We start from the raw sequence: 104,632 nt of genomic DNA, 5'->3' as shown, positions 1-104,632 counted from the left end.
CTCTAGGACGCTGGAGGTCTCGCCTTTTCAGTGGTTCCCCCAGCTCCAATTCCCTGCACCAAGAGAACAGAAAGGCCGCCAAAGCTTTCAGACTCACTCCTCGCCCTCACCAGAGCTAACTGGCTGTTGCTTCTCCCACCAATATAGCATTTACAGACCCCTTTCTGTGGGGTAGGAAGACTTCTGTGCTTTGCACACATTATTTCTTTTGATCCTGGAAATAAGTCATGAGATACATGGTTTCCTGATAGTCAAAGAACTTGAAACTGGACCTTAGTCTTTTTCCACAAATTGTCACAGTTTTACTCACAGTATTTCTTTCTTTAGCCCCATGATAGGAGAATTCTGCAGTTTGACGCTGTTGAAAAGTCATCGCTTGATCGTGTGTAACTCGTATTCTACAACCTCTCTACACTAACTTGGGCTCTAAAACCTGTAACGAATGTTAATTGTTTTCCCTAACTTTCAGGGCACTCCATAACCAGGTCCCAGTCTAGTTTTGCTTTTCTATGGATGGAGCGATGGATGAGACTCTCCCAGAAAAGGCTTGTAGAGTTTTGAAACTTGTAGGTGAGGAAAAAATAATTTTCCCTCTGCTCTTCTAAGTTCTTGACTGGGGCCCCTGTAACAGAAGACAGATTAACAAAAGAAAAACAAAGTTTATTAACGTGTATTTCATATGTGCATGGGAGATACCCAGGGAAAAATGAGTAACTCTCAGAGGTGGTTTAAAATTCAGGCTTGGGGCGGGCTGGTGGTGCAAGCAGTTAAGTTCGGATCCCCAGCGGGCACCGACGCACTGCTTAGCAAAGCCATGCTGTGGTGGCGTCCCATATAAAGAGGAGGGAGATCAGCACGGATGTTAGCCCAGGGCCAGTCTTCCTCAGCAAAAAAAAAAAAAAAAGCAAAGAGGAGGATTGGCAGATGTTAGCACAGGGCTCATCTCTTCACAAAAAAAAAAAAAAAAATTCAGGCTTATCTACCATCTTCAGCTAAAGACAAAAGAAAGGAGGTGTGGAGGAGGATAGTTATGGGGAGTGACCAGGAAAAGTATGATACACAAGAGTAGTTTGTATACAGATTTAAGTCAGTGCCTTCTTGTTTCTTGTGATTGAGAGTCATCCTTCTCTTCCTGGTAAAGAGACACCCTTACAAAAAGCTAACTTCTACTCTGTGTTCAGAGTTTCTCCTGGTCTGCTGTTTCTCAAAATAATCCTTATGCCAAAGAGACATATCTTGGGGTGGCATATTTTGCTACCCTTCAAACTCATGCCTTATTCTGATTCCCTTTCCTTATTGTAATCTCTTGATTTGTGACCAGATTTTGTTTTTTTTGTTTTGTTTTTTAAAGATTTTATTTATTTATTTTCCCCCAAAGCCCCACTAGATTGTTGTATGTCATAGTTGCACATCCTTCTAGTTGCTGTATGTGGGACCCGGCCTCAGCATGGCGGGAGAAGCGGTGCGTCGGTGCACACCCAGGATCCGAACCCAGGCCGCCAGCAGCGGAGCGCGCACACTTAACCGCTAAGCCACAGGGCCGGCCCTGTGACCAGATTCTGAAAGAAAGGAATAACAGTCCTATATAACCTTTCCCTTCATAGCATGTAAGGACATCTTCCAACTTCCTCCAGCTGTCCAGATCAAACTCTCCTCTCCAAGGAGTTTCTCCAGGTCAAGAACTTAAATTGTAAACTTTACTTCTAATTACACTTCTTGGATTCTTTCAACTGATACACGCTGTAGATATAGAAGACTACACCTAGCCTCAGCATAGAGACTGAGCTCCTCAGTATTACAAGTTCAAGGTTACAAGGCCAAGCCCCTGCTAATCTCCCTAGCTTTCTTCCCCATCGTATCCTTGTAGCCAACTCTTTACAAATATCATTTTGAACTACTTTAGGTCCCTCTAGGCCTTTGCACATGCTGTTCCCTCTGCTTAAATCAGACTCTCCACCACCCCTGCTCCTTTCCTGGCTTTCTCCTCCCTATCCTGAGGCCTTAACTTAGTGCTTCAAGGAAGCTTTCTCTTCTATCTCTTTTAGCGCTTGTCACATTGTGTTACAATTGACTCCATGGTGGACTGCTTGCCTCTGGAAGTTCATCTTATTGTTTTCTCAGGAGCTAAGAAACATTGGGAGGTTGGGGTCTCCTTGGAACTTTCTGAAGAAAAGAGATTTTCTGTATCCTACCTCACAGATAAATGCCATTTTACTTTGAAAAAGGAGGGAGATGAGAAGTGGGAAATTTCTTTAGCTTTGTGAAAGCTTTTCAGAAGATAGTTAACACGTGCTCCATGAAAGAATAGGAAATGTGAAGACTGCAGGGAGAAGTAGGGTAAATCTAGACATAAGGATGGATTCTGGGTAAGAAAGCATATCTTCGTTAGTGAATTTTGAAAGTAATTTAAAATCTCCTTTCCTTTCTTTAAATAATCTGCAGTTTATTTTTCTTGTTGGAGAAGTAATTTTGTGGAGGTGAAATGTGCAAGAGAGCATCAGGATTCCAGAGTTAACAGGGGACAGACAGGAAAAGGAAGAGGAGGAGAGAGAATGAGAAAAGGGGGAAAAGAAGTGAGAAACAAAGAGGAAGCTTTCACAGAAGAGATCACTGGGCCAAGGGTCATTTAATTCGGAGGCTAAAACTTCAAACCATAAATGATTAAATTAGATAGAACTTTTAGTCATTTTCCCTCTTCTGTTTCTCCTTTTCTTTCTTGTCATCACTATCTTGATATTAATGAAAATAAAAATACCTGAAAAACTTATACTGAACCTCTTAATCTCAAATTCATGTGCCCGGTGCACAGTAAACCAATCACTGAGACATCTGGTGCTTGCAGACGGAGCAAGATTTGAATTGGCCAGAATGAGGAGGCAGGAGGATAGCTTCTCTCAAATCCCTCTTAACAAGAGTAGAAAGCAGGGGGTTCTATAGAGCTAAGGGGTTTAGCGGGAGGAGTTTCAGAAAACAAAGGGGTAATCCATGTTTTCTTTTTTTCACTCTAGATAGCCCTTGGGCAATCTGACTTCTGGGTGCCAACAGGCAGCAAGGGGCTGGTTATCTGGCGCATGTAACTTCCTTGAAGATATTTTGTTTCTTCTGTAAAACAAGCTTGTCACAATCCTTGTGACCCTTGAGTCACCCCTCAGGTTAAACAAGAAAACAGCAAATTGACAAGATTAACTTCTTTTCATAACAAGGTTGAAAGGTAATCTTATTGAATATTTACAGTAACCCTCAAGTACCTGGCTTCGCTTAACATATAAAGCACTTGCATGTAACAATGTAAATTTCATAGAATTGCTCAATAAATGTCTGCTATTACAGTATTACATAGAAAAAGGAGGACACTAGTTGGTTGGAGAATTATTTCAAATTGGAGAGTGCTTGCTGAAATGTGGTGAGATAGATGCCTGTATTCTTCACTTTTTAGTAAATTCAACTCTAAAACCCAATTCTATCTATACAGAAATCGAGATATAATGATGTACACCTGAAATTTATATAATGTTATAAACCAATGTTACCGCAATAAAAGAAAGAGAAAAAAAAAAAAGAAAAAGTTAAAAAACAAATAAAAATAAAACCCAATTCTATGTGATTGTATTAGCTAAATAAGGAAGGATGTGTTCAGTTTTGGAGGTTATAATCACATCCATCTCCCATGTGAGTTTTGTCAGGACAAAATGGAGTTTGAAATGGACCAAAAAAAAAAGATTCCTGAGTACCTTGTCTAGGATAACTGTTTTAGTCAGATCAGGCTGCTGTAACAAAATACCATAAACTGGGTGACATAAATAACAAATTTATGATGTCTCACAGTTCTAGAGGTTGGAAAGTCTGAGATCAGGGTGGTCTGAGAGGTTGGGTTCTAGCAAGGAACCTCTTCTTGGTTACAGAAGGCTGTCTTGCTGTGTCCTCACATAGCAGAAAGAGCAGAGAGAGAGAAAGCAAGCTCTCTTAGGATTCTTATGAGAGCACTAATCCCATTCGTGAGGATTCTACCTTCATGACCTCATCTAATCCAAATTACCTTCCAAACACCTCATCTCCTAATACCATCACTTTAGGGGGTAAGGTTTCAACATATGAATTTGGGGGAGACACAAACATTTAGTCCATAAGAGCAACTTTCATTGACTTTGAGCTATCTTACAACTCTTAAAGGTGTAGAAAACTGATAGTTAGTGCAAAGGATTTTCATCCACAGAAATGCAAATGAATTGTGGTTAGTGGAATGCAATTGATCATTGCTGTGGAAGTTAACAGGTTGTAAAAAAATCTATTTCTAAATTTATTTCAGCATTCCAGATTGTCGATAAATATGTGGTACTTTGAATTTTCTTTTGAACCAGTTGTGACATCTTACTGGTTGTTAAATTATTTCATGAATTAAATAGTTTTTGACACGTATTCATTTTTATTTGAATGAAAGTCATAATTTTACCCTTTCTTTTTAAGTATCCTTTAACAGTTTGGAACCAGTTGAGGCATGTACACCAGTGGCAGAAACAAAATATCAATGTTGTGGCTGGTAAATGTAGACTGAAGAACATGGTTTGGATCTGAAACTAGAATGAGCTTTCTCCACTCCTTCTCATGTCTAAACCTGGAACCCAGTAGACACACTCACCCAGTAGCTTTGTGAAGGCACAAGTACCCCTAAAAACCGCAATGCAAAGGGCTAAGAAGCACAGCTGAACATTAATGTCACCCAAAAGAGAAATGTGGATCAAAGAAGGTAAAAACTCTTACTCAGATTTCTCTTCTCATGGGGAGGGCAGAGAAGAAGGTGAATGAAGTGCTGAAGTATCTTCCTAATAATTCAAAGAGGCACTTGTGAGTGAAAGAGGAAGGAAAGACTTCCTCTTAAAAAGTAGTTTTGTAAAAATTCTGTAACCATGTTTTTTTTTATTAACTAAAATTAACCTTTTAAGTCCTTCCTTTTATTCTAGAAATTTCTAGGGGAAACAGCTGCTATCTCTTCTCCCTCATACTATCTTCCTATCTTTTTCTAACTCAACCGTTCTCCAGCAGAAACTACAAATTCTTCCAGAATCTTCAGAGATACACTTGTCTGCTCCTCCGGAAATGATTTTATGAGTGTAGTGGATATATGTACATGCATATGATATATTATGCCCTGTACTTTTATGTATTTAATAATAATAATAAAAATCTTGTGAGAATTAGTTTCATTTCCCCTTCTTAAGCTTTTATATTTCATGTCGCATCTCACCTAACCACAGTTAAGTACTGCAGAGAGCTGAGCCTGTTTGGTACTACTTGAAACCATTTGGTTTCAGCTATCTGAATTCAAAATGTCGCCCTTCAAATGGAACAATTGGATCTTGTCTATGATGAACGTCTCTTGAGAATTCTATTGTCAAATAAACCAGCTTTCTTTTCACCTGCCCAGTCTCTCACATTTTGACTATTAGGATAAAATCAATAATCAAATGAGCACACTGGCCAGCCCGGTGGCTTAGCTGTTAAGTGCGTGCGCTCGGCTGCTGGCGGCCCGGGGTTCGGATCCCCGGCGCGCACCGACATACCGCTTCTCCAACCATGCTGAGGCCGTGTCCCACGTACAGCACCTAGAAGGATGTGCAACTATGACATACAACTATCTACTGGGGCTTTGGGGGAAAAATAAATAAATAAATAAAATTATAAAAAAAAATGAGCACAGTCATAAGTGGTTATAATGACAGAGAAATATATGGTCATGCAGATATGAACCTTCAATAGCTGGCATTAAACACTTTGTCTCAAGATCCAGGATTTATATTCCTCTCCTGAGAGGTAAGGAAATCTTGCAATGTGGTGTTCCTAAAGCAGAACCAAAGTCATTTAACTGGGATATAAACAGCACAAGGGCAGAAATTTATTTTATTTTTTTAATTAAATTTAATTTTTATCCTATCCTGTTGTTTTATATTTTTATTGCCAGAGCGCCAGGACTGCATCCCCTGACAGATAATAAGCACTCATTAAATATTTGTTGGATGAATGATCATTAGAAATATCCTAAATGTTCAGCAACAACAACAAAAAAGCGGATAAATGAAGTAGGATATATCTATCCTGTGGAATGATTTGCAATATTTCCTTTGTAGGGAAAAAGATTGTGTTCACATGGAAATAGATATATTAAATGAAAATTGTGTCAGAAAACGGTGTTTGGTATGACCACATTTTTGTAAAAAACAAACAAAATACTTATAACATACATAATGCAAATTCAGAGAAAATAAAATTTAAGAAATACAATGAAATATTGATAGTGGTTACATTTGGAGGAGGAAGGTATAGCTTTTATATTTTATTCAGGAGTTAAAATGGTACTCAATTTTGACTGAGGAAACAAAACAACAATCATCAGATGCCAACATGAGTGTGAATGTGCGTACTTTACAAAGGAAATGTTTGAGAACTAGTTCCATGACTTTTGAAAATGGAGAAGAGAACAGAGTATCTGAGTAGGATTTCTTTGGAGACAGCACTGCCATGAGCCAGCGGGGAGTGGGACGGGTGGGAAAGCGCTACAGCAAGTATTCAAGGGAGGGCCTGGGCCTGGGACAAAGCAAGTGAGCCGAGTGCAGACGCGGAGAGGGCACCCGGCCACCACCCCTTTTCTCCTCGAGCACCACCGGAGAGGGAACTACCCAGGTCCAAAATTTCGCGGCTTCGAGCTTATCTCCCGACGCCTTGGAGAAACCAACCCCTAGTAATCTCGGCTCTTCATTGTGTTTGCTCCAAATCGTGCGGCTTCCAAAAGGTATCGCGATGCTTCCGCTTTTAATCTTTTCGACGTTAACAGTCCCTGTGAGAAAATTTTAAAAGTCACTTTTTAGCAATATGAGTTGGTAAATTGTTTATGCCTACTGTTCAGATCGACACAGTATTTGTTTCGGAAATTAGGAGGGGGGGGGGAAAAAACGATGTGTCAGAAGTGGGATTCGAACCCACGCCTCCATTCGGAGACCAGAATCCCCAGCGCGGGGAAGCGGAGCTTGAGTCTGGCGCCTTAGACCACTCGGCCATCCTGACACCCTGCGGAAGACGGGTGATTTTTTCAGTAAAATAGATACCGAGAAGCAGCGCCTCTGTGACGTACTCTCAAGGTAGTGCTGATGTCAGCGTCGCCGGGCAACGGCCGGAGAGGAAAAAAGCCGCCGGTAAATCGAAGAGGAAGATTTTTGCGGGAGGAGAAAAAATGTTTATGCGTAAAACTGGACACGGTTCTCTCAGGGGTCTTACAACTGTCACCCGCATATCGTGGAGCGAGTGCAGACGTTTCCCGTGCCCAGACAGCCCATACTTCGGGAAGGAAAGAAAGGAAGAACATTTTGTCCAGGTCGCTTGGTCGGCTCTCCAGCCTCTAATCGTCACCGAAATCTTGAGCGTGGTTAGCCTCGCTCTAGAGTTTCTTTCTTTTGAAGATAGTGGGCGACAACAACAAATCTAACAAAAGATGCCCGCTTCAACGGCATGGCCCCCTTTTGTCTCTATTTAGGTTCGTTTTCGCCACCAGAACCGCCTTGCCGCTCCTTGAGAAGAGCTTTTTGGGGGCTCCGAGAGCGACAGCTGGGGACAGCCTGGGAAAGTCCGTGTAGGCCGGACAAGGCCAGTCTGCTCCGACAGACTGACCTGTCCCAGGTCCAGAGAGCTACCCGGAGCGACACGCTGGCCTCCCGACCTGCCTGGTCACTCTCAGATGTTCCGAATTAAGTCTCCGTGGCGTCCATTGCCAGGTCGGGGATAACAGCGGCGGTTTTTAAGAGGGATGGAGGGTGAGAATAAGGGGGACGTGCCACATCTAACTCAGACTTGGCCGGCTGTCTCAGCTTCGCGCAGTGATCTGAGCTCTGGTCTGGAAGTCCCGAGGTCACGTATTTTAACGACGACGTGAGACTAAACAATAAGAAATTATTCCTCCAACTAGACAGAGAGCTTAGGGGTCAGGTAAACTGCTGAAATAACCTTTGTAGGCCCAATGCCTGCCCAGGAGGGTGCCTGACATACACGGTAGTGGCTCAATAAATATATTTGACTCACTTGTTTCAACTGTTGTCTTGTAGGCTAAGTTGAGAGAGTAGAAACAGATTTGTAAATTTTAAACGGATTTTGTCCAGATAGATAGGTTATTGTCTGTATTTATGAGCACACAAAGGTTTTCCTTTTTCTTTCTCTAAGGCAAAGGTTAGCTATCCTTTGGCATGAAGAGAGAAACAATTTGAGTTTTGGTAGGCCCTGTCTTAGATTTCCAGACTTCCTTGGTTTCATATCTTATTTTTGATAAAGAGAAAATGGGGAGTTAGAAGTACAGGGAACAATGGTTTCCTAATTTCCTTCCCTCCAAGATATGAGATTTGCTGTATTTTCTTTCATAAACTATAGTTCTGTTTGAAGGAAGTTCCGGAAGTGATTCCTGACTTGGCAATTGTAAACTCCTCAAAATTTATAATTATTATTGATTTTTCTTCTAATTGCAAAATACTGCGGATATCCCATATCGAACCGGTATTGTTGAACATTGGATTATTTCTAATTTTTCATTTTCATAAGTAATGCTCTAAAGAACATCCCTGTGGAAGTATTTTCAAATGTCCACAACTATTTCCTTAAATTTCTAGAAGTGGGATCACTAGATCAAAGTTTATTCACTTTCAAAAGCTCTTGATATATATTGTCCAACTGCCTACCAAAAAATTTGAAACAATTTAGATACCCCAAACCTAACCAATAGAATACTATTACTAAACAACAAAACATTTTATTTATTTTTTTTAAAGATTTTTATTTATTTTTCCCCCCAAAGCCCCAGTAGATAGTTGTATGCCATAGCTGCACATCCTCCCAGTTGCTGCATGTGGAACGAGGCCTCAGCATGGCCAGAGAAGCTGTGCATCCGTGCAAGCCTGCACGCCAGCAGCGGAGCGCGTGCACTTAACCGCTAAGCCACGGGGCCGGCCCAACAAAACATTTTAATGGGTGAAAAATGGTAAGGCACTGTTACACAGCTTTATTAGTGAGAATCAACATTCATGTTTAAAGCATTTTTATATTTCTTCCTTAGTAAATTGCTTACCAAATTTTTACTGAGGTGTTCTTCTTTCCTTATTGATTTGCAAAAACTCATTATATAAAGGATAAAACCCTTGTGATAGTTTCTATTTACCAAGAACCCTGGCCTATCTTTTACTAACAAGAATCCCATTAAGTCTCTTAAATATTTAGTCAATTTCCATCTCAGAGAAACTATGAGCTATAAAGTTAACAAAGTTCCCATGTCAATCTTTGAAAACCAAACTGTGGCCCACATTTAGTGTCCTTGTAATGTTTTGTCCCATGTTTCTTTCTTCCTTTATGGCATGTTAAACTTCTGCTACCTTGATTTTGTTTTATGTTTTAAATGAATTGAAATCCTTTCTGGAATAAGATGAGGTATAATTAAATATGTAAATATTTTTACTATTTACTAACAATATTTATTGCACAACAGGACTCCCCAGAGGCCATTCTACATTTTTATGAAAACATCTTCTACAAAAGGGATTTTGAAAGGTCTGAAAACTTAAAAGGGTGGAGGAGACTAAAAAGAAAACAAGCTGATGTTGGTGGTCTATACCAATTTAAAAAACAGGATTTTATTATCAACCTTGAATCTCTTGACTGTTTTATGTGAAGTTCATAAATATATCTGATTTTCTGATTTCATGTCCAAGATTTACTTTAGAATAACAGGGGTAGGGGTGGAAAATTGAGATCAGGCTATACTTGAAATGGGATTGACCACTGATAGTTGTTGAAGCTGGGAGATGGTATGGGGGGGTACACTGTATATTTTCATCATTTTTTTGTGTGCTTCGAGGTTTCCATAGTGCAGAGTTCAATACAGGGTGGGGTGTATGTGGGGGGAATCACCTATAATCTCATCAAAACCATGTATTAATGTTTTGGTGTATTTCTTTCCAGTTCTTAAAAAAATGTGTAGGTTGAAAAATGTGAAATCTCTCTACACTAGAAGAAATTAATATCTTCTCTTTTTCTATTACATTCTTCTTGTGTATCACAAACCCCAAACTGGATTTGGCAATTATATCTCATACTATTATCTAGACAAATTCTGTATCCACTCTGAATGAGAAATCTGGGAAAGAGATACGAGTGTACCTCAAAAAGGTTACCTTCAAATGCCCTGGTTTCATTTCAAACTTCAAATGCAAAATTAAGCAAACAAATAATCCAGATCTAAGAAATTTACACTTTCTCTCCAATAGGGAAAAACGAATGTAACTGGGGCAATACTGTCATATTCAAGTTTTGTTTACACCCTTTGAAATCTAAGCAACTTCATTAACATCCTAGCAAAGCCAGTTCCCCACAATAATCTACACTGGTTTGGTTGGGCTTTCTCATTATTCTTCGCAGAGACCTGACACAGGAGGAATTCCTGAGTTAAAAGAGGTGCAGGGATTTAGTGATTTAATTGCATAATCAGGTCAAAATTTATTGCAGGACTGAGTCAGTGGGTACCAGCCTTTCAGCTTCAAGAAAAAGGGCACTAAGAAATGCAGACCCAGGATTGCAGCTACCTCTCAGACCACTGTGGTCCATACTGAGGTCTCCCACAGCACAGTGCTTCACTTATGCACAAATCATCTTTGTTGCTCTCTACTTCTTTTTCACGTTATTTTTTTTCTCCTCTTAATTGACTCTATTAACTTTTCCAAGGACAGAAGCCATGTTCTCTTGATTCTCAACAAGTCAAGTCAAGTGTTGGGGGGCACCCAACACTGCTTAATTGTATATTGGAATCAAAGAATCATTGTCTTTCATTTGTGAAGAAAAGGCAACCCACCCACCATTGGTACACTAAGAACTTTTTTTTTTTTTTGTGAGGAAGATCAGCCCTGAGTTAACATCCATGCCAATCCTCCTCTTTTTGCGGAGGAAGACTGGCCATGAGCTAACATCCATGCCCATCTTCCTCCACTGTATGTGGGACGCCGCCACAGCATGGCGTGACAAGCGGTGCCTCGATGCGCGCCAAACCTGGGCCGCCAGCAGCGGTGCACGTGCACTTAACCACTATGCCACCGGGCCAGCCCACTAAGAACTTTTTGAGTTTTGTTTTTTATTTTGCTGGGAGATGTGTGATTTCCACCTATACCCTTTGGGTGGGATCACAGATAACTGAAGGCATTAACAAATGGCTCATTTACTGTATGACAGCTATTTGCTCTTAATTTCATAGTCCTTTAAGTGTTAGGCAGTTATTTATCACAAGTATTCTCTTATCTCCTGAACTGTACATCCAGGAGGGCAGGGGCCATGTTTAGTTTCCTTTTCTTCTCTGAACATGTCTCTTCTAGGCCTTGTCTACCTACTCTTGGGGAAGATGCTCTTCTTTCCTGCCAGGCTAGTATCAGAAAACACAGGAGCAGCTGAATACACACAATTTTCCTGGAGCAGCAAAAGAACCAAAGAATGAGGAGTTGTTGAAGCCGTACTATGTAATTCACAACTTCAGATGTTCTGAGGAAAGAACCAGAGAGGAGCAAAAGAATGCTACTGGGCCCCATGTCTGCCTTAAGGGGTCCAAATCCTGATTCAATAAATTCAAATGTTGCTTACCTTTGTGCAGATGAGTAAATTTAGTATCATTTAAAACTTCATTTAACCTTATCCAAAATGGCAGGTTTTTAAAAAAATTTAGATAAATACCTATGAACTCACCACCTACAAGAACCAGAAGATAACCACTAACATACATCAACCTATGCCCTCCTCCTCTATCCCATCCTTCCACACACCCCACTGGCAACCACAATCCTTGTGTTCATATTATAAAAAGGGTATCGTAAGGTATACAGTCTTCTGAGACTTTTTTCACTCAGCATTGTTAGTAAGATTCACTCTTTTAGGACATCCCCATTCAAACTGGAAGTTGCTTTGTTGACTCCAACGGGGCTTCTTATCACTGCTCCAGCTGCTGCTGCTAATAAAATGCATCAAGATGCTGCTCCTAAAGCACTGGGTTTCCTGGGGACAAAGCAGACCCAGTGTGAGACCCTGTACGCCTGGAGACAGCTCCATCACTCCAGCAGCTAGGACCAATAGTCCATCCTGGAGCACCTTTTCTTGGACTGGTACAAGCAAGGTACCATCTTTGTCGGCCCTTATTCTTCCTCGCTGCCCCAATGGGCTAAATTAAGTGAAACTGGAATGTGACTTTTATTGGAACTCCTCACCCAATTTTCCAGTTGCAGATCCTTAAGTCTAGAGTAGACAACTAAAGGCAGGTATCCCAGGTCAATGGACTGGCACTCCAAGACTTCCAGTCTCTGTTCTGCCTTCCCATATGGAAAAGCATAATCCATATATATTGTGGGGCATGATATGATGTATGTGGTCATGTGTTCCATCTCAGTTTGAATCATGGCTCTGCTGCTTCCTAGCTGTGCACCTTGGATAAATCATTTACCCTCTGTGCTTCAGTTTCCTCATCTGTAAAGGGCACTAGTACCCACTTTGTAGGGTTGTTATGAGCATTAAATAAGCTATTATGCATAAAGCACTTCATACTATGTGCCAAACACTGCTCTATATCTGTGTTAGTAGTATTTTATATAATATATGTATATTATCGTATGTATTTATATCTAAGAGTACTCAGCAAAAGCTAACCTAGCCTCATGGAAGCCCCTCTCTATAGGCCCTGGTCATATCATCTCCCTTAAAACCTGATGAATAAATGAATGAATTAGGACATGATATCACCAATTGATGATCTTCAGCCATGGAACCTCAATGCCAGGTACAGGACTAAGTCTAGACCATAAAATCTTGTCTTCTAAAGCCATGTCCAGAAGCAGAAAAGATCCAAATCCCTGGGAATGGAGCTGTTCTTGCAGCCTGATCTTTACTTCTCAGAATGTGGCAACCTCTGCGCAAAAAAGGGCTTAGACTGGTGATTCTGGGTTGGAAAGCAAGTTCTGGGCCCTCTGATCTATGCCAAGCATTGCTGCATTACCCCACTGGCAGTTATAGAGGAAGATGGGCATGGATGTTAGCTCAGGGCCAATCTTCCTCAGCAAAAAAGAGGAGAATTGGCAACAGACATTAGCTCAGGGCTAATCTTGCTCACCAAAAAAAAAGGACTTGGGAGAACACTTTCCTAATGAAGTTACAGGATTAACCAATACAGAGCTGTGGGCTATGGATGTCCAAGACTACTTTCTTGACATGATTAGAAAGTAGCGACATGGTACTGAGAAAGTAGTTTTATCGTCCAGTTCAAAGTAAAATATTGGCCAGAATGGGATTCTGGACCCATAAGGGAAATAAACACCACTAACCGTTTCCCCTCTCCTCCAACATCTATGAACCCAAACCTACCAAGACCCAGAAAACAACAACAATGTAAACAACATCCATACTCATTTTATTTTCAAACAGAGGGGCATGTACCCAAAGAGAAGCAGGACTAAGAACCATCATAGGGGCTTGCTCAAAGTGATCTGCCTTAGCCTTCTGACTTCAGAATGCCTCGTGATCCAATGGCCATGGGGATGGAACTGCCCCTTGATGGTACACGTATTAGAAAAGTCAATTCCCCCATCCCCCAAAGGAGATGGATTAAAGGAGGCATAAAGTCAATGAATCCCTGGAAAACTGCCCCAGAATCCTTCCAGGGACGGTGTATGACTGACCGTCAGTCCACAAATGTGAATGGGAGGGGATCTAGGAAAAATGGATGGTGCTGGGCAGAAAATTATCTGGATGGCGTGCATCCAGCACCAAGATATACCTTTCATTAGAATGAAGGGAGCTGACAAAGCCCTCAGAAAGGACAGAGGCAAAGAGCACATTGATTAGAACATTATCTCATAACAGAGGTGGGGCCATTTCCCACCATTATTGTAAAATAACTGTAACTAATCAAAACACATATAGGCCTCTTTAATGGAGTTAATAAAACTACGGCAGATTGGGAATCAGGGGTAGAGGTACTATTCCCAGAAGGAAAAACTGGGATAAGGGAGCCACGCTGACAGGGCCTTGTAGTTCCACTCTAGGTTCTTAGAAAGGAGCCCCAATCCAGAAATGAAAGCAAATACCCATGATCACTATGTGGGGCTGAACCAGAGGAAGCCAGGCTGAGCCAAGGTGTAAGTATCTTGAATGGCTCTCCAAATCCAAATATTATCCATATTTTTTATCCCCTCCAGTAATGTGTAAAACCAAAAAGTGTGCAACACTGGAGGTGGACATCTGGTTTTTATTTCTGGGCAATCTTGATACTTTTCATTACATCTCACAATTTTCATGGGAAGGGAGAGGATGGTAGAGAACACGGACATCCTATCTTCCACTGCAGGGGCATGGAAAGTGGTAAGGATATCCAGCTGTGATGGACAGGAAGTGGCAAGGCAACAAGATGCCTTATGCCTGGGGTAGGATAACGGCCAACAGCCCTTTTGGCCTGAGTTCACCTCCTCAAGGGGAGGTCTCCATGGAATGACCATGATTCCCAACATGGCCAGAAAACCCATCAATCCCACTCATGGGGCAGATGATCAGAGGAGCTGCGCTCTTCCCTCCCGAGTAACTCAGACTGAAGTAGGGCCGCACAGGCCCACAAAAGGTAGCATGAGAGAAAGTAAAAGTGTGACACCTCTCTGTCACGTTGTAGAAAGAAACCTCGCCAGCATCATAGTCCAAGAAAATCCCCACCCGCTGGAGAGGGGTCCGCAGGGGGAGGGCAGTCATCGGGGAGGTAAGAGCCCAGTATTCTTTCCCATACCACAAGGACACTGCCCAGAATCCATTCTGGGGGGCCGAGGTTACTCCGCCTTTTCTGCACACTGAGTCTTCACAGACACCTATGGTCCACTTGGCTTTATCTCCCACCTCCACCTCCCAATAATGTCTCCCAGCGATGAAGCATGGAGAGCCCAAGACACATGGAAACAGATTGAATCGCTCAGGGTTGTCAGGCAGGTCTTGCTGGAGGTAACTGTACCGCACTTGCCGCAGATTATCAGAGAGGATCAGGCTGGGGTAGGCCGTGTCGGGGTCCAGAGTCACGTCCACTGCAGAGACAAAGAGGGAAAGAGGAGGGTCAGACAAGGGCCAGGAGAGCGCACTCTAGAACACCCAGCTTTTCTCCTACTTCCCTAAGAAGAGAATAAGAGCTCCCCAATATCGGCTGCATTCATCTTATGATGAAAAACATCCTTCAGTTGACATTTCAAAAATTACTGTTTGGATTAGCTGGTTACCTTTTTTAGCAGGATATATTGAGAGTACTGAAATTTTACCTTCATTTGCTTTCTTTCACTTCCTAAGCCACAATATCCATTATAGACTGAATTTGAGGTTTTCTTATATGTGTGTCCAATCCCTTGATCTGAAAGCCTCAGGGGCCAGAAGTTTCACAGAATTCAGAATATTACAGAATTTAGACAGGCAGGGTGTAGTGCAGCACTCTATAATCAAGTATTAACAGATTTGCCATGAAATATATGAATGTTCGCATAGGATATGTTACATGGGATAAAAACTCTAAATAGTCTCACATAATTTCAGAGTTTTGGGATTTGGGAATTATAGATAAGGGATTGGGAACATATACCAATTTGCCCACCATTCAAATAACTCTTTTATATCCTTCATTCCAGGGGATCTTTACTCAGCACAACCAAACCCTATTCATCTTCTTCTAACGTCCAGTGCAAGACCCACATCTTCCTCAAAAAGTTGTTGTTAACCAGCCCAAGTCATTCCACTCTCCCTTTCTTAAATCCAAAACTGTATCACCCACGTCATGTACGCTGGTATTTAGTATTACAGCAACTTGCAATCACGTGGTGCTGCCCTGCTTTAAAAGCACCGATATATATTCTCTCACTTGCTCTTCACATCTTGTTCAGGAGAGAGATTCCCAAACACTATCCCTCTGAACCAAAGCTCAGGCAGGCTGAATGACTCCCATCAAAGGTTCACGACAGGCAACCGGTGGAGGTGATGCTCAGTTCTTGGTTCAACAATCTGTCCACGACAGTCGCCTATCTTTTTCTCATATCACGGGTATATCTCATGTCTCCAACCAGACACTAAACTCCAACAGTAGGACAGTGTCTTATGCTCTTTTGTTCCCCTTACAGTACCCTGTACAATGTTAGACAGTGTAGGACATAAGCAAGGTATTTAATTAATACCTGTTGAAAGAATTAAATATGGATTACAGCCCATGGACACCAATGAAAGAAGACTTGCTGTATATAGAATCTCTCTCTTCATGAAGAGGATTCCATGCAACAGAAGGTGGTCATGTGAGTATGGAAAGTACAGATCTCAGATTTGAGTACCTCTGGGATCACAGACTTACTCAGTCTCTCTGAACCTTAGGTGAAGGTGAAGGTCAAGGGAAGGGGGAGTTTCAACTCTTTCCCTGAGGCACAGAGATGAAATGACACAAGATTCCTAGACTCTCCTTAGCACTCAGTAAGAGTTGAGCTCAGTCAATCTTTTTGGAAGGATGACTGCTTTTTGCAAACCACACACTGCCCCCAAGGCAGAGCAGTGTACTAGCAGTGTTCTACTTTTTGGGAACTGCAGTTTCCACTCTATAATCCTTCATAGCACCTGAGTTTGATTTCCTCCTATTTCAAAGGTCCACAGCTTCAGCTCTTAGGCATTTCAGGAGGCAAAGATATTATAAACACATAGAAACAATCCATGTTTTTTTGTGGTGGTTGTTTATCATTTTTACACATGTAACCTAAAGGATCCAAATTTAGGCAATTTCCAAAATCATTTACAATAGTAGTTAGGTTCATAAGGATTTTTAGACATTTCCTCATATGGTTTTGTCTCCTATTACCTACCTGAGTATAACTGAGCCTCTCTCAATTCTGAAAGAACAAAAGAGAAAAGAAGTTATGGAAGTCATATGAGTATTTCTAGGAAATATCTAACTGAGGGAGCTTTGGTTAGAGTCATCATGAAGCAGTGGTCTCCATCACACACCCAGAACCCCTGCTGTCAGTCATGCACTGATTTCTTCACACAATGTATGATGCCATCATCTAGGCAAGAGCTTTAAGGGAAGAGGAACTGGGAACTTTGGGTAGAAGGATAACCACATTCCTGAGACTGCTAGCATATGGTGTCAAACCGAGCCAAGATCAAGGATTCCACCCTCCAGCGGCCAGCTGGCTCTGCAGGGGGAAACACCGTTCCAAGTCCACATCATAAACAACTCTTGGCTTCCATAAGCCACCTCTGTTCTAGTGGCTGGGTTGCTCAAGTGACACTCACTACCATGCTGGGGCAAACAAGTCCATTCACTAAAAAGGCACTTTACAGTTGACAAAGCATTTTCACAGATACATTCTCAGCGAGCCTTTTCAGCGGCAGGAGAAGAGTAGGAAAATAAATGAGAGCTGGATCAAGGAAAGTCATGTCTGAACTAACAATTCTGGTATTATCCACTGCATTAAGTGGAGTTTCTTCTCCCTACTTGTTTTGCCTGTGAAGGACACACAAATGTCCCCTAAATATGCTGCTAAATGCCAATAAGAGTATGTATCTGAAAAAATACAATGCAAATAAGGTTTTAGCATACATAATATAGAAAATTATCAGAGATTATGGGGATTTGTAACTTGTAATAAATAAGACAAGGGTTTACCTACACATAAGGGTTTCAGATTCCACCAGACTGCTTTGGAATTTTAGCATTTAGTATATAGCTAACTCCTAACTGAATGTGGCTCACGAGCATAAAATTTTATATTTGGAAGAGCGTCCCTTAAACACCTAGAACAATTTATTTAATAAACATAAATATAAGGTTTATTACATGTCAGGCTCCATTCCAGAAGCTTTAGAAATGGTAACTAATTTAACTTAATTCTTACAACCTTGTGAGGTAAGAACTATTATTTTCCTCATATTATAGATGAGGAACTACAGTTTAGAATCCTTATTAAGTGGCAGAGCTAAACCCGGGACCCCAGCAGCCTCATTCCTGAATCCCTATTCCTCACCACTTCCCTCGAGGTGCTGCCTCAATCAGTGCTCTTGATCCCCTCATCCTGGTCGGCACTGATGCCCACAAGCAGTAGGAACTCAGTAAATTATGACTATAAATAATGGCTCAAATGAAATGTAACTAGAACAGTTTTTGTTCATTCTCTTTCCCAATTAAAAATTTTTTAAATAACAAAACTAATTCTGGATTAACTAATTTTCAGATAGCCTATTTTTCTGCTCCATCAATGTGGATTGAGAACTCAGTGCATATAATTAAAAGACTTCAAATTGAAACAAGAGGCTATTAATTTAAAAAATTAACAAAGCAAAAAGGAAGATGTAAAATATCAGGGAAGGCTGGCCAATGGTACCACCCTTTTCCCATTTTCCCACACTTTAACGCAAATGTTTGTCTTCCCAGGAAACTTCAACACCATAAACCCATTAAGGAGATAGGTTTACCTTGGATTTTCTCCATATCTGACTGCATTTTTTCTAAGGGGAGAAAAGAAGATATTCAGTTTGCATCCCACTATCCGGCTGGAAAATATTTCCTCTCAGGCAATACACAGATATTCAGAGCATAAATCCATTTCTCCTCATGTACCCCTCTTTTCACATTACCTGTGAACTGCTTCAGACTCTCGGTCAAGAACAGACATTTTTGGGCAAAAATGTGGATTTTCTCTTGCAGATCTGGAGGTGTGATCCAGGGTTCGGGGATCCTGATTCTTTCAGCCCTAAGTTTAAAAAAAAACATGAGTGAATCCCTCCCCCAACTCCACTACCTTCCAGGGACCAGGACAAAGCCTAGGCTAAAGTGGCCAACACAGGCGGACAGTCTTTCAAAGCAGCCACCACAGTCTTTTCCCTATTCTCCTCCTAGACTATGATCCTCTAGACCAAAACAGGGGAGACGTCTTACTCATTTTCATATCCCCCACAGCACCTCACTCAAGTCTTTCCAAACGGCATGTCCTCAAAAAAGTTTACTGAATTAAACTGAATATAAGGCTGACGTTGCCAAAAAGCACTAGATTCCATGACAAAGTCCTTGATATTCATGGTGGGCAATGACCCAGAATCCTTAGGTTCCCCAAAATGGTGAGAATGACATCTTCAGACAGGTAGATACGCTCTGGACAATACCCAATTACCTACCTCCCTCAAGGAGTCAATGGCAAAGACGGATTGCTAGTTGCCTACCCAATACCCCTTCTCCCAACTTACAAATTTACTGGGTTCATGGCTGCCCAGTCAAGATGTGACCTTGTGACTGAGTTCTGGCCAACAAGAGGTAAAAAGTATCTTGTGGTAATTTGAGAAGTCTGCTTAAAAAGGACTGTGATGTGACTTATCTCCCACCTGCTGGTTGGCATTCTAGCAACTATACAGTCTTAGACTGTAAGAAGGAGGACCATACCTTAGGGATGGCAGAATGGTGAACAGAAAGAAACCTGAGGGAGTGATGATCACCGGAGCCACCACCCAGCCCTGGGCTACCTATTTGCACATTTCTTATACAGTGACAAAATTTTTTTGTTATGTTTAAGCCTTAAGCCAGAGAAATTTTGGGTTTCCTATGTTATATAGCCAAACCCAAATCTTAATGTCACAAAGTGCTAGGATCTGAAGGATCTATCTCCCTATGTTAGGTCAGAACTAGACTGGCATCAGAAAACAGGGGCTGGCCTGGTGGCATAGCTGTTAAGTTGGTGCACTCTGCTTCCGCAGCCTGGGGTTCGCCGGTTTGGATCCTGGGTGGGGACCTATGCACCGCTCATCAGGCCAAGCTGAGGCGGTGTCCCACATAGAGCAACTAGAAGGATGTACAACTATCTGTTGGGGCTTTGGGGAGGGGAAAAAAAAAAAGGAAAAAAGGAGGAAGATCAGCAACAGATGTTAGCTCAAGGCCAATCTTCCTAAAAAAAAAAAAAAATTGTGTATTTGGGAAAAAAAAAAGAAAATATAAGTAACAAGTAAAGGCAGTACACGCTGCAGTCATCTGGCTGGGACTGGTACAAGCTGCAATTCATCTCCATCCCAGGAGCCCTCAAAAACCTCAATTCTATCAACATAATTCTATCCACACAGTCCTCCCAGCCAACCTATCCCATCTATGAGGCCCTCCCCCATCTTCTCAAATACTCCCACATAGGCAAGCTGCAGTTCCTCTGGAGGCTGTTCACCATTCAGGATTTTCATCAGCTTCAAAATTCAGCTCCCTCAAAGTCACTCTCCACCCCTGTGGGCACTCCTCCACCAAACATTATGTTCCCAAGGCCTATCCCATTTGCTCTTGCCATCTGCCCTGCAAACACAACTTAGCCTTGGCTTCTTGCCCACTCTGAGCTCTCCCTGCCCGGTTCTGGCCCAACTCCCAGGGAGCTCTTCCTCACTTTCCATCTGATGATACAGTAGAGAAATAGTGAGAACAGCCAGAACCCAGGAAACTCATCACTAACTATATAACTCTATATAACTCTGAGCTGGTCACATTTTTCTTAGGCCATATTTTCCCCATTACAGGAAAAAAAAAAAAAGAGGGAGATAATGAAAGAGAAAGGATTCTGAAATGCTTAGGAAGCAATAACCATAAGGTACTCTCACACTTTGCCCAAGTCCCTGTAACTCTCCACCCTCACCATGGAAGTATCCTCATAAACCACCAGCCTCCTCCCAACTGAGCCCCCTACTTCACCCCCTCACCCTCACAATTTGTCAGTAATTCCTGAGTTTTACTGAGAAGAGCTGTGGTCCATCTAGTTCTTTGCACACTAGTGACTCAGTTCAGGGACAGGCAGGATGTGTGTCAATCTGTTAAGATGTCCATCTCAGGCTCTGGGCTCCTTTCAGGATTTGTAAGTATGAGGGAAATAGTCTTCCCGTGCTTGATTTAACACTGGGGAGAGAGAAAACTGTACCTGCTCAATGTGTCCCCGATGTCCTGCAAGAGAAAGGAAAAAGATACCCATGAGAAGTCGTTCAGAACTTCAGTTTTATTTCACAGATGTTGGCTGAAAACCCAACTACAGACTGGCCCTCCTGGGAGAAACCAGGGAGACAAGGAACACAGCCCACAGTCAAGGAGCTAACAATCAGGCAGAGCAAACCGGGATGCAAACTATTTGCTATAACAGCATTTCCTATGTCCTCCTCCTGCACTACTGGTCCAAGATCTCATGATTTTCAAATTTACTAACTTAAGCATCCCCCCCTTGGACCACAACTGTCTACCTGTCCAGCTTGCTTTCTTTGACTTTTTATTGTGAAATAATTGCAAATACACAGACAAGCTGCTAGTACGAAGAGCTCCTGTATACTCTTTTCCCAGACTTACCAGATTATTATAAACATAGTTATATTCAGAACCATTTGCGAGATCATTGTTTACATTATATCCCTTTACCCCTTTATGACATGTGTCTTTAATCTGGAACAGTTCCTTAGCATTGATTTGTCTTTCGTGACATAGAAAGTCCCTCCATTTGGGTTTGTCAGATTTTCCCCATATGATTAAATTCAGGCTGAACCATCTTTGACTAGTGTATGTTGTGTCCTAAAGTTACATGATATTCGCTTGCCCCTTACTGGCGATATTTTGATCACTGTATAGCTACTCTTTTTCTTTTTGTAATTAATAAGTAATCTAAAAGTGATACTTTGAAATTGTTAATATTCTAATCCTTACCAAAGTTTCCCCCCTTAGATTTGGCATCCATCGATAATTCTTGTCTGAATTAATTTTTACTATGATGGTTGACATATGGTCATTTTCTAACTTCAAAATTCCTATCTTACTTAGTCAACATTCCACTGGAAGAATTCTCCCTTCTTATTTATTATTAGTATGGACTCATGGATTCTTACTCTATTCAATGAGTTATAATCCATCACTACCCTTATTTATTTTGGTGCTCAAAAAGTCTGAGACTTGGGCCAGAGAGAGTCTGTCACTCTTTCTCTTATTCCTTCCCATCCCATTTACCTGTCCTCATTATTTTCTGGTTTATCCTTCCAGTGTTTCCTTTGCAAAAATAAACAGATACATGTATTTTCCAATTAAATCTCTTCTTTCTTACATAAAAAGTAGCATACTCTTTATTTTGCACTTTGGTTTTTTTCACTTAATGATATATCCTGCAAACCACTCTATATCAGTTTATAGGTATCTTCCTTACTCTCTTTTACAGTTGCATAGTATTCCATTGTATGTGCGTGCACATGCATAATTGGTTCAACTAACCTTCTAGGTTTGGAAGTTTGGTTGTTTCCAATATTTTGCAATTACAAACAAATGTTACATTTGTAACATCAAGTAACCTTGTGCATATGTATTTTTGTACATATTTTCATATTTAGGAATATCTTCAAGGTAAATTCCTAGAAGGATTCTTGGTTAAAGTCTAACTGTATATATAGTTTTGTTAAATATTGCCAAAATGATTTGCATTCCCACCAGCCTATGAAATTGTCTCTTCTACATCTTTGCTAACAGTGTACTGAATTAAGAAGATTTTGCTCTTCTAATGGGTAAGAAAGGATATTTTAGGGTGGCTTTAATTTGCATCTCATTATTAAAAGAAGTTAAGTACAATAGAACATTTTTTCACAAGTTCATGTTCCAATTTAATATTTCTTTTGCAACTTGTCTATGTCTTTTGCTCAATTTTCTACAAAACTTGTCTTTTCTCTCCTCTCAATTTTTAAAAGTTCTTGACATATTGTTTCTATTAGTGATATTTGTTGCATGTATTTTCTTTCAATTTGATACTTGTCTTCTGACTGGTTACAATGTGTGTGTTTTCCTTGTGTTATTACCAACTGCTTTAATTATACAGGCTTTGTATCATGTTTTAATATCTAACAGGGCCAGTTCCCACCTCATAGCTCTTCTTTCTCAGTGTTTCCTGACCATTTTTATGTGCTTATTTTTCTATCTGAACTTTACTATTAATTTGTCTAGCTCCAGAAAAAAAGTGTGTTGTATTTTTATTGGGAATGAATTTAAGTTTATAAATTAACTTATAAAGAACCGACAACCTGATGATGTTGCGATGTCTTATCCAAGAACACAGGATATCTTTTTATTAGCTCAAGCCTATTTTGTATCTTTCAGAGGTGTTTTGTAATTTTCTCCACACAGGTTTTTGTACATTTCTTATAAGTTTATTCCCAGATACTTTATCTTTTTGTGCAATTGGGAAATGGGGTATTCTTATCTAATGTTTCTAGTGGCTGTTATCTGTGTATACAAAAGCTGCTGATTTCTGTACGTTAATCTTATATCCTGCTGCCTTGCTGAATTCTTGAATTAGTTTCATTACTGATTCTTTAATTTACAATCATATGTATCTTCTCCCAATAAGATAGTTTAACTTCTTTTCCAATTCTTATGCTTGTAATTGTTTTCTCTTATCTAACTAAGTAGGTTAAAACCTCCAATACAATGTTAAATAGAGGTAGACAATAGTGGGCATCTTACACTGTTCCTGACCTCAGTGAGAATGCCTCTAATATTTCCCCATTAAGTAAGATTCAGCTTGCGTTTTCAATGACTTCCACCATAACCACTCTTTGATAATGATCAAGACCCTCCTCCCCCTGGAATCCATGACTTCTCTTTCTCTCCTTTCCTCATCATCCAGGTTTGATTTCACGGTCCATCTGTTCAAAACTATTCTTGTAAATACCTCTACCTTAAAAAAAATGTTTTAAAACCTCTAATGCTCACTTTGGCAACACATACTCTCAAATTGGAACTATTCATCGATGTTTAGCATGGCCCCTGCACACAGATAATGCACAAAATCGTGAAGCGTTTCATATTGTTAATGTTCATAGTGGCACTATTTACAATAGTCAAAAGGTGGAAACAAACCAAATGTCCATCAACTCAGGAATGTATATACAAAATGTAGTATATATCCATACAAGAGAGTATTATTCAGCCATAAAAAGAATGAAGTACTGATACGTGCTACAATAAGGGTAAAACCTTGAAAAAAGCATGCCAAGTGAAAGCAGCCAGACACATAAAGGCCACATATTGTATGATTCCACTTACATCAAATATCCACAACAGGCAGTGACACATAGCAGATTAGTGGTTGCCAATGGGTAGAAAAGAATGAAGAATGACTGTTTAATGGGTACTAAGTTTCCTTTTGAGGTGATGCAGGTGTTCGGGAACTACACAGTTAACGATGGTTGCACAACACTGTGAGTTTACTAAATGCTATTGAGTTGTACACTTCAAAATGGATGAAATGGTGAATTTATGTTATGCATATTTTATCACAATAAAAAAACAAAAGACAAAACAAAAACCTCAAGTCCATCTTGCAAAGCCCTAATCCTGGATGAGCCCAACCACTTGCTTTCCCTGTGCCTGCACCAGAGCAGTCACCGTCTGAGAAAGCAAAGGAGTTGAGAAAGTCACAAAACAGGGCAGACCAGTCCCAGTATAAACTGACGTTCACTGACCAAGTAATCCTACTACATTTCACAAACCAACTGGCTTTCCCATACTCTTTGAAACAATAATTTCAGAACTTTCCCACGTTCTTCAAAGCTCATATTTTCCCTAACCCCTGCTGAGTGTCAGCAGTTGATCCTGCTTTCCAACTTTAAAAGAGAATAAAAGCCACAGGTTTTGCTACCAAACCTCACAACCTGCCTGAATCTACCTCCCTCCACCCTCCTTTCTTCCCAAACAACAGAAGATCTTCCAAAACTAACTCTCGCACACATGCTTGAGTTCCCCTTTCCTTCTGCCTTCTCAGGAACAGCACATTAGTGATTAGTTCATCATTCTTTATAGCTTCAAGGACTTTCCTCACCTGGATCCTTACAACATAGCCTCTCCTCCTATATATTCTTTTAAAATATGTTTAGCTAGTTTCTTTAAGTATCCCCTCTCCATGAAGCCCCACAATCCTACCTCATCTCCAAGGATTTTCTTACATCTCCTTCATATTCTTACTTCTTGAAATAGTCATCTACTCTTGAAGTCTCCATTCACCCTCCCAGTTACCACAACAGTCACTAATGTGGCTTCTGCCCAAATTGTTCCAATGTGGCCATTCTACATAAGGTCATCAATGATGCCCATGTTTTAAACCAAATGGATATCAGCCCTCATATTATTGCATTACAACTGCATAAGACTCTCTTGTCCACTCCTTTCTTCCTGAAACATTCTTTCTTCCTGGTCACGTTCTGTCTCTCTGGTCAGTTGTTCCCTTTGCAAGCTCTTCTTTCTCTCTCTGGCAATTAAATATTGGCGTTCATTAAGGCTCAAGGATAGGCCTTCTTCTCTTACTATTCTAAAGCAGGAGTTGGTAAACTTTTTCTCAGAAGGCCAGACAATAAATATTTAGACCTTGTGAGCCATATAGTCGCTGTTGTAACTACTTAGGTGCGCTGTTGCAGTGGAAAAGTGAGGATAGATAAGATGTAAATGAACAAGCATGGCTATGTTCCAACAAAAATGTATGGACATGAAATTTGAATTTTATATAATTTCACATATCATGGAATAACATTATTCTGAATGTTAACATTTTGTCCAACCACTTAAAACTGTAAAAACCATACTTAGCTTGCACGACAAACGAATACAGGTGGTGGGCCATAGTTTGCTGACCCTTGCCCTATCCCATCATCCCTTTTTTAATAACACTTATCAACACCTATGCTACTTGTTTGTTCACTTCTTTACCGTCTGATCTTGACATGAGAATATAAATTTCAGGAGAGCTTATTCACCACTTAATCCCAGTGCCTAGAATAGTGCCAGACCCAGAACAGACAATTCATATGTATTGAATGAACCAATGACAGACAGGCCCCAGCTCATTTCCTGTGGTCTTGCTGGGTGAGGTCTACCGCAGTTTTATTGCCTGCACTGCCGGCGTGAAATCACAGGACTGCTCGGGCTGACCGTTCCTGCTCAGTGCTTGCTGTTTTGCAGCTGTGCTAAGGCACATGTATATGTTAAAAATACAGGATACAAGAGTGATGAGGGTCTTTTAATGGCATGTGGGCCAAACCCCTCACTACATAATGAGCAAATGAGTCACTGAGGCCCAGAGAGGTTAAGAGCCTTGCCTGTGATCAGGCCACTTGTCAGTGCAGGACAGGCCTGGGCATTAGGTTTTCCTTTTGCCCTGTCCATGAGTCAATGCAACTGACTGATCCAAGTTGTGTCAACCAGAGCTTCTAGTGTACACGTTTTTCCCTCCTATAGGCCAAATAGAGAGCTGGGCAAGCCCTTGATTCTCCCACAGAGTTAACAAGGGAGTAGGGGCCCTGTACTGCTTGGCAAAAAGAGAAGGGAGAGTTTTTAGCAGGAGTGTCTTGCCAGGGCACTCTAAGCCTTACCTGCAGGAGCTCCCTGGTGGGCTGCTGCTGCTTCTCTTCTAGCTGGGCGATCAGGCTGCTGAGGTGGGAGATGTTGCAGGAGAACTGCGTGATGGCACCATTGATGCTATTGTAGATGGCCAAGTCTAGCTCCTCGAGGCGGGCCAGGAGGCGATACTCATGCTCCTTCAGGGAGTGATACAGCTGCTCAAATTCCCAAACGATCTTCTCCCTCTCCATCTGGGTCAGGCTCTGTGCAGATGACAGGGCAGGGTGGTGAAAAGAGGAAAAGGCTCACTTCTAGAGCCCTTCACATTTCACATTCCTCCCCTGACTACCCACCCCAAGACTTCATCATTTCATCCCAGTATACTAAAACAAGCACCTTTTTCACTCATTCATTTTTTCCAGTGTTTACTGACTGTATATATAATCGCCAGGAACCAAATTACCCCGGTGATAATTAAGACACAGTCCCTGCCTTCTAGAAACTCAGTCATGTGAGAGGTTCATATGATACAAGTAATCACGGATGGATAATGAAAGATAGGGTGACAGCCTGCAGCAGAAGTTGGCACATCCTGCACAGAAGCAACGTTCAGAATCTTGTAGGATGAACAGGAGTTCACCATGTGGTCAAAGAGCAGGAGGGCTTTCCAGGCAGAAGAAATGTCACAGGCAAAGGAGTGGGGAGAGAAGGCAAACGCTTCTGTCAGGCTGGAGCACATGAGTGCTGAGGGAAGAGGCCAGAAAAGGTAAGAAGAGACCAGAACATATTGGCAGGCTAAGGGGCAAAGACTTTATTGCAACTGGGAGCCATGAAAGACTGTGTCACACAGGGAAGTGACATGGTCAGATATGTGCCCTATGGAGGATGGTTTGGAAGACTCAAGCACAATTTCTACAACAATCTTCACATAATAACCTTGACCAGTTCCCTTAGGCCCTTCACCTGTAATCCATACCCTCTATCTGGCCTACAAGGGTGTTCATGAACTGCCTTATCTCGCTGGCTTTGGGCATGGTTCCGTCTTGGGGCAGATTTGTTTGCCAAAGCTTGTCTGCCCTTCCTTCTCTACCCCACCTCCCACTGACAGGACTCTATTAACACTTTGTACTCAACAAAGAGTCAGCAAACTCCCTTGGAGTAAAGTTTTATTGGGACACAGCCACGCCCATCATTTACATATTGTCCTTGGCTGCTTTTAAGCTACAAAAGCAGAGTTGAGTAGTTGTGACAGAGACGATATGGCCCACAAAGCCAAAAATATTTACTATCTAGTCCTTTATAGAAAGTTTGCTGACATCTGCTCTAAATTCATCTCCTATTGAGAACGTTCCCCCACTAACCATCCCTCTAACCACCCTTCTTAAGTACTTACTGTGCAACATAGCGATGCACACACACCTTTATTAATAAATCCTTTTCATAAACTCATACCTCTCCTTATCTGGATACAATATAATCTTAGAAATGGAAAATTAAAGCTGAAAGAGACCTTAAAGATATAAACATAATAATATAATGATACAATATAATCTAAGCTGAAAGAGATCTTAAAGATCAACTAATTCAGTGCTTCTCAAAGGGGGTGCTACTGGCACTCTGGTGGGGACAATTCCGCCTGGCATGGGACTGTTTCTTGCATTGCAGGACATTTTGCATCCTTGCTCCACCCTCCCAGATCACTTGATTCCTCAGGTGACAACCAAAGAAACACCCACGCATCACTGAAGGGGAGGAGGAGAGGGCAGTACTAGCCTTGCTAAAGAATCACAAGTTTAGTCCAACCTATCCATTTCACACATGAGGAAACTGAAGCCCAGAGAGGCTGTATTACTCTCTCCATCTATCCAATTGGCTAGTGTCAGAGCCAAGAAGTATGTCCAGGTGCCCTGATTCTCAGAAAAGGGCTGTGTCCCCTCTTTGCCAATCCTCCCACAGAAGACACAGCTGTGCATAATGATTCGAGTCAGGCTCACTGGGAAGATTCTCCATCCATCAGACCTATTTTCAAGCAAGGGGATCTGAGGCCACAGCGGATCGTGTGGGCAGAACAAGTGGTGGGATGTGAGGGCATCATGAGAATAAGTTCCCTGTCCCAAAGTTCTTTACTCTGGCCACGAATGACAAAATTTCTCACAAGATGATTCCAGACACTACTAGTCTAAGAGTTTGCTTTTCAGATGCAAATACCTCTAACAGGTAGGAATTTGTAATATTTTTTGTCCAAAAAATAATGCTTAAACACCTAGGTGGTGGATATATGAGTATTATATTATAAAAGCCTCTGTCCTTTTTGGGTTTTGTTGGTTTTTCAAAACAAAATCCCCAAATATCCTGATCACAAATTAGTGTATCAGCTACTTGCTAAGGCCTTAGGAAACTAGAGGAAGGGAACAAAGTGAAAAGTTCAGAATTGAAGTGTTGTCAAGAAAGCGAACACTCCAGCAAGAAGCAAGAGTGGCTTATGCAAAGCCACTGTCAGCAACTGTCTGCAGAATGGTACCAAAGGAGGCTAACTGTACCCAAGAATTTCACCTGTATCAGCTTTGTCAAGGATCAACCCTGATCTGTACAAAGCTAGCAGGTTAAACTTTTGATAGGTCAGATCTCCAGGGGTTCCAACCTTGGATCTTCCATCCTTTCCCCAAAAATGTAGGAATCCTTTGGTTCTCCAGGTGAGTTCGCAACTGCCATATGGAGTTGTTCCACCTGCACCCAGAAGTTCTAGGTGACCTGGCTGGACAAGGTTAAAGAAAGTAACAGCCTCAAAAACAGGGAGTGACCAGCAAAACCGATATTATCTGTGAATTCCAACGACCCTTACCAAGAGTTCAGCTCGTGCCTGCTCCCCCTGTGCCCGACGCCTCTTCTTTAAGTCTTTTACTCTTTTTAGGTGGTCCAGCTGGTTATGGATTTGCTCCTGAGAAAAGCAAAAACAGTTGGGCAGTTCAAGATTAGGCAGCCCTTTGCATCAGCATGGCTATTCTGCTTATCACATATGCAACTCACATGCCAAGTACCTGGTTAGATCTTGTCCTTGGACCACACTGCTATCACCAGAGCACATGGGTCACCACACCTCTCCTTTGGTAATTTGTGTGTATCTTAAATGCTGGGTCACCTACTTATCCTTGAAAGGATACTGAATGGCTTAGTGGAAAGATGACTGAACTAGTTAATGTTAAGTTAATGTTAAAGAACTAGTTAATGACTAATGTTAAGTTGTAGCTCTGCCACAGAGGCATATTGAGAAAATGATTTAACTTCTCTTATTTTCCTCATATGTGACATGCACAAACATCACCTTCCCAACTACTCAAGGGTTATCACCAGTGTGAGTAAAACAATATATTTGAAAGCACTGTTAATCTTACGTGATTAATTATGCAAGAATGTACTCACATTTAAACATATACATAATTGTGTACATATTCCTTCAGCCCTCAAATACACAGACAATAACACAGCATTATGCACTCCTTGAATGTTGCCTTACAACTGTTTCATATTTAATACTTTGTTTCCACATTATTGTTCAGCTGTGCCAGTCTGTCGGTTCAACAGTTCACAAAGGGCTCCACACATCGTTTTATTTCACTTAATCTTCATAATAACTGTTTTATTTCCTATGAGTTTCAGAGTGGTTAAATGACTTAAGCAGGAAAGAGCTCTGTTCTGTTCCGTGAGCTTCTAGAACAGGACGGAGCACAGGGAAGCGCTAAGGAAATGCTTATAGACTAGATGATGAGCATCTGCTTGAAGTGTATACAGCCAGTTAACGTCCGAGTGTGTTTTGTCTGACATCATCTAGAAGCAAACAGGAGTACGAGCGTCTCTGAAGCTTGTCGATGCGTACGTGGTTTTACTCACATCTTTTATACAGTCAAGGGGGGTCTCCAGGGGCCGTCTTTATGCATATATGCCCGGTAAACACAGGGGCACATAAGGAGACTGGGGGTGGGGAGACTTCTGGCTTCCTCACCAGCTACAGGTTTTCCTCCCAAATCTGAGTGCCGAGGCTCTGGAGCGGACAGAGAGGAAATGACGGCTGTGAACCACACGTCCGGCTCAGCCATTTTCTAGGCGGAAAAAAGGAAGCCCCTTTGGCTCGCTCTTCCCTTTGTCCGACTCGCGCTCCTGCCCCTCCCGGCTCCGCGCGCCCGGCCCTCACCTTGAAGCCCTCCACCGCCTCCTCCAGCGGCAGCACGCTGTGGCCGCGGTGCTCGCGGGAGCGGTCGCACACCACGCAGATGGGCATCTGGTCCTCCTCGCAGTACAGTTTCAGGGGCTCGCGGTGTTTCTCGCACACGCCCATCTCGCCTCCGGGCCCCGACGGCCGCTCGGTGCGCAACTGCTTCACCAGCTGGGTCACGTTGGCCAGGTGCCGGTTGGGCCGCATGTGCCGCTGCGGGAAAGTCTCCCGGCACTGCGGGCACGACACGTTGGTCTCCGCCGCGCCCCAGCAGCGGGCGAGGCAAGCGCAACAGATGTTGTGGCCGCAGTCGAGCATCATGGGCTCGGCAAAGTACTGCAGGCACACGGGGCAGGTGGTCTCCTGCTGTAAGCACTCGGCCACGCTCCCGGAGGCCATGGCGCGGGCCCGCGGGGGCGCACGGGCTTGGGCCCCGGCGCCCAGCTCCGCGCGGAGCCCAACTCGACTGCGCTCCCTCCCGTCCGCTGTTTCCGGGCGGCGCGGGGAGGCGAGCCGGGGTGACGGAGGGCGGCGCCTCCCGGGCCCGGATCCCAGACGCGCCCGCGCGCTAGACCCGCGGAGGGGCCGGGCCGCTCCCTGCGTCGCGGCGCCCGGCTGAATGACTTGGGGATGCTGCGGCCCCGCCGAGCCCAGCGGCTACGCGAAGGAGGCGCCGCCGGTCTGACTCGCGGAGCCAGGCGCTCGCAGCGCGCAAGACAACGTGGCCGCGTCCGAGCGGATCCCGGCGGCCGCTCAGACCCCACCCCGGCGCGAGCGGAAGGGGCGGCTCGGGGGGCGGGGTTTGGTCCGGGCCTCCCGCGCGCCTTACGGTTTCTTGGCCCCTGGGCCTGGATTGTTTCCTCCGGGAGCGCCGCCGAGAACGCTCGGGAGCACGATCCCCGGGACAGCTGTCACAGGCAGGCGGTGCACACGGGGCGCAGCGGTGACAGGGTAGCCCCTGCCTGCACGCTCCGGGCCCACCGCCGTTTCCGCGGCCCTGGGCCCATAGTCTTTTGTTGGCTTTCCTATCTGGTGCCTAGGCCTCAGCTAGGCGAGAGAAATGTGGCTTTGTGTTGGTATGGGAAGAGACATCTGTCCTCCCCAGTCGGGGGTAGCCGACTGAGCCCCATCCGGTCTGTGAGGCGCTTCATTAACTCCGTTTACAGGCGCTCGCAATTTTGTTTCAAAGGAGAAAGGCTTCATTATCAGACGGCAACATTTCTGTAGGACAGAAAGTGAGTGAGACAAGCCCAGTTCTGCTACTTCCTACTGTGCCTAAGCAAATTGGTTTTCCATTCTGAGCCTCAGTTTCTTCTCTGGTGAAATGGGAATAATTATACCCCAGCAAAGAGGGAAACTTGATTACATCTTTTACTTTTTAGCCATAAGGAAATTATCCTTTAAGTAATAAAATACCCACTGCATAGAGTTATTGTATCAAATAGGACCTAAACGTACTTTTTCCTTCCCAAAGTGTAGGGAGATTGGTAATCCCACGGTGACTCAGGCTCTTTTCATTATCCAGTAGATTTACAAATCTTTTGCGTTGCACCCTCATCCGTAGCTTGCTATTTCCTAGTTTCCTTTGCTATTTTTTCAGTATTGTCCGTCCTCTAGATTTAATTGGACAGCTTTGCTTTGCTTTATCTCTCAACTTGCCTCTGTTCATTTTAATTTTCATTACTACACTTTGATTTAAATTCTTTCGACAATGTCATTTTGAGAATGTTTTTTAAATGAGTTAGTAACTGGATGAATACAACCAGTTCTGCTAGTTTCCCTATTTCTAGTCTTTTCCTCTAACCTACTTATATTACACCTCAAAGGAGAGAATCATCCTTAAAACTTTTCTCAAAATGCTTCTTTCATTCTGTCACTTCTTACTGTAGGGGAGAAAGAGATTTCCTCTACCCTCTGGGTCCTTCTGGCTGGGGTACGAATTAAATTGACATGAGACAGAATAATAGGAGAAAATCAAACAAAACTTTATAACATGTATACATGGAGAGACCCAGGAAAAACTGGCTAACTCGCCAAAATGGCAGAGGCTCTCATCTTAAATACCATCTTCAGCTAAAGACAAAGGAGGATGTTGGGGGTGGGGGGAGTCAGCTGAGGGAGGTTACCAGAAAAGCACAGTAAACAAGAGTAAGGTTATTATGCAGATTTAAGTCTTTGCGTTCTGCATTGCTAAGAGTTCCTAGAGATAAAGTCATTCCCCCTTTTTCCTGGTACAGAGAGGGAGATACCGTTACAGATGGAAATTTCACTTACAAATATAGATGTTTCTTAAAAAGGGTAAATTCTACTTTTCAGAGCTTCTCCCATGTCTGCAGTTTTTAAAAGTAACCAGCCCAAAATAATCCTCATGCCAAAGAAACACATTTTGGGGTGGCCAATTCTGATCCCCCCCATTACTCAGAAATCTTCAAAGCTTCCTTTTTGCCTCCAGAACATTGTCCAAACTCTTGAGGATGGAGTCCAGTCTGAGCACTTCTGGCTGACATCTTCACTGTCCTCTTAACAGTGCTGCTAGCCCAGCCTCTGGCTCAGACTGTGCTCACCACAGTCCTCTTCAAGGCTTCCTCATGAATCCTACCCCTTCTTTAGAGCTTAACCTAATCAAGCTGGCCACATGGATCTCTCTCCTTTCCAATCAGCCTCCCGAGCTCACGCAGATCCTCGAATTCTGGTAGTTGGTTATTTTCTTAAGACTTTCTTTGGCTTTGCCTTGTGTGGAACCCTTGACCTGTCTGTCAAGGTTTCAAATCAGGGCATGCTTTTAGAATAGAAAGTGATTTGTGCACTCACATAGTCCAACATACCTTAGAAATAGGGAAACTGAGGTCAGAGGTAACTCCATGAGGACAGAGGCTCCTCTCCAGACCTTCTATGCTCTCCATTACACCTTGCACATAGCTCTAATCATATTGAAAGTGCTTAAATGCTTGTTGAATTATTAGACTAATAATTTGATGATTCCACTGTCACATTTTATGCATACGTTTTATCTTTATAACAGTTGTTATTTATTCCTTTGTAAAATGACAGGGGTGCAAACACCAATGCCTGTTAGAGACAAGAAGGTAACTTATGAGCAGGCCAGACCAGGGACACAATATGGAAAGATGACAACAGTGACTAATTGGAGGACAGACGTCCTTCCTGAGAGGCAGCTACTTTTCATCTCTAGCTGAAGAGGACCCCTGAGAATGTGGGCCCAGGATATTGCCAAAGTTTTAGATTTTCAAGGGACAGCATATACAGTGACAGATGGCAACTAGACTTTTGATAGTGAACACAATGTAGTCTATACAGAAGTTGAAATATAATGATATACATCTGATATTAATGTAATGTTGTAAACCAACATTATTGCAATAAAAAAATAAATAAAAAATGAAGCCATCATGAGCACACACAAGAAAAGAGAGAAGGCACAAATCTGGAGTTTTATGTGAAATTTATTGATTTTTAAGTGTTGGAAACTAACTAAAAATTGTAAAATCATCTTTGCAAGATGAAATTGGCTTCCTGACCTCCAGTTCAAGATTTCTGGTACAGCTATTTATTTTAATAAGAACGTTTCAATCTTAATGCAACATGGAAGGGACTGTTGTTGACTATTTTATACCCAATCTCCACTCCTTCCTTAGAATTTTATTCTAGATAGCAATATGACCAGCTAAAAGATACTTCCCAGGCCGCTTTGCTGCTAATACTGTGGTAAATTCATGAAGGCAAAGCTACAATATGAAACCTTGTCCAGCTGGTTATGGATGTAACCAGGAACACCCTCAACTCACCCAGCATTTCTATTTATTTGTGTGTGTGTACAAGAATGTTTATAGCAACTTTACTCACAAAAGATAAAATTGGAAACAACTCAAATATCCATCAATAGTAAACTGTATAAATAGTGCCATGTTAATACAACAGAATGATACACAGCAATAAAAACAAATGTACTGTTGCTACATGTAACAAGAGGGATGAATCTCATAGATGTTGTGTTGAGCTAAAGAAGCTAGACATAAAGGAGTTCATTCTGTATGATTTCAGTTATACAAAATTCAAGAACAGACAAAAAATAATCCATAGTGATAGAAGTTACCCTCAGAATGGGGATGGGGTGAATTAAAAAAAGGAAGGAGCACATGGGAACCTTCTGGGGACCATGGATAATTTATATCTTGATCTGAGCTATGGTTACATGTGTGTCTACGTATACAAAAATTCATTGACATAATGGGAGTTCCAGGGGAGATGAGAGCAAAAAAGGAGAGCAGAAAGAATATGTGAAGAAATAATAGCTGAAAACTTATCAAATTTGATGATAAAAAATCTTCACATCCAAGAAGCTCAGTGAAGTCCAAGTAGAATACACTCAGAGATCCACACTTAGACAGATTGTAGTCACATTTTCTCAATATATTCCCTTTGTTCCTTTTCAACCTGAAATTCTCACTGTTGACTGTTTTGGGGGGTGAGGGAGCAGGTCATTTCCAGTTATATGTCCTGTATTCAAAGACAGAGAATAATAATATGTGGATCTGAGATTCAGTATTTAAAATGAAACATTTACTCTGAAAGCAGCAGTTGGGCCCCACAGTGTGGATTGTACCATCACACTGAAAGTTCTATGATGCACTGTCACAACAGTCTTGTGCTGATGTATATCTTGTCCCTGGTCCTAACTGCCACTCTGTGCAGAGCCCAGCACTTCTTTCCTACTTCAACATGGTCCTGAGATTGTGGGTGGCCAATGATATCTATGTGGAAGTTTTGGGGTGGGAATTGTGAGAAAGCCTCTTAAAGGAAGCCTACTCAGTTGGGAAGTGCACCTTTTAACCTTCCCACTTCATACTTTTTCCAGCCTGGAATGTGCACATGTTGGTAGGAGTTCGAGCAGCTGTCCTGGACCATGAGGCAAACTTAAAGATGGAAGCCAGCACTAAGATGGTGTAGTGAAAGGTAAAGAAGACTGGGTTCTTACTCACGGCAGAGTGACTGTGTCCAAACTTCATATATGTGAGAGAAACTAAAGCCACTGTCTTGTTTAAGCTACTTATTGGATTGTCTGCATATGAAATAGAAATTAAACCTAACTGATAAAATACAGTTTTTATTAACAAAATATTTTATTTAAAAATAAATTCCTACCTACCCCTTCCACTCAACCTGTCTGTCCTAAGGGTACCAATGATTTCTAATAGTATTGGCTAAATCCAGAGGACACTTTTCAGTCTTCATCTTAATGTTTCTTAGGCATTTGACACTGTTGACCCCTCCCTCCTTGGACTGTTTTTTCTTCCGGGCACCAAACTGAGTAGGACCTGATGAGGCCTATGGTATTTCTGATTCCTCTATTTCTTTTATCTGCCTTTACCAAGTGATACTAAAGTTAGTCTGGGAAAATAAAAATAAAGAATAGTTAGGAAAAACACAAGGCTACAATAATTAAAGTAAGAATAAGCTGATAGATCAATGGGACAGAATAGGAACTGAGAATTAGACCCAAATGTGAATAAGAATTCAGTATAAGATGAAGGAGAAACTGCAGTTGGTTTTGCACATTCAATAAATGATCCTGGAAGACTGGCTAGCTGTTTGGAGAAAAAAAAAGTTCCTGTCTTACTTCTTATACCAAAATATATTCCAGAATAATGCAAGATTTAACTTAAACATATGAATCCATAAAAGCTCTTAAAAAACTGATTGATTAAAAAAAAAATCTTATTGTCTGGAAGGTCTGTCTAAACATGACCCCAAACCCAGAAGCCACAAATGGATGAATTTGATAACATAAAATTAAAAATCAAATGATTTCTCTACAGTCAAAGGATAAAGAAAATTGGGAATAGGTATTTTTAGCAAATAAGACAAAGGATGAATTTCCTTGAGACAAAATACTTTCACAAATATAAGTAAAAAGCAGAGAGAGAGAGAAAATGAGCAAAGGATATGAAGATAGTACGGGGAAAAAGAACAAATTGTTAATAAACATGCAAAAAGAGGAGATTAAACTCACTCTTTGTTAATAAAATAATGTGATGTTTTTAATTTATGAGATTAGTAAAGATTAAAAAGCTCAACAATACTCAGTTTTGGTGAGAATTTGAGAAAATAGGCATTCTGGTACACTGTGGGAATGTAAATTGAGAGAACATGGTTGAGAGCAGTTTGGCAATAGATAAAAATTTTTTAAATGCATATACTCTTTGAACCATCTACTCCACTTCTCTCCCATACACACAAAATAATTGATTACATAAGGATTGTCATTACAGCATTGTTTAGATTTGTAAAATACTGGAACCAACATAAATATGCTTCGATACTGGACAAGTTAATCAAAATACTGTGCAGGCATGCAATGGAATACTATGCAGGTACCAAAAAGAATGAGTTAGATCTATATATACTAATATGGAAAGATGTCTGAGATTTATTCATTCGTTTATTCATTCATCCAACAAGTGTTTATTGAGTGTCCATTATGTGCCAGGCTCTCTTCTAGGCTCCAGGATACTGCAGGGAACAAAACAAAGTTCCTGGGCTCATGGAGTTGCTTTCTAGTGGGATAGATGGACAATAAGCAAACTAAGAAATAAATACATAGTATGAAAGATACCATGAAGAAAAATGAATCAGGATATGGAGGATGGAGAGTGATTGGGTGGTCAGAAGAAGTCTCTCTGATGAAGTTGCCAAATGGCTGCTGTAGTTTTGAGTCTCAAATCTGTATGTCATTGGGCATTTATCCCAGAAAAACGAAAACTTGTGTTCACACAAAAATCTGCATAAAGCATTATTCATAATAGCCAAACCTGGAAACAGCCCAAATGTACTTCAATGGTGAATGGTTAAACAAACTGGCACATCCATATTATGGAATGCTTCTCAGCAATAGAAAGGAATGAACTATGGAAACACACAGCAACTTGAATGCATCTCAGGGGAATTAGGCTGAGTGAAAAAAGTCAATCTCAAAAGGTTACATTCTTTATAATTCCATTCATAACATTCTTGAAATGACAAAATTGTAGAGATAGAGAACCAGTGGTTGTCATGGTTTAGGGAGAAGTGAGGGAAGGAGGTGACTACAAAAGGGTAGCATGAGGGATCCTTGTGATGGAACAGTTCTGTATCTTGACTGTGGTGTTGGTCACATGTGATATCCACACATATGATAAAATTGCATAGAACTAAATACACACACACGAGTGCGTATAAAAATGAGTGAAATCTGAATAGTGTTGGTGGGTTATATTAATGTTAATTTCCTGGTTGTGATACTATACTATATTTATGCAAGATGTTACCATTGGAGGAGAATGAGTGAAGGGTATACTGGATTTCTATTATTTCTTACAACTATATGTGAATCTATAATCATCTCAATATAAAAAGTTAAAAAAGGAACCGGCCCTGTGGCTTAGCAGTTAAGTGCGCGTGCTCTGCTGCTGGTGGCCCGGGTTCGGATCCCGGGCATGCACCGACGCATCGCTTGTCTGGCCATGCTGAGGCCGTGTCCCATATACAGCAACTAGAAGGATGTGCAGCTATGACATACAACTATCTACTGGGGCTTTGGGAGAAAAAAATAAAATAAATAAAATTAAAAAAAAAAAACAAAAAAGTTAAAAAAATTTCCACACGTCACAACTTCCACATCTTGTTTTCTCCCAGCAAGCGAAGCCTTGTGTTTGGCACTTATTGGACTAATCACCATGGACAGAGGAATGCTGTGTGCTGCTATGCTTACATTTGGTTTTACTATCCATCCCTGAACCAGTTAAGGTGGCAAGGGAACTGAGATAATGCTCACAGGTCAATGCTGTCAAGACCCATCCTTGAAGTCAAAACTCTACAAACCACATGGGTACTGTAGAGTGGACTGTACTGGACGCTGGTGAAACATCCACAAGGTCTGCTGTATCACTTTCCCCTACTCTGACTCTGTTTAGTCATTTGGGCCCTATATCTTTTACAATTAGGTTCTCCTGGGTATGATGGGAAACCCAAATAATGGGCTTAAATATGACAGAGTTTTTATCTCTCTCACATAAAAGAAAACCAGAAGAAGATGATTCAGGGTTAGTATGGCAAATTCATCATCCTTAGTGGCTCAGTCTCTTTCTATTTTTCTGCCCCAACATTCTTGGGCAGGCGTCTACCCTCAAGGTCATCTCGTAGTCAAAGGTGGCTGCTGGAGTTTCATAATCCTGACAGGAAGGAGAAAGGGCAAAAGGTCACCTTTCCCAGGTGAGTGAACCCCCAGTTTAAAAAAGGTGGCCATTTAATTCATTGTCCAAACTTGAACACCTTTGAGTTGGAAAGGGGGTGCTTTTAATAATTATACAAGGACACAGGTGTCTCAGATAAATTGGGACTGGGGAGGGCAAGAACTGGCTACCCCAAAATGTGTCTCTTTGGCTTGATTATTTTTAAGAACAAAAGACTCTGAAAGAAACTTTGACCTTCCCCCTGATAAATAAATGACAGGCAATAGGATATTGGAGCATATGAGGAAGCCATTTGGTGTAAAACTAATTTGGCCTGAACTTGTTCTTCCAAAAGGCCCTGATGTGGCCATTGAGCATGCATTGTATATCTGCTTTAAGTATTTACTATGTCCCAGAGACAAGAAAAATGCCCTTAAAGATAACGATGTAACTTCTCCCAAATCCTCATTTCCTTAAGGATAAGCATCTCTCCCTAGGCTAGGGATTGATTGCTGACCTGCTGTGCTACCTTGTTATAAAAGGGACATTCCAATCATATGTGATACATGCTCTTTGATGGTATATAACCACTCTGTACACCCCCACTTCTTTGCAGTGCCCTATTCCTTTGCGAAAGACTCTCCTAGGCTATATGGTCTTCAGATCTGGCTCATAATAAACTCACCCCAATTTTGATTTATAAATTGGTTATGGATTATTTGCATTGACACCCCTGACTGCCTAAAAGAATTTAAAATAGAAGGGCTTGTTCCAGGAAGGAGCTAATATCATAATGAGATAGGCAAGAAGCTAGATATGAGCTGGGAGCAAGGTCATGCCACCAGGTACAGCATCCTAATTACCAGGCAGTGGCTTATCAGACATGCAACACTCTCCCGGACCCTGACCGAGAGTGGCCCCATGCCTAATTGTACCCTCATTTGCATTGAGGTTTTGACCCCCCCTTGCAGGGGATCACCGCCATGACAGTTCCAGAGATGCCTCTGTAAGGAAAAATCTCCCCCTGCCAATGTGTGGGTGGAGACAATGCCCCAGTTGGTCCACCTTCCAAGATCCTCACCTGCCCCTGGGACCCGACCTTCCAAAGACACCGACCACCACAACTTTGGTGCAGTAGCTCCCCTTGAGCCTGCCCGCCCCTCCCCTTGGGGGTGTACTTCCACTTTGCTAATAAATCCTCCTCTGTTAAAACTTCTGCTGTGTGTCCACTCTCAAATTCTTTTGTGTCTGTGGACCAAGAACCTGGGACCCCACTGCTCCACTCAGGTCACATTGTCTATAGTTGGACCATTTGTATTTCCATTTCCATGTAAATGGCCTTCCTCCCCCTTGAAGTCCCAAACCACTACCCTCAACATCCTCTTTTGTCTTTAGCTGAAAATGGTATTTAAGGTGGTGGCTTTGACCATTCAATGAGTTACTCAGCTTTCCTGGGTTTCTCCCATGTATACACGTTATAAAGCTTTGTTTGATTTTCTCCTGTTATTCTGTCTCATGTCAATTTAATTCTTAGACCAGCCAGAAAGACCTAGAGGGTAGAGGGATTGTCTTCCTCCTCTACAGGACAAATCATCACCCTGTCTTTGAAGATCCTACTCAGAAGGCTCTTCTACTCCACAACTCCTGCCTAAGTATCATTGGCCACTGCAAAAGGAGGTTGGGGGTGCAGTCTTTCTGGGCACATTGCTAACCAGGATAAAAATCTGGGTTTGTAAGCACGGAAGGAAGAAGATGAGAATGGCTATTTGGTAGGTTATTAGCGGTTTCTGTCACAAGCCATGAATTAGCACTATTTGTGACCTGAATTTCACAGAGTTTTTATGAAACACGTCCTTTTAGCTCTTGGCTTTCACCCTTCTCTCCAAAGGCACTCAAAGTAGTTTATGAAACATGACTATGGCCAAACCCTCCTTTGTCTTCTTTTTTTCCCTCTCTCCTTCACTTTCCAACATTTCCCCTCAGCCAAAAGTCAAAAGTCTCTGTGAAAGAGACCTGAGAAGTGCATGCACTCGAGTGTGCCCTGCGCTGAGTCCTCTCGTTAGCATAAACTGTCAGGTGTGCTTCAAGGGGCCCAACAAGAACAACAGACACTCCTATCACCAGGAAAATTCCAGGTGTTTAGAAGTTACCTCCCAGGAGAAGATGAAGACCAGACCTCTCTTTTGGTGAGGCCAAATTCCTTACTACACAAATAACTTGAAGACAAGATATGAAAACCTTCATAGAAATATTAGAAAAGTCTCAAACTTAGTATAAACAAAAACCCTGCTTTCTTATCATTCATTTTACCCCAGCTTGGAAGAGCATTTCAGGGTAGCTTGTAAAAGGTGACAAAGTAGGAAACACTACAGTCCCTTTTCAGCTTCTTGCTTTTGCTCTCTCATTGATATGGAGGCGATGAATGGCTGGGACGGGGGTGCAGAAAGCAAAGTAGAGGGGATACTAGGCCTACAATTAAAGAACCTTGGAGAGAAGTGATCAAAGGACTCCCAGTAATCTGGAGGCAATTCTTCTTTGGGGTGAAAAGTTGGTGGACCTTTTGTATTTTTTTAATTTTGTACCATGTGCATGCCTTATTTATCCAAAACAAATTAAAAAAAAGGACACAAATGAGTTCTCAAGTATTTAAAGTACTTCTGCACAGGGAAATAGATATTCTGTTTTAAATCTCAAACTTTAAAGATGGTTTTGCTTGAGTAAAGAGTTTTGTTTCAGAAATTTACTTTTTGATTTTGAGAAATATTGGCCCATTTACAAATAAGCTCTGAAATTTCTTCTAATAGTAAAAGAAGCAGGAGGTATCTCATTTTAAGATAGTGGTCTGTCCATTCCACAGCCTCTGAAAATTTCTGTTATAAGACAGCATTTATCGTGCTATTTTTAGATTTATTTACTATTCAAATCTAGCTTTTTGGTCTAATTGAGACTATGTAAAAAAAAAACAGAGTGAGAAGCAAAGTAGTTAAAAAGAAAACAGCAAAGAAAAAAATGGTCAAAAATGTGTTAATTTAAAAATTATGGGGCCGGCCCCATGGCTTAGCGGTTAAGTGCACGCGCTCCGCTCCTGGCGGCCTGGGTTTGAATCCCGGGCGTGCACTGATGCACCGCTTCTCCAGCCATGCTGAGGCCGTGTCCCACATACAGCAACCAGAAGGCTGTGCAACTATGACATACAACAATTTACTGGGGCCTTGGGGGAAAAAAATAAAAAATAAATAAATAAATAAATAAAAATTATGGTACGTGCTACAATGATATGTCATTACATGTCATTAAAAAGAATGTGTGCACTGATGTGAAAAGATATCCAACTTATGTTGTTATGTTAAAAAGTTGCAGTACATTATGTAGGATGAATTAATTTTCTTGTAAAATTAAATACTAATGTAAATACTGAAAAAATATCTGGAAGAATATAAACCAAATTATTAAGGATGTGATGTTTTGGAAGGACTGGGAGGAGGGAATAGATTATGAGTGACTTTCTGGATTATATATTTCTGTGATATATGTTTTAGTTTTGCTACAAGCATATATTATTTTGTTAGCAGAAAATACAGTACAGATAATTTAAAAGTCACAAAAAGGGAGGGATAGTTAGAGAGCTAGCCAAGACACTGCAAAGTGTTATGGGCTAAGAACTCAAGGGTTACATACTCTCGTCTCAGACTCTTTTTTTATTTCAAAATTTAAAACTCTTATTGTATGGTTAGTACTCTTTTCAACCACTTCAAATCCTTTGTGGCTGTCTGTAAGAGCAATAATAAGTAAACTTTTTGGAGGATATTGGTAAACTGTGAGAGAATCTGACTTGCAATAAATTTACATGTAGAAGAAAATTTGGACAGGCAGGGCTGATAAATTTGGCTGGATAAATTCATGCAAAAAATGAGCAATGGTGAGAAAATTGGTTGTGGTGAACAGACTCTGAGTCCTGAGCCCTTATAGGAGGGAGAGCCGCTGAAGCTTTGTGAACATAGCAGTGACTTATTGACAGTCCAGGCCATAGTAAAGGCATTACCTTACTACCAGGAGGACGGATTTAGAGGCTTTTTGCACTAGTGGTACAAGAGGACATTAGCAAGGAAAGAACTAATAGAAACAGAGGAATGGGCAGATAGGCTGGATAAAAATCAGGATACTCAGTGCCATTCTCTTCAGCTATTTCTGAAGAGAATGAAACTGAAACAGACAAGGAGGAGAGAGATTCCTTAAAGTAGAGAAATAGAGAGGCATGCAGTAATGAAAAGAGCTAGAAGCAGAGAGAGAGAGAAGGAGAGCAGGTTTACTTGTACTTTGGGAAGAGATAGAAGTTCTCTTTTGAACAGATGTGGCTTTGTAGTCACCCGGCAACCCCGCAGAGACAGAACCCGAATGGCAAACTCTCAGAATGGACTACTATGGATCTAGAGGGGGACTGAGAATAAGTAGGAGGAAAAGAATTGGGAAACTTAATGATTCGCACTTATCTTTTCTCTTCTCCTTCTTTCAGGTTGATGGGGAAGGAGAGATGAGTTGTTTATTTAATAGGTACCTACTTAGAAGCTGTTATGTACTGAGCTTTGTTCATTAAGGCACAAAGTATTTCTAGATCCTGCAAGGTAGGTGCTATTACTATGATCCCCATTTTATGGCCATATAAATTGTTAAGTAAATTGTCTAAGGTCACAGAGTCAGTGAATGACAGAGCCAGGACTAGAATCCAGGTAGACTGGCTCCAGAGTCTGGGCTTTAACCACTACACTAAATGGCCTCACTTAATCTGACCCAGGTCTCTTCCAGGCACTTTTTTTTTTTTTTTTAACCAGATACATGTATTGCTGTGTTTATTTAGTTCTCCTGACAATAATCCTAGTGTAGGTTATTACTTTTGGTGATGAGCCTGAAGAGTCTTAGATTATACGAGCAATCTGGGACAAGATACAAGATTCAAGAACTCAAGGCATACTCAGGTAATACTTTCATGGAAAAATGAGATTATTTTCTTTTTGAATTGATAATTTGCTTCCCAACATTTAACTGTATTCTATTTCCTGAGGATCAAATCTTTGGAGACAGTGGGGAAAAAGCTAATCTGATCCATCCTTTCAAACAGTGAGTTTGGGGGATTTTGTTGAACACAGGCACTTTGATGTGAGCAGAGAATGCCTGGTAAGTACTCTAGACAAGATTCCTGCCCTTATGGAGCTCACAGGCCACTGGGGGCTAGGTGGGGCAAGGATGGTAGCAATCTCCAAGATAGTCATCATCAGTTTCTTTCCTCCCCATATGGGCAGGTCATTGCATCAATGAGAACTATGGTCTACTCTACTCCCTTGAATCTGGGCTGGCCTACAAACGCTCTGACCAATACGGTGTGGCGGAGTGATTCTACACCAGTGCTGGGCCTGGCCTATAAGAACACTAACATCCTCTGCCTTGGTCTCTTAGACTTTTCGGCCACCACAGAAGTTGTCTGTGTTAGTCTGCTTGGGTTACCATAACAAAATACCACAGACTGCATGACTTAAACAACAGAAATTTATTTTCTCAGTTTATTTTCTGGAAACTGGAAGTCCAAGATCAAGGCGTCAGCAGAGCTGGTTTCTCCTGAGGCCTCTCTCCTTGGCTTGCAGACAGCCACCTTCTCTCTGAGTCTTCTCGTGCCCTTTACTCACTGTACATTCACCCTGATATCTCTTCCTGTTCTTATAAGGACACCAGTCCTATTGGATTAAGGCCCTACCCTTATGACCTCATTTAAGCTTAATTACATTTATAAAGGCCCTATCTCCAAATATTGTTACAATGGGGGTTAAAGCTTTAACATATGAATTTTGAGGGAACACAATTCAGTCCATAACAATGTCTGACTACTCCACCATGGGACTCTATAGAGTGGGAGAGGGACTCAACTGAGCCCATCCTTCCAGCCATTCCCTGACAAAGGCATCAGGTGTGTGAATGAAGAGCAGCCCAACTGCCAGAGGCATGCATTCTGAGTCACCAGTCAATGCCACACGGAACAGAAGAATCACTCTTAACGAGCCCTCAGTTTGGGGGTAGTTTGTTACCCAATATGGAATAATTAGAATAAGGAGTGGTATTAGGTTATTAAACAAATCAGTATATGGTTACTAATTGTGACAAGAGCTATGAAGGAAGAGACAGGATGCTATGAAAAAGAACAGTGCAGGTAGAAATGGCATCCTGAACTGCAAGAGAGAAATTATCGAGGGACCCAGAGTATTTCAGGCCTGAAGACGATTACAACACCTTTGTGAGCTCTAGAACAGTTTCTTTTTCCATTCCGGGCTAAACTTGAACAAGCAGATGCTTCTGCTTTCCTTGCAGGTGGTCCCCTCCCTCCAGAATCAGCCTCTCATACAACTTTCTCTATCCTCCCAAGTCACAACAATTTCTCCCTTCTTTTAACATCTTCAGAATTTATACTTGAGTAGCATCTAATTGACATTGAATAAGAAATTGTCTCCTATTGTAATTTTAAACTTATTGAGGTAAAACATGCATAAAGTGCACAAGTTTTCAGTGTATAGCTTAATGAATTGTTATGAGCATAGCCACCAGCCAGATAAAAATGAAGAACATTCTCAGCATCCCAGGAGGCGCTCTCATGCTTCTTCCCCATCAATATCCACCCTAAGAGGTTACCAGAAGAAATCACTATTCCAAATTTCTGATTTATTTCTCCTGTTCTTGAACTTCATATAAATAGCATCATATAGTAAGCACTTTTTTGTTTCTGGCTTTTTTTACTCATTATGTCTGTAAGATTCATTCTTATCTATAGCAGTAATTCAATTTTCTTTTCTGCCGTATGGCGATTCACTGTATGAGTGTATCACAATTTATTTAATCATTTGTCATTGACGGGTATTGGGTTGTCTTAAGTTCTTGTCTATTGTGAATAAAGCTCCCTAAACATTCTTATATATGCCTGTGGATGGACAAATGCACTCATTTCTAGGAGTGGAATTGATGAATCACAGGAGAGGTATATGTTTATTTTTTTAGATATTGCCAAGCAATTTTCCAAAGCGATTGTACCAATTTACATGTCTGTCAGTATATATATAAATAATTTATATATATAATTATATATAAATTATATATATATAATTTTAGCCATTCAGGGGGATTTATAAGGGTATCTCATTGTGATTTTAATTTACATTTTCCTGATAATTAATGATATTGAGCATCTTTTCATACGTTTACTGAGCATTTGACTGGCCTCTTTAGTCAAGTGCCTGATCCAGTCTTTTGCCCTTTAAGAAAAATAAAGTATTTGTCTTTCTCTTGTTAATTTGTAGAAGTTCTTTATATATCTGAGATGAGTTCCTCGTCAGATATATATATTGCAAATATTTTCTCCCAGTTTATGGCTTCCCTTTTAACTTATTTAATGGTATTTTTTGATGAACAGAAGTTTTTAGTTTTGATGAATTCCACTTAATCAACTTTTTTCTTTTTGGTTACTACTTCCTGTTTTTGAAATCTTTGCCTACCCTGAGTTTATTAAGATATTTTCCTTCTTCTAGAAGCTTTACTTTCCCTTTCATATTTAGGTGCATGATCCATTTTGAACTCATTTTTGCGTTTAGTGTGAGAAAGGGGTCTCGATCTGTTTTTTTCCCAATTGGTTCAGTACCATTTATTGAAAAGTTATATCATAAATTTGTAAATGCGTATATGTCTATTCGTTTCATCTTAACACTCTGTCCTAAAGGCAGAAAATAGATGCAATAAGGGAAAACCAATGGCCTGCCCCGTGGCTTAGCAGTTAAGTGCTCATGCTCCTCTGTTGGCGACCCGGGTTCAGATCCTGGGCGCGCACCGATGCACCGCTTCTCTGACCATGCTGAGGCCACGTCCCACATACAGCAACTAGAAGGCTGTGCAACTATGACATACAACCATCTACTGGGGCTTTGGGGGGAAAAAATAAATAAACTTAAAAAAATGGAAAACTAGTTCACCAGATTTACTTGTTTCTTTTAACTAACTATAAAATTTACATAAATTCATATATATTGGGGTGGTTTTAGCAGCTTTTAAAGATTTCCATGAGGTTATAATTGACCTGTTTTCACTTTGTCTTAATAATGGCATTTTAGGGTGGATTTAATTTGTCCTTTGCCCAGCAGGGAAAAGACAGATTGAGGGACATAAAAGAAATATATTCGTAAAATATATTAATCAAGAATGTGTTTTATTATAAGAATATATCCATAAGGGGGCCAGCCCTGTGGCTTAGCAGTTAAGTGCACGTGCTCCGCTACTGGTAGCCCGGGTTCGGATCCCGTGCACGCACCACCGCACTGCTTGTCCCACCATGCTGAGGCGGCCTCCCACATACAGCAACTAGAAGGATGTGCAACTATGACACACAACTATCTACTGGGGCTTTGGGGAGAAAAAAGGGAAAAAAGGAGGAGGATTGGCAATAGACGTTAGCTCAGGGCCAGTCTTCCTCAGCAAAAAGAGGGGGATTGGCATGGATGTTAGCTCAGGGCTGATCTTCCTCACATACACAAAAAAAGAATATATCCATAAGAATTCTTTACATTTAAGCTTCATGACTCTCTTTTTGTGGATATATTTATTTACTTATTCATTCATTAATTCAACAAATATTTATTAAATTCTTTAATATAATAATTTATATTCATATATATTTCATTTTTAGTTAAATAAATATTCAGAGTTTTCATCATGACTTCATAATATTTTTCACAGCTGAGCTACATGATATTCCATAATTACTTTTCTTTTCTTTGACAACCTTTGTTATTCCTGGAATTAATAATTGCCTCTCATGTCTTTGCTTACTATCTAAATATTTGTCCCTAACTCCACACCAGCTTTCTGATACTATTTTATGGTCAAACACATGAGGCAATATGTCAGTTCTATTCTCCCCCTTGGAAACATTCCTCTTGGAGTCCTACTTTTTCCTGCTCCTCCCCAGACTGATTGTGGTCTAGGCAGCAGGCAGCCTCAAACTTGTCTTCACCTCTCTCCTGTGTTAGGTCCCCTATTATAGAATTTCACCTCTTCTTTTTCTTAGTTTAATTCCCTGTTTGATGGAACAATTCCTCAGAAGCTTCCTGAGAAAGGGGATTGGGAGGTAAAAATTTTTTTGAGAACTTGCAAGACTGAAAAATGTCCACTCACACTTGATTGATAGTTTGGCTGGGTTCAGAAAGATAGTGTGGAAATTATTTTCCTTCACAGAAGTGATTTGGAAGGCCTTCCTCACTGCCTAAGCCCATCAAAAATCAAAGTGCTGGAATTGAAAGCAGCGTGGTTCAGTCTGCTACTTCACTGCCTTCTGGCTTTCAGTGTTGCTGTTGAGAAGAAATGCCATCCTGATTCCTAATCTTTTATACATAACCTTTTTGTTTTCTCTCTGGAAACTTTTAGGCTCTCCACTTTATCCAAAGGTCCTGATATTTCATGATGATGTGCTTTAATGTGGGGCTTTTGTCACACATTATGCAGGCCATTTGGTGGGCTTTTTTTTTTTTTATTCTGGAGATTTTAGGTCTTCAGTTCTGGAAAATAATCTTGTGTTATGTCATTATCTTCTTTCCTTCATTTTCTCCCTTTCTCTTCCTGGAAGCCCCAGTAGTTTGATGGCATAGTGTCTACTACACATCCTTTTATTTCCATATCGATTCTTTCCTATTTTCCACTTCCACTCCACACTTTCTAGATTTCTACAATTTTATTTTGAAATTCTTTTTAAAGAAGTCTACCATCATAATATTAATTTTAAGAACTCCCTCCTCTCCTTGTTTCACGAATGCAATATCTTCTCTTACCTCACTGAGGCTTTAATTATAATTTTAAAAAATCTAGTTTCTTGCTTTATATTTGTTTCGTCTTCGTTCCTTTTCCTACCTCCTGTCTGTATCAGTCCTTATCTTTATTGTAGAAATATTGTTACAAACATCTGGCGATTCTCGGTTGTCGTTCATATTCAAAATAAGGAACTGGAAACCTGATTGTGGGACCTCCGTGGGGGTGGACCAGGCTTGTAGACTGGAGAGTCTTTGGGGATCGCGCGGAGACCAGGCCATTTTGTTGGGGGATCTTAGCATGTTAGTGTCTGTAGTTCTTTTTCTCTGGGATCAATTTCCACTGACATACCTTAAACCTCCTGCCAAAAGGGGACGGAGTGGACATGAACCTGTTTGTCGAGTTCTGCGAGCCTGGCGAGGGAAGAGATCGGAGGATTTGGGCTCAGTGCCCACATTCCCTTCGCGCCACGCTGGTTTTTCACTCCCGCGCTTTTCCCTCTTTCAACTCCTGACCAGGCCAGCCTCTGCAACTCACATCAACAGCCAGTCTTTGTGCTCAAGGCCCCGAAACTCGACTCACCTTGCCCCTCTCTGGTCTATATTAACTCGCCTGTTTTCTCCCCAGGGCTAGACTGGCTTGCTCACTTCTTCCCCGCTGAGTTCCCATAATTCGGTTGGTTTGCCGGGCAGCTTCTCCGGAACGGAGCCTGCACCATGTGTTCTTGTTACAGATAAACGGAGTTCTCTCTTGTTCAGTCGGGAGTCGGTTCCGGGTTGTTAGGATCCTCGCGCTCCAGTGCCCTGGGACGTGCAGGGAAGGGCAGAGGGAAGAGAGAGGAGAGAAATTGTAGCCCAGCTTGAAAGGAAAGCCTCGCGAGTTCAATCAAAGTTCCTGACTTCGCTGAGAAATGAAGGTTCAGTACATTCATAAGGTTTACATTTCCATATCTTAGATAAACTCTAAACTGAATATACTACTAATAACAATAATGACTTATAGTGAGTGGGTTTCATCACACTGATTTTTCATCACAACTGAAGATTTTATTCATCTGGAAAAGAGTTTGCCCCAGGTGTCAGGATGGCCGAGTGGTCTAAGGCGCCAGACTCAAGCTCTGCTTCCTCAGACGGAGGATTCTGGTCTCCGAATGGAGGCGTGGGTTCGAATCCCACTTCTGACATGACATTTTCCCCCTCTTTAATCTCAACCACGTTCTCAGCCGTTTTTTGTTTTCATTCTCTCTACTTTTTCCTTTTCAACCCTAACTGCGGACCCTCAATGAGGTCTGTCCCCTTCCTCTTCCGTTTTGGTTGCTACTTAACACGGATCACGTTTTGCTCTGTACTCTAGTTTGTTCATTAAAGGCACGTTTACTGAACGCTCATTAGCCCCAGGGCGTCCTGGGAGAAAAATTAGTTTTGTGGGAACAGGAAGACATGTATGTACACAGACTAGGTGATGACAGGCTGGTCCTGAGCTCACGGAACATCCGGATCGTAGTCTCGTGTCCTTCCTCACTAGCCCATCCCACCAAAAATCAAAGTGCTGGAATCGAAAGCAGCATGGTTTACTCTGTTACGTGATTGGAAGTAAGGTAGAACGAGAAAGAAAACGACAGGTTCCACCGAGATTTGAACTCGGATCGCTGGATTCAGAGTCCAGAGTGCTAACCATTACACCATGGAACCCCTGTTGACAATGCTTGGACACACTGTCCACCTGATACCTCTTTTCTTGTGCCGCCCCCCCCCCCCTTTTTTTTAAGTGAGAGAGATGTATAGAATACAAATGAAAATGAAAAGCCACTTTAAACGAAAGCTCTGTCTCTTCTTCCTAATTGATTTTTAAAAATTTACGGGGGCAATTTTCTTTGGATGGAAAATCTCTGCACTTTTCAACCGCAGGGCGATGGAAAAGCCAAACACAAGAATGGGAGGTGGGTGGCGAGGGGGCTTTCACTGATTGTTTCCACCGCACCTTCTTCCCAAGTTTCTTTCCCTCGACGTCAGAGGCAGGGGAGGGTCCTGATCCAAGAATATTGTTATTTCTGGCGGTTTTGGTTTTGCTTTCATTTCCGAACCAAGCAAGGGCAAATTGGATTTTAATCTCACTGTTCGAAAGGACGAAAAGAAAAATATAACATCTCCTTACTACGGCTTTACTTATTCATTCTAGAATACCTGCAGACACCTCTAGAGCAACCTGGGAGTTTCCTGGTGCTTCCCGCTCAGTTGCAACCACAGGCTTGAAATTTTAAAATCTGGCCTCACTCCAAAATGCCCTAAGTGCGGGACCGGGTCTCATTCCTCTTTGACACCCCAAGGTCTGGTACACAGTAGAAGCGTAATCAATGCTTGTTGCATGAACGCATAGATGAAAGTATGAGTGAATGAATGAATGAAAGAACGAGTGAATGAATATTCAGTAGGATATCCCAGCTTGAGGCTTTTTTGAGGGTTTCTTTTTTCTTCTCTCCATAGGCTAAATCTGACAAGTCTAAAGGGGATGGCTATTGCATTTTTTTGTTTGTTTGTTTGCCTTTCCAGGTCCCAGCTCCCGGGTGAACATTCCAGTGTTCATATGGCTCCATAGATAGGTGTCCTTGGGTGTGGGTGACCAAGAGAGGATGTCAGAGTACTGGGCAGGGTCATTCATTTTTCTAAATCTCAACTTTATTAAGATAACATGATTATTTCCAAATAACCATAAGAACAACATATAACAAAAAGATCATATATGTAGCACGACTGGAAGACATACTTGGGTATAAATTACTACTTTAGTCAATGTAAATATTAATTATTGGCCATTTATTCTTAATGTGCCTCTGGTAGTCTCCCAAGGTTGAATTGCTAAGGAATCCCTGAACGATTTTTTGGCATTCATTCTTTTGTTGTATCTCCAACCAAGCAAGGTGCCTGTCACAAAATAGCTGCTCAATAAATATGGGTTGAAGTGAATATATGGTTTGGGAGGTGGAGATGGAAGCTGTAAAATTCAAAGACTTTTGGCTAGGTGACTATTAAGTTCTCCTAAGTGTCTATCCACTCCCTCCACACACATAAACTCTCCATTCTAGCTTCATGAGTCTCCTAGCCTTAAAAGATGGTCTAAGCTGTGTCAGATCCAGGTGAATAACAGAGAAAGTCTTTCTTCCCCAGCAGAGGTGGGATGCTTTTTATTCCACGAGCTACAACCTTATTTCTTAAAGAAAAAGAAAAAGATCCACTGGTTTTAAAATGATATCAGAACCTCAAAAGCCCACTATTCAACGATAAGATTTAAATTGCTCTCTGAGGATAGGCAAGGAAGAAGGGGCTTAGATGACCACTTTTTCAACCTTAGCACATTTATCCCCCAGGAAAGGATAGTGGGTAAAGACCTGGAAAATAGGCCAGATCACCATGGGTTGGTTTATTTGTTCTTGAGTCTGGAGTTCAGAAGGCTGTACTTTTCCCTTGCAATTGCCCATGGTTGGTTCACAAATATCTCAAGGTGAATGCAAACAAATGAAGACCACTGAGGGGAATGACTAGGGGAAGAGATGACTGGGTCCCACAATCCAGAAGCAATTCACTTCCCTGGTAACCTAAGCAAGGATGGTTTGCAGTCACCTGTAACAGAGCTGAATCCAGAAAGAGCAAGGCAGTGTGGCATAATCAGCAGTCCAAAACCAAGTTCAGCTGGAGTGTCCTGTAGAAATGGGGCTACAGAACACTGACTCTATCTAAAACTGAAGATCTCAGGCTCTTCCTGGCTCCTCAGCTCTGTATACCATGTTCACGTCACAGGTTAGAAAGATATTCTTTTATGTATTGATTTATCCATTGAAACTTACCACAAATATTTATTTAGTTTTCATGAGGTGGGGAAGCAAGTGAAATATGGTTCTATATCTCACAAAGCTTATGATGCATGGGGAAAAACAGACAATTACACAGAAATTTACAAAAGTTATGGTAATCACTAAAATAAGTCACGTATTGAGTGATAACAGAGCATACCCAATGGAAACCAACAGGAATACCCAATTAAGGGCGGGTAGCAATGAGGAAAGCATGCGAGAGGAAGGGAGGGCTGAGCTGAGGCCTGCTGCATACTCCCCAGCACACTGCATTTCCCCTTTGCTGTATTTATCAGATTGGGATTTTAAAAAATTCATTTATGAATCCGTGAATTCACTCATTCAACTTATGAAGTAAATATCCACTCATTCTAACAACTCAGACAGAAGTGTCTAAAGTAAAATTTATAATCTTCCCACTTCCCTGTCCTCTGACACTGTTATCACTGGGAACAATTTGAAGTGTGTCCTTCTACACATTGTACTGTCGGGGGAAGAGGGAGAATCTCCCTCTGCCCTTTTCCTTAAGGTTCTTATGGCTGGCCAAATAATTAACAAGACAGGTTAGCAGGAGAAAATAATACTAAGTTTAATAACATGTATACATGGGAGAAACTCAGAAATGAGCAACTCATCCCTCTGTCTAAGCTGCTTGCTTAAGTATTGCAGCTAAAGGTGAGGAATGTGTTGGGGGTGGGTAGTGGTCTGGGACTTCAGAGGCCAGGAAGACAATTCTTTTCAGGGTCATCTATAGATATTGCAGTCAGGGAGAGACAGAGTTTTTGATAAAAGGGGCTTGGTGCCTTTCCTATTGTAACCTCTATCCTACATTATCTTTACAGCCATCATGATAATAACTCCTTCCTGAAACAGATCTTTTGTTTTAAATTCTTTAGGCAGTTTGGGAGAGGAAACTCAAATATTCTTCTTGAGTTCTCTGAGTCTTTATTGGCTTCAGCTCGAAATAATCCGCATACCAGAGTGGTGTCTCCTGGGGTAGCTTGCCCTGAGCACCATCAGTTCTATTGGGTAACATTCTTTTGGTAACAATATATCTAAGATGTCATTCATAGTTCAATCTTATTCTTTACAGTGGAAATTATGTCACCTTGGGGCCATTATGCTCTAATGCTTGTCTTCCCTACTAGGCACCAGGGCAGGAACCCTCTCTCTTGTTCCCCTCCATATCCTAGTGCCTAATTGTAATTCTGGAGGGAGAGATCAAGGGAGGCTTTCAGGAGAAAGCAATTTCCAAACTGAGGACTAGAGGATAATAAGCGTTAAGGGAAGAGGGAACTGCTCGGAGCAAAGACAGAGGGTGCCCAGGGGAAGACGCAGAGACCAGCGCAGAGGGGCGGGAGCCCCTCTAGTTGGTGTGATTTGAGGGACAGTTGAATGGTAAGGCGAGGTGCCTTGCGTAGAGTTGCCACAGCTCAGATCAGCATAATTAGGGTTCAAAATGTGAAATGAGAAGGCTGTGGGGATGCTGAGAAGAACAGCAGCCGGGCGGGAACTGTCTCCAGCTGCAAGCGGATTCACGGAGACAGCCATTTATTTGTCCATCATTTATTGAATAATGTAATAAGTAACTACTGCTGTATCATCCGGGCCTAAGTAAGTAGCTGGCGCATAGTAGGAGCAGAATAATCTTTTTAAATAAACGAATGAATTAAGTAGAGGTCTGTTATATATTGGATACTTCTGGGTGGTGAAAATACAATAAAGGAGTAAATATCACACGCGCAGTAGATACTCATTAACTTTTTGTTAATTGAAGGCGTATCATGTGGTGGACACTGTTTTGTAGACAGTGCGTATGGGTGTTATCTCTGGCCTCTGGGAAAAGAGAAGTGGTAGGAGGAGAGGAACCTGCCTGAACTTGAAGCTTCTGAGAAATATCTACACTGGGCGTGAAAAACATCTACCTGGCCAAGAGGGAAGCATGTTAAAAAAAAAAAAAGAAAGCCTTGGCAGCGGTGGGATTCGAACCCACGCCTCCGAAGAGACTGGAGCCTTAATCCAGCGCCTTAGACCGCTCGGCCACGCTACCGCCCACTGGGCAGCGTTCTGTTAGCACTTCCCCGGACCTGAACATCGCCCGTTTCTAGTTCTTTCCTCCCTTTCCCTTGCCGCTCGCGCCCTCCCCGCAGGCCCTTCCTCCAGCCTTCTGCTCCCCACTCCCAGCACAGCCCGAGAACCCCCTGACCCGCCTGACTCCCGACGCTTCGCTTTCTCACGGCTCCCAAGTTGAGCCTGAACAGGGACGCCGCAGGTGGCGCGGAAGGAGCCTCCTGTCCTGTTTGTCATCAACACAGGAAAAAGGGGTCACGCAGACTAAGAGTTCCAGTGGAAGCTGCGGGCTACAGATTCACCTGGACTCCAGCGAGTAAGCCCCCGGTCTTCAGGAGTGAGCAAGTCTTTGCGTTGGGTTTGAGCCCGGGAGCTGCTAAGCAGAAAGGAGGAAAGAATCTTGAGGCCCCCTCCCCCGCCCTCCTTGATGCATCTCAGGGGACCGAGCTCCTCCGCGGAACCTCACGAGGGAGGCAGTCCTGGCTACTCAAGTCTTGTTTGCCTTACAGAAGGCGGCCTATCTCCCCGGGCCTTGCTGATATCGGAGCAGAACTCCCCCAAGGTCCGGGCTCAGTTGCTCTCACAGTCCCTAAAGTCTTCGCAGAAAAGTCCGCAGGGGAGAGGGGGCTGGGCGGGTAGTCGGCCCTTGCCTTGTTCTGCGTGGCTTTGGCATCCAAACTCGACATATTTTAGACCCAATTTAAATCACAGTTCCGCCTTATTTTGAAACACTGTGATTCACAGTATATAAAAAAAAAAAATTCTTTCTTACAATGATGCTGGTAGGTCTTTTATGCAAGGGGGAGGGACAGTTGCCTCCTTAGCGCAGTAGGCAGCGCGTCAGTCTCATAATCTGAAGGTCCTGAGTTCGAACCTCAGAGGGGGCAGCGTATCTTTTCTTTCCTCCCTTAATATTAACCGAAAAGACTCGAGACAATGAAGTACTGTAGGTTAACGAATCTTTGTTCTTTGTCTATTTTTTTCCATCGAAAAGTGTACACTATGTCTTTTCAAAACATCCGAGGTAATTTCTTTGATGAGACTGAACGGGTAATTTGCTGTTTAACCGAACTATGTAACACCAGTTCAGACACAAAATAGTGATTTTCACTAAAATTAAATACTCCAAAATTTTTCGTGTTCTTTTTGTACCAATTGTAGTAGATAGGGCTAGGAGATTTTTCAAATGCCTTTCAGATATGCTTGGCAGTTGTCTTTGTTACAAAAACATCAGGGTCAAGAAACTTTCTGACTGAGAGGGAGGAGAGGATGGAGGGTTGTACCAGGGATGTGGAAGGTGTAGTATGCGTGCAATGCATTTTTTATTGATTATTGATTGGTTATCTTTTGCCGTTCTTCTGGAATTGCTTACCACCAGATCACCAATGATATTCTACATGAAAAAGAAAAAAAATTATTTTTCCTTCAATCTCATTGCATTTCCTGCTTCCAGTGCTCTTGACTGGATCCCTAGGTCATCCAAACTACAAGATACAGGAAAGAGTAAAAAGAGAAACAAGAAGAAATGATATTTAGAGACTCAAGATAAGCACCTGACTCAAATAAAAATGAATAAGATTGGTATTTGATATCCTGCTCTTAACATTTCAGCTTATTGAGTGGGAAATTATCAACAGATATTTACTGAGCACCTACTATGTGCCAAGCACTGTTCAAAGCTGTGTCCCTCGCTGTTAATCTATTCTCCCTCAGCCTCAAATCCACACTTGAATACTCTTCTGTGATGTTGGGGCTGAACATCTGCGAATTACATTTCCCAAACCTTTGCTTTCTCTTAGGTTCTGTGCATAAGAGGAACTGGAGGGAGACTAGAAGGCAGGAGAAGAGAAGAGGAACTGTTTTTCTGATTTTTGCCATTCCAGTCAAGATGGCTCCAACAGTGGCAGTTGATTCCAACCTCCGTTCTCTTTATGCCATTTCTCAGAGGTCCCAACCTCTTCCGTTTTGTTTCCCCAGCCCTAGAAGGTGGTAGCTCTTTTCAGTAGTTATTATCTCTGGGTTACCACAGTGTTCCCAGTTGAAATACCCGCTGTTATTTCTTAACTAGACCTTAACTGACACATAGGGGCTAGAGGTACAGCACTGTACACAACAGAAAATGCTCCTGCTCTCATGGAGTTTACTATACTTTGGTGAGACATGACAGACAATCAACTCTTAACCAAGTATATAAAATGTCTCTTAATATCATTTGACACTGTTGACCACACCCTTCTTGAATCACTCTCTTCCTGAACTGATGAGGTATTACTCTCTCTGTATTGTCTTCCTACATCTCTGACTGGGTCATCTCGGTCTCCTCAGAGAACACCCCTTCCCCTCTCTGTTTACCTATCAGGATTTCTCACGGCTCCCTCCTCAGTGCTCTGTTTTCTTCCCTGAAGGATTTTCGAGTGACCTCATTAAAATCAATGGCCTTGTCTATCCCCAGATTTATCCCTGTAGTCCAGAGGGTTCTACTGAGCTCCACTAGCTTGCAGGAAATCTCTGCTTGGATCTCTCACACTCCACACAGAAAACCCTCACACTCTATACTCCTTCAACTACTCTTATTCCTAGGGTTTCTCTCTTAGGTTATTCTAGCAACCCAGTCTCCCCAGTTAGAAGCTTGGGAGTCATCCTAGACCTGCTTTCTAACTTAATTACCCCAGATCCAATCAGTGTCCAAGTCCTTCAGGCTGTTACCTAACTTTGTTCCTTATCACTAGAATTCTCGAGAGAGACTGCTGCCTGGTCTCCTTGGATCATCTCCCTCCAATTCATCCACATGTATGCCAGAGTGATCTTCCTAAAATGCAAGTACAACCATGTCACTTTTCTGTTTAAAACGTTTCAAAATCTCCTCAAACTTTTAGAAAAAACATTCTAAGTCTCAGGCAGGGCACACACAGCACCTCCTCATCTGGTTTCTGTCCACCTTTACTCCCTAACCACATTTCCCTCTACTCCTCCATTGGTCTAAGTATATGGAATTGTTTGTACACTCCAGGTTGAAGATCATTCTCCATGGCAGACATGGTGAGAACAAATAGGAGACAAACAATTCTGGTTTCTCTTGGTGTATGTTAATATGACAGTCCTCTTCAACTCCCAAATAGTGAATCAATCCAGTTGTTTGTTCCACTAGCCCTTTGTACTATTCTTAGCTCATATAAATCCATCTTTGATTACTTTATGTGTTGTAAAAATAAAAATGTGAAATCAATGGAGACCCCTCTGTGTAGCTGTATTAGTTTGCTAGGGCTACCATAACAAAATACCACAGATTGGGTGCCTTAAACAATAGAAATTTATTTTCTTATGGTTCTGGAGGCTGGAAGTCCCAGATCAAGGTGTCAGCAGGTTTGATTTCTTCTGAGAACTTTCTCCTTGGCTTGGCGATGCCCGCCTTCTCATCATGTCCTCCCATGATCTTTCCTCTCTTCACTCATATCCCTGGTGTTTCTTTGCATGTCCAAATTTCCTCGTCTTATAAGGACATGGTCAGATTGAATTAAGGCCCATCTTACTGGCCTCATTTTAACTTAATCATTTCTTATCTCACATTCAGAGGTACTGGAGTTTAGGGCTTCAACATATGAATTTTGAGGAAGACACAATTTGGCCCACAACAGTAGGCGTATTCATTTTCTTAAAGTCATTCCTTAAATTCTCTTCCTTTTCCTTTCCCCTGGAATAGCTGGCAGTGGTGTTGGGAAATTCATTGTTTTAGTACTTCACTTCTCTCATGAACTGTTATTCTTTAATCAGTTCATTCAACTCACAGCTATTGGTTACCTAGCATGTGCAAACGAGGAAGAGGGAATAAATTTAAAGACAGGAAAGACATAGGCCCTGCCTTTAAGACACATAAAGTGAGAAGAGGAGAAAATAACATTTATTTACCACCTACTGTGTGCCAGGTCTCAATTTTAATAGATTTCTGGGGTCTTATAGGGTGCATAGTTTTCTTTCCCTCTGATATCATCTTAATCTTCTAATTCCACTTTACCTTTATTTTATTCTGACTTAACTCTATTAACAGAATTCTATTTTATTATATTTTGGTTTTTTAGCTTTCCCCATCCAGTTTTAAGTAATGGCATAAACGTGCAATGTGCCAATGATTGTTCTAAGCACAACCATCTGAGGAAGAAATTGCTTATTCCTGATGACATAACCAAAATACAGTATTATTTTACTGTAATAATAGTAATAATAACTGACATATATTGAATTGTTACTATACTGCAGGCACCATTCCAAGAACTTTGCTTACATTATCTCGTTTAACTTTAAAACTCAGATCATGGAGTTATACTTGCATTTTTTGAAACCTGGTATGGCAGGTGGACTATAAGATGGCCTCCAGTGATCCCCGACTCCTGGGATTCACTCTCTTGTGTAATCCTCTCCTAGAGTGTAAACTGGTTATGATGACTTACTTTTAATCAATAGAACATGGCAAATGTGATGGGATGCCACTTCCATGATTAGGTTTCATAAGACTGTGATTTTTGTCTTGTTGGCAGACTTTTTCTATTGTCTTCTTGGCTTGTACTCTCCGATGAAGCAAGCTGCCATGTTGTAGAAGTCCATGTGGCAAACAACTTAGGGCAGCCTCCAGCCAACATCTAGCTGGAAACTGAGGTCCTCAGTTCAATAGGCCTTGAGGAACTAAATTTACCAGTAGCCACATGAGCTTGAAAGTGGACCCTTCCCAAGTTGAGCCTTCAGATGAGATCCCAGCCCTGCCTGGCTGATGTCTTGTGAGAGACTCTGAAGCAGAAGATCCAGTTGAGAGGGGCCTGGACTCCTTACACTTAGAAATGACAAGGTAAAAAATGTATGTTGTTTTAAATCACTAATTTTGTCGTTGTTTCACAGTGATAATTAACTCACATACTTGGATTTCTAAATTTGACTGTACAACTGAGTCACTTGAGAGATTCCCCTGGCATCATACTTAGGATAGTCTGATTCATTGGGTGTGAGATGGAATCTGAAAATCTGGATTTTTAACAGCAACCCCAGGAGATCTGAATGCAATCAATTGAATAACATTTTGGAAGCCCAGGCCTAGGACATGCTTTGCCGGTATCCAGTTATTCCATGTTGACTGTTGCTGGAGAGGTCACTTTCTCCCAAGATTCTCCTTGTTTTTGTCTGATCACTCAGAGCTTGCCTACTGGTCAGTACTGGAAGCAGTTGCCTCAGATTTCCACAAAGCAGATCAAGAGCAGAGCAAACACCCCGTGCTTTCCAGAGAACTCTGAAAACGTCCAAAGTGCCTTTTCTTAATCTGCTTTATTTCTGCCTTTCCCAGTAAAGAGCTTATTAGGGAAATGAGCTACTGAGAGGAATGAATCACCTTGACACCTCCTACTCTCTGAGTCCCCAGGGACAGTCTGGGCCCGAGCTTCTGCTTCCCTCTAAATGTTCCCCAGTCTCTCTGCACCATTCCTCTCCACCTCCATATGGTCACCAGGTCAAGTCTGCATGGCCTTGTACCACACAGTGGCCTAGTTTGTGTTTTTGCATCATCTCTTGCCCCACTCTGACCTATTCTTTACATGAAACTGGCATAATCTTTTTGAAATTGTCTCTGATCACGTCGTTCCTCCCCGCTTAAAATCTCCAATGACTTTATATTGCTGCAAGGGTGAAGTCTGCACTCTGCCCTCCTAGCCATAACCTCAGAGGCTGTCAGTCTCTGATCTGTCCCTGCCTTCCTGGCTACCTCACCCCCTACCTCCATCAACACTCTCCCAAGCTGTCTGCACTCAAGCACTTCAGGCCTTCCTTCAGTTCTCTAAAAGTGCTCTGCTCTTTGCTCTTCCTGGAATGCTGGAGCCATATTTTTATCCAACTAGTTACTACTAAGCCTTCAGTTCTCAGTTAAAACATCACTTCCTGGGATAACTCTTCTCTTATCCCCCGGAAGAGGTCACTTCCCCTTATAATCCACTCTCTTGGAGATGTGGGGTGGGGAGCACTTATAGTGTGCATAATTTTGTCTTATCTTAGTTTTCTACCTCTATCCTCCTTTTATCCTGATTTAAGTCTATTAACATTTTCCATTTTATCTTATTATAGTGTAGTTGTGTAGACCACCTCAAATCCATTTTTGAATAGTGGCATGAATAACTACATAATTAGAAATGTACCACAGTGACAGTCATTGTGTTAAACCCAGCCTTTGAGGAAGAAATTTCTATTCTGAGATTTAAAGGAGGACAGTGGATGAGAGATTAAGTAATTTGTCTGTGGTGGCACCAAAAAAATGATTACATACGATGTTCTAACTGATCTGCTACTTTGGAACAATAGGAGTAATAATGATGTTAACACCTAACTTTCCCTTGAACTGTTAGCATGTCCCAGACACTATTCCAAGAGTTTACTTGCATTGTCTCAGTTAATTTGGACAGTCAGGTCATGAGATTATACTTGTTCGTTTCTGTAAACATCTGGTAACCTGTGCTTTTTCTTGATAGCATTTATCTCAATGGCTCTTTAAACAGTTATGGTGTAATTCATCCTTTACTGGCTGTTTCTCCTTTCTAAAGGGTAAACTCTGCGAGGGCAGAGGTGGTGGCTTTCCACTGCTGTAAACTGAAGGCAAAGCAGAGCTCCTTGCTCAAGATAATTTCTCAAAACCTGTTAATTGAGAACTCTTGTGCTAGGCATTCTTAAAATCTGGGGAGAGACTGGAGCACAAATTTTGAAGATAAAGGACAAGACTGCCCAGGTGATTACCACTCTAGTTATATACAACTTTTAGAAGTAATTGTTTAAGTTACATTACAGAAGGACGGGAGTTCCTTTTTTCCATGAGCTGGGGGCGGAAATAGTCGTGAGCCATATTCAAACGGGCGAGGATGGAGTTAGGAATAAGGAAAAGGACCATGGACAGAATTATAAAAGAAAAACATTACAACTTTGTTCATGTACTTTGCTTCACACTAGATCACAGAGGAAAAAAACCATTTCAAGGGGCCCGGGTAGCTCAGTTGGTAGAGCATCAGACTTTTAATCTGAGGGTCCAGGGTTCAAGTCCCTGTTCGGGCGTAGGTCCTGGTTTTTAGACTCCAACTGCACATTTGCAAAATACAGCTCATTTTATACAAGACAGGGATAGATTACATAGGTTGTAATAAACGACCGAAAAACATTTAGGGTCAAATATTTCAGCCCACATATGGGTAAACGACTCTCATGCAAACTACAGATAGTGAGATCAATGCGTGGGACCTCTACATTAAGATGGCCCCAGGCTTTGTGAAGAGAACTAACATTTAAGGAGCACCTTAGAGTACATGGTTTTGTGCCAGAACCATATTCTTTGCCTGTTAATCCCATTTAACTAAAAAAACAAAGCCAGAGTGAAGTTACTCCATTCTTTTGTAAAGGATGTGGTTGGCCATTTGTGGAATTCCCTAAGAGTGAAGTAGAAGTGATCTACTCAGGAGGTGATTGGTAAATGAGTGCTGAGGAGGCTTTTCTGGACATCCAAGTTCAATAAAGGTAACAAAGGTAAAAATTAAACAGAACTAGATGGTTAAACCATCTAACCAATGGTATTGTAACCTTGCTTAGGAAAATAGCATGCTATGATCAGAAATCCATGTTTGCATCTCTACCCAGAGGCAACCACATGAGCCAACACAACTTTAAGTCAGCTTTGCTTGGTTTCGTTTAGCTTTTTGATGGTGAATGCACCAGACCATCATTGCTTGACATCATAGTCATTAATACTTTATTGCTTCCATTACTCCAATTTCAGGTGTACAGAGCAACCTTCTAAAATTATTTGCTTTCCACTGTCGAGTTTATTTTACAATGGAAAGAATATGTTGATCAACCACTAATATGGCTATAATATGTTCACACTCGGGCTTGAAATGTCTCTGACATTTGGTTATTGTGAGTCGATCCTGCAAGCCTGAAAACCTCTGGGTGAATCAAAAAATAGTTTCTGATTCTACAAAGGAGAGGAACAGATTCTGAATAGTGATGGCTCCAACAAAAACCAAGTATTCTCTAAGGAACTGCCCGAACAGCCAGGCAATCCAGCTCTTTGGCCTCTCTCAAATCCTTAACTGCATCTCTTAAACTGTGGCAGATGCAGGCTCCTGCGATCAGAGGCTGAGGGTCCAGAAGAAACAGTTAAGATGTTTTCTATTATATGCCTCCTTAAGTCTGTACCAGAATGAACTGTTGAGAGAGCTGTCCTGAAATACAGACTCTCTGAGGTCCAGCCATTTTGCAGGAGCAGCCCAAGTATTGCCCTCTCTTTTTCCAGCACAAACTAGGCCAGAGAGGTATGCTCTGCAGGATGAATTTCAGTAGGTGTGTTTCCTGAGGGGATTATTGCAAAAATCCAAATTTGAGATGTTGATTGGAGTAATATAGTGATAGGAAATATGGAAGGAAAAGAATAACATTTGATATGCTAATTAATTAATTGATTGATTTGACAAGTGTTTATTGTTTGTCAGAGGCTCTTCTAGGCACTGGAAATACAGGAGTGGATAAAACAGACCAGTGATGACTCTTATGGAATTTACAGTCCAAGGGGGTGGGTGGGGAATAGACAATAATGGTGTTAAACAAATAAAAGGATAAGACAACTTCATACAGTAATAAACCCTATGAAGAAAATAAAACAGGTCGAGTTGATATGATAGGAGGTTGGTGAGTGAGAGAGGGAATGGTATATTAGTTTCCTAGGGCAGCCATAACAAATTACCACAAACTGTGTGGCTTAAAACAACAGAAATTAATTTTGTCACAGTTTTGGAGGCCAAAAGTCCAAAATCACGGTATTGACTGGGCTCTGCTTCCTCTCCAGGCTCTAGGGAAGAATCCTTTGTTGCCTCTTCTCAGCTTCTGGTGGTTGCTGGCAATCCTTGGTATTCCTTGGCTTGTGACAGCATAACTTCAATCTCTGCCTCCATTTTCACATAGCCTTCTTCCCTCTATGTGTTTCTCTCTGTCTTCAGGTGATCTCTTATAAGAACACCAGTCACAGGATTTAGGTCCCGCCCTAATCCAGTATGACCTTATCTTAATTTAACTAATGACATCTGCAAAGACTCTACTTCCAAATAAGGTCATATTCTGAGGTTCCCAGTGGACATGCATTTTTTTTGAAACACTATTCTGTGCAGTACAGATGGGAAACCAGTTAGGATCAGATTATACAGGGAGGCCAAGGCAAGGAGATTGCATATATATACGAAGAGGAAAAAACAAGACTTTCTGGGAATATTGAATATCAGGTTTTCATCTGTCTGTCCATTCATTTTTTCAGTAAATTAATTTGCACCAATAGAAGGATACTGTCCCAAAATGGAATAGAAACCAGAGGAACTTAGAGAAAAGTTTGTCTATTAGAGATGAAGATACCAAGTCATTACATGTAAAGAAGAACCAAAGAAGAATATCTATGTCTATATTTACCAATTAGGAGGAAGAAAGTTTAGACTTAATCTTTTTGACAACATACATCCTGCCCAATGGCCAAGAGGTAGATTTATGCTGAACAATATGCTGAACAGCGGCGGTAACTTCTTGGCGGAAGGAAAAAGCCACTGCCCCCTCTGAGGTTCGAACTCAGGACCTTCAGATTATGAGACTGACGCGCTGCCTACTGCGCTAAGGAGGCGGGTGACGAAGTTTTCTCAAGACATATTTTTAACACTGGATTTTACTTTGCTTAAACTAGTCCCGTTCTAGATTCATTTCACTTAAAATCTTGAAAATGAAATGCTCTCCTTTTGTGCAACAGCTTCTAAATTCTGAATCAGATGAAGAAAGTCGCTATTGATCCTCTGTCTTCGCTCCTCTCTGAACTGATGACCTCCACCTCTCACATCGGAAGGAAAAATTCCTAAATTTCCTGCCCAGAAACGTGTCCGCTTACCTGTCCCGGCTTCCATCCATTTTGTCTCGATGGAAGACGAAACCGACTCGCTTCCTCTCTTACTATCCCTCTCTCCTTCCATACCAGATCTTTCTCATCAGTATTTAAAGTGTTTACTATCTTAAACAACAAAAAAATTCCTTGTCTCGACGCCTCGGTCTCCAGCTACCGCTCTATCTCGTTGCTCCCTCCCAAATTTCTCATAAAGCCGTCTCTCCTCATTTTAAGAAAACACCTCCTCAAGTCCCATTAGTTTTTCAACAGTCTGCAGTGTTCTCTGATCACTCCTCTGTCCCTAGGAAGTCCAAAGGGGGTTCTTGGATATAGGGCACTGGGTGATTTAAAGAATAAGGTGTCCTTAGTTCAAACTCTTAGGAATCTGCTAGTATATGAGAGCCTTGGTCACAGGAACAGGAAGAAGTGAGAAGCCTGGTTTGCCTGCTGTCTTGGTTCGCCCGGGGAATGTCCTGGTTTTAGCACTGAAAGTCCCACCTCCCGGGAAACCTGTTGCTGGGGTGCGAAAAGTCCGGGTTTTCGACGCAGAAACGATGGGTGCGGCAGGTTGGGAAAAGTACAAAAAACCACGTCACAGCTTTACCCCTACAGCCCCACCCCCAGGAGGGCTTAAAGGAACACGGATTTTATTGTCAAATGGATACAGCATATATTATCCGACTTCTGTAGTTGCAGTCGCTGTTTTTCCCCGGGCCGCTGATAATGGCAACCGTGATTTATGTAGAAAAGGATTTCGGCTCGCAGTAACGGGCCATCCAGTGTTGCACCACGCTTGAGGGATGCGTCCTAAACATGCGAAGTGAGTGCTTTGTAGTCGTGAGCGTTAACAGTTTGGCTCTGACTGTAGATTAACTGTTGTGCTTCGTATGGAAATAGTGCTGGTTTAATATTTAACATTGTGTCATGACCGTATTCTCTAAGAGTTTAGACAATGAAAATGAGAACGATTACCATGTGAACGCCAGTATGACCCAGACGTTACTGAAAAAAGCTAAATGATTGTTATTTTAATGACAAATGGAAGGACGAGTTCAGATGGATTAGGAGGTAAATAACCAAAACAGAGAGTACTCCACAGTATGTAGAAAAGGATTTGGAATTGGGCATGGTGGAAACGGAGGTGTGAAAGTGCATAGCGAGACTGAATCGCACAGGTCGGGGATGAGACAGGCAAGAACTTCTGAATGAAAGGCTTTTTCGTCTCTCAAATGACACCAACCTTCAGTCAAAATAGCATTGGGCGTAATACTAGAAAAGAGCACCCATTATCTTACTGGTTGCTCTCTTTTCTGAATCAGAGGTTGCAACATGTAGGCAAGCAAAATGGAGAAATTTGGATACTATGTATTGGCTCCTTGCAGAATGGAGCTGATTGTGTCAGATAGCCTTGCTTTCTACAATGTATCAAATTTATATGTCAAACTGTAGCAACAAAAAAATGTTTCCCCTAGGTCTTATGTACTTTAACTTGAAACACAGCTTTGGAAAGGCTTCTTCTGGATTTCTATGAAGATTTAATGAAACCATTGCAAACATTAAGCAGACAACTGTTGATATCTTGTTTAAATACAAACTAGACCTAGCTCACCTATCTGCATATTTGGCAGTTAGAGCAAATGTAAATTTTGGCAAATTCTATTTAGCCTACAAACTTCTTACTAAAGAAAATGAAAAGATCTTGTCTGCTAAATGTCCTGCACACCTTGTACACAACACTGCTAAAAAAGATAGTGGTTTGTGTACTCATGATATTGAGACTCGCATGGTTTATTGAATTTTATGGTCACTTTTTAGTTTCTTCAAAATGTGCAGAAGGATTAAGTGAGATTTTTGGCTTTAAAGACATGGAAGGAGATAGCCTCTTCAGGCATGCGCCTATGAGATGGCTGTCACTGTTGCTGGCCATAGAAAAAAGGTTAAAATATTGGCCTGATGTAAAATTTTACTTTCAAAGTATGGGATAAGAAGAATGTCCTTCTGTAATTTGGAAATACTTTGAGAATAAGAATGGAGAAAAGGAGTACAGTAAAACGGAAATTTATATGCTCTTTCTCCAACATTGTTTGATGTTATGTAGAGTGTACATACACCAAATAAATGATTCATTTTGGGGGGAAATAAGACTGCTTCAGAACGAATGAAAAAAAGAAAAAGAAAGGTTACCAGAAAAGGGCAGCTAAATAGTCAAGTTAAAAAAGACTTTCTCAATTTCTTTACTAGAAGTATAACTTATTTGGAATCCAAGTTTTATTTCACAAGTTCAAATTACTGCTGTGTTTTTATCAAGATGAGAACTGGAGAAGGAGCAGGTTTAGAGGGTGGGGAGAAAATCAAGAGATCTTTGAACATGTGAAGTCTGTGATGCCTTTTAAACATTCATTGGAGATGTCAGTCATGATTGGATATGCTTAATGGGGAGATGGGTTTGGGGGTTTACATTTGGGAACCATCAGGGTCTAGATGGTCTTTAAAGTAAGCTCGTTTAAGGAAAGGGTATACATAGAGAATATATGAGGACTTAGGTCAGGGCCCTAGAGACCTCTAAAAATTTAGAGATTGGGAAAAGGAGGAAATAAAGAAGGAACTGCATTTAAGTAGAAGGAAAACCAAGAGAGTGTGATGTTCCAGAAGCCAAGTGAAGAATGTGTTTCCATAAAGAGGGAATATCAACTGGGCCAAATGCTGCTGAGAGGCTGAGCAAATTGAAGACTGAGAATTGACCATTGGATTTTGCAAGAGGGAGGTTCCTGGGCACTTGACAAGGGAGTTTCAGTGGAGTGGAAGGGATAAAAATTTGGTTTAGAGTGCATTAAAGAGAAGAGCATAGTTAGGATTATTCTCTATCCATTCAGCTATTCAGATTAGTGTTTGGAGAAAGTGGCGGTGTGTTTGATTTGAGCAAGGGTTAGAAGCGGGGCAAAGGAGATGAAGGTTATACAAGCTAGTAATGCTGGTAATTAATCATAAAACCTATGCTCTATAAAGAGGGAAGTAAAGATGTGAGGAGCTGGGGGATGCATTAAATAATTTGCCAGTGGGCAGGAGAAAACGATCTAAAAAGACAAGAAGTGGTGGTCAGTATAAGATACAATTGAAATTTGTATCTTGGGTTGGTGCCTGCAGTTTAGGCTAATTGTAAGGTCAAGGGTAGTGTGTTTTTCAAATTGCAGTTTATGATGCCTTTGTGGGTCAAGAAATCAATTCAGTGAGTCATGACTAGAATTTTGATTTTAATGGAAGAGAATAGAATGCAAAATGTCAGAGTGCATTGCAAGTAAGTAATGGTTGTGATGTAAACTATATTTCTCATTATGGATCCCACTACAAAAAGTTTGAAAAATAGAGTAAGGGAGAAAGAAAAAATCTTTAGAAATGAAAAGTCTAGGACCTGAGGGAGGTGGGGTGGGATGAGAAGGAAGGGCTGAGGGAATCCACATCTCCCTTGCATACCTGAACCCCTTTTGCTAGACATGGTTTGGGAAGCTCTGAGGTGTATCCTCTGCAGAGAAAGTAAAGAAAGACAATATGAGTGGAATTTTTTCTCACAAGTTTCATATATACCCAGGGAGAGTGAGGAGTCCTAGAAGTTGGGTTCTGACAGAATAATGCAGGCAAATTTACTGAAACTGATTTTTAAGCAGGAAGAAACCACAGTTCTAAAATTAAGGAGAGTGTTCATATATCTTTCTCTCTTTGACAAGAAAACTGTCCTAGATTTTATCCTGAAACATTTTCCTGTTCCTGTCTTCTTATCCTTCTTTTTTTCTCCTCCATTTTCTCCTCATTCTCCTACCTCCATCCTTCTCGATTTCTGAGATCCCTAAATTCTGAGTCAACTCTCTTCAAGTGTGTTAAGATGAGTCCCATCAAAGCATTTTCATCAGTTCTGGAGCTTTCCTTTCAGTCCGCTCCAAATCCAGTCTTGATGACCTTGGGGACTTCAAAACATTCTAGCATGCAATAGTATTTCTTCATCCACATTGACAATTGTTTTAAGGCACCAGACTCAAGGGCTGTCATTCTCATTGTTTTCTCCCTGGTTTTCAAATCTCACTTCTCCATAAGTAAAGTATTATCTTGGAGAAGACCTGCTCCTCCTCCTATGACAGGTGAATGGCATCACCACATTTGCATCCTTTTCAATCCCTTCCTCTCTTTTACTTCGAGTATTCTACCACTGACCAAATCCTGTGAATTCTACCTCCTTGGTACTGCCTGAATCTGGCTCCTTTCTTCCACTGCCAGATTCTACCACTGTTTTACTTGAGACCTTTTCCCTCCACCTCCTGCCTCTGTGTCTTTCCTCTATTTCTGCAACAGCCCACAATCCAGTTTCTTTGCTTCTAGCATTTCTTGTCTCCCATTGTTTCTCTACACAGGGCTGTCACACATAGGTGCCCTGCAAAAGACACCTGTGGAGAAGGTGAATGGGGCTGAAGTATGACCTGAGCTTTGAAAGCAAAGTCATGAGTCCTTGGAGAGAAGTGGCATTTTCCGTTTTCGGTACTTCATCAGCCCTAAGGGTTGCCTTTCTGTCAGTCATTCACCAAAGTGGGTCGTTATTACATAATCTGCACAAAGGCACTCTGTGTGCTAGCTGTGGCCCCACTTCCACAGTACTGGCAGGACAAGCTTGCAAAAATACCAGTTACACTGACCTCTATGTTCAGAAGGACACTTCTCTGTCTCCCCATAGCCTTTGAGGTAAAGTTCAAAGTCCTCAGCATTGTCAAGATACAGCTCATAGCGTGGTCTTGTTATCTACTAATATGTAACAAAGAATTCCAAAACATAGTGGCTGGTGGTAAGCAGAATAATGGATCCCCAAAAGATATTCACCAATCCCTGGAACCTGTGACTGTTACCTTACATGGTAAAAGGGACTTTGCAGATGTGATTTAGGTTAAAGACCTTGAGATGGAAAGATGACCCTAATCACAGGCATCCTGAAAAGTGGCAGGGGAAGCAGAAAAGTAGGTCACTGAGATGTGATTTAAGAAGGACACAATCCACGCTTGATGGCTTTGAAGAGCCAAGGGATGCAGCAGCCTTTAGAAGCTGGAAATGGCCATTAGCTTGCAGTCGGCAAGAAAACAGAGACCTCAGTCCTAAAACTGTGAAGACCCAAACTCTGTCAACAATCTGAACGAGCAGGAAACAGATTCTCCCCTACAGCCTCTAGAAAGGAATGCAGCCTGCCAAAGCCTTGATTTCAGCGCAGTGAGACCATACCAGACTTCTGACCTACAAAACTGTAAGATAATAAATTTATGTTGTTTAAAGCCAATAAGTTTGTGGTAATGTGTTATGATAGCAATAGAAAACCACTTTATTATCCCTTTTGATTCTGTGGGTTGACTGGGCTCATCTGGGCAATTCTGTTCCATGTGATGTCAGCAAGAACTCCAGTTCTCTGAGGACTTGATTGGGCTGGGGTGTCCAAGATGGCTCACTTACATGATTGGCAGTGCAGTTGATGTTTGTGATATGTTAGCAGCTCGGTTGAGGCTGTTGCCCAAAGTGTCTAGCCATGGCCTTTCCATGGTTTGGACTTCTCACATTATGATTACTGAGTTCTGAGAGAAACCTTCCCAAGATTGAGCATTCCAAGAAACCAAGTCAGAAGCTGCAAGGGTTCTTATGACTCAGGCCTGGAACTGGCACAGTGTCACTTCAATGAAATTCTATTAGGTTAGCCAAGATTTACTGTGGGAATGGGCAATACAAGGATGTGATTACTGAGGGACACACATTGCTACATTGGGGTCAGTTTTTGGAGACTAGCTACCACACAAGTTAACTATTTTTTTTCCTTTGCAGCCTCATCTTCATCTTATTCCTCTTGGCCCATGCACCTTTGATTCTCTCTACTCAGTTGTAATTGAAGTAGGAACTAGTGATTTTCCCAGACATTCACACCTTGTCACCTTTGCACCTGCTGATGAAAGAATCTTTCCATGCCCTTCTATAATTCTGACACCCAATTCCAATGTGTGGGTCACCCCCCCCCCCATACCACCAAGCAATTCTTCGACACCAACTGGGTGTCCTACAATTCAACTCAATTCTGACATTAACCTGCCCAGAGATAGCATCAGATCCCACAGGCTAAGGGCTCAGTCGCACAAGACTGCCCTCCACTTCAGATGCCAATTGAAAATCCAGGTTGTTACCTGTGCTTCTGACTGAAAGACCCTCCTTCTTGGGTTTAGGTTAATTTGCTAGAGTGGCTCACAGAACTCAGAGAAACAGTTTACTTACTAGATTACCAGTATATTATAAAAAGATATAATTCAGGAACTGTCAGATGGAAAAGATGCAAAGGACAAGATACGGAAAGGGCACGGAGCTTTTGTGTCCTCTCAGAGTATTCCACTTTCCTTGAAGCTCCAAGTGTTCACCAACCTGGAAGCTCTCCAAACCCCATCCTTTTTGGGTTTTTATGGAGGCTTCATTACATTGGCATGATTGATTAAATCATAGGCCATTGGTGATTGAACTCAATCTCCAGCCCCTCTCCCCTCCCCGGGAGGTTGGGGTGGGACCAAAAGTTCCAACCCTTTAATCATGCGGTTGATTCCCCTGACAACCAGTCCCCATCCTTAGGTGACCTAGGGGCTTTCCAAAAGTCGCCTCATTAACATAACAAAAGGCACCTTTTTGGTTCCCAACACTTAGGAAATTCCAAGGGTTTTAGGAGCTCTGTGCCAGCAATGTGACTGAAGACCAAATATATATTTCTTATTATAAATCACAATTATCACACCTTCCTTACCTGCCTAATTATAGTTAATCTGTAAGAGGCATTTCAGTCATCATCTCCTCCAGTAAACCATCCATGTCTTAGGTTAGTTGTCTGTATTGGTGATCCTCTACACAACACCCTGTCCTTACATTCATGGAAGAATATGTGAGTACATCTTAATTCTCACTAATTTACTTGTCTGTATTCTTCATCAGGCCATACCCTGGTTAGAAGAGTGCATTTTGTAGTCTCAGATTCCCCAGATGGACCTAGTATAGACGGCACAAAGAAGGGTCTCTGGAAATGTTGGTGGACAGAAGTAGAGATTGAACAATTCTCTGTATATATTTATTACTTACACGAAATGGAAATGCATCCAACATGACATTGTCCAAACGTCATGGTTTCAACTATGCAAAAAAATTGTGTCTGTGTAAGGACAAGACCTAAAAAGGAGAAAGGGAAATGTCCATAATCAGTTGTGGAGCTGGAACTGTGGGTTTACTTTATTTTTCTCTTCACTCTAATGTTCTAATATCATAATGCTGTGACTGTTAAAATAAGTGGAAAAATGTAGAACCATCATGTTCCAAAGCGTCAACAACCTTGTCTCTTGCAACACGCACCGCTGATCAACAGCATTGGCCTAACCTGGGATTTTCTTAGAAATGCAGAATCTCAGACCTCACCCTAGACCTGCAGCATTAGAACCTGCATTTTAGCAAGATCTCCATGTGATTTTGGATACGCATTGAAGTTTGTGAAGCACGCTCAATGCTCAACACAGTCCTTCACCTTTTCCCTTATTAAATTTACAGCCATTTGTTTAACTGACATTTTTGCAAAGATTCCGAGGACAACATGATAAGGGATGCTTATTCACACATCTGCCAGTGCTTGCTCTGTCTCTTCAGCTCGTTTCTATTAGCCACTTCTGGCAATCTAGAGTGAGCAGTGGGCTGAGGATAGAGGAATTGCCGCACAGGTCGCGCCGCCCAGCACCCCGAGGCCACCGGCCGCAGCCTCTAGGCCCGCCGCGCCGCACCACCCAGCGCCGGGCGCGGTGGCGCGCGCCTGTAATCCCAGCTTCCCGGGAGGCTGAGGTCGGCGGATCGTGGGTGTCCGGGGGTTCGGAGCTACGGCGCTGTGTAGAGCGGGCGTCCGCACTGGGCCTGGCACCAACATGGGGCACCCGGGGGAGCCCGGGGGTACCAGGTTGTCTAAGGAGGGGGGGACCCGGCCCAGGCCGGACACGGAGCAGGTCAAACTCCCCGTGCTGGGCGGCGGTGGGACCGCGCCTGCGAGCAATGCCTGCAGTTCCGCCCGGACATCCGACGAGACCCGGTCTCTTTTCTTTCACTTCCCTCTTCGGGATTTTCTTTTGAAAAATCGTTGTTCCCCAGCATTATTTTGCAAGTCAGGACCACCTGACTTGACCGGTAGGGCGGTGTAGATAGTACTGTTAAAAGATAAACTGAGGCACATTAAAAATTTTAAGAGTCTATTTGAGCAAAAATTGATTTCAGTCAGGTAGCATCCAATCTAGCAGATAGCAAGGAGCTCCGAGGATCTATACAGAACGAAAGACTTATTATAGGCAGAAGGGAGCAGGAACAAGGAAGTTATCCTAGGCAAAAAATGGGTTGGTTATTGCAAGGTTACTTTCCTTTAGGGAATGGCAGGGGTCTCTCAGGCAGATTACCTAACTAGTGCTGGTCAGGTGATTCCTGATTGATTTAAGAATCCGTTTCCGAGAGAGTTGAAACTAATCAAGTCTGGGTCTTAGCATTAACGACTCCATTTTGGGCCCGTTGTTTTGTTTTGTGTTTTAACACTAATTTATGCTTGATCTTTAAGTTTTGCACACAGGGAAGGGTGGTGCAGTTAGTTGGCACCGGAAGAAACTCTTCTTAGTGGCCTATTCTCCTGGGGATTTCTCTACCCTGTGCTGGGTCTTTCTTAAAACAGTAAGACTGGATTGCATGTTGTAAATACTGCTTCATAAGAATCGCATTGCATGACAACTATATAATCCAAGACAGATTTGCAAATGGTCTGAACTTCAAGTTTTTTCAGGGACTTCTCACACAAACACTTGCACACAAATGTTCTTATTGGATTGGACAAAAGACCTTTATATAGATGACAAATAAACACAAGGAAAGGCTTTCAACATCATTAGCCACTACGGAAATGCAAATTACAAACACTGTGAGATGTCGCTATACACCTATCAGAATGGCTAAAATAAAACTTGTGACAACACCAAATGCTGATGAAGCTGCATACATTGCTGGTGGGAAACAGTTTGGTAATTTCTTTAAAAACTAAACAAACAAGTCAATACCATCTAGCAGTTGTACTCCTGGGCATTTATCCCAGAGAAATGAAGACTGATGTTTACACAAACACCTGTACGCAAATGTTTATAGCAGCTTTATTTGTAATAGTCAAAAACTGGAAACAACCCAATGTCTTTCAATGGGGTAATGTTCAAATAAACTGTGGTAAATTCAGACCACAGAATACTAGTCAGAAATAAAAAGGAATGACCTATTGGTTTACTCAACAATCTGGATGAATCTCCAGAGAATTATAGTGAGTGCAAAAAGTCAATCACAATAGGTTACATACTGTATGGTTCCATTTATATAACATTCTTGAAATTAGGAAGTTATAGAAATGGAAAGCAGATTAGTGGTTGCTAGACGTTGGGGGAGGGGTTGTCGGCAGGAGGAAACTGAGTGTGGCTATAAAAGGGCAACATGAGGGACCCTAGTGGTGATGGAAATGTTCTGTATCTTGACTTTATTAATATCAATATCCTGGTAGTGATATTACACTACAGTTTTGCAAGATGTTACTATTGGGGGCAACTAGGTAAAGGGTACATATGATCTCTCTGTATTATTTCTTATAACTGCTTGTGAATCTACAATTATCTAAAAATTAAAAATTTAATTCAAAAAAGATGGAGATCAGGACACTGAGAAGTAGCCATTTCTAAAGAGTCCTTAGCAGTAGGGGAGAGGGGAGATTGAAACAGAGCAGCCAGAGAGTATAGAGAAGAATGGGAGAGAACTTAGTCCCAAGGTCCAAAGGAAGATTGTTTCATGAAGGAGGGGTTGTCAATAGTTTACATCATGCACAAATTAAGTTTAGGGCCAAAAAAGAGCCAAGGCATTTGAAAGTTGGGAAATTGATGGTAACGGTGTCCTGGGATTAGAAGGCAGACCTCAGCTGATGAGCAACTGACGAAGCAAGGAAGTGGAGACAAATACTCCTCTTGCAACAAGTTTGGTGGTGGGTGGAAGGAAAAAGTCTACAGAAAAAGCATGAGGGTAAGACAGGAGGGCATGTGTTCTTGTTTTGTTGTCTAGAGATGGAAATTTAGGCATTCTGTAGTTTGAAGAGAGGCAGATAAGAGAGAAAGAGGGATCAAAGACATAAGGGCAGAATGGAAAGGGAAGAAAACCACAGACTAGCTCAGATGGAGTATTAATTAGCCTTGGAAATGAGGGAAAACTTTTCCTCTGAGTACAAAGGGAGAGGTTGGGATATGTTCACATAGCAAAATCAGGAATCAGGAGGTAAGGAAAAAGGAGGCTAAGGGAATATGCTGACTCTCTTTTCTCCTTCAATGCTCAGCTTTCCTGCTCTCACTTCTGGCCAGGAGCCACCTCTTCAGTTCAACTCAGAAGGCTCTCTGTTCCAGGAGCCTTACCTTCTTTCCTTCAGTTCCCCTGCCTTGCGGCTCTCTTTCTCTTCAGAGTTGCATAGGAGTCCACTTAATAAGTCTTTATTGAAGGGACATGAAATCGAGAATAAAATGTAATTGGTATCCCTCATATTAAACTTCTCTTTTCCATATCTATCTGGAGGATCAGCCTCCTTCGCATTAGAAGCTGACAGAGATAAGATTAGGGGGAAAAGAGGGATCGTGAAGTAGAAATGAAGAGGAGAAAGAGGAATCCTTTGGGGCTCCTTGACTTTGGCTTGCGGTTGTTGGAATAACTCCATGGGAATGAAGAAACGGTAGGTTTGGAGAAAGAGGAAAACAACATATGTGGAACAGAGCCGGAACCAAGAAAGAAGATATTAAACATTACAAAGAAGAAGGAACGTGGTTTTCTTCATCACATTTGACTCTTTTTTATCTAGTGAGATGTCCAAGACCATCCCTAGGCTTCTCCTACCGGAACAACTGTTTCATCACACAATCCTCTCGTGTCTTCGCTTATGAATTTGAGAAAATAGTTGCCCCCTTTTTTCAGTTCAACGAGTATTTTCATATTCGTACTGGGTAAATTCAATATTTTAATTGCAGTCGACTCTAAAACGACGGGCTCTTCTGCCGAAACCCGGGATCGAACCAGGGACCTTTAGATCTTCAGTCTAACGCTCTCCCAACTGAGCTATTTCGGCCCCGCCCACGGTGTCTTAAAAAAGATATAATGGCTGTATCATTTGAGTCTTTTTATTCACTGTTAGGTATTTATTTAATAAACACCGTAGCAATCACTTTGAGGGAACCAAAGATACATTAAAAAACTGTTTCCGTCTTCCAATGGTTCACTAATTTATGAGGATAAAGACAAGAAGACAGCTACAAATTAATGTCTTAAGAACTGCCGTAACGACTTAGTTAAATCTACAATTTGTTCCTGATGGAATCCACAGATCCGGAGCAGAGAAAGACCCCATTCAGCTACATCCCTCCTGATTACTCCTTCTTCGGCGTTGCTACACGTCCCTTTCGGCCAGATTTTATTGGTTGGTGCGCCACGCGAGGTGCACGAATAAATGAATATGATTTTGAAGTAAGTTATTGAAGAATTGGGAAAGGGGAGCCATATTTATACGTCCGGAGCATTCGCTTGTAAGTCCCTTTCACAAGACTTTTGTCGCCTTCCCTGGTGGTCTAGTGGTTAGGATTCGGCGCTCTCACCGCCGCGGCCCGGGTTCGATTCCCGGTCAGGGAAAACTACTTTTTTTTTCTTGCCCCCAACCCCCTGTATTTTCACACATGCAGAAGGGGAAACTTGTAAAGACGAACCACCAAATTGTGTACAAGTTAACTTTTAGTTTTCATTTGTGGCGTTTTCTGCCTAGAAATTCTGCAAGTTTTGGTATTCCAAGTGCAAAATCACAAGCGATGTAATTTTCAACGGTTTTTAAAATTTTGTTAATGAGCACTTAACACCCGTTGACCGAGAGCTGGGCACTAGTTTTTTAACTGCTTTAAAATTTTAACTCGTTCAATTGGATGATTCAGTGAACGGGAAATTTTGGAAGCAGTTGATTAACTTTAGGAATTGGTTGAGATTAGCATAATAAGATGAAGAGACAGCTACGAAGAGGAGAGAGAAGAAATTGGGACGTCATCTCCCTGAGATTTGTCTTAGCTGGTTGTGCGTGAGTTTCTGAAGCCCGGAGAGCGGCTGGAATTTTGAAACGCCCTCCCTCTCCCCCAGATTTTGTCGTTTCATTGCTACAGATGGGCGCTGGGGGATCGCCCTAAAAATACTACACAGTAACGTAACCCTGTACCAAAGCGGTTTCGGGACTGCCTCATCTCTCCAGCGCCCCCGCCTGTCTTCCCCTGTGAAGGCACAATTTGGGGTTTCCTAAGAAAGGGAATAGGGGAAGGCTACAGTATCCAAGTAAAACTGCTGTCACAAAACTGAGAAACAGGCAAACGATGTATTCAGCATCTCTGAATGCATACCTGAGAAATTTACTGATAGCTGCTTGAGAAAAAGCAGATTGTTATTCTCCCGACTTTTGACAAGGTTTGATGCCTCTGTGCTAATTGGCTCCTGTCTGACAGTACTGGCGCGCAAATCTTTGTTACTTGTTGTCTAAATAGCAGCCACAGATGTAGTGCTTATTATTTCCGTCTCATTTCTTATAAAAGTTTGATGCACATGCTCAGCAAGCTTCCAAACAAAGACCGTGGTGCCCCTGATCTTTACAACAGATGGGGACATGACGTTTTTATGATCATGTTAAATGAAGCAGTACTCTTTTTCCAGTTAATTGCACATTCCCTGCTCTCCCCCAAACCCCATGTATAAATTCACAAATTGCAAAACTTTTTTGAGCTGGGACACTCCTTTGTCATCTTGCCAATACTCTTCTTGAGTTAATAAACTTTGACACATACGGAAGATCAATTTGTCTAAGAAATTTTGTTTTGACATAAGCTTGAAAGTAGTATAATTTGTCAAATTCCTGTATATACTGAAGCTATTCTGTGTCTTTCTGCCTGATGTTTCACAGGAAATCAATCCCCTAGGCCTGATGGCAATCACTTCCTGAACACCATCGTCATTTCTTGGTGTCACATTTTGTCTCCTCTCTAAGTAACACGAATCCTTTGCTTCATTTCTTTTTATATCTCTGTTTTCAAGGGAGCAGTCTGGGTAGGACTCCTGAACGTGTGTAATGCTTTTTTTTTTTTTTTAACTTTCCACATAAAGCTAATTGGATTAGAGACAAGGGACTCTTTGAAAGTTATGACATTTTTCCTTCATCTGTTATGAGCTATTACTCATTCTCTGTGGAGAAAAAATTTCCCTAATCTATATTTTAGTACAGTGGGTTCTGTTCACTCACCAGACTGCTATCTGATAACTTGTCAACTCAGAGGCAAAATGGCAAATATATAACAAAACCAAGTCCACATCAGGACAAGAGGAAGAAGGGAGAATGTGAACGGCTGTAAGAAAAAGGACAACAGTTGGAGTCAATGAATCAATCTGTGAATACTAAGGGCCAGTGTAGGTTTGTACTACGTTAGTCTCTAGGGAAGATGAAAAATGAGCAAGACACAATCTTACCTCTTAACATCCCTAAACCCAGTTTTTTCATCTGTAAAACGGGAATAAAAATATTTACTGCATACTCTTGTTATGAGGAGTAAATGAAAAAATGCACAAGAAGCACTCAGCCATACTATTGTCCTAATATACGGGTTTTTATTATCGTTATTATTACTACTGTTGTGGTACTTATGCTGAGTGGAGGAGGCAGATATTTTGAACAAGTTTTCTATTGGGCAGAAGAGTAATCTGCTAAAATGAAATGTGGAAAAGCACAGTGGGGTGTGTGTGTGTGTGTGTGTGAGTGTGTGATTTGGAGGCAGGGTGGAGAACTGATCATTTTGAAGTGGGCTTTGAAGAATGAGCAAGATTTCTGTGAGGGAACAAAAGGGAGACCAACATTCCAGGACAAGAGATCAGAGAAGCAAAGCACAGAATTGTGAAATCTCCCAGATGGTTCAGGACTTTGAATTCTGAATTCTTTGAATTCTGAACTAGCACTTGGAAGATCTCTGCTACCGATGGTATGGCATAAGTTTTCCGTGTCAAGCTTTCTGGCCATACACACAGTAAAGCTAGAATTCCGTCTACATTTATTCCGATGGCAGTTGCTGACAAATCCGGCTCTTACAGGTACATAGTTGCTTCCCAGAAAATTTCTCAAGTCAGTCGGTCCAAGTGAAATGATTTTAAATGCTTTAAAATCAGTTTGGTCCCTAAAGAGAGAATCATCAGAGTTCTCTGTTCAACTTCCAGGAATCTGTGATGGTGGTTCCAAATCCCACTCATGGTCAGCCTACGCAACAGTTGAGCTGAAGCTATTCAACTGGGGCCCTCTTGACTGAAATAGAACCAGCGAGAAAGGCAGTCCTCCTCGTTTCCTAGAGAGTACACACTGAGCGGATAGTCGGATAGAGGGTACTAGTAAGTGCGTCTCCAGGGACCAGGAAGAGGGATATGTTTGTATCCAATTTAAATTCCTTGTTCCGACTCTGTGTGGCGTAGGCCCTTACACCTTCCAGGGATTCTTGAGGCGTTCGTTTGGGCTCTTTATTTCTCTGATTCTTAGAATCTTAGATTCGGAAACAGTCAAGTAGCGGCAGCTCCCAGGGACCCCCCACCCCCCATCACCCCGACTGGTCCGTGGGGGCTGTGGGAGAAGCCCTCCTCTTTTCATCCTCTTTCACCTCTTTCTCCTTTCTTCCTCTTCTCACCTCTGGCTCCTTCAGGGATCTCGGTCTCACCCTGGGAGAGGGCTTGTCGAGGGAGAGGGGTTTCTGGTTCAATCCCGACCCCAGGCCCCCTACACCCAAACTGTTTTTCTCTTTTTAGATTTCTCGCCAGTCTCGTCTCACTCCAGCCCCCTACCCCCACCTCATTCCTCAATGCAGTCGTAAATTCCTCCAAGCAGGCCTTTCCAGATCTGCACTGAGTTAGCTCCCCCACCTAAGTGTGATCCCAGCCCTTCTACAATCACAACACTGAGTTGTAATTTCTTGATGAATGTTTGCCTTCTCTCCTAGTTCTGAGGGTGAGGACGGCAACTGTCAATGTTTCTGCTGAATACCCAGAGCCCAACACAGTGCCCAGGTAGACAGTAGGCACTCAAGGCAATACTTGTTGAATGAGTGAATGGACTCCTGATGCCCACTCGTGGATATAGTCATTTTCTCTCAAGTTATTTCTTCATTTTTTTCTTTCTGTTTCCCCCCTTTTGGTTTACTATTGAGGAAAGCAAAGAGTAGAGAGAGAAAACTGGTCCCTGGATTGATGCCTTTGATGGATCAAGTTGAAGCTGATGAAGCAGTGAACCAATTAACACCTAGCAGGAGGGTACTCTTGCTCTGTGTCTCTGAGGGTTAAAGTTGTCACAAAGTAGTCAGTCTCCATCAAACTGTGGCCATCTTGCCCTCAGAGATCCAGAACTGGTGGGAATACATAGTCCTGATAGTGGAGAGGAGATGACTGCTGTTGTGAAGGGCTGAGAGAGAGAAACAGGCAAACAACTCAGATTAACACAGAAGGTGAGAAAAGAGGCTCCTAGCCTGGGATATATGGAGGAACAGGGGAAAGTGAGGCTTTAGCCAGGAAGAAGAGTAAGGGGCAACTATGTTGCTTCTGCTTGCTTGAGTATCTTTTTTCTTCATCATTTTCCTAAAGTAATCTCCCCAGGAAATAACATCTGGTAATTGCTCAAGTATTGCAACTAAGGATGTTGAGATACTACTGAATCAGTTTTTGATTTTTTTTTTAGAAGGAAGAGAAGGCCATGTGAAGGCAAAGTAGAGAGAAATTTGTAGATGCTGACCTTAAAGACTGGAAAGAGGTGGCCACAAGCCAAGGTATGCCAACAGCGGAAGCTGAAAGAGTCAAGGACCCCAATTTTTCCCTAGAGTCTTCAGAGGGAGGTCGGCGCTGAGGACGCCTTGATTTTGGCGGGTGATACTGATTGGACTTCCGGCCTCCAGAATTATAAGAGTATAAATTTCTGTTGTTTTAAGCCACACAGTTTGTGGTAATTTGTTACAGTAGCCACAGGAAACTAACACCCAGGCACTGTGCAATAAATTCCATATGAGCAATTCCAGTATAGGAATTTGTAAGAAAGATTATTTTCATTGGAATATTGGATAAAAACACTTAGCATTGAATTTCTTGGAGATAAACGGCAAAACAAACAAACTCCAGCGTTAGCTAACTTTCTTTTTTGAGATTTTATTTCTGACATAATCTGCACAATGTATTTTCATTTTCGACATCTTGTCTGATTCAAAACTTTTGGGTCAGGGAGACCCAAGCGCCACCGCCTGCACTAAGAAGAGAAACGCAGGCAGCGACTTTATCAGTGTATTGCATTATATTATGACAGCAACTATACTTTTAAATGATTCGAATCTTAGCGTTTCCAAATGAACGGCCCAACGCCTTTGGCCCTGGGGGCATTTCTGCGGAGACTGCCGTCCTTTTGAATTTTTACCTCCGTAAACAGCAAAGACTGTGCTCTCTGACTCTTTCGTTGCGTTGCCTTTCTTTCACAGCGTCCCCTCGCCCAAAATTACCCCCGAGTCACTCAGCAGCGCCGGGGATCCGGCTGGGCGTCACCGTCCACGGCGAACCCGAAACCACTCCGTCCCGCGGCCCCTTTCTCTTGTGTTGGTGACTAAAGGGGCGGGCGTCCCGGATTCGCTGGTTTCCTCCCGCACTGCTCGCAGCTGTGGGGAAGCAAGATGTCGGGGGTCAGGCTGGTGGCGGCCGAACACCAGGCAGAGGTTGTCAGGTGGTACTGGGAGGAACGCCTGAGAAGGAAATGCCCTGGAGAGAAGACAAACATGGGGTCGCATAGGGACGACATTTGCTCTTAGGGAAAAAGTGGAAGAGCTAGTTTGCCGGAAGTGGTAGCGTGGCCGAGCGGTCTAAGGCGCTGGATTAAGGCTCCAGTCTCTTCGGGGGCGTGGGTTCGAATCCCACCGCTGCCAAGGCTTTCTTTTCTCCTTGCCAACTGCCTGGCTTGATAGACACCCTTCCTTCATTTCCTTACCAACTGCCTGGCTTGATAGACACCCTTTCTTCATTTCCAGCGTGAACAGTTCTCACGTCTTCCAAACTCAGGCCCATTTTTCTCCTTTTCCTTTGACTTCTGTTTATCTGGGAGCCAGAGATAACTGCCCTAGAACAATGCTCAACCTAAAATGAGCACCCAAATAATCTATTCGTCCGCTATTGAGAGGCCAATATATTCTAGGCACGATTCTAGGCACTGCAGATACAGCAATGAGTAACAGACAAAAAGTGCTTTTATGCATACCATCCTTATTACAAACAAACTCATGGATTTCAGATTCCTTGATTTCACTTGTAACTTAAGACAGATTCTGCCAATGCCTTCGAAGGAATAATTTATGTTCAGAATAGTCATTGTTCTTCCTCCAGCCTCTCTGCAGTGGGCTTATCTCACGTTTGGAACTCTATGGAGATCTGAGAAGAGACTCTGCAGAAAGCGCCAGCGCCTTGTCTCACAACTACAGGACACATCCCACCAGGGCCAGGTGCCCTAGACTCGCTGCGCGCCTAGATTCGGCTTTTGCGCTCAGTTGCACGCCACGTCTCCTGGCTTGGGATGGGCTTGGAGGGGGTGCTCTCTGTGCTCTGAGCAGATTCTTATGCACACATCGTGTCTCTTTCTCATCCTCTAGGGCTTTTCTTGGAAGTTGTTTCCTTCTGGAAGCCTTCCCTGATCTCCCTCTCTCCCTCCTACCAGCTCCAGAGTTACAATTAGGGAGGGTATGGAGGGGATATGGAAGGGAAGAGCACAGAGGGTCCCTGCCCTCATGGAATGTAGATTCTAGTGAGGTTCACAAGCATTAGATAAGTTATTGCCCAAATATGGTACAACCCGACCAAAAAAGATAGTTCTCTATGTGTAGACTTTGAATGAAGTTCCAGATTTAAGAGAATAAAAAAGTTAAAGAATAATATGTATTGCATGATAGGTGGAAGGACACACATCAAATTGTTCCCAGTGGTTGCTGTTGGGAAACGATTTTCCACGAGTCTCTCAGTTTCTGCATGTATTGTGAGTGAGTCTCTCAACTGTTTTTTCTCACCAACAACCAAGTCTCTGATTCTCTGCAGACACCAACTGGGTGTTCAGCAATTCAATTCAATTCTGACACTAACTACCCAGAAGTAGTGCAGATTCCAAAAGTTAAAGGCTCAGTCCCCTAAGACTGTCCCCCACTTCAGATGCCATTTGCAAGTCCCAGGCCTCCCTTACTTCTGACTGACCAGCTATAAACCAGGGGTCCTCACAATCCCCTCCTCAGGTTGGATAATTTGCTAGAATGGCTTGCAGAACTCAGGAACACACTTGACTTTCATTTACTAGTTTATTATGAACAGATATAACTCAGGAACAGCCAAATGGAAGAAATGTACAGGGCAAGGAATGGCGTGGCAGGGAGGTACATGGAACTTCCATGCCTTCTCCAGGTGTGCCCCTCTCCAACACCTCCATATGTTCATCAGCTCTGAAACCCTCCTAATTCTGTCATTTAGAGGTTTTTATGAAGGTTTCATCCTGTAGGCATGACAGATTAACTCAATCTCCAGCCTCTCTCCCTTCCTGGGGAGGTTGGGGGTAGGGGTGGGGGCTGAAGGATCTAGGCTTTTAATCATGGCTTGGTCTTTGTGATGACCAGCCCCCATCCTGAAACTATCTAGGGACCCACCAAGAATGGCCTCATTAGAACAAAAGCGGCTCTTAGCATCCAGAAAATCCCCAGGGATTGAGGAGTTGTGTCAGGAACCATGGACAAAGACTAAATATATTATTTCTTAATATCCCTCAGAATCACTAACAGCCCTTGGTTCTGGACTATCTTTCAAAGATTTTTATATAAAGAACAGCCTTGGAAGATAGAGATAGCCTCTCCATTTGGAGCAAAGGACAGGCATTCCTACTGAGTTCCCTACACTCCGGGTTCCTCTCCTGTAATGCTACCCACTCTGTGTGCGGGCATCCATCTAGGCCCATCTGAGTCACCCTTGTGGGAATTGGTGCTTGAGAAAGCTGCACAAAGGCTGATAACCTGGCTCCTGCTATTGCTGTGAGAAATAAAATGTCTTTTGTCTCTGAAGGGTGGCAGCATATGCCACTTTGGTATAAGGATTACTTTGAGCTCAAGGCACTAAAAGAAACAGGTGCAAAAGGGCGCTCTGGAAGATGTCCTCTCTATGCCAAGAGGAAAGTAACATTCTTATCATCAAGGACAGGAAGTTGAACTTGAGGGAATTCTGTACAAACTATGTTAAAATAATTTGTATCTTCCTTTAACCTCCCCTTCTATTTTAGTTACTTTTCCACTATTGATCTCTTTGTTCAGCCTAGTGTAAAAGCCTTTCAGTTTTGCCACTTCTTTGGGTCTTCATTTCCTTATGAGGGTTCCCATTGTCACATAAAACTTATATTAAATAAATTTGTATGTTTTCTCCTGTTCATGTGTCTTATGGCAGGCCTAGCTGAAAACCCTAAGAGAATAGAGGTAAAATTTTGCCTCCCTTACATCTCTGCCCCAGGTGTCTCCCCTCTTCCACCAACAACCTTGAAACTGCGGCAGGCTCACGTGTTACCTTACAAACACAGTCAACTATCAGACTGTTCACAGTTCTTGATAGTTACATGTTGTCAACAGGCAGAGCAAAGGGGACAGAAACTATTTTCATTTTTATACTTTGGTGTTTCAATCGTTACCACTTATGTGTAAGTTGCAATTCAAACTTAAGAATTACAATGCTGCAAAAGGACAAATATAGGATACTATAAGTGCATTAAGTTTCAGCTAAAATAACCAACTCCTACTGCTATTTCCTTATTTATCCTTTTAGACACTGTCTTTTCTATTTTGGAATTTGAGAATTGACCTCTGGTACTCATTATCCCACAACTGATTTCCATCTTCCATCCTCTCAGTACAATGTATTTTTTTATACTGAGACATGTACTGTACTATGATGATATTTTCTTTTTTGTAAACTTTGATCATATTAAATTTATTAGTTGCCTTATCTTTTCATTTGATTAGTTTTCTGTCACTATAACATATTATTCCCTAATTTTCCAACATAACTGTGAAACTACTAAATACTTCTTCCCAACTGGTCAAATGCATTAGTTAATATTTTTCCCTGGAGAACTTCCAGAGTTCTCCAGTTGGGACTGGTTCATGCATAGTTAGAATCAGGGGCTTACCTTTGCTTCCTTCCTCTGCTGTAAAGTCTTTGCTTCCTTCCTCTGCTGTAAAGTCTGTTTCTTGGATCCCAAATCTCTTTTTTTCTTCTTGATTTTACTCATTTGTTTGGGTGGAACATATGATAAAATATGCACGTGAGATCTTTCATGTCTTTAAGGTATCTTTATTTTACCTCATACATGGGTTAATCATTTGATATAGAAATCTAAGTTAAAAATAATTTTCCCCTAGGATTTTGAAGGCATTGTTCCATTGTCTATCATCTCCAAGTGCTATTTTTGATTATTTCAATTCTACTCTATTTGTCCTTTGTATTTGTTTTTTTTTTTTTTTTCTGTCTGAAAACTTTGGGACTATCTTTTATCCACAGTATTTTGTAATTTCCCATTGATGTGTTTTGGTGTAGAAGTTACATCATTCATTGAACTGTGTGCTTGGCAAGACTTTCCCTCTAGGAACTAATTTTACTTTGGCAAATTTTCTGATATGATTATTTTGATACTTTCCTACTGTCTGTTTTTATGTTCTCATTCTTTTGGAACTTCTACTAATTGGGATCCCTGGATTGCTTCTCTAGATTTTTTGTTTTCTTTTCTTATATTTTATACATTCAAGAAGATATTCAGCAAGTTTTGAAGCATAATATTAAAATGAACACTTATGAACACATCACTCAAAATCTAGAATTACATCATCCAATAAAGTAGCCACTAGCCACATGTGGCTGTTTAGCACTTCAAATGTGGCCAACGTGACTGAGAACTGAATTTTTAATTCTAATTAGTTTAAATTTAAATTTAAAGGAGGATTCTCTATTCTGTTACTGGAAAACTTTTAAGTATATTTGGGACAACTTGGCTTTATGAATTGGTTTTTTCAATTATAAGTGTTCTGAAATTCAAGTACAGCTCTAAGAACAATATTTCTAATGAAAATTTAGTGTACAAACTAAGATGTGCTACAAATGAAATACACACTGGATTTTAAAGACTTGGCACAAAAAAGTAAAATAAAATAAAATACTTCATTAATGTGTCTTTGATTGTATGTTGAACTGATATTTTGAATATACTGGGCCACATATAAAATATATTATTAAAATTAATTTCATTTATTTTTTACTTTTTTAATGAAGAAAATTTAAAATTATATATGTGGCTGCTATTGTATTTCTGTTGGACAGTTCTGGGCTAGAACATTACTAAGACATTTGCATCAACTTATGTGCTTCTCTCCTATCCCATCACTCTGACTTGCTTTCAGAGGTAACTACTATCCCAAATTCTGTGTTTACCATTCCTTTACTTAAATAAATAATTTAAACCTATAAATATATCACTAATCAATGTATTATTTTGTCTTGCTTGTTTTTGAACTTTATGAAAATGGTACCAAACTGTATGTTGTCTTCTGAGACTTGCTTTTTCCACTCAACATGAAATTTCTAATTACCCATGTTACTGTTTACAGCTATAGTTCATTCATTTTCACTGCTGAAAAATATTCCATTATCTAAATATGGAAAAATTTGTTTTTCTAATACTGTGGATGAACATTTGGGTTGTTTCTGGGTTTTTGCTATTATGAACAATTATGCTATGAAAATGTTTGTACACGAATCTCGGTGCTTATGTGAGAGAGTTTCTCAGGATATATACCTAGGCATGGAATTGTTAGGTTGTAGGGTAAAGTTCAACTTTACAAGATAATATCTATTTGTTTTCCAAAGTGGTTGTATCAATTTATACCACTGGAGTCTAGAAGTATTCTATTTGGGCTCAATACAAAGGCATCTCAGCTTTCACAACAGGATGTCAGGCTTGCTACCCCTCCAGTCCACTGGTGTCTGAAGAATATGACTCTCCAATCAACAACACAAAACATCAACACTCCAGGATGGTCCAGAATTTAAACAGGAATTGCCACCTTGCCAGATTCTGTTAAAACTGACTGAAGAAATGATATGAAGGGATGCATTGTAGGGTTCTCAAGTTGGGCTCAGGACTTTGAGTCCAAAATCCAAATGCACATCATAGCCTGTGAATAAAATAAACACCCTGAACATGTATATACATTTTCCAAAAGCATATACATGTTGTTGCAATTAACAAAACCTCAAATTCTTCAGAAGAGCATGACAACATTTTGTCATCAAGCACTAAAGTACAACTACTGTTGTGTGTGCATGCACGGGGGGAGGGTGTCAGAGAAATTTGTTGATCGTCAAATAAGGGGTCCTCAAACTCGAAAAAGATTGGAAAACCACTGCCAATTCTCCAGACATATCCTAAACTCTGTCCTTAAGTCATATATCATCTGAAAGCCATATATCCAGTTTCATCCTCCATAGAAACAATTTCACTGAGTTATGTCCTACATGCTTTCATCAACAAACTATATAAGAAATGGCCATTTAAAAAATATGCTCTAATTTCCTGTAGAAATTGAACCTAAGGAACAATGTTTTAATCTGTCTTTTGTATAATAACCATGTAATTCCCTTTGGAATTTACCAGAAAATTGCATCTCTTAGACTCCTTGTCCTTCATTTTTAGATAATGTGTAACCATTTCTCAAAACGTTTTCCATGAAACAATAGTCCATGAAGATGCTCCCCTAAACAGGATTCTGTGGTCACTTACTTTTGGAAAGCAATGCTTTCTATAGCTCCTTTAAGATTCAGAAAGGACATTAGCATCTTACAAGCCCTGAGAAGTCTTTAAGAGAATTAAAAAACTCACCTAGCCAGCATTTCCCAAACTTTAAATTTTAAAGAAACATGAACCTGTAAAACACCTTTGAGAAGTGTTGGGTAACCTTTTGCTCATCTCTTTCTTTACCAGCCAGGGAACTTAGAACTACATTTAATTCTCAATTATGGTCATTATGTTAAGTAAGCTGACATATTTGCATCCTCTTCTAGGATTTTCAATTTCTATTTTAACAGGCTTATTGTGTGTGGGTATTTATTTTAATTCTGTCTGCAGTAAGGACCTGTAACATTTAAAAGAGAAAGGAAGGCTGTTAAGAGACACTGAAAGACTTGACAAGAAGGATATAAATTTACTAATACATTTGAAACAGGATTTCCTATGTCATGCAAATAGGCACAGCAAATATTTAAGAAATTAACAGTTGGAAGAAATTTTTGTGTATTTATAACATAGTGGGACAGGCTTCACGCTCTTTCCATGTGTAAACTGCTACTTGAGCAGCGTACAGCTGACTTCTACTTATCTGTAATTTTTAAATACGCCCTTGCCCTGCCTCCCTTTCCGCCCTGAATCTCAGCAACCCTGATTCCATATGGAGAAGTACCATTCAGGCTTGAAGTTAAAACAAAACAAAACCGTGCTAAAAATGATCAATGTTTATCAATTAAAAAAATGTTCTGTGCTGAACTGAGGTATAACTTCACATCCAAAAGATGTGGTACAGGCACACAGAAATTGCCCAGGTTAAGTCTGAGCATTCGGGGAGCATTTATGCAGAATTTACTAGTTAAGTGATCTTGAGCAGGCTTCTTAATCTTTTTATGCAATTTTCTCATCCTATAGGGATGTGGTATGGATTTAACAAGTTAAAATAGTGGCTGGCACAAAGCAAACACTGGTAAGTATTTATTATTATTGATAGACAAAGCCTTGGAAGTGAATGTACTCACTGAAGAAACACTGAATAGGAAGGTCAAGGAGAAAGGCTTTGGGGATCTCACAATTAGGGGTCAGGGAATCAGGAGACAAGGGCAGTCTAAGATGGAGGAGGAGAAATGGGAAAGTGTAAACACCAGAATCATTACTCTTATGTATTGGTGGTCAAAATATTGACTACTGAAAGGGTCTGAGAAACAGTTAGTGGAGAGAGGGGTTTCCCACTCTCATCAAGTTTGTGGGTTCTCCAAATTCTATGTTTTCTTTTCTTATGTCCAGTAAGATTTGAGCTCACTCGGAAAGCTTTTCCACACTCCTCACATTCATAAGGTTTCTCCCCAGTATGTACTCGCTTATGTCCAATTAGCGCTGAGCACTGACGGAAAGATGTGCCACACTCACTGCAGGAATATGGCTTCTCACCAGTGTGGATTCTTTTGTGCTGCCTCAGGACTGAACTATGATGAAAGGCCTTTCCACACACCTCACATTTGTAAGGCTTCTCTCCAGTGTGGATTCTTTGATGATTAGTCAAGTTTGACTTCCCACTGAAAGCTCTACCACACTCGGAGCATTTATAAGGTTTCTCTCCAGTGTGGATTCTTTGATGGATGGTAAGGCAATGCCGATCCTGGAAAGTTTTCCCACAATCCCCACATCGATAGGGCTTCTCTCCAGTGTGTTCTCTTTCATGAGCCCTGCGTTTACAGTTATGATGAAACGCTTTCCCACATTCCTTACACTTGTAAGGCTTCTCTTCAGTGTGGATTCTTCTATGTTTGGTGAGCTCTGCCTTGCTGCTGAAGGCTTTTCCACACTGAGGGCACTCATAGTGTTTCTCCTGAGTGTGGATTCTTTTGTGTTTGCTTAGGTCTGAGCTCCGGCTGAAGGCCCTCCCACACTCGTTGCACTCATAAGGTCGCTCCCCAGTGTGGATTCTTGTATGTTTGGTGAGGTCTGAACGCCCACTGAAGGCCTTCCCACACTCCCCACATTCATATGGTTTCTCCCCAGTGTGGATTCTGCCATGGATGGTAAGGGAATGCTTGAACTGGAAAGCCTTCCCACAGTCATTACATTCATAAGGCTTCTCCCCAGTGTGGATTATCTGATGCATACTGAGACGGTGCCTGGTCGTGAAGGCCTTCCCACAGTCATTGCATCCATGAGGCTTCTCCCCATTGTGGGTTTTTTTATGTCGGCAAAGAGCTGATCTACTACTGAAAGCCTTCTCACACTGGGTACAGTTAAAGGGTTTCTCCCCTGTGTGGATTATCTGGTGCATAGAAAGCTGATTTTTGGTCTTAAATGCTTTCCCACACTCATTACACATATAGGGTTTCTCACCAGAGTGAATTCGCTCATGGAGAATTAGGTCAGAATGCCAACTGAAATTTTTGCCACATTTGGCACATTCATGGAGTTTCTGTTCTATAAGAACTCTATTATATGGAATATATTTTGAGTTTGGATTGAAGTTTTTTCTAAGTATCTTCTGATTCTTTCCTTTCTTGAAGGTCACTTTCTCACAGCTTTCTTTCTCTTCTCTCAGTTTCTCCCTCATAGGCATTTCCCATTGACTCTCTAATTTGACATCTTGTACACAAACTTCACCAACCTCAGGATCCTGGGAAACAACCTTTAGGAGACTTGTAAATTTCACCCAGCAGACTTCTTCATTTTCAAAAACCTCTTGTTCTGAACTTGCCTTCTCCATCTCAGGCCATGACTTGTCAGTTGATACTTAAACCAGAAAATAAAAATGTCAGATGTTCAGAGAAAAGGAAATACATGAGATGGGAGAAGTGAAGCAATGTTAAGATGTTCGAAGAGTAAATAACTTTCCTACGCTGGAAAAATTGCTAACGTTACGGCAAAGGTTGAGATAGGCTGAAACAATGAAAAGTACTAAGATATTTCAAACTCAGGAAACTTTATAAAAATCTTGACAAATCTGCTCATCCTCTAGAACTTCCTAGATTAGTGGATGGCAACTTCATACACCTAGTCACCCAAGACAGGAAACTGGAAATCATCTTCAACTCCTTCTCATATTTATTCAGTTAACATTTTGCAAATTCTACCTGTGAAGTGAGCTGTAGAGGGGGTGCTGAAGTGCCAGAGCAGTTCCCTTTTAGGATCTGTCTGCTTTGCTCCAAGAGGGGGCCCTGGAGAGCCATATTTCTGCAGTGTAACTCTGCCCATCTGGGTAAGGCACATTATATCTGGGCAACACTTGACTCAAACTAGGCCAGATTCTCTCTTCTTGGACTTTGGAATCATGACGTAAGAGCAGGTAAGGCCAAGCTCTGAAGGTAGCCAGATTGTTAGCAATTAAATTTGGGAACCAGTGGTCGTGGGATGGCATATTGTGCAAGGGAGGGAATGTTCTGCTACCTAGACTGAGAAGCAGAGAATGTCAGTCTGCCAAGAAAGAAGAATGAAGCAGATCCACAGAGTATCAGAGAAGACAGCTGGAGAGAGCGGCCTGATAGCATTCCAGTCCCTTCTTAAGCCTGATATATAACTGCTCTTAGGTTCCATGACACACCCTGAATAATAAACAAATTCTTGTTCTTTTGCTTAAGCTAGCTTGAGTTAATTTCTACTGTTGGCAACCAACGAGTCCAAATCAATCTCTTTTCTCTTAACTCTATCCCTTCCTCTTTATTTGTTCTACGTGCATTCTCACCAGCTAACTTCAATATCCCCCACATGTCCTTCAGTCTGCCTCCCCTCTAATCCATCCTCAACATTGCTTCCACATTATTCTTTCTAAAAGTCAAATCTAATCATGCCCCTCTTTAGCTTAAAATACTTCAATGGCACTCCATAGTTAACCAGACAGAAAGGAAGTAAAGCATACAGTCAAGAGTCCCAGCTCTGGAGTAAGACTGTCTGGGTTCAAATCTTAGCTCTGACACCTAATAGCTATGCAAACTTGGGAGGATTATCTAACTTCTCTCTCTGCCTCAGTTGCTTTATCTATAAAATGGGATCTAGACTACCCATGATAATTAAATGAGTCAATGTACGTAAAGCCCTTGCAACACTGAAGTAAGTACTTTATCAATCTTATCTGTTATTATAAGAATAAAGTTCAAAGTCTGTGGTTTATCAAAAACTCCATCAATCATGATCTTGCCCCCGTGTACTGCTCCTGTACTTTCCCCACTGGCTACCCCAAGTCCTTTGCTCTGGTCATACTGAATTAGTCACAGTTCATATTCTTTTACTCCTCAATACTTTCTTACATGTTATTCCCTCTGCCTAGAATGCCTCTCCCCTCCTTCAACTAAATGATCTCACTTATTCCACATAACTTAGTTCATTTGTCATTCCTTCTGCAGTCTTTTGGTCCCCAGGTCAGATTTAGATGCTTCTCTTCTATGTTTGTATATACCAGGTACATATCTCTAACTACATATCTCTATAACTCTCACCATAATGTACTATAGAATCACTTATTCACTCACCCGACTTCCCCACTAGAAAATTAGCTTCTGGAGGGCAGGGCCCATATTTTATTTGATTCTATATCTCTAGTACCTTGTATAGTGCCTGGTATACAATAGTTGCTCAATAAATGTTTGTTGGATGGGAGGAAGAAAGGAAGTGTAGTATTGTGATATGGCAGCTGGAGTTGGCCTATAAACAAAGAATGATTTTTTTTGGAGGGCAAACACAGAAAACAGTTTGAATGAAGAAATGATAATATTTCATGACTGACTAGACAAGAGGGTCAGAGAGAACAGAAAGGGAAAGTGAGAAAAATGTAGAACCAGATGTAGAAGTAGGCAGAGTTAATGAGAGACATCCTGTGGGTAGAGATGAGTTTGACTTTAGACATGTTGCTTTCCAGGTGACAATGGGAAATCCAAATAAAAACCAGGAATTAGAAACATGAGACTGCTGCCTAGGAAAGAGGTGAGGGTTAGCATTATCAATGTGGCAGGAATGTGCATCAGAGCTAAGAGCTGAAGCCACGAGAGAAACTAACTTCACAATAAGGAAGAACAGAAAAGGTACGAGTGAAAGGCCCAGGACTCAAAATGGGGAAGATCCTGAAAAAAAAACTGGAGGCAGAAAAGCAATGTTCTCTGAGCACTGGAATAACTGATATATAGAGGGGAGACGAATTCTCTGAGCTTTTCTTGAGGACCAAATTGCAAAAAGCCTATTAGATAGGTTGCAAAGAACCAATTAGATAATGACAGAATAATTGCCCAAATAGCTTGTTGTTGTTGTTTTTTTCCCTCTTCCTTAAGGTTTCCTGATTGGATTTCCTTCTTAGTGATGGATTTCCCATCACTACGAACATTCTATAATCATTTTGTCACATGGAAGAGAGGAGGTGACTGAGAGCTTCTCCATCACTTACCTGGGAAGGAGCAGCTCAGGAGCTCCCTGTCCTGTAGATCCTGAACACAGGGCTCTGCCCCTCGTTCCAGATGGGAGATCAAAGGAGGTTTAGGAAATGGAAATCCTGGTTGCAGAGAAGGAATAAGACAGTGTGTAGAGCAACACAGAACTGTCCTAACACTTGCCTTGACCCCTCTGTTTGCATATGGAAACAGGAATGAAATGTCCATTTGGGTAGAGAAAAGAGTTTATTCAGGGGTCTGGTAACATGTAAATGAACAGGTTTAGGGACTTTCTCAGAAAAGTCATACTCAGAAGGGCAAAGAGATTCTGGGAAATAATCATTTGGTTGTATTTCCTTGTTCTATTTAGGAGGATGGGAGTCCATACAGGGAGGCCATCTGTTTTGGGCCGCTAGGAAAGAGTTCATAACTAGGAGCTGAATACAGAGCACCTTATGAAAAAGAAGAGGCATGAGGAGGCAAGAATCCAGGGAGAACAGAAGCTAAGTGTCTCCTTTTTACCCAGGCAGAGTCTCATTTCAAAGAATCAGAAACAGCAAATAGTTTAGCCAGAAAATTATCTTGCTATGTAACAGAGGCAACTCAAAACTCTAATTTTGGGGGAAGATCCTGATGATAAAGAATGAGGGCTCTGACTTTCAATATGAGACCCCATATACATCAATAAATAAAGGAGTTAAAAAAAAAAAGGGAGAAAGTACTAAGCGAAGTGCAGGGAAAGTCCTTACCAAGCGATACTATGTTCCCATAATTTTCCAGCATCACATCTTTATAGAGGTGCCTTTGAGCGTGGGTCAGACACTGCCACTCCCTGCTACTGAAGCTCACAGCTACATCCTCAAATGTCACTGGCTCCTGAAACAATATGTTCCTGCTGTCCTGGAGAAAACTTCATAGTTCTCTCAGGAAACAGAGGCAGAAGAAAAGGATTTGTAGGGAGAAGGTTTACAGAAGTGAAAGGCTGTTACTGTTTGGAATATATTTGGGGATGAGGTGAAAGGGAGCATAGGCTTTCAAAAACAAAAAATAATGAAAGAGGAAACAATCCACAAGTGGTTTATCACCCAACAAAATGATCCTTATGAGAGGGAGCATCTGGATTTGGGAGTTGTACAGTCAGGGAATGCAGTGAAAATAAGGCCATATTTAGAAGGCAGTGATATATTTTCAGGAAGAATGGAGGGGGCCTCAGCTCACTTGGGCCTGGCTCACCAGTGTGAGATTTGCTCCCGGCAGGTTTCCTTGGCTTCCACCTTTGCCAAAGGCAGGATATTGAGCAGCTGGTAGAGCTGAGAGAAGAGAAATAAGCCAAGGGTCAATGTAGCATATTATTGATGAAAACTTCCGCTTTCATCCTCTCTTCCCCAAATGTAGAAGCTTATTGAGCTCTAACTCAGGGGTTAAGTCTACCGGCTTAGAGTACCCTCCTTCTCCATTATTTCTCTAGTCTTGGTTTCCAGTTTTGGGCATCAGGCCCTGGCATAGCAGTCAAACCAAGCGTATGTGCATTCTTCCTCTCTCACCTACTATACGTTTTTCTCTGGTCTCTCTTTATCCTAGAATAACCTTATTCCCTCCCCAAAAGGCTCGAATCACGATCACCAGCTTGTATGATAATCTCTCTTCCTGTATTTGAATTTTGAAGTCATTTTCTCCAAAAAGACTTGGGGTGGGTGTTGGGGGAAAGGAAAGGAGGGGAGGTATGAAACAGAAATATCTAGGGATAGGCCTAAACCTTATTTCTTTTGGTAACTAAATGGCTGGTCTACCTTCAACTAGTTTATTAGAAAAAATTTTTCCTTGTTCTTATTAGAGAAGAATCACTTTCCCCCGTGATTATTTCTCCTATTAATTCCCTAGCAGTAAGCTATCCTCCCCATACCAGTGTATAATGGTACACACAGCTTTTTAAAATGCAAGAGATACTTTCTCAGAGTGTCCAAGCATCTAGGTATAATCCATATGGATTGAGTGAGAAGTACAGTTTCACATTACTAATTAATGGGGTCCTATTTTATTACTTGCAGGCCAGCTCAACCCTTCTGTGGCTTCAGTGTTCATGGTGACTTATCTTTCTTGATAGTTCATTAACACATCCCCAAGTCCAAGCTTGAATGGGGTCAGTCACCTATTGGTAAGACTCTAGGATTACCCCTTGGCTTCAGGCCCCCAAAACTATCATTCCAATTTTACCAAAACTCAGTTTAGGAGCAAACTGGCTTCTTCCCATAGAAATTTCCCAAGAAGACTCTTCTTTGGTCTGGGCTACTCTTAGCTTTTGACCAAGACCAGGGCTGTGTTTCAGTCACTGTGGATACCACTCAGTTTTTCCATTATCTCACTCTAAAAACCCAAGTTATTTTATAATTATTTATCTTAAAAAGTCCCCAACCCCCTTGGACAACACAGAGCTCACAGCAGATATATGTTCTGCTCTGTAATCTTATATAACAGTTCTTTTCCTTATAACATCAACAAACTTAAACCTCCCAGTTGGGCTTTTTTCAGTGAACACTTTATTATGAACATTTCAAATATAAAGAAAATTGAAAGAACTGTATAGTAAACATCCATATATTCGCCACTTATATTCTACAATTAACATTTTGCAACATTTACTTTCTCACATATGTCTCCATGTAACTATCCCTGTATCTGTCCATTAATCCATTTTATTTTCTGATGCATTTCAAAGTAAGTTGAAGACATCAGTATACTTTACCCCTAAACACTTTATCACACATATCATTAACTATTAGAGTTCATTATTTCTTTATATTCTTGTTTTTGAAGTAAAATTTACATACAGTAAAATGTATAAGTCTTAAGTGTACCATTAGATAAGTTTTTTTTTTCTTGCTGAGGAAGATTCGCCCTGAGCTAACATCTGTTGCCAATCTTCCTCTTTTTGCTTGAGGAAGATTTGCCCTGAGCCAACATCTGTGCTAATCTTGCTCTATTTTATATGTGGGTCGCCACCGCAGCATGGCCGCTGATGAGTGGTGTAAGTCTGTGCCCAGGAACCGAACCTGGGCTGCTGAAGTGAAGTGTGCTGAACTTAACCCCTAGGCCACGGGGCCAGCCCCCCAGTGGATAGGTTTTGACAAAACATCCTCCTCTCTAACCCAAACTCCCCTCCGGATATATCCTAGCTGGACTTTTACCATATCCTCTTCACAAATTGGGAAAGTTTTGTTAACTCATAGTAGTTCTTTTTTTTTGTAAAGTGTTCATTACATTAAAATTTTTTTTAATTGTGGTAAAAAACATATAACATAAAATTTACTATCTTAACCATTTTTAAGTGTACAGTTCAATAGTGTTAAAAATACTTACAATGTTGTGTAATAGATCTCCAGAAGTTTTTCATCTTGCAAAATTGAAACTCTATACCCAGTAAACAACTCCCCACTTCTCCCTCTCCTCAGCATCTGGTAACCAACACAATGATTCTTTTTTTTTTTTTTTTTTTGTGAGGAAGACCAGTCCTGAGCTAACATACGATGCCAATCCTCCTCTTTTTTGCTGAGGAAGACTGGCCCTGGGCTAACATTTGTGCCCATCTTCCTCTACTTTATATAGGACGCCACCACAGCATGGCTTAACAAGCGGTGCATCGGTGCACGCCCGGCATCCGAACCGGCGAACCCCGGGCCGCCTCAGCAGAGCGCGCACACTTAACCGCTTGCACCACCAGGCCGGCCCCATCAACACAATGATTCTTTTTTTTTTTTTTTAATTTTTTGTTTATTGCAGTAACATTGGTTTATAACATTGTATAAATTTCAGGTGTACATCATTATACTTCTATTTCTGCATAGATTACATCATGTTCACCACCCAAATACTAATTACAACCCATCACCACACACATGTGCCGAATTATCCTTTTCACCCTCCTCCCTCCCCCCTTCCCCTCTGGTAACCACCAATCCAATCTCTGTCTCTATGTATTTGTTTAATTATTCTTAAGCTTTATTTTTTAGCTTCAGAATTTGAAATGTCAGCTTCTGCCCTCAAATTAAAAATGAACTTGGGAGACAGCCTATATGCTCAAACAACAATACAAAACTATCTTAGTCAACTTCGGCTGACATAACGAAATACCATAGACTGGTGGCTTAAATACCAAAAATTTATTTCTCACAGTTCTGGAGGCTGGAAGTGTTAGATCAGGGTGCCAGCGTGGTTAGGTTCTGTTAAGAGCTCTCTTCCTGGCTTGCCTTCTTGCTTTGTCCTCACATAGAGACCTTCCCCTTCTTATAAGGACACTAATCTCATCATGGGGGCCCTACCCTTATGACTTTATCTAACCTAATTACCTCCCAGAGGCCCCACCTCTAAATATTATCATATTGGGGGTTAAGACTTCAACATATGAATTTTGAGGGGACACAAGCATTCAGTCCATAACGATACTATTTGTTAAAGTGGTGTACAGAGTTATCTGAGACAAGATTAGTTCATTTATATTATATGTTAGGTAATTGTAAATTTATGGTCCTTAAAATCACCTATGGGAAGAGAATTCAAGATCTTTTGAGAAAAGGAGGACTGGGAGACTCCATCAGATGTGAATCATAAGAATGTATATATTTTTATATTTGACAACATGAAATAAAATGAGCACCCAAGTTAAGCAATATCCATTATTTTCTACCTCTCTTAAATTTGTAATACCTATGTTCTATATTATTAATTTTCATTTATGATTCCTTATACAGTAGAAATTTCAGGATTTCTCCTCTGGAAGTTCCAATAATATACTTAGAAATGTATTTTACTTTTTTTTTCTTTGGAGGTAAGATATACTAAAAAGCCTATTTTTCGGGTGTCCAGGTGCCTAGTCCTCTGTCTATAAGTCTATGCCTTTCAGGGTCTGATTTTATGACTCCAGAATTCCCAAATACCATCTCCTGGGTCCCACTTCCATCAGTCACTTCTTATAGAAAGCTTACCCATTTTTCTCTTCACATATGGCACTAAAGAGCATTTTTAATGCCCAGAATCACTAAATAATAAAATTCTTTTACTTTTCCCAAAGCTTAATGACAAAATCTTTACTCTTTCTTTTGCCACTGCGTTATCTTCTATTTCTCAGTATAATTAAAAAATTTCAGGGTTCCAAAAAAGCCTCCAGAAATAAAATTACACATACTCAAACTTTACAAGTTGGTAAAATTGTGGTTGAGTAGGAGTTACTGAATTATATCACAAGTTTCATACGTGTAAATATTTATGTACACATAGGTAAGCTATTTATCATATATATCAAGTTGTACATATAATAAGTGATTGAAGGCAATCAATTTCTTTGATAAATTGCTCTGTAGAATCTTTTCTTATGAACCTTTGCTTATTTTCAAATTTAATTTAAGATGAGAGCAGAAACTGAATAATTTACCTCCTCTCAATACTAATCCAAGTTTAGTACAGAAATGACAGAAACATTCTATAAATGCTCAATAATAAGCAGATTTCCAGGCCCCAGGAAGCATCTCCCACCCATTCGGTGTCCCTGCTCCATTCTCAGGTCCCATGCCACAATACCCTGTGTGCCTCACCTCTTTCCTGCAGGAGCTGGGTTTCAGGGGTCCAAAGCAGCTGGCTTGGTGGTCCTGGACTCTCAACTGACATTACAACCTATTGCAGGGCACAGAATAAAATCGGGGAGGTTATGGAGGAGAGAAAAATATATGGGAAACTGCAACCAACTATAAAGATTTTCCATGGAAATACTATGAGGGGAGAGAAAATCAGGGACTCAGTCCCTAACTGACCTTATGAAAAGTAGAAAAAGCATCCAATTACTCTATAACTAGAAAGGGTTCATTACATTAAAAACTTTTTTTTCTTGTTTTTTTTTTTTAATGGGGTAACATTGGTTTATAACATTGTATAAATTTCAGGTATACATCATTATACTTCTATTTCTGCACAGATTACATCATGTTCTCATGTTCACCACCCAAATACTAATTACAATCCATCACCACACACACGTGCCTAATTATCCCTTTCGCCCTCCTCTCTCCCCTTAAAAACTTTTTTTAACTATGATAAAAAACACAACATAAAATTTAACTTTGATTTATGATTTAACGATCACCAGCCATCCATGAAAAATAATATCCAGAAGGAGAAGACTTCCACAAGGTCAATCCAGGCCCACCCACACTCCCACTGCTTTCCTCCTTTCCTGGACTCATTTCCCCTTCTTCCTCCTTGTGATATATCGCAGACCCTCCTCTTCATACCTGTTGCAATTTTTTACCCAGCTTTCTTTTCCAGTCTTCCAATACTGTCCTGGTTTCTTCTCTGCTGGCTGGATCCAGCTCCCAAAGTCAGTTCTGGCTTTGCCCAGACGAGTTTTGAAGTGGCTCTGGTGGATGCCAGCCTCCTTTGGGGGATACGAATCTCGGTGGTGTCAGCCCAAGTGCCTCTCCTGACCCACAGGGCAGCTGCTATTTGGCTCGATGTGTCAAACACTGCCTTGGATTTGGGGTTCGTGAGCAGCACTAAGCTAGCTGTGATCTCGCACCTTCTTTTCCTGTATATTCGATGAAAGGATGAGAAAAGAAAGGAACGTGACCGCAGCAAAAAGAAGGAATCACTGAGGATCTGAGGTATCTATGAGAGATGAGGGAGCACAGGAAGACAAATTGAAAATGTTAATATATTCAGAATACAACCTCCACTGCTACCACCTTGCTCCAAGCCACCATCACCTGCCTTGCCCCCCATTATTGCAGTAGCCTTCTAACAGTTAGAAGGCTACTGCTTCTATTCTTGCCTTCCGTCTGTCTCTTCTCTATACAACAGTCAGAGTGGTCCACTTAAAATTTAAGTTGGATTATTTCATCTCTCTGCTTAAAACCTCCCAAGGGCTTCATCTTACTCAAAATAATCAATGGCATACAAGGCCCTATAGAATGTGTGCATTTCTTCTAACCATCCCTCTTGCTTATTCAAAATAAAAGCTGAAGTTGTTACAGTGGCATACAAGTCTATAGGATGTGCCTATTACCTCTCCTACTATTCTCTCCCTCATTCAATCCTCTTCAGTCACACGGACTTTCTTTCTCTTCCATCTTAGGCACATTCCATCTTAGGGCCTTTGCATCAGTTGTTGTCTCCACCTCAAGCTAACCTCATGGCAAATAATCTTGCCTCCTTCAAGTGTTTGCTTGTATGTCATCTTCCCAAGGAGACCTACTTTAGGTTCCCTATTTAAAATTGCAACCTACCCTCTCCTTCCAATCCCCATATGCCTTACCTTGCTTTACATTTCCTCTATTTTTTTTTTTCTGTAGCACTTTATCACTTTCCAACATGGTGCATGTTACCTATATACTATGTCTATTGTTTATTGTCGGTCTCCTCTTCACCAAAATATAGGCTCCTAGGCTCTTGAATGCAGGGATTTTTGTCTATTTTGTTCACTGCTGTATTCCCAACATCTAAAACAGTGCCTGCACTAGTAGGCGCTTAATTAAGAATTGGCTGAATGAATAACACATGAATGGATGCTGGTGAGAAAAGATAAAGAATGGGTAAACCACTGGAATAAGAAGGGCAGGAGGGAGTTAGGCATACCAGAGGGAAAGCCCTGTCTGGGGGAGGAACCCCAGCGGACCCCACTCCCAGGGGACCCGGCTCCAAAGCCCCGCCCCGTCCCCGCCAGCAATCCCGGGTGCACCAAAGGAGGCGGTGTATTTAAAAAAGGCGAGCGGCGAGTGGCGGCGCCGGGCTCCTCCCCACCCGCCTCTCAGCCAGTTTCCAGGCCCCACTAGCAGCTTGGGAGCCCCAACTGAGTTCCCGGCCCACCCTAGCTCGGGGCACAGACCTTCCCGCCGATATTTTCCCCAAGAAATGATAAAATAGACAAATCTAGACTAGTTCCACTTCCTAGTCCTCCAGTAATCATTTCCGGTGACTTTCTAGGAAACGCCTCAACTCGCTGGTCGAGGCGTTCCCTAGAAACTCTCCGCCCGCGCTCCTCCGGCTTAAGCCTTTTAGGAGTTTGCGCAAGGTTATCAGGGGTAAACGGCTGCAGTAGCGTTATCGTATTGACACGTTATTGTCGTGGAGGGATGTCTTGATTGGCATGGACAGAAATTTTGTGAGATAAATATATGAAAAAGTTACTTTTAAATATTAGCTAAGAACACAAAAATAAATTGAATGCCGTTTTTCAAAAATTAAAAAATTCGTTATGAAAAATTTAAGCCTACACGAAAGTTGAGAGAACAGTATAATGAGCCCCCATATACTCATCACTCAGACTTAATAAATAAGACTCTGCCACACTTATTTCATCTGTGTCTCGTTTTTCTCGCTGAAATATTTTAATGCAAAACGCAAACGTTATTTCAATTTTATGCTCTTCAGAATGCATCTCTTAAAAAATATGGCATTTTCTAACTGAACCACAATGCCATTATCCCACCTAACAAAACTAAAATAATTCCCGGTTACCATCTAATACCGAGTCCCTATTAAACTTTGCTAAATATATAAAATACGCTTCTTTTTTGAATCAAGATCTAAAGTCTACATGCTTTATTTGGTTATTTCTGTTTCTCCTAAGATCTTTTACTTTTCTCCCTGTTTAACAAATTGGGTCATTTGTCCTGAATTTTCCACGTGCTGTCTTTGTGTATTTGTGTCCTCATTTGTTTCTCTAGCCTTGTATTTCCTGTTAGCTAGATGCTGCTCTAACGATTTGATTCGAGTTTGGTTTACCTTTATGGGTAAGAATTCTTAGCTGTTGCTATGTACTTTTTTGCTTTATAGCAGCAAGCATATAAGGTCTGATTGTTCCACTCTTTTTGATGCTAAGATTGGTCAATGAGTTTAGCACTTGATAGTTGGTTTCCTCCATATAAAGTTCCCCGTCAACCTTTCATCTGGTGGTTTCATCCCTTATGATCTTTACCTGAATCACCCGTTTCACTGGGGATTGCAAAATTCTGATTTTCTAATTCAATAATTTTTTCACATTTATGACCTGGAATTCCTTTGTAGAGAAGGATTTTCTCTCATCAACCTATCAATTCAGGGCTATTTGTTTATCCTTAAACGTAGTTCATACAGGAAAAACAGAATAAATGTTAACTTTTCAATTTAATTGCCAATCCTCAGAGTTAGTAATTGAATCCCAAGTGCCGTCACCAGTGATGTATTAGCTATCCTTCAAAATGGCCATCAATGAGCACTGCCTTCCAGTATTCAGAGCCTTGGGTAGCTCCTTCCCCCACTGTACCAGTGTTGGTTTGTGTGACCAATTAAATATGGCAGAAGTGATGTTTAACTTCTAATACTAGGTTATAAAAGAAACTGTGGCTTCTATCTTGGTCTCTCTTTTTCTCCCTCTCTCTCAGATCATTCACTCTGGGGGAAGCCAGCTGCCATGTTGTAAAGGAGAGGCCCATGTGGTGAGGAACTGAAGCCTCCTGCCAAGAGCCATATGAGTGAGTTTAGAAGTGGATCTTCCAGATGACTGCAGCACAGGTCAACATGTTGGCTGCAACCTTATGATAGAACCAGAACCAACAGCTAAGTTGCTCTCAGATTCTTGACCAGCAGAAACTGTGTGAGGTAATAAATATTTGATATTTGATTCTAAATTTTGGGATAATTTGTAATGCAGTAATTGATAACTAATATATATATATATTTCTCTTTTTGAGTATCATGAATTCATGGATTTAAAAAAACATTCAAGGAGTCTTAATCAATTGCAGTCATTATTATTATTTTTTTTGATGTTCATATGATTCCATCTTTGGCCAGTGGGAGTCCCTTTATTTTGTCTCTTGTGTCCTTCTCATCTTACTCTAAGAGTCTTTGACAGCTTTTTTGCTTTCTGGCAGGACAAGATGTTTCAGGCTCATTTTATTTTTTGTATATTTCCTGTTCCAGACCTGGAATCAGCCATTTCTCCAAGGAGTCTTGGTTCCTTTCAGTGGGGAGAATGATAGCATATCTTTGTGAATGGTCATAGTTAACATCTTTTAAAAATTATCAAAATGAAATCAAATTTACTTAATTATGGGATTGAATTCCCATAATTCAATCTACTAAACTACTTGGTACCTGTGTGCATGAGCTTAAGCAAGGTATACTTCATGGCCTAGTTTCCTCATCTGCAAAATGGATCCAGTGTAAATACCTAATTTTCAGAGTTGTTATGAGGATTAAATGAGATAATATATTGAAATCATTTAACACATCACCTGGCATCATATTTCATGATTAGAATAATAGAATTGCATGTCTGGAAGATACCATAGCAGTCATCAGGTACAATTCCTTCATTTTGCACTTGAGAAAACTGAGGCCCAAGAGATTAAAAGTTTGCCTAAAACTACAAAGGAGGATAAAATTAGAAGAGAAACTAATAAGTCCAGAGTCTTGGATCTCATATCCGGGCTATTTTGAATATAAAGGCAGTGTCTCCAGCCCAATCAGGGCTTCTATTTATTCAAAGGCAAAGGAGATCAGAAAGTACTTGGCACATTAGTTATAAAGTAGTATTATGGAAAGTGCACCACTCTTATATGCAGAAGACCTCATTCCTGGCTCTGCCACTTACTAGCTTGATATTTTGGGCAAGTCACTTAAATCCTTTGCATCTCAATTGCTGCATCTGTAAAATAGTGACAATAAATCCTTCACTCACAAGCTCACAGTGAGGATGAAAATACAATATATTGTATATGAAAGTGCCTGGCTCATAATAATTGCTGAATAATGATTTTTATGCAAAAAAAAATTCCTTCAGTCCTCCATTTAATAAAATTTTATCTTTCTCCTCTAAAGGAAATTGGATTTTGATTAGACTGATCCCTAAGGATATTAAGTCCTTAATTCTATAATTGAGTTCAGTGAATAGTGTGCAAACGCACTGAGCAAGGGGCTGCAGAATAGATGCTATACATGGTCACCAGACCTCCAGGCTGAGTGGGTACAGTCTTTCTTCCTGGTGTTAATCTACTTAACAGCACTAACATCCAATTCACATATATTCACGGGGTACATTTATGAGAGACTTTGATGATATGAAGATACTTTACTTCCACAGCAGACCCTTAGTATGCCACTTTAATAATCTAGTCCAATTGAGATACAATTTATTTACACTATTTGTTCTTGGTTAACCCCAATTGCTCATAAATGATCTCCTAAAATCATTAATGCTGGAATTTTGCCAGGGATCTCTGTTGAACTTTTCAGTCTGTTAATTCCACAGTTCACCTTTAGTAAAAAATTTTAGTAGAAAATTTGGATATTTGCCAGTCTTGGGCATTAGTCGCACTCCTTAAAAGTGGCCTTCAGGGATTCTGTGGCCAATCTGCCTGACATTCAGGATCCTTCAGGCGATTTTATCTGGGTATGAAGACTTCTACTCATTTAAGGCAAGTAGTTATTCTTTTACTATCTCCTTGTATGTCCTGAAATTTAATTTCCTCATATTAATGTTTGTCCTCCCAATTGCAGGTCATGATCTTTGATGGAAAAATAGAAGTCTGATTGGTGTTAAGTAATTCTATGGCCCCTCTGCCATCTGTTGAAATTATCAGATTCATTTCCTGGGGCTTTTGAAAAAAATAGCAACTATTTCAGGCATACAAAAGAATAATATAAGGAACACTCAACATCTAGCTTAAGACATAAATATTACAGATACAATTAAATCCCCTTCTCTACCCCTTCCCAAACCCTCCCCTCTTCCTTCGATCTTGAT

General features: G+C 41.3%; 2 protein-coding genes and 11 non-coding genes across 14 annotated transcripts; 6 read left to right on the top strand and 7 right to left on the bottom strand.

Annotated features, from left to right (window-relative positions):
* Positions 1 to 6,950: 6,950 nt before the first annotated feature.
* On the bottom strand, positions 6,951 to 7,056 carry TRNAL-CAA (transfer RNA leucine (anticodon CAA)). The gene is made up of 2 exons: positions 7,019 to 7,056; positions 6,951 to 6,996 (listed from the first exon to the last, which is right to left on the bottom strand). It is a non-coding gene; the product is annotated as a tRNA-Leu (tRNA).
* A 6,379-nt stretch (positions 7,057 to 13,435) lies between these two features.
* TRIM27 (tripartite motif containing 27) lies at positions 13,436 to 31,251 on the bottom strand. Its single transcript, XM_058554993.1, has 8 exons — positions 30,597 to 31,251; positions 29,250 to 29,345; positions 26,440 to 26,670; positions 20,979 to 21,001; positions 18,679 to 18,794; positions 18,517 to 18,549; positions 16,905 to 16,931; positions 13,436 to 15,107 (listed from the first exon to the last, which is right to left on the bottom strand). Exons 1-8 carry the CDS (start codon positions 31,014 to 31,016, stop codon positions 14,512 to 14,514), a joined length of 1,542 nt encoding a protein of 513 aa, XP_058410976.1. The 5' UTR covers positions 31,017 to 31,251; the 3' UTR covers positions 13,436 to 14,511.
* Positions 23,781 to 23,887, top strand: LOC131414283 (U6 spliceosomal RNA). Its single transcript, XR_009222173.1, has one exon. It is a non-coding gene; the product is annotated as a U6 spliceosomal RNA (small nuclear RNA).
* An 18,496-nt stretch (positions 31,252 to 49,747) lies between the features above and the next one.
* Positions 49,748 to 49,853, top strand: TRNAL-CAA (transfer RNA leucine (anticodon CAA)). Its single transcript has 2 exons — positions 49,748 to 49,785; positions 49,808 to 49,853. It is a non-coding gene; the product is annotated as a tRNA-Leu (tRNA).
* A 436-nt stretch (positions 49,854 to 50,289) lies between these two features.
* On the bottom strand, positions 50,290 to 50,361 carry TRNAQ-CUG (transfer RNA glutamine (anticodon CUG)). The gene has a single exon. It is a non-coding gene; the product is annotated as a tRNA-Gln (tRNA).
* Positions 50,362 to 54,485: 4,124 nt separating this feature from the next.
* Positions 54,486 to 54,567, bottom strand: TRNAL-AAG (transfer RNA leucine (anticodon AAG)). Its single transcript has one exon. It is a non-coding gene; the product is annotated as a tRNA-Leu (tRNA).
* An 834-nt stretch (positions 54,568 to 55,401) lies between these two features.
* On the top strand, positions 55,402 to 55,474 carry TRNAM-CAU (transfer RNA methionine (anticodon CAU)). The gene has a single exon. It is a non-coding gene; the product is annotated as a tRNA-Met (tRNA).
* Positions 55,475 to 61,585: 6,111 nt separating this feature from the next.
* TRNAK-UUU (transfer RNA lysine (anticodon UUU)) lies at positions 61,586 to 61,658 on the top strand. Its single transcript has one exon. It is a non-coding gene; the product is annotated as a tRNA-Lys (tRNA).
* A 2,526-nt stretch (positions 61,659 to 64,184) lies between these two features.
* On the bottom strand, positions 64,185 to 64,257 carry TRNAM-CAU (transfer RNA methionine (anticodon CAU)). Its single transcript has one exon. It is a non-coding gene; the product is annotated as a tRNA-Met (tRNA).
* An 11,370-nt stretch (positions 64,258 to 75,627) lies between these two features.
* On the bottom strand, positions 75,628 to 75,700 carry TRNAF-GAA (transfer RNA phenylalanine (anticodon GAA)). Its single transcript has one exon. It is a non-coding gene; the product is annotated as a tRNA-Phe (tRNA).
* A 485-nt stretch (positions 75,701 to 76,185) lies between these two features.
* On the top strand, positions 76,186 to 76,257 carry TRNAE-CUC (transfer RNA glutamic acid (anticodon CUC)). The gene has a single exon. It is a non-coding gene; the product is annotated as a tRNA-Glu (tRNA).
* Positions 76,258 to 81,493: 5,236 nt separating this feature from the next.
* On the top strand, positions 81,494 to 81,575 carry TRNAL-AAG (transfer RNA leucine (anticodon AAG)). Its single transcript has one exon. It is a non-coding gene; the product is annotated as a tRNA-Leu (tRNA).
* Positions 81,576 to 88,452: 6,877 nt separating this feature from the next.
* Positions 88,453 to 100,789, bottom strand: ZNF311 (zinc finger protein 311). 2 transcript variants are annotated; one of them, XM_058554968.1, is made up of 7 exons: positions 100,160 to 100,789; positions 99,141 to 99,513; positions 98,448 to 98,526; positions 94,096 to 94,172; positions 93,612 to 93,738; positions 92,880 to 92,984; positions 88,453 to 90,241 (listed from the first exon to the last, which is right to left on the bottom strand). In XM_058554968.1, the coding sequence occupies exons 3-7, from the start codon at positions 98,518 to 98,520 to the stop codon at positions 88,650 to 88,652; spliced, it is 1,974 nt and encodes a 657-aa protein (XP_058410951.1). In that variant the 5' UTR covers positions 98,521 to 98,526; positions 99,141 to 99,513; positions 100,160 to 100,789; the 3' UTR covers positions 88,453 to 88,649. The 2 variants fall into 2 exon arrangements, with proteins under 2 accessions (XP_058410951.1, XP_058410953.1); XM_058554970.1 differs by lacking the exon at positions 100,160 to 100,789 and adding an exon at positions 99,911 to 100,139.
* Positions 100,790 to 104,632: the final 3,843 nt, after the last annotated feature.

This window comes from Diceros bicornis, chromosome 14 (genome assembly GCF_020826845.1).
Source record: "Diceros bicornis minor isolate mBicDic1 chromosome 14, mDicBic1.mat.cur, whole genome shotgun sequence".
NCBI lineage: Eukaryota > Metazoa > Chordata > Mammalia > Perissodactyla > Rhinocerotidae > Diceros > Diceros bicornis.
This window is presented reverse-complemented; position numbering and strand designations above follow the sequence as displayed.

Bases quoted from the DNA above. Each gene is read 5' to 3' on its own strand.
- TRIM27 (XM_058554993.1), bottom strand. From the start codon at position 31,016: ATGGCCTCCGGGAGCGTGGCCGAGTGCTTACAGCAGGAGACCACCTGC. The intron at 21,002-26,439 runs GTAAGGCTTAGA...TTTCTCTTGCAG, and splicing joins CCACCAGGGAGCTCCTGCAG to GACATCGGGGACACATTGAG. The intron at 16,932-18,516 runs GTAAACCTATCT...TTGTTCTTTCAG, and splicing joins AGATATGGAGAAAATCCAAG to AATTGAGAGAGGCTCAGTTA.
- ZNF311 (XM_058554968.1), bottom strand. From the start codon at position 98,520: ATGTCAGTTGAGAGTCCAGGACCACCAAGCCAGCTGCTTTGGACCCCT. The intron at 92,985-93,611 runs GTAAGGACTTTC...CTCTGCAACCAG, and splicing joins TGGGAACATAGTATCGCTTG to GATTTCCATTTCCTAAACCT. The intron at 90,242-92,879 runs GTAAGTGATGGA...TTCTGGTTTAAG, and splicing joins CCTGAGCTGCTCCTTCCCAG to TATCAACTGACAAGTCATGG.